Source organism: Schistocerca serialis, chromosome 4 (assembly GCF_023864345.2).
Source record: "Schistocerca serialis cubense isolate TAMUIC-IGC-003099 chromosome 4, iqSchSeri2.2, whole genome shotgun sequence".
Taxonomy (NCBI): Eukaryota; Metazoa; Arthropoda; class Insecta; order Orthoptera; family Acrididae; genus Schistocerca; species Schistocerca serialis.
This window is the reverse complement of record NC_064641.1, coordinates 459,190,287-459,334,465: the sequence shown is the minus strand read 5'-3', so window position 1 is coordinate 459,334,465 and position 144,179 is coordinate 459,190,287.

The following is a 144,179-nucleotide window of genomic DNA, read 5'->3' as shown; positions in this document are numbered from 1 at the left end:
ACAGAGGCATACCGACAATCTTTCTTTCAACGAACAATACGAGATTGGAATAGAAGGGAGAACCGATAGAGACACTCAAGGTGCCCTCCGCCACACACCGTCAGGTGGCTTGCGGTGTATAGATGTACATGTAGATATAGAAAAGTATCCTTCTTTTTGTATTCAGCTCAAAATCCGGTAAGCTCGCTCATAATTCCTCCCTACTTGATTCTAGGCTCATCTTAGTCCACTTTTACATTTTGATCATCCTTTCCTTTTTGCCTTCTTCGCTTCGTCGTTCCATCAAGTAGAGCACCAAACTGAAATGAATGCCGAAGTTGGTAGCTAATAACGTCGTTCCTCTTAGTAGTGAGTGTTCTGGGTAGGCTCTTTATCTCTCCCGCTCTTCTCACTACTTCTCTTTTTCAGACTCTATTAACGTTCTCCAGTAGCATCACATCTTCAAACCTTCCTGGGTTTCTAGAAAAGTCTCGCACGATTTTTTATCTTTGTGTAATGCCAGACAATGCCCCGTGCCTAGCTACACGCTGACAGACCATTAATCTCTTGTTACTTAATTGAAGGTGGAGAGGAGAAAAAGGAAAGGAAAGGGAAGGAACTAATGATGTCAGCTGTATCAGGACTTTATGCGGAATTAGCGGCGACGAGTGAAAATGTGTGCTGGACTAGGATTCGAGCCCGAAACCTCCTTCTTGTTAGGCAGATGCGTTAACCACTGCCCCATCCGGACACAATGTATACCTTAATTGCGTGGATAATCTGGCCTTGCTCCCTGGTCCACCCACATTCCCACCTAGCGTGCCACCTATCCGCAATCCCCTCCACGCTCGCTAGTTTTAGATTCACGATGGACATCAAATGTAAGTGTGCATCCGCGCTGAAAGTTTCCAATACGTTCCATGTCCGAAAAAACAGACACTGCGCATTCATATAATGGATTTGCCTTGATGGGCAATGAATCCACAAACTTTTGTGCGGATGTACGTTTACATTCTTCCTAAAACTAGCGAGCATGGAGTACATGGACGGGGACTGCAGATAGGTGGCACTAAGTGGGAGTCTGGGTCGGCATTTGCAATAAACACTGCCTTCGGGGGCTGCAGCAGTTACCGAAATTGCCTACCGGGTTCGAGTCATGGTCCGACACACATTGTCACTCGTTGCTGCTGATACCGCATAAAGTCCCGATGCTGCAGGTATCATAAGCTCCTTCCCTTTCCTTTCCTTTCCTTTCCTTTCCTTTCTCCCCCCTCCACCTTCAGTTTACATCATGTCTATTACAGCTGCGGATACCAGACATATTCTTTCGATCTTATCCGATAGAACAGACATCACGCATCCATACCATTAATTTCTAGAACTCCCTGCAATAGCTCGATGTTTTTATAATGTTCGTTGGACTACTCGATACTGAAACCAGATAGCGAAAAGGAGGAAAGAGATAATTAAACACACGTGGAAGCATTTAAGAAAAGAACGTAAAAGAAATTCATGGCACATCTCAACTCACGTAATTTTCAGTCATATTCGGAGCTTGTTTCACTAAGGCGTCTTCAGAGGAAATGCTCTTTATTCCTCTCTCTATGAGGCATTAGCGGAGTTAAATGATAAAAATGAGGTCAGGAGTTATGTTCTTAGATTTAAAAAAATTATTTAACTGTTTGAACCACTGCACAATGCAATATTTCCGCATACGTCGGAACATTATGGGATTTGGGAAAAAACCTTAAAAATAGTTCATTTCATATCTGAAAAGCAGAAAGCAGAAGATTTCCTCCAGTGTCAACAAACCAAATTGAGATTTGAATCTGAGTAGGGCTACATAAATTGCCACACGGTTCTGTTCTGTTTCTGTTGTGTCGGTAGCTGGGCCGACACCGTGAAGTTGAGATTGCTGAAAATGAACTCTAGACTAACGCTGTAGCCGATAGTGCACGCACGGCATAAAGCAGACGGGCGTGAAGTCTGGAACATGAGAACTTATAAATGAATAAGTAGAAAAGTATGTAGATGCTTATTACTTATCTTTTAATTGTTCTTTGGAATACATCTCTCTTGAATACTCGTAAGCTATAGGCACTGATACAACTGGCGCCTTGCTAGGTGGTCGCTATTAACTTAGCTGAAGGCTATTCTGTCTCTCGGCTAATGAGAGTGAAAGGCTTCGTACATCTGGTCGGTAGCAAGGTTCTCGTACAACTGGGCGGTAGCTAGGTTCTCGTACAACTGGGCGATAGCTAGGTTCGCGTACAACTGGGCGGTAGCTAGGTTCTCGTCCAACTGGGCGATAGCTAGGTTCGCGTACAACTGGGCGGTAGCTAGGTTCTCGTCCAACTGGGGCGGTTGCTCTCTCGTATCACGAGACCTGCCTTGGTGATGGCGCTAGGTCTGCGATCACAGTGGCGACACGCGGGTCCGACATGTACTACATGGACCGCGGCCGATTTAAGCTACCACCTAGCAAGTGTGGTGTCTGGCGGTGACACCACAGTTTCCGTTTTTTTTTCTCGATATACTTATTCATGGTGTATCAATAAATATAACAGTTTCTCTTTTCTCTTCGCGGATAACACGTGTCTTGCTGTCAACGACGTAGTGGGTAGATTAGATGGAGGTGAAGCGCCGCATGGGGTAAACACCCACACAGTTTTCCTATTCACTGCCATTGATTCACGAATTAATCACCAGGTGACAGGTTTGTCTTATTGTAACTTATTGTTCCATGAAAGATAGTCCCGGCAGGTCCCTCCAGAGGTAATGAAATGGGTAGCTGTTTTTTACTTCTTACAAGTAACTTTCCTGATGTTTTACTTGAACGTTCTATAATGCAGTGTTTGGAAAGAAGAATTAACAAATTACTCGTTTACGTCACTGCATTTAAGCTTCACTTTCGCATGAGAATATGTGTTCCAGTTTGTCCCCAAAAACAACAATACCGCGTTTGTCAGAAAACAGAGAAATGGAGCATAATCCAGCAGGTATATTTTACAGTTAATTCCCGCAGTTCGAATAATGTGACAACTCTTCAGTGATCGCCCCCTCCCCCCAAAGGATGTAATTAAACACATCTACCTCGCCTGAAGACGTAATTCCTCTAGTAGTGATCATACCGGTATAACACCATCAAATAAAAAAGAATAAGCAAGCCTAGTTTGAGGCTATTTATTTAATGCTTTGAAAAACATGCAGTCACAGATCATCCCTTCTTTGAATACTTCTTACGCTTACAGAATGATTAGCTGTCAAGCGACTCAAATTTGTTGCGAATGTGTGTGTAGGGCAGCTACCGAGATACATGTACCGGTGATACTAAGGGTATCTCAAGTACTGTTACGGACGTGAACACTGTGTCCCCTCCAGTAAGAACAAGACCTGTGACGTTTGGCTCAACTGACTGCGAATGGAGAGGGGTGCCATACGCAGGATGGGGGACCATTGAATTCATTGTATTGTACTGAGTAGTATTGAGTCGAAACTGAAACTGAGCTGGTGCAACACACTTCAGATGTTGGGAAGCCTGTTGTCTCCCGTGTAAGTGAGAGGCAAACTTTCGGCAGAGAAGTATTAATTAGCTCCAACTGCTGCAAATAATGACATCCTTAGGAAAATAGGAGCAAGGGATATGAAGGATCACCTTGTGCAGTCTGGATGCCTGGAAGCCTCCTTCAATATATTTAATATGACCTCAGATGTTGAGTCCCATAGTGCTCAGAGCCATTTGAACCATTTTTTGTCCCTACCCAACACACTAATTACTCGGGGAAGACATTCTTACCAAGTCCCGTAAGAGTAAGGCCGGTATTGCCAGAACTATATACTTATATGGATATGGTGTCTGTTTTTCGTCCATGTCCTATGCGTCTAGCTCCAACTATCATTTCACGTTCAACGTCAGTTTATTCCGGACGTGTGACCATAATCACGTCGGAAATCTTTTCACATGCATCGCCTGATTACAAAAGACGTCTCGGCAAATGCACTGCCCTTTTACACCGTGTGTACAACACACTACTGGCACCTTAGGATAAACTAATTTCTGTCTGATGAAGCATGGCCACAAAAAGTCTAAGAATAAACTTAAACACCTTTTTGTTAATATTTACATGCTTGTGAGGAGTTTGTTACTACTTCTTAAATGAAAAAAATGTTTAAGGTATTTCACTTGCTTCACATCCATAAGGGCCATTTCACTTAGGATCAAGAGGAGGGCCGGCCGCGGTGGTCTCGCGGTTCTAGGCGCGCAGTCCGGAACCGCGCGACTGCTACGGTCGCTGGTTCGAATCCTGCCTCGGGCATGGATGTGTGTGATGTCCTTAGGTTAGTTAGGTTTAACTAGTTCTAAGTTCTAAGGGACTGATGACCTACGATGTTAAGTCCCATAGTGCTCAGAGCCATTTGAACCATCAAGAGGAGGAACATCAAAAGTGCTTTTTTTGGTAAACATATTTCCTCGTTTTCAAATGGCTATGAGCACTACGGACATCACACACATCCATTCCCGGGTCAGGATTCGAACCTGCGACCGCAGCAGCAGCGCCGTTCCGGACTGAAGCGCCTAGAACCGCGGCCGACTTCTCCTCGTTTTATGATACGTTCTACATCCTTGAGGATCCCCTCACTACGGTTCTGTGGAACAAAAAGTATATCTACACCAGTCCGCTACGCGGAAATAATTGTAACCGACATCATCATTTGCTACTATTGTGGACAAAATCGTCATAGAATGATATAAGCTTCATAATATTATTATAGGAATCTTTGTCTACGATAGTCTTATTCACTGGGTAATGTGGATGACTGTGGTAATTTGTCTGTAATGTCATTTCTCTCACATACGTCCCTTTCGCTCTGCAGATGGTCATGAGTCCTCCATTTCTTCCCGGCATCGCTCTACAGAGCGAGACGGAAGTCTGTGGTCAGAGTGAGGTGAGAGCAGCTTCTCTCCCGAATCCCTAACGGTGTTAAATATTGCAAAGTCATTAACTGCTGACACGGCAGCCACTGGCAAAAACCGACCCTTAATGGGTGCGCGTGTGCTTCAAGCCATCACCAGTCGCTGCGTAATTGATCTTTCATTATGTGATACGTACGAGAAACCTGTTCTAATAACGACGCATTAGCACTCAATAAGCTCTGTATTATGAAGACGCGAGAGAGGAAATCAGTGGTGCGTACAAGCGGTATAGTGAACAGCTATTACGTAGCAGCATTCACCGAGGCAGAGGTATCATCTGGCTGAATTACTTCTGATAATTACGTTCCGGGGCGTGTTGAACTGCATCCTGCCCGGCGACGTGAAATATTAATGACCGTGTGACGAAGCTCAACAATTATTCTCTATGAATGACGCGTTTCTTTTTACTTAAACGTGGCCATTCGGATTGAGGGTGCTAGACGATAGAGCAACAAGCTAGGGCAAAGTCCAGATATACGCGTTCACATAACGGTACATCAATGCTGAATTAGAGTTTGCTGCTTCCTTTATACGATTTCACGCAAATACCAGGACTTGAACTTCATGAGAGATTAAAACTACACTGCCTGACAAAGAACTTGTAGCCTCCAGGAGAGGAGAAGGAAACAAAATAAACCTTCACGCACTGATAGGGTATGCGAAGTTATTTCCCTGATTGCAATATGGAGTCAAATTTACAATGTTCTTGGAAGTATGAGCCAGCTTACCACTGTAGTATTACGCCCGCTTTGGCCTCGATGCATGCTCCGATTCGGGAGGAAATGTCATAAAGCCGTTGCATCCTCTACTGAGACAAGTTTAACAGCTGTTCTCGATATACAAAATTGTTACGGCTTTCGTGGCCACTTGTTGACAAACTGCCTATTGGCTTCTGTCTCGGGTTCTTCGGCCGACGTTCATCTAATGATTTTTCTGACGTTTCGCCAGCACGAGTGGCTGGCATTGTCAAAGCTTCACCCTCCATTGTCGGCAATGGAGGGTGAAGCTTTGACAATGCCAGCCACTCGTGCTGGCGAAACGTCAGAAAAATCATTAGATGAACGTCGGCCGAAGAACCCGAGACAGAAGCCAATAGGCAGTTTGTTCTCGATATCTTAGATACTAGCGTTGGGAAGGAATTCACATTCGAGTACAGATCTATGCATCTTCCTGACCACTTGAGTACCTCAACATCATGTAGATAGTTCATAGAAACGGGGAGCATGTGTGAAAGAGTATTGTCTCGTTAAAAAATCGTACCACGGTACTGCCACAAGTGAGGTGACGTGGCGTCGCAGATGTTCCATTAGATCACTGACTCACTATCAGTCGTGACCTGAAGTCATGCAGAATGCCCAATGGCTTCCCACGCAATGACACTAGGACTAACAATAACACTGTGGTGCCCGTCCAAAGCATCGGAAGAATAGGACCTCTATCCACGACGCAGCCTTACTCAGCGACGATGGTCATCCGGAGTAGTTCAAAACCGCGATTTATTGCTGAGTACAATGCGACGCAATTAGTCAGCAGTGCATGCTTTCCGGTTACGGCACAACTTCAAACTCGGCCGATGTTGTTGAGGTGTTAAAGGCAACCTACGCAGTGAAGCGTAGTTAGCTTGTCCGGCTGCTCCAAACCTCCGACCAATGATGTGGAATGACACAATGTTTCAGGGAGTCCAGTGCTTGTTCTCGGATAGCAGTCGTAGATGCGAAGGCGTTACTGCGTCCACGAAATAGAACGTGGTGATCCTCCCATGTGGTCATACAAAGCCGGTTACAACCTTGACGACGTGTATGCCTATCCTCAAGTTCCCGTACAGTTGATCATACATCCGTATGCCCCTCAAATACAGATATTGTACGATTCGACTAGGAGAAGGAATGGAATCTCACAATGAGGCCCCATTACGACTCTGTCATATACCGAAAACGCTGTCGGAAATGAGCATAGGACATCTCCATTTCCTTTATAGTGGCCACCCAACATCTTACGCTGTTTATATCCCTTATACAGTATGTTTCCGTAAGAGCACGCAGAAATTTAATAGTAGAGGATACTTCCACTAAGCAATTTAAGGTAGGCAATCTGATGTCGGATTAAAATCACACAACTGTGTACTTTTTTGTTTACATTAGTTACAATTAACTGACAAAATGAACGTACCATTTGTAGTGCATCTTACAAAATTTGCTGAAACTGACGGCCATCAACCTAAATGCAAGCATGACATTGGTGAATAAGATTCTGACGTTCCCTGGTGTGTTTCGATTTACATCACAGGCAGTTACAATTCTGGCAGCTAATTCTACCTCCGTATCCACTGGGGTCTCATACACAAGTGATTTTAGATATCCATATAGGAAATAATCAAAGGTATTCAGGTCAGGTGACCTCGCAGGCCATAGAACAGGACCTCCCCTTCCAAGAAACTAGGAAAAGTAGCATTGAGATGGTTGCGGACATCGACACTGAAGTGAGACGGTGCACCGCCATGTTGAACTCACGTCCTCTCACCAACAGCCAAGGGTACGTTCTCCAACAACTCAAGTAGAGCTCTTTGCACGAAAATCAAGTACAGATGACCATTCAGACGGCCATGTACAATATATGGCCCAATGAGATTGTCGCCTACAATGCAGGGCCAGATATTCACAGCAAATTGTAATTGATGGTGTACTACTATAACGTGATGTTTTTCCTCGTCCCAGACATGGTTATTGCTGCGGTTCGAAACACCATCACAATCAAGTGATGCCTCGTCAGTAAACAGCATGATTTCGGAGAAATCTGGTCGATCAATCCATTGTTGGAGCAACCTCTGATATAAGGCGGCCCTTGGTGCAAAGTCAGTCACTAGTACTGCATTGACTCGTTGTGAGTAATAGGGGTTAAATGTTTTTCGTGGAGAACTCGCTACACGCAAGTGTGTGTAGCGTCCATTTCACGTGTAATAGACGAGCACTTGTTGTGGGGTCCGCTGCAACACGCTCCGGCACCACCTCTTCAAAATCGGTTGTGCGATTGGTCCTCGTGTTGCCAGGTCCCCCTTTTCTTTTTTCCAATCAACCAGTCTCCCGCATTCGTCGGTCGAGAAAGATAATAAGATGATGCCTGGTAAAAATCGTTCCCTGTACAGCCTTTCAGCAACGAGAACATTACAACGTACTTCTCCGTACGTAAGGTGCTTGTCAGTGAGTTCTACGCATGTGTACCGGTACTGCTCCATCGTACTGTACTGTACTGTACATTTCTGAATAGCATTGAGTAATTATTAGGTATGCACGTATGCCGTTGATTCATAGCACGTCCCGTCACGGGACGATGTGAATACTATACAACAGAGCTAGTTTATGGACCAATAAAGCAAACAAAACCAGCATCATGACTTACTGGTAATCTGGCTCGTCTTTCCTTGCAGGAAATAATGTATATGTAAATAAACAGCACAGTACATTTAAACATATACTCGTGTTAGTTGTAAATAAGCTGGAAAACGGTAATGCTAGACAATGCGATAGACCAGTTTACTGCCATGTCTCCTTAAGCTGTCTTCCCCGAACCCAGGTTCCCTACCCCAAATTGTTCAGTGGAACATTCTCTTTGTCGTGTTACATTTTTGCACAACGTTAAGGAAACGCACTGTCTAGCCTACCGAGCCTGGCAAGAACACAGAGCATGAATAACATTAGCCGGCCGGTGTGACCGAGCGGTTCTAGGCGCTTCAGTCTGGAACCGCGCGACCGCTACGGTCGCAGGTTCGAATCCTGCCTCAGGCGTAGATGTGTGTGATGTCCTTAGTTAGGTTTAAGTAGTTCTAAGTTCTAGGGGACTGATGACCTCAGATGTTAAGCCCCATAGTGCTCAGAGCCATTTGAACCATTTTGAACAACACTAATGCAGTCTGGTCGCCGTTCCACCTGCCACGAAGAGTTGCAGCTCTTATCATCTACACATCCATCGATGGTGTGTAATTGTACAAAGCTATGTTGACAACCGACCACGTGGTAGATGATTTACTTTTTGTGTCAGGCAGTCCCTATCCCAGTTCTCCATACAGTCTTAACATTTCATTATCCTTTCCATTACGTTGCCCAAGCTTTAAGTGATTATTTACACTAGTGTCCAAACCTTATGACAAAAGTAGGTTTCGCAATATGTGTCACAGCCAACTAACACAGCTCGATGAAACTTGTGTTTCATAGAAAGAACTGCTACAGTACATTGATGAAGACGTCGGAAAACATATGCAGTATGACGAAGAGAAATGACCATTTTATTCAAAGATAATAACCACACTGAAGTTACCGCGATTTATGATGGTCGGATGGACATTACAAAAGTGGGTACATTCATTCTTAATAGAGTTCGTGATCACGCTGGAAAGCAATGCATATTCTTCGATGTTCTCACATACTGGCCACAAGATGGTAAGGAGTTCTTGTGGGAGACAGTTCCATTCCCCCACCAGAGCGGTTCACAACTGGTGGATGGCTGTCGCTCGCATGTGGACGTGCTACAATACGTCTTCCCATCGCATCAAACACGTGCTCGATGGGGTTTAATTTGGGGGAATAGACAGGCCAGCCCATGCGCCGAACATCTTCTCGTTCTAAGAGCTTCACTGCTCTGTTCGATACGGTCGCGCGTTTTCATCCATAAAAATGAAGGCAGAGCCGAATGAAGTCCTCAACGATTTCGAGTTCATACGTCCATGCAACGTTATGGCTCCCTACACGATAAAACTGGGCCACCAAAATGATCATATTCGTCAACGTTCGTGAGTACCTTACGTGTTACCAGAACTCGCCATGTGAGGGCACGTCCAGCAACACTACTCAGAGTCTGCTCTCATCCGTGAAGAGCACGCGCCACCGCTTCTCATTGGTCCAGTCCCTATTCTGTTGGTACCGTCGCAAACGCTGCCGCCGATGTGCGTATGTTTATGAAACACAGTGTAGTGCACGTTGAGCAAACAGACCACCCCTAGGCGGAGTGGAACGTAAAACTGCGTTTCTTGCAGTCCTATTAAGTGTGGCTGCATTTACACCTGTTGCTTGGCAAATGTGTCTTCTTGGCTGTTGGACGATGTAGCAGTTATCTGCTGCTGCAGTTGACCGCGGCCGACCAAGTCCTCTCTTCAGGCATGAGAACATGTGGTTCGGAACACTCTGCATGCCCGTGAAACAAATGCTGTAAGCAATACTAAACCTCAGGGCTACATGCGTCACACTTCATCTTTGTTTCAGTTTCCCGATGATTCTTCATCATGAGAAGTCATCCGGATGTTGTCTCTGGGCCGTGCTGTAATGAAGAACACCACTGTATTGCACCGTAACTGCTAGCTGATTGACACACATGGTTCCTTCAACTGGTCCTTGTTGGGGGCCAGCCCCATTTGACGATCCATTCACGTCGACCTCGAATCATTTGAGGTGTAACTACCTATGCACGAGTGGCAAAAAGTTCCAGCACTTTCATTATCACGTTCTTAACTTTTGCAGAGCACAGTGTATTTCCTCGTCAGACAGCTGTGACTCCATCTGTAACTGTATCATTCATTGTAGATTTACATCTTAAGAAAACTAGAAATTTCAGATTAGTCTAATACAAATTATTTCTTCGGGTTCCCGTCAGGCTCGTCTAAGAATGATTTACGAATCACTATCGAAACATAGTGGTCGCCTTAATACACTGAAGAGCTAAAGAAATTGGTACACCTGCCTAATATCGTGTAGGGTCCCCGCGAGTGCGCAGAAATGCCACAATACAAAGTATCATGGACTTGGCTAATGTCTGAAGTAGTGGCGTAAGGAGCTGATATCATAAAACCTGCAGGGCTGTCCATAAATCCGTAAGAGTAAAATGGGGTGGAGATCTCTTCTGAACAGCATGTTGCAAGGCACCCCAGATATGCTCAATAATATTAGTGTGTGAGGAGTTCGTGACCAGTGGAAGTGTTTAAACTCAGAAGAGTATTCCTGGAGTCACTCTGTAGCAATTATGGACGTGTCGGGTTCGCATTGTCCTGCTGAAATTTCCCAAGTCTGTCGGAATGCACAGTGGACATGAATGGAGGCAGGTGATGATACAGGATGCTTACGTACGTGTTACCTGTCAGATTCGTATCCCATATCACTCCAACTGCACATGCCTGACACCATTACAGAGCCTCCATCAGCTTGAACAGTCCCTTTCTGACACTCAAGGCTAATGGTTTCATGATGTTGTCTCCATACTCGTATACACCCATGCGCTCGATACAATTCGAAACGAGGCTCGTCCGACAAGGCAACAAGTTTCCAGTCATAAACAGTCAAATGTCGGTGCTGACGGGCGCAGGCGAGGCGTAAAGCTTTGTGTCGTGCAGTCATCAAGATTACACGAGTGGGTCTTCGGCTCCGAAAGCCCATAACGATGATGTTTCGTAGAATGGTTAGCACGCTAACACTTGTTGATAGCCCTTCATTGAGATCTGAAGCAATATGCGGAAGGGTTGCACTGCAGTCACGTTGAAAGATTCTCCACAGTTGTCGTTGGTCCCGTTCTTGTAGGAGTTTTTCCGGCCTCAGTGATGTCGGAGATTTAATGTTTTACCGGGTTCCTGATATTAACGGTACACTCGTGAAATGGTCGTACGGGAAAATCCCCACTTCATCGCTATCCCGGAGATGTTGTGCCCCATCGCTCGTCCGCCGACTGCAACACCACGTTTAAACTCACTTAAATCTTGATCCCTGCCATTTTAGCAGCACTAACCGATTTAACAACTGCGCCAGACACGTATTGTTTTATATAGGCGTTGCCGACTGCAGCGCTGTAGATATGACATTTTCCTTATTTCGCTGCATCAGGCGTGGCTGGTGCGAAGTTTTACCAAGCCCTCGTACCTGATGCAGCTGTCTATGACATAATGAGATTTTCACTCTGCAGCGGAGTGTGCGCTGATATGAAACTTCCTGGCAGATTAAAAGTGTGTGACGGACCAAGACTCGAACTCGGGACTTTTGCCTTTCGCGGGCAAGCGCTCTACCAACTGAGCTACCCAAGCACCACTCACGCCTCGTCCTGACAGCTTTAGTTCTGCCAGTACCTCGTCTCCTACATTTCAAACTTTGCAGGATCCCTCCTGCGAACCTTGCAGAATCAGCACTCCTGAAAGAAAGGATATTGCGTAGACATGGCTTAGCCACAGCCTCGGGGATGTTTCCATAATGAGGCAAACGTCCCGAGTTCGAGTCTAGGTCCGGCACACTGTTTAAATCTGCCAGGGAGTTTCATGTCTATGACATATTAAATCCAACCTCCTCTGTTGTCTTAAATTTCAAAAACACATTGTAACCCAATTATTCAATACATTAATAATTATTACCACAGTCAAAAAGGCATATGAAATAGATGTATAACAAACACACACAGGTTATAAAGGGAAGACCTGTCACTTGATATTTAAGTCAAATTTATTGTTATCTCTTATTTCTTCCATTAAATACAATTTTAATTGTAACTGAAAGTACATCCACAACCTGTGATGTACCCTGTTTATTATCATTATCTACGTTAGCAACAGACTTGAAAGGAAACTGGATATACGTTTGTGATTTTTATACTTTCTTTATTTTTTGTTTTTATCCTTTGAAAAATTCTCAAAAAATTGTTGGTAATAAAACTGAATCTGTAAGCAATAACATATAAAACCACAAACTGTACAACCTGCTACATAAGAACAAGCAGCAGGTCTTAACTTGATAAATAAATAAATAAATGTCAGATACGCTCCCCTTAAAGAACAACTGTTAAGAAATTGTATTTTTTAATTTTTTTTGTGGTGTTCACTTGATATAAAATTCTTCGAAAGTCATCATTATCACCTTTTGCCGTCGAAACTGAGAATTCATAAAATCCACAGTTGTCTTTTCCGCCGTTTCAAATGGCTCTGAGCACTATGGGACTCAACTGCTGAGTTCATAAGTCCCCTGGAACTTAGAACTACTTAAACCTAACTAACTTAATGACATCACACACATCCATGCCCGAGGCAGGATTCGAACCTGCGACCGTAGCGGTCGCTCAGTTTCAGACTGTAGCGCCTAGAACCGCTCGGCCACTCTGGCCGGCTCCGCCGTTTCCCCATTTCCAAGTGGGGTACAGAAAAACTTTTCTGCTTAAGCGCTGTTCCTGCTGTTTGCATCTTTTACGTAAATAACGCTAAACAAATGCAGTGGAGATGCTAAGTCGCAGACAGGTACAACAAAAAGACTGCTAAACAAGTAAGCTTTCGGCCAGAAGGCCTTCTTCTGAATGGGACAACATACAAACACACAAGTTTACTTGTTCAGCGGTCTTTTTGTTGTGCCTGTCTGCGATTCAGCATCTCCACTACATGGTAAGTAGCAATCAATCATTTTCATAACATTTTCGATATTTCATCCTAGATTTTCCATTGTTCGATTATACAAATACACATGTTCACTGGCCGGCCGTGGTGGCCGAGCGGTTCTAGGCGCCACAGTCTGTGACCGAGCGACCGCTACGGTCGCAGGTTCGAATCCTGCCTCGGGCATGGATGTATGTGATGTCCTTAGGTTTGTTAGGTTTAAGTAGTTCTAAGTTCTAGGGGACTGATGTCCTCAGCAGTTAAGTCTCATAGTGCTCAGAGCCATTTGAACCATTCTTTTGAACCATGTTCGATGTTCTATGGAAAATTTCTCGTTCGTTCTCAATGTGGACGTATTCTCTCAGCCAATAACCACCCCACTACGTCATTATGGCACTAGGCCTCCTATGGCCTTTATCAGAAAACACGAAAGGACATTACAGTAAATTAATGCAGTCGTGAGTAAGGAAAACTTATCGAATTCAGGATAGTCATGCACTTAATATCGAGTGGTTCAGCATGTCTTCCCGAAATGTCACAAAAAAAATTCCCAATAAGCCGTCCGAAGTGCCCACACTCCCAGTCACAATTATATTGTGTTAAACTAATAATTAGCTTACGCATGTGATAACGACTATTTTTATTTTTCAGAGTTATGGTTCCTTAATAAAAAGCTGAAGTACGCAATACAATCGAAATTTCAGTGTCTGCTACGAAGTGTATGTAATAATTATTACAACTTAATACTTGCGTATGATGAAAATAATGAAAAGAAACAAAGAAAACTACCTTCTACAAGAACAAAACTAATATTGTCCCCTTAAACATTTACCCGGCTAATGCACCTGAATAGCCGGATACTGCTTCTGGAATTCGGAAAGGCTAGCCAACCCTGCATGGGATCTGCCTCATGGATTAACGATGAGGGCTGGTGAGCCGGCCAGCCTGGATGTTCCCACGTTCAACTAGGTACATACTGGGCTGGTACCAAGATCCCGCCTCAGTTATAAGCTATGCAAATACGTATTTAGGAAACGTTGTCGTACGTGAACATGAGATTTGTTCTGGAGATAGACTGACAGAGTGCAAAGATTCCGTCACAGGGAGAGTGGTGGCACCAGGATGGGTCACAAACATTGCTGAAACCCATACAACACTAGAAAAGGGGGTAAATGCAAAAATTAAGAAGAAGAAGAACCATTTATCCGTCTAGCAATACTACTATTGGTAGTAATGCTTCCATGAATAAAATTAGCACACTTTCTTTTCTAATTATTTGACTGCATCACAAAGTATTCACGACTGTGGTCTCCCTCTACGATTTTTACCCTCCACACTGTCGTCCAATGCTAAATTTGTGCTCCCCTGATGCCTCGGAATATGTCCTACCAACCAGTCACTTTTTCTAGTCAAATTGTGCCACAAACTCCTCTTCTCCCCAATTCTATTCAATACCTCCTCATTAGTTATGTGATCTACCCATCTAATCTTCAGCATTCTTCTGTAGCTCCACATTTCGAAAGCTTCTATTCTCTTCTTGTCCAAACTGCTTATCGTCCATGTTTCACTTCCATACATGGCTACACTCCATACAAATACTTTCAGAAATGACTTACTGACACTTAAATCCATACTCGATGTTAACAAATTTCTCTTCTTCAGAAACACTTCCCTTGCAATTGCCAGTCTACATTTTATATCCTCTCTACTTCGACCATCATCAGTTATATTGCTCCCCAAATAGCAAAACTCCTTTACTACTTTAAGTGTCTCATTTCCTAATCTAATTCCCTCAGCATCACCCGACTTAATTCGATCACATTCCATTATCCTCGTTTTGCTTTCGTTGCTGTTCGTCTTATAACCTCCTTTCAAGACACTGTCCATACAGTTCAACTGATCTTCCAAGTCCTTTGCTGTCTCTGACAGAATTACAATGTCATCGACGAACCTTTTTTATTTCGTCTCCATGGATTTTAATGTCTACAGCAAATTTTTCTTTAGTTTCCTTTACTGCTTGCTCAATATACATATTGAATAACGTCTGGGAGAGGCTACAGCCCTGTCTCACTCCCTTCCCAACCACTGCTTCCCCTTCATGTCCCTCGACTCTTATAATTGCCATCTGGTTTCTGCACAAATTGCAAATAGCCTTTCGCTCCCTGCATTTTACCCCTGCCACCTTTAGAATTTGAAAGAGAGTATTCCAGTCAACATTGTCAAAAGCTTTCTCTAAGTCTCCAAATGCTAGAAACGTAGGTTTGCCTTTCCTTAAATCTTTCTTCTAAGATAAGTCGTAAGGTCAGTATTGCCTCACGTGTTCCAACATTTCTACGGAATCCAAACTGATCTTCCCCGAGGTCGGCTTCTACCAGTTTCTCCATTCGTTTGTAAAGATTTCGCGATAGTATTTTGCAACTGTGACTTTTTAAACTGATAGTTCGGTAATTTTCACATCCGTCAACACCTGCTTTCTTTGGGATTTGAATTATTATATTCTACTTGCAGTCTGAGGGTATTTCGCCTGTCTCATACATCTTGCTCACCAGATGGTAGAGTTTTGTCAGGACTGGCTCTCCCAAGGCCGTCAGTAGTTCTAATGGAATGTTGTCTACTCCCGGGGCCTTGTTTAGACTCAGGTCTTTCACTGCTCTGTCAAACTCTTCACGCAGTATCATACCTCCCATTTCATCTTCATCTACATCCTCTTCCATTTCCATAATATTGTCCTCAAGTACATCGCCCTTGTATAGACCCTCTATATACTCCTTCCACCTTTCTGCTTTCCCTTCTTTGCTTAGAATTGAGTTTCCATCTGAGCTTTTTATGTTCATGCAAGTGGATCTCTTATCTCCAAAGGTCTCTTTCATTTTCCTGTAGGCAGTATTTATCTTACCCCTAGTGAGATAAGCCTCTACATCCTTACATTTGTCCTCTAGCCATTCCTGCTTAGCCATTTTGCATTTCCTGTCGATCCCATTTTTGAGACGTTTGTATTCCTTTTTGCCTGCTTCATTTACTACATTTTTATATTTTATCCTTTCGTCAATTAAATTCAATATTTCTTCTGTTACCCAAGGATTTCTACTAGCCCTCATCTTTTTACCTACTTGATTCCCTGATGCCTTTCCCCCATTCCTGTCAATTGTTCCCTTATGATCTCCCTGAAACTCTGTACAACCACTGGTTTAGTCAGTTTATCCAGGTCCAATCTCCTTAAATTCCCACCTTTTTGCAGTTTCTTCATAACCAATAGATTGTGGTCAGAGTTCATATCTGCCACTGGAAATGTCTTACAATTTAAAACCTGGTTCCTAAATCTCTGTCTTACCATTATATAATCTATCTGATACCTACTAGTATCTCCAGGATTCTTCCATGTATACAACCTTCTTTTATGATTCATGAACCAAGTGTTAGGTATGATTAAGTTATGCTCTGTGCAAAATTCTACCAGATGGCTTTCTCTTTCATTTCTTAATCCCAATCCATTTTCACCTACTATATTTCCTTCTCTCCCTTTCTCTACTCTCGAATTCCATTCACCCATGACTATTAAATTTTCGTCTCCCTTCACTACCTGAATAATCTCTTTTATCTCATCATACATTTCATCAATTTCTTCATCCTCTGCAGAGCTAGTAGGCATATAAACTTCCACTACTGTAGTAGGCATGGGCTTCGAGTCTATCTTAGCCACAATAATGCGTTCACTATGCTGTTTGCAGTAGCTTACCCGCACTCCTATTTTTTATTCATTATTAAACCTACTCCTGCATTACCTCTAGTTGATTTTGTATTTATAACCCTGTATTCACCTGACCAAAAGTCTTGTTCCTGCTGCCACGGAACTTCACTAATTCCCACTATATCTAACTTTAACCTATCCATTTCCCTTTTAAAATTTTCTAACCTACCTGTTCGATTAAGGGATCTGACATTCCACGCTCCGAATCGTAGAATCCCAGTTTTCTTTCTCCTTATAACGACATCCTTTTGAGTAGTCCCCGCCCGGAGATCCGAATGGGGGACTATTTTACCTCCGGGATATTTTACCCAAGTGGACGCCATCATCATTTAACCATGCATTAAAGTTGCATGCCCTCGGGAAATATTACGGCTGTAGTTTCCCTTTGCTTTCAGCCGTTCGCAGTACCAGCACAGCAAGGCCGTTTTGGTTAGTGTGACAAGGCCAGATGAGTCAATCATCCAGACTCTTGCCCCTGCAACTACTGAAAAGGCTGCTGCCCCTCTTCAGGAACCACACGTTTGTCTGGAGTCTCAACAGATACCCCTCCATGGTGGTTGTACCTACGGTACGGCCATCTGTATCGCTGAGGCACGCAAGCCTCCCCAACAACGGCAAGGTCCACGGTTCATGGACGATGGAGCAGGCAAACTGTCGACACGGATTTCTGATCATCTGCCTTCTACATATTTTCTATATTTTTATCACTCACTTACAACTCAAAATCGGTGGTGATTTGTTAACAACACAAAGTGCCTTATTTTAGAGCAAAAGCATTAAACTTCTATTTACTTATAAAAGTGGGAAGCGTTTGTAGGTTTTTAAAATATAACATCTGATAATGAGTCATAGCATTGAAAATGCACGAGGATCCTGTTGGTGTATGAGAAACAATCCTAGTTAAACAAAAAGAATTAAAGGAGTGCTTTACTGAATAAAAAGATCCACACTAGGGAACACGGATACCTGTGGCATATGGACAGCACAGGACACGTGATTTGGTTGTAGGTAAGAAAGAAATATTAAAATGAGTCCAGTTTACGACGAGGTCATTAGTGACAGAGCACAAGCTCATATAAGACAGGAATGGGGAAAGAAATCGGCCTACTCCTGTTCAAATTTATAATACTGGCAGACACCCATGGAAACAGCTAAATCAGGAAGAAAGGCGGGTTAGGAACACTTCGCCTTCCCTACGGAGCTCTTGTCTCGTTAACTACGACGTACTGAGCCACCTCGTGGGACCTTGGGCTGTAGAATGAGGAGAATGCTCTATTGTGGGCTTACACCCCTCTGCCAGCATCACACATTATACCCAAGTTACACAGGCAGCTGATTACCTCACAGAAGACACGCGAGGGCTGCCATGCTACACATGGCCACGAGACGGCAGCCTAAGCGCCAGCAGAGGTCGCTGCCTCCACGAACGTCTCTCCTACATCAGCCACATAACAAGATCGGACTACCTGCTGGCGCCAAGGACAGTACTTAGTCCAGCACACAGGGTCTGTGAGACCATTTAACTCCCAGTGGGCTTCCTGGATCAGGTGTCAAATGCTTACTCATTTCTTCAATCAGGAGCTCACTCTGAAGCCATCCCAAGGCTGCCACCACCTTCGAGCCAGTCTCATGTCCCAGAACCTACAACGTGATCTTCCAGAAGATATGGCCCTGAATTAGTGACCGACCAGTAGACCTGTAATACTTCAGAGTTTGTCCATGTTTCATCAAGATCTTTTATTTACATCTGGGAATGTTAGTTGTCAGTTTCAAAATATCAGACAGCACATCAAAACCAGTAGAAAACTTATGACCAAAAGTACGATAATTATTGTTAACGTTATTGCGCCATTTAAATATGATACTTCGTTTGGTCTTTCGAAAGCATTAATTATGTAACAGTAACAAAGGGTAGCTCAAACTGAAAGGAAGTAAAACTTGTTCCGATTGTTGTGAGATTTGTATAGTCTGGAGGAGGGAATTCTATATGAATTTATAAATTTCGATGACATACCGATGAAACTACTCAGATTTTGACTCATAATCTTTCGTGGTGTGTGAAAAATACAAATATCAAATAAAGTCGATAACATTAAGAATAGTGCAGGTGGTACGAAGAGGAAGGGGAATGAAAATTTGCTCACAGAAGTTGAGATAGATTTAGACAGGCCCATATTAGGAATTGATTGTGCAGTCTGCACTGTACGCAAACCATTTCTGTAAAAAAGTCATCTCTAATGAAAAAACGAACTGAATAAATATTCAGTAAACTTCTAAGATTTTTAAGTAATTTCAAAAATATATCCGGGTTTGGACCCAAAAGAATGGTAATATCTTCTGAGTTGGAACCAAAAAACTGTGGAAGCCTACAAACACGGTATGACTATGATTCCGCACGATGTTGCTGGAAGCAGGAAACACACCAGAATCCTCCGCCAACCGTGTGATCGCTTAGCTCACTCTGAACACATGGACTGAAAGCAATTTCAACCCAACGTGGCTCTATCGATGACAGTTTGAGAGATTGCAGGGCACTCTCACTTCTGATTTGGCGTAGGGAATACAATTTATGGCGATTCGACTTCATACATTGTGATGAAATGGTGGGCACCAGTTTATGGTCTTGTTTGCGTGCTGTAGAGAAAGAAATACGGTAAACTTTACCTGCATTCAAAGGAACAGGGTGCTGACTTAAACGACTGCAGTAAAAGCACGGCGTTGGTGGAGCGACAAAGCGCGTTTTTTCTGGAATATGGTTGAGACATTTCCAGACGGCCTGTGCACGGTCGTGTTGTGCAGAAACACATTAAGCTTGGCGCCACAGACAGGGGCAGACGTCCAGGTATACGGCCTAGAGCCGAAAAGTTGCCGACAGCATATTGTAGGCCTTGTTAGCGAGCAAGCCGCCAAAAGAAATGCAACCGTTCAGCAAATGCCTGTGGGACAGGAAAACTGACGCCCAGACGTGCAGACTCTGTTTCAAAACACCTTTTGTCAATGCGAGTTTATGACCGTTCTTTGCAAACTTTGAAATGTACGTAACAGGGGAGATAACAAGCTGTTTATGGAGGGCTGTGCTTCCACCTTGTATTGTGTTAGCAAGAGACACAGAAAACGTGTGGGAAAGAGGCCACAAAGCTGAATTTTTTTTCCGTTTTCTGACAACTTTAAGTCTCTGATTGGTCAAATCGGTTTGCAGTGAAAGACCATTCACCGAGCTTAGAATTCCGGGTTCCAGCTCGTGATTGGCTTGTGCGAAATTTGGGGAAGTCAAAAAAGAGAAATGTGCTTTTGGAACTGAGTTGAGGAGGCAACACAGAGAAAGGGAGATCGTCACTCTTGTACAAGTCTCTTGTACTGGCGCTTCGCTAGTACAGAACTGCAGGTTCTACCAAAACGGTGAGACTTGTGTCCTTTGCTTGTGTGTGACTTGGAGCCTGTGACAATCACCTTCTGAACCATCAGAAGTACTGCTTATATCATCACGGTCACAACGAGTGACGCGTGGGTGTACTTATTTGTCTTGAGTCGGCCGTCTAAACATTTGACGTATTCCGACATCCACAGTCGTGGCACGGAGTCAAATTTGTTTGGCAGATCAGTAAACTGGTCCACCTGCACACTGGAATCCGTCGGGGTTTCAGAGGCTCTTAGGGAAGTACCTGCGTTCTGAATAACCGAACGCGAGGCCGCGTACTTTAATAACAGATTGCCGCCGTCCATGACTGCAGTCGCCGAACGCATCGTAGTGCGCCGCCTTGACCAGTAGGATGGTAAAGTACTCGCTGCTGCGACGTAGGGCTATAATACGGAGTAGCTTTTTCATTTGGTGTCCACTGAGTGGATCTTTTACTTCATTAATAGTAATCTTCTTTCAGTTTCCAGTAGGCCCAAGCTGAGATCTTAGTATGCGAATGTTCAGCAGGCCCATGCTGAGATCTTGATATGCTGGTGGTCAGTAGGTCCATTCTGAAACAGGCAAAGGAGTTTTGCAGATGGAATTTATCTGTCTGATGAAAAGACGTGAGTTGTAATGGCAGATGAAATACAGTATTTTAGGTTATCATGAATCGAGCCAACTTTAGGGAGGGTATACCCACAGGGAGAAATTCAAGATAAAGCGCCAGGCTGTTGGTGCAGAGGATTTGAGGGTTTGTTTTTAGGAAAGATCTTTTAGGAAAGTCTTAGTACCAACGTTGCTAATTCATGATGGTGCAACGGCATATTTTACTGCTATGCTAACACGGCCTCTGATGTGTCAAAATTGTCGCAGACGGATAGGTCGAGAAGGGTCTGTACCTTGGCCTGCAAGAGAACAAGACCTGTATTCTCCTGTATGCAGGAGAGGGGTTGGAGAGCTGGACCAGCGAACTGTACACTCTTGTCAAGATTAACGAACTCAGCCGAGGCTGATTGAAAGAAATCGTAAATCACTCTTGAGACAAGCATCGCATTGCATTCAAATAGAAGGCTGACACTTACAGGGAAAAGTCCCCATCGCACCCCCTCAAATTCAAATTTACTGGGAATATGACACAGTGGGTAGCACGTCAAAATCTGAGCACAGATTAAGCATCAAAACAGGAAGAATGTGTACTGAACGGTGAAAAAAAAAAAAAAAAGCAAAACGAAAAAGTGAACGGTCCAATCTCAAGATGTGCAACATCGAGCAATTTTTATAGCTACGATGACGTGCTGTGAGATGGGGGAGCCTCATGTTCGTTCGCTCACTAAAGTGTCTGTTCGTTGTATTCAGGTTTTTGTCGGTGTCGTGGTGTAGCTGACGTGTCTTGTTCGCTCTATTCAGGTTTATGTCGGTGTCGTGGTGTAACGTCCATTTGCAACACCGGGATGTAAGGGAGGAACTTCCAGACGTACTTGTTCTACATAAGTACCACATGACTTTTCGCCTGCCCTCACAACTCATCACATTTGCTTGCGAAGATAATAAATTCTTACCACATGACTCATATTCTATAACCAATGCGTAGTATGAGCAATCCCAAGGCTACAGAAGCACAACAAAAACGTCAACGACCTGTCGGAAAGTGCATAATTTCGTTAAAAAAATGATGCACGAGGGAGATTTGAACACGAATTTGCCGCTTTGTAGCTCAACACCGTGACCATACAAGCACGATGCCGTAGTTCTCGCAAGTTCGCTCGAGGTTGCACCTTTTCAGCTCGGGCCGTTAACTGTCTCTATTTTGCTCCTTTCTTCACTGTTCAGGTTTTGACGGGCTGTCCACTTGATCATTTTACCACTAAATGTGAGGTGGGTGCCACGGGGGGTTTTCCTTGTTAGCACCCCACGCTGCAGCACGTGGAACACTGTCACTTTAATTATAACCATCCGGTATATCCAGGGATCTGAAGTGATTATACTGTATAAAAATTTGTTCACTATCTCCAGATTGTCCACTTAGGCAACATGGGCTGTGCAGCCGGATTTCACGCTTGGATTGTTTGTGGATGACAACTGGACATAGCAAAATATTCTGCACGCCATAGGTCGTGGAGCTGCGATGCGAATAAAATAAATTAGTGACTAAACAAGAATCGCGTTTGTCGGGAGAAGTAATTGGAGCTCTACATCCCGACGGGAGCTGTGGAGTGTGGGCTCGTCAGTGCGACGAGAAATTTCACGCACCGCAGTGCCATCTAACGGCGTTAATTGGGCAGTTGTTATAGCGAGCAAGCCAGTCGGAACGGCGCTTCATATATACGACACGGGCACGGCGGCCGGCCGGCCTGTCGGCGGCGGTTTTTGCGTCCGCGGCCGCGGCTCCTGTCAAGGACAGTCACCCAGCGGGTAATGTATGCCCTCGGACGGCGACGGCGCCCCGTCCCTGGCTGTAATCGCCGTTTCTGATGTTGCCACGCGGCGATAAAAACCGCACGACCGGCTCTATCCACTCGGACGACATCCGCCGGCCGACCGAAACTGTGCTACGTATATTCAAAACCGTAACTAAACGCACCGGCACTCGACGGTCAGACCACACCCAATCCCTAGTAATGGCATCGTATCTTCTCCACCGTGGTGTCCGTAGACAGATCAAGAGAGCAAATCTTAATCAGCCGAATAAAATCCAACCCAAAGCTGAAATTTACTTTCGGACAAAGAGAAAATATATCTCATCAGAGGCACAATTCGACGAGGCACTCACCCCTGAAGACATTTCCGCTACAGTTAATGAGATCCCAGCCTCGATGTCCAATGAAGATACCTCAGGAGACGCCTCGTACAGTGGTTGGATACAAACATGAATTTCGCCCGCCATAAGGCGCCAACCAGGAGTGACGGTATTGGGTGCCACTTCTTTTTAACCCCAGGACCCTTTTGATGTAATTCACGGCACCCTTACAGCACAGGGGTTCGTCGACGATGTTCTACACCCCGTTTTGACGCCCTTCGTGGAAATCCATCCTGGGCTTGCATTTCAGTAAGATAATGCCCACTCGCACACGGCTAGAGTTTCTACTACCTGTCTTCGTCCTTGTCGTAGTATACCTTGGCTAGCAAGGCCGCCGGATCTCTCCCCAATTGAGAATGTTTGGAGCATTACGGGCAGGGCCCTCCATCCAGCTCGGGAATTTGACATTCTAAAGCACCAATTGGACAGAATTTCGCACAATATCCTTTAGCGAGAAAACCAACAACTCTATATGAATGCCAAGCCTAGTAACTGCTTGCATAATAGCCATAAGGGCTCAATTTTTGGAGGTCTTTCTGTAAGTAGGCTGTTTAGGTTTTATGTTGGTAACGTCACGTAGCGCTCTGTATGAAAATCACTGGCTGTGCTGTGTGCAGTCTCTGGCTCGTTGGCATTGTTGGAATATTCGCTATTGTAGCGTTGGGCAGTTCGATGTAACCAGTGCGTAGCGTTGCGCATTTGGAGGTGAGCCGCCAGCAGTGGTGGATGTGGGGAGAGAGATGGCAGAATTTTAAGAGCGGACGATCTGGACGTGTGTCCGTCAGAAAGGGTAAATTTGTAATACTGTATATCATGAACTTATATATATATATATATATATACGATGACTTTTGAATATTAAGCAAAATACATTGTTTGTTCTCTATCAAAATTGTTCATTTGCTAACAATGCCTATCAGTAGTTAATGTCTTCAGTAGTTACGATCTTTTATTTAGCTGGCAGTATTGGCGCTCGCAGTATTGCAGTAGTTCGAGTAACGAAGATTTTTGTGATATAAGTGATTCATAAAAGGTATAGGTTATTGTTAGTCAGGGCCATTCTTTTGCAGGGATTATTGAAAGTCTGATTGCGTTGCGCTAAAAATAGTATGTGTCAGTTTAGTGTTGATCAGAATAACTAAAGAGAGAAATGTCTGAGTACGTTCAGTCCTGCTTAGCTGTTTGAAAATCAAATAACGTAAGAGGTTAATCAGCATAGTAATTCATTAATTTTTCTAAGATGATGTTTCACATATCTTGAATAAACCATACAGTTTTTCTGAAATTGTAATCATTTATCTTATTCGAGACATGCTGCACGGAATAGTAGTTCTGAAACAGTTCAGGAGTGAAGAAATTGGATAATTTTTTGTTTCGTTATCAATGCATCTGAGACATGCGAAATAAAAAAAATTATCCAAATTACTCTGTTGTAGTCATTTGTTTGCCTGTACATGCACATCATTTCTACCGGTTTCCGCCCTATTCGGATAATTCCCTCGTGGTGCGTCTTTTTTTTTATCTTAAAGCGTATTCTTATTTTCTGTATTTTACCCTCATCAGAAGTTTTTCCTATAAATCGGTAACTAGTTACGTAATATTCACCATTAAATTTAATACAATACTGATTCCCATCAACATAACTACATCTCCTAGTAACTACACCTACTACCATATCTAACTAATAATTTAGTTTATCATGTTGCTATCTCTCTCGCTGAATTCTTCAATTTGTGTACTATAATTTTATCGAGCGTCCAAGACTATACCTAGGCGCCTGCTGTCCGACTATTTTAATGGACATGTCACCTTATTTCATGATGTGGTCTCTTAAAATGTTTCCTTTTAATAGCATGTACGTTGTCTTTTCAGGCGCAACAAGGAATTTAACTCCTTGGCTCCCTTGATGCTATTGTTGAAGGATTGCCTTACATCCTTCTCCTAGTTTACTTCTGGACTTTACTACACAAGGATCATCAAATCTTGGACTGCTCCCACTGCTCCGATACTCCTACGGCCGCTAAACTGTACTGCAGCTTTTCTGCCACCTGGGCGAATACCACATCCCAGAAGAAAGGGCTGCTTATGGATCCCTGTGGCGTTCTTTCGAAATTGCTTTTGTAAGGGTTTGTCTTGATAATTACGGAGTTGCTTCACTGTTTCGACGCTAGTTCTTAAGACAGTTGTATGACGCTCGCGAGCAGCGCATGTCTCTCAGGTCGTTCAAATGGTTCAAATGGCTCTGAGCACTATGGGATTCAACTGCTGTAGTCATCAATCCCCTAGAACTTAGAACTACTTAAACCTAACTAACCTAAGGACATCATACACATCCATGCCCGAGGCAGGATTCGAACCTGCGACCGTAGCAGTCGCACGGTTCCGGACTGCGCGCCTAGAACCGAGAGACCACCGCGGCCGGCTCTCAGGTCGTTAAAAAAGTGCTGGTCAACATATGTGATCGAAAGCTGTGGCGATGTCCACCACTGAAGACAAAACATATTTATGAGAAACAGTCTTCTGTTGATTGCCCACTTCTGAATCCACGTTGTTGGGAGTCCATTATACGAATTAGTCTTTTGTAAAAGAGCAGCAAGCATTCCATATGCAAAATTGTCATAGTGAATTGTCCCTCGATAGTCGTTGACTCTTACACATAATCAGACTCCTGGCGATGACGTGAGTTTTGAGATACATTTTCTATAAAAGTGAAACTACACGCTAATCTCCTTTCCTTCTTTTACGATACAGTCAGTAGCATTTCAAAATGTGTATCTGGTGTAGAACATCCAGTGGTCGCCATCGGACTAAAAACACACGCTGGAAGAGGTAATGTAATGTTACCGTATCTTTGTCAATACAGTATCATTTAACTTTATGAAAAGTTAAGATGAAAGTTAAGTACATTATATGTGTCTTGACTGACTCAAGCGTAATCTTACAAACATAATTTACTACGATGTTGCAAAACTTCAAAGATTTTCAACTGCGACGGTATTTCAATTCGAGATAGTTCACCATGTCTGAGCTCGAAGTATGCTAAGGTTCAGCAAAAGACGGACGTGAAACACATTTTATGAATTACAAGCTCGAAATTTAGCGCAGACTTCAATGCAAGATGCACATAACGAAACTTACAGAGCTGCTAAACACAGCCTCCAGAAATAACATTACAAAAGAAGGCAAAATAAATATTCCAGGATTCGAACCAAGAACAGCTGCCAACATAACTAACATAGAAGTATATATCATCCAAGAAGTGAAACAACTTAAATCACATAATAAAAGCAAGTCTTCCAGTCCAGACTGTATACCAAGCAGGTTCCTTTCAGAGTGTGCTGATGAAATAGGTCCATACATAACAATCATATACAACCGTTCGCTTGACGAAAGATCCGTATCCAAAGACTGGAAAGGCGAACAGGTCACTTCAAAATTCAAGAAAAGTAGTAGTAGTAGTCCACCAAATTACAATCCCGCATTATTAACGTCGATATGCAACAGCATTCTGGAACATATACTGTATTCGAACATTATGAATTACCTCGAAGAAAACGGTCTATTGAAACACAGTCTACACGGATTTAGAAAACATCGATCTTGTGAAACACATCTACCTCTTTACTCGCACTAAGTGTCGATTGCTATCGACAAGGGATTTAAAATTAATTCGGTATTTCTGGATTTCTGGAAGGCTTTTGACATTGTACCACACAAGCGGCTTTAGTGAAATTGCGTTCCAATGGAACATCTTCCCAGTTATGTGACTGGATTCGTGATTTCCTGTCAGAGAGGTCACAGTTCGTAGGAACTGACGGAAAGTCATCGAGTAAAACAGAAGTGATTTCTGGCGTTCCCCAGGTTAGTGTTATAGGTCCTTTGCTCTTCCTTATCTATATAAACGATTGAGAGACAATCTGAGCAGTCGTCTTAGGTTGTTTGCAGATGACGCTGTCGTTTATCGACTAGTAAAGTCATCGAAAGATCAAAATAAATTGCAAAACGATTTAGAAAAGATATATGTATGGTGCGAAAATTGGCAATTGATCCTAAATAACGAAAATTGTGAGGTCATCCTCATGAGTGTTAAAATAAATCCGTTAAACATCGGTTTCATGATAAATCCGTCAGATCTATAAGCCGTAAATTTAACTAAATACCTCAGAATTAGAATCACGAACAAATTAAATTGGAAGGAACACATATAAAATGTTGTGCGGAAGGGTAAGCAAAGACCGCGGTGTGCTTTCCTTAGCAGATAGGATTGATGGATTACATCGAAAAAGTTCAAAGAAGGGCAGCACGTTTTGTATTATCGCGAAATAGAGGAGAGAGTGTCACTGAAATGATACAGGATTTGGTATGGACATCATTACAACAAAGGTGCGTTTGGTTACGGAGGAATCTTCTCAAGAAATTCCCATCACCAACTTTCTCCTTCGAATGCTAAAATATTTTGTTTACGCCGACCTACATAGGGACAAACTACCACCATGATAAAGGACGGGAAATCAGAGCTCGTACGGAAATATGTAGGTGTTCGTTCTTTCCGCGCGATATACGAGATTGGAATAGTAGGGAATTGTGAAGGTGGTTCGATGAACCCTCTGCGAGGCACTTAAATGTGATTTGCAGAGTATCCATGTATATGTAGATGTAGTTCTGTTACTCGGCGCGTAGAAGGGATTGACTTGTGCTGTACTCTAACTGCTGGGCAATGTTTTGGTCTGAGGATATCTATCCACCAATTCAGTGCTTGCAAGGAAGAGAGATCAGAGTTAACGTCCCGTCGATAGCGCTGTCATTATAGACGGAGCACAAGCTCGAATTACGAAAGGATACGGAAGAGAAATGGCAGTGTCCATTTCAAAGTAACCGTCCCGACATTTTCTTGGAGCAATTTAGGGGAAATAACAGAAAACCTAAACCTGGATAGCCGGATGGAGATCAGCTCTTGCACCTTATCTGAAGCAGTTCCTTGAGATACGAAAACCAATTATGCAAGCCGATTTCCACTCTGTGGAGAGAGACTTCTGCAAAGCCAGGGACTCTAGCTGGCATAAGCTTTTCGCAGGTAGCGTACGAGCACAGTGGGAATTTGTTTCCCCTTCGGCAGTTTAGTACAGTGTGCCGTATTCTAGGGCACGAGTTACTAGGAGTTATTTCAAAGATACGTACACATAATTTGACGATCAGTAACTGTATAAAATATTATTCCAAATTATTCGCTGAATGCGAATTTCATATCAGCTGCACTGCGTGCAGATGTATTGTCCAAATGAGACACACGAAAACGTGTGCTGAAACAGGACTCGAAGCTGGATTTCTACTTTATCGCGAACGGTCGCTTTAACCACTTCGGCTACCAGTACACTCTCCCTAGACCGACCCAAAGCTCAATAATATCACAGTCCACGTCCTCATATCGTTGTCATATGTACGTCTCCTTCAAGCTCACAAAATTACTTGATTCGCCCTGAGGAAGAACGACACCACCAGGAATCGAGAGCATTTTTATCGTCTTACTCCGGGAATCTAGAAATGTGACGAGCTTAAAGAGAGATGTACGTAAGACTACGTATGAGGACGTGGACTGTAACATATGCAGGATAGCAGGCACAGACAGCCGATGTGGTTAAGGCGATCACTTGTGGTAAGCAGGAAAACTGAATTCGAAACTCAGTCTCATGCAAAGTTTTATATGTCACAACTGGATAAAACATGTACGCCCGTTGCAGCTGATGTCATGAAATTCTCATTCAGTTAATAATTTGGAATAATATTTCATACCGCTGCTGAGCGTCAGATCAAATGTATCATAGGCCGAAACGTTCCACATGACGATAAAAATGTTCTCGATTCCTAGTGGTGGTGTCATTCTCCATAAGAGGGAATCAAGTAATTCTACGAACGTAACGGGAGACTACGATACAAGGACGTTGACTGTAACACGTGGAGGTTTAGTTCGAGCCGCGAAGCATACACGGATGGATGAAGTGTTTTAGGCGACCGGTCATGGTAAGAAAGATATCCGGCTTCGAGTCCCAGTCGAGCACAAATTTTCATATGTCACAATTTGGTAATACATCTATATCCTTTGCTGCTGTCATGAAAGTAGCATTTACTGAATAATAAGGAACAATTAACTGAAAGGTTGAAAACAATTTAATATCTCTTTTTTATGATAACTTATGTTCCCTTCACCAGTTTGAGGCTGGTGTGCTCATCTTCAGACGCGTTATAGTTTACATTGGAATCTGACAGTTAGTCTGTGTGTTGCGAAGCCAACGAATGTGATCGCAAAAACGTGGTTGTGGTGACTGACCGTTCTGTAGCTTAGCCCGTGGTATAGCTTAGTGCGAAATGTGACGGTTTGGTTTAAGGTGAAAACCACATGAAGTATCCTGAGATCCGCAGAAGTGTCACCCATTCGATCTCTGCACAAGTGTCGGTCAGCGCAACTGTTAAAGACTCGTCTCCGCGAGGATGCGGTGAAGCCTCGGTAGCAGCGCCTCCTCCCCCCCCCCCCCTTCCACCCTCCCTCCGCGCCGTGCTGCCGGCGGCGTCCAAGGCCGAAGCAGCGGCGGTCTGCGCCGCGGGCGCGCGCCGTACCGGGCCTGTTGTGGCTTTTTTGGCCGGCGTCCGCGGCCAGTGCTCGCGTGGATGCGCTCGGCAGGGCAGTAATGTTCCAGCGAGCTATTTCTGGAGCTCCTGGAGCGGCCCGACCGCTCGGAAAGCACCGCACTTCTTGTGACACTCCGCTGCTGGTCAACCACAACACAAAGGCAGCGGCGGCGGCGGTGGCCACGTGGTACGTGCAAAAAGCCAAACGGCTCCCTGTTTGTCTTTCGATGATCGAGACAGGTATCGGAGGCGCACCGGTCGCGTGGTACACTGTTGATGCTGGTCCTCTGCCATCAGGCGTAATTAACACCACTAGGTGACACTACGTGGCAACAGGTCGACGAGAGAGGGAAGTATAAAAATGCACAAGAAAAGACAGGGAAACAAGGAATATAAGTCACTTAAGAATAAAATGACGGTCAGTCCGGCTTTAGGAAAGGTAAAGGCACCAGTGAGACAATTCTGATTTTGCCGCTGATAACGGAAGCAAGACTAAAGAAAAATCAAGTCACGTCCATAGGATTTGTCAACCTGGAAAAGGCGTTCGACAGTGTAAAATGGTGCAAGATGTTCGAAATTTTGAGAAAAATAGATTTACGCTACAAGGAGAGACAGGTAAGAGCCAAACGGGAGTAATAAGAGTGGACGACCAAGAGCGAAGTCCTCGGATAACAAAGGGTGTAAGAGAAGAATGTAGTCTTTCGCCCCTACTTTTAATCTGTACAGCGAAGAAAGGTTCAGGAATGGAATTAAAATTCAAGGTGAAAGGATATGAATGATCCGATTCGCTAAAGACATTTCTATCCTGAGTGAAAGTGAAGAAGAATTATATGATCTGCTGAACGGAATGGTCTAATGAGTATAGATGGACTGAGAGTAAATCGAAGGAAGGCGAAAGTAATGAGAAGTAGCAGAAACGAGAACAGAGAGAAACTTAACATCAGGATTAAATGTCACAAACTAGGGGAAGTTAAGGAATTCTGCTACCTAGGGAGCAAAATAACCAATGACAGACGGAGTAAGGAGGACATCAAAAGCAGACTAGCACTGGTGCAAAAGACTTTCCTGGCCAAGAGAAGTCTACTGTATCAAACATAGGCCTTAATTTGGTGAAGAAATATCCTAGAGCACAGCATTGCGTGGTAGCGAAACATGGACTGTGGCAAAACCGGGACAAAAGAGAATTGAAGCATTTGAGATGTGGTGCTGCAGACGAATGTTGAAAATTAGGTGGGCTGATAGGGTAAGGAATGAGGAGGTTAGGCGCAGCATCGGAGATGAAACGAATATGTGTAAAACACTGACAAGGAGAAGGGAAAGTATGATAGGACATGTGTTAAGACATCTGGGAATGACTTCCATGGTACTAGAGGAAGCTGTAGAGGACAAAAACTGTAGAGGAAAACAAAGATTGGCATACTTCCGACAGATAGTTGAGGACGTAGATTGCAAATGCTACTCTGAGATGAAGAGTTTGGAGGGCCGCATCCAACCAGCCAGAAGCCTGATGACTCAAAAAAGAAAAAGAATGAAATAAGTAGGATGTGTAGGGAAACTAAGGCGACGTGGTTGCAGGTTATTCTCAAAAAACAGAAAAACGAATAGTCGTCAGTAGTTAAAGGCCAAGGTATCATCACTAAGAGTGCAGGAGAAATTCCGCTGTTAGAGGAGAGAGCGAGCAGTGGAAAGAATACAATGAAGAGCTGTGCGAGGCGGAGGATATGTTTGATAACGTGATACAAGAAGAAACATAAGGCTACATCGAAGACAACGTAACCAGTATTAAAGAGTTTGACAGAAGTTTTGAAGTGCTCTGTGTGAAACAAGGCAGACGACGTAGATAAAATCCCTTCGAAATTTCTGAATGATTGGGAGAAATGCAACCAGACGACTATTTAATTTTGTGCTGAAATCTAAGACACTGGAGACATAAATTTACACTTTGGAAAAAATTTGTTCCTCACAATTTAGAAAAGAGCGCGGGCAGGTAAGCACTAGAATTATCACAGTCAGCTTTATGGTTCATGCGTGCACGTTCCTGACAAGAATTAAATAGGACTACAGGGATAGCATACGCAAAAATGGAAAAGAAAATCGTGGAGCACTCAGTTGAGTCCTTACAGCCACATCTTTACCACCGCTTACCTGAACTTGGACTTTGATCTGGAACTCACTTTGATTATGTGTTAGACTATTTTGACTTTGTGCGAATACATTCTATTGATATGGCCTCACGTTACTCACAGTCTCGACAAATATCTACTGTAGACTAGTCTTTGGTTTTGATTCCGACACTGTATGTGGTCCACTGCCATGACATATCTAGTTGGTACCAGGGAGTTAATAGTACTTTAGGTTTGTACCCATGACCTGATTGGCTCCTTATTTGTTGGTTTATGAAAACCTTAAGTTTGACTGCTACAGTTTTCAGTCTCCTTATACAGTGGAAAAGACTACAAACACTAATTTCAAATAATTCACATCGTTCATCTCCTGCCTAGAAAATGCTCACGATGTGATTTTGCGTTATGTTCTGAATCTTGTACTTCGCCGTATGGGCCATTACCGGAAGCCACCGAAATACGTAAGATCAGTCAATGTCGTTGGAATACGACAACAGCTAATTACAATCAGCTATGTCTGTAGGCTCTTAGTTGAACAGGCCCGAGATTTTCCGATAGCCGCAGAGCGTGACATTTGAGTGGCTTGACACGAGTGCGCGCAACAGTTCGACAACTGCGAACGAACAACCTTGTGACCATAGCTCTCTATTTCCAGTGCCCCAGGTTCGTATAACACAGATGATAATACCGTCGCATCTTGCCACAGTACAAATTGCTGTTGATTTTCGACAAATTTGCAATAAGAATTTTCATACAAATTATATGCCTATACAAACACGTCAGTTGACTCTGAAGCAAAGCTAACAGTCCAACGCGACAAAATTTGTTTTTCATGCAACATCACATGACTGTGGACACGGCAAAAGAAGAAATAATGTTTCATTTGGATATTAGAGATAACAAAGGATTACGAAGTGGGTTGCGAGTGAACAATAGAATAACGCGTGAAAAAGTTATCAGTTGTAAAACATAGGGATGAAATAAGGGAAGCATTAATTAAAAATTAAATGTCTAATAAACGAAATAAAATACAGAGAAGTTGAACTGTTATCTCCATCGCGAGAATAAATTACTTCAGTGATGTAGAAGTAGATGTAGATGTAGATGTAGATGTAGAATCGTTGTGGAGCTAGTACCAAGAGACGTCGCCAATTCGCAGACAAGCGAAGACTCGAGAAATACACTCCTGGAAATGGAAAAAAGAACACATTGACACCGGTGTGTCAGACCCACCATACTTGCTCCGGACACTGCGAGAGGGCTGTACAAGCAATGATCACACGCACGGCACAGCGGACACACCAGGAACCGCGGTGTTGGCCGTCGAATGGCGCTAGCTGCGCAGCATTTGTGCACCGCCGCCGTCAGTGTCAGCCAGTTTGCCGTGGCATACGGAGCTCCATCGCAGTCTTTAACACTGGTAGCATGCCGCGACAGCGTGGGCGTGAACCGTATGTGCAGTTGACGGACTTTGAGCGAGGGCGTATAGCGGGCATGCGGGAGGCCGGGTGGACGTACCGCCGAATTTCTCAACACGTGGGGCGTGAGGTCTCCACAGTACGTCGATGTTGTCGCCAGTGGTCGGCGGAAGGTGCACGTGCCCGTCGACCTGGGACCGGACCGCAGCGACGCACGGATGCACGCCAAGACCGTAGGATCCTACGCAGTGCCGTAGGGGACCGCGCCGCCACTTCCCAGCAAATTAGGGACACTGTTGCTCCTGGGGTATCGGCGAGGACCATTCGCAACCGTCTCGATGAAGCTGGGCTACGGTCCCGCACACCGTTAGGCCGTCTTCCGCTCACGCCCCAACATCGTGCAGCCCGCCTCCATTGGTGTCGCGACAGGCGTGAATGGAGGGACGAATGGAGACGTGTCGTCTTCAGCGATGAGAGTCGCTTCTGCCTTGGTGCCAATGATGGTCGTATGCGTGTTTGGCGCCGTGCAGGTGAGCGCCACAATCAGGACTGCATACGACCGAGGCACACAGGGCCAACACCCGGCATCATGGTGTGGGGAGCGATCTCCTACACTGGCCGTACACCACTGGTGATCGTCGAGGGGACACTGAATAGTGCACGGTACATCCAAACCGTCATCGAACCCATCGTTCTACCATTCCTAGACCGGCAAGGGAACTTGCTGTTCCAACAGGACAATGCACGTCCGCATGTATCCCGTGCCACCCAACGTGCTCTAGAAGGTGTAAGTCAACTACCCTGGCCAGCAAGATCTCCGGATCTGTCCCCCATTGAGCATGTTTGGGACTGGATGAAGCGTCGTCTCACGCGGTCTGCACGTCCAGCACAAACGCTGGTCCAACTGACGCGCCAGGTGGAAATGGCATGGCAAGCCGTTCCACAGGACTACATCCAGCATCTCTACGATCGTCTCCATGGGAGAATAGCAGCCTGCATTGCTGCGAAAGGTGGATATACACTGTACTAGTGCCGACATTGTGCATGCTCTGTTGCCTGTGTCTATGTGCCTGTGGTTCTGTCAGTGTGATCATGTGATGTATCTGACCCCAGGAATGTGTCAATAAAGTTTCCCCTTCCTGCGACAATGAATTCACGGTGTTCTTATTTCAATTTCCAGGAGTGTAGAATGAACCGTAATTGTAATCCCAAGAATAATCGTCTTGGAGACAGTAGCAGCTGTAATCTTTTGAGGGGTATGCAATGTAATTACGCTGGTTATTTCGTAACATAGTATCGATATGTCTATTTAGCAAATTGCGTTCAGCTTGTTCTTTCATATATAGTGTAGGAGCAAGTTTTATTGGAAGTACGAATGTATGTGGTTCTCCTGTTACCAAGTGATCCTTCTTTTTTGGTAACATCTACATTTTCGTCAAATTCTAAGCTCTCAACTACAAAAAATTGTTTTAAGCCTGAAAGACGAAATATTTAACTGTAACATCTAGACTGTTTGTACTAATACAGAAAATGCTTTCCTAATTTAATTATGTTAAAGATGATACGTCATTGTTTATTATGTCCATGAGTTTTATTTCAAACTAGCGGTCACGTGCTTACTCTACAATACGAGTTAGGCAGTATATCAGGTAGGAACCAGTAGAAAGATGAGGTGCGTCTGTTAGAAATGTACTGTGAGCAACAGAATGAAATGATTTAATTGTTATAATTTTGATCAGAACCTCTACATATTATTTAAATCTGAAGTATTTACTCATCATGACGTATCTGAATTTAGCAAAGAAACCGAGATACCTGACGTAGTTGATCGACAACTGGCTACAGCCAAATATCGACAGCAACAAGATAAACGAGATAACTGAAAATTTAGTTCTACTGCTTGTTCCTCTTTATTCGTTAGAATATACGTGAAATTCGGCATATTCGAATTAAAAACACTTACAGTTCATAAATTCTATATTGTTGGACGAGAGTAATTAGCGTTACACAAGTCCTCCCTCGGGCATGGGTGTGTGTGTTTGTCTTTAGGCTAATTTAGGTTAAGTAGTGTGTAAGCTTAGGGACTGATGACCTTAGCAGGTAAGTCCCATAAGACTTCACACACATTTGAACATTTTTCGTTGCACAAGTCGGTAGATAGGTGGTGACCGAAGCCTAGTGCGAGATTTATCGAGTTGCAACGTAGACTACCCAGACCATTTGGAACGTTCTCAAACACATTTCTACATACAAAAGTTTCTCTGGAACAGGCTTCGGACAATAAATGGTGATAGTTCTGCGCTGTCTGCCACTCCAGTTAACGAACCACATGTATTATTTAAGCGCTAGATCGGTTATTGGATTAACTTCTTCTTAAAAATGTCTTTAATTAATGATTTGCTTCGAACTAACGACAGTTTTTGACCATATTTGACTAGACATTTATCTTTTTCCTCTGTGGTATCCGCCGATGCCATATGGAGTAAGATACTGCCCTGTTCAGAGTAAGCAGAATCGGGAATCTTCTTATATTTAAATAATTCGAATTTTGATTTCGGCACTGGGGAAAGCCACCATGACTGCTATCTGTTATGACCAACATTGCATATGTGTATACAGCAACGAGCCGTTTTAGATGAGTTGTTATTATGACACTATCCACCACGATTTACATGATATCTAATGTAGTGAGAAAGTTAGATAATGTAAACGCTGATCTCTGTGTTGAATAGGAACGAAAAACTCAATGTTTTGATCAGGGTTTCTTGCGAACGCGAGCTCCTGGCTTACAAGGTGACACGTCGTTATTCATTTTAATTTCAATGGCCAGTTATAATAAATTAATCATTATGAGAAAGACAGTAGCAAGTCACTTTTATTACGAGCGAGGGTACTTTTTTCACGATATCGCCACATGGAGTTTCGTGAAGAGTTTTCTACAATCGAGACCTAATATTAATTATCCACCACTTCAATTGTCATATACTTCCTATTTCATCCAACGAGCGATAAGGAGTGACCTTTTGAGGGGATCTGAACAAGTACTGCGTATAATCTCTTCACCCACGCTGCTACATTTTATGTTTTTTGTTTTCTTATTTTAAAAAAAAAAGAAAATAAAATACCACTTGTGAGTGTCTGGAATCATCACGAACAGTCTGGAATCATCTCTAAATGAATTTAAAGTGCTTTCTCATAAGCGTTCTTCATTTAATGTATACCGATGGTTGAGGTTTATCAACATTTGGAAAATTTTGAATCATGTTATCGATCTGAGAATGGAATTTGGAGCCTTTCAGTACTCACAATCTGAGCTCACACTGATCAAGTTCTACTCAAGCTGATACAGGGGGCGTCGACTGTCTTCACTGGATGTCAACATTGATGTAGCTCTCATAGACGACTGTCCTTTGGGCAGTGTGTAATTTTACAGTATGTACTGCTACAGTGTTTGATCACATCTGTGTTGTCTTTAGTCGCTTACAGACACTAAAAGTTTCATATTCGAGTTTTCCTTAGTAATCTATAATACTAGAAATCGTGAAGAACGTTGAACATTTTTAGAAATGAATGGAATCAGTACTTCCTCGATTTAGGACTCTCTGTGCTTAAGAGTCCTCTGCAACCTTGTCTTATGAAATATAAAGTGTATGTCAAGGTTCTGAGCCAAGACCCCCTCGTATTATATAGGTAAGCTACAGCTGCGTCCTGTTCATGTTTTTTCTGAGCTTTAGTCACTTACAGCCGCTCATATCACTTTGAGTTGCACATTGCTTTCGTTTTCACTTGGTAAGCTGTAACACGGGATCGTTATAATTAAAGCGCATCTGCTCACAGAGGTGGAATGTGGGCTGTAATCATCATATGGCATCGGAACTTTGTAGACATTCTAATGTTTTAATGGCTTTGAGCACTATGGGACTTAACTTCTGAGGTCATCAGTCCGTTAGAACTTAGAACTACTTAAACCTAAGGACATCACACACACCCATGCCCGAGGCAGGATTCGAAACTGCGACCATAGCGGTCGCGCGGTTCCAGACTGTAGCGCCTATAACCGCTCGGGCACCCCGGCCGGCTAATGTTTTAATGTTGAACCAATATACACAGGGAACAAATTAGTTCCAATTTTGGCCACCATATGCAAATCCGGTGCTGCGAATGCAAGGAAGACGTATGTAATGGATTACGAACGGGACATGGGAAGAAAAGATGAAACGAGTGAGAAAGGCGTAACGTTTATTATTAACCGCCGCTTACGCAATTTGTTCAGTATGAGAGCTGGAGAAGTAGACAGGATGATGCACAGCGCCAGATTTGCACCTGGTGGCCATTTACAGCATAAATCTTTACCGCTTGAACGCATTGGGATATCTACCATGTTTCGCTGCAATACGATAATTACAGCCCACACTGGACCTCCATGAGCAACTACGCTTTAATCGTAACCACCCAGTAAATCCATGTAGAATGTGCAAGCGTCTCTTAAAGAACATGTCCATGGTATTGGTGGTCACCGACTTGTTAGTGCCTGTCTTACGACAACTAACATCGAAGCTTTCTGGACCCGCATGCAAATCATGTTACAGCAGTTTCTCCGGGGGTAAATTCTGGTGCTTAGAAATTACAGTGTTTAGAGTCTCTGATTGCAGTACCACTGTGCTTCCCATGGTACAGGTTTCTCAAACTCGTGAATCGTGTTCACGTCTCTAATCCTAATCATTTGTGTCTTCTTGTATATTTAGGCTGAGGTATAAATTTCAGTAATACGTATCCTTTACGATCGTATACTTTCCGCTAGACTAAAGTGACTCCTCTAAAGCTCGAGAAGCATCAGAGGGGTGGGATCAAACGAGTCTGTATGCTCATGCAAAGCTCAGAAAGAGGTCGTAAGGATTTACCGGCTCGCGCCGGTGGGCCCGCCCGTACTTTCATGCAGTAACTCGGATATGGCCCCGCAGTTGGCGTTGCAGAAATGGGCCGGATGGGGCAGGTGGTGGGCCTTTCTCGGCTGGGTGTAATGGAATCTGCCGCAGCTGCCGATTCGAAAGTGGGCGCTGGCTGCCTGCCCCGGACTGCCGGCAGCACGCGCGCCGCGCCGCCGCGCCGCGGCCCAAACCATGGGCCAGACGCAGGTGCGTGCCGTCCCCCAGACACACGTACACACACGAGCACGTACAAACGCACCCACCCATCCACCCACCCCCCCCCCCCACACACACACACACAGTGCTGCGTTGAAGAGTCCGTGCTGTCCCTGCGAATCCCCACCCCCTGACACTAACTCTTATGGAAGCTGATACAAGAATCAATAGACTTCAAAGAACATAATCGCTCTGAAGTTTCTCCGTCGATTCATCTTAGTTAACAAAATTCGCACAACATAAGCTGTTAAAGTTCAAATATAGACAAAGTTCGAGTATTGTGGGGTACCGCTTACTTTTGTACTTGTATCTCCAAATTGAACTCATTCATAGATTTCAAACACACTTTATGATAAACTTCACATATTTGAAATATTTTTATTTCGATTGCTTTTATGAGGGGTCCGCCTTGAGTCTTAAAAAAAACAAATTTATATGTGTGTTAGTAGTACAGAGCATTTTTCCTGTTTGATGGGAAAAAATCAATAAATAAAAATAAAAGTCCACTGATGAGGCAGAAACGTAGCGAAACATATCTGCGAAATAGATGAAAAATTAAAATTGCGTTGTCCCCAAGGCGGATCCCCTCCAAAGAAAATCTATTTGAAAGCAAACACGACAGGAGACGGTCAACCTCAAAATTATTATTTGTGCATCCCTTACTAAAACTTAGAAACCTATCACCGAAAAAAGTTAAAAAAGCTCAGTTGGTGCTTAATATGAAGCAGTCGGGAAATATGGTCTTAACTGAAAATCAGTAACAGAATATACTCGGGAGGGGGGGGGGAGGCAAAATCAAGTTCTGAAACTAGTTTTGCTTATGTGGTGGCGGTGATTCGTTTTATGTTTATCTATTTGGAGAAGTCACAAATGTAATCTTCGGTTCCATCAGTATCACGGTCAAGGTAGACCCAAATTGTACCACATATTCCGTATTTCCCGACACACCGTCTTCGGGTTCACAACAAAGAAATATAACCAATTGTATCCATAGCCAAAAATTGAGCAATACATAACGAGTTACTACTCTTTCGCCTAGCAAGCTGCATAATTTCTAACGGTAGCCTAAATTTTCAATAATCATTGAATATTTTTTAAAACTTATCCATAAAATTATTTAAAATTGAATTAAAAGTTGTCTTGATTGCAATAAAATATTTAATGGCAATGATAACCGGTTTCGGTCAAAATGTGATGATCTTCAGACGATCTTACACCATGATAACAGGCGGTTGTGGAGAACGAAGCGGGAATCGTGGATCCATGACCCGTTGAGCAGTTGACGTTCGTGGCTCCACGATACCTGCCCCTTTCACTGCCACCGCCTCCCATCAGGGTATAATATGGTCTGAAGATGCTCATATTTTGATCGAAACCGGTTACCATTGACAATAAATACTTTGTTGCGGTCAGGAATATTTTTAATTCAATTTTAAAATATTACTTAATTGCAAAAGTTTTGTCAAACTACTAAAACAATTTTTCCGCGTCGTAACTCACACGATGTGTGGAGACTAACTGGATTCGCTACAGAGCATCACGGGAACAGCTTTAAGTAGCTCATGCGTCTCCCTATTGTGAGCACCATTCAACGGACAAAAAATCACGGCATACCATATTGCATTATTCCACAATATCATTATTATATCCATTTCATACAAATGTTCTATGTGAAACGATAGAAACAATCAACCAACAGAAATTTCCTCATTGGTCATTAGCAACACCTTTCAAACCTAAATTATTAAATGTGTAACTCTACAAAATTGTCTGTTCTGTGTTTAAGTATCTTTGAAGTAACACCAGAAGTGTAGCATATACAGGGTGTTACAAAAAGGTACGGCCAAACTTTCAGGAAACATTCCTCACACACAAATAAAGAAAAGATGTTATGTGGACATGTGTCCCGAAACGCTTAATTTCCATGTTAGAGCACATTTTAGTTTGTTCTTCCACCTACGCTCAATGGAGCACGTTATCATGATTTCATACGGGATACTCTACCTGTGCTGCTAGAACATGTGCCTTTACAAGTACGACACAACATGAGGTTCATGCACGATGGAGCTCCTGCAAATTTCAGTCGAAGTGTTCGTACGCTTCTCAACAACAGATTCGGTGACCGATGGATTGGTAGAGGCGGACCAATTCCATGGCCTCCACGCTCTCCTGACCTCAACCCTCTAGACTTTCATTTATTGGGACATTTGAAAGCTCTTATCTACGCAACCCCGGCACCAAATGTAGAGACTCTTCGTGCTCGTATTGTGGACGGCTGTGATACAATACGCCATTCTCCAGGGCTGCATCAGCGCATCAGGGATTCCATGTGACGGAGGGTTGATGCATGTATCCTCGCTAACGGAGGACATTTTGAACATTTCCTGTAACAAAGTGTTTGAAGTCACGCTGGTAGGTTCTGTTGCTGTGTGTTTCCATTCCATGATTAGTGTGATTTGAAGAGAAGTAATAAAATGAGCTCTAACATGGAAAGTAATCGTTTCCGGACACATGTCCACATAACATATTTTCTTTCATTGTGTGTGAGGAATGTTTCCTGAAAGTTTGGCCGTACCTTTTTGTAACACCCTGTATGTACACATATCATGTTCTTCGGCACATCAAATCGATAGCCGATATAAACAAATATATCCTCCATGTCGTTTTCAGTTCTTTTCATTGATAAGTATGGATTGTAGAAGAAAACCAAGCCTCTGTCTTATGATGCGCAACGGAAGGCTTTTTAGGAAGTAAGTGCTATGTATAGATCATAAATAATCACAAAAACATTGTTACATTTTAGGACGAAAATGTGAAATCAAAATACTTTTGTAAACTATGTGTCAAAAAATTTTGTCATATTCTAAGAGTCAAATGTAAACCTGCATAACGTCAGCGCTACCATCAGACGATGGGCTCGGGCTCGAAACTAGTAATGGTACAACAAAATCACTTCAAGAAAACATTTGGCTGGTTGCAGTATTTCCTATAGTGTAATATTCCCTATTACTCGAAGTTCATTTATAGGTGACAGAATTTGTAAATATTTCAAACCTCAGCATACCAGTATTAAACCTACAGCATCTAGGTGTAGCACACGCGAAGAAGCTCAGGTAAATGTGATTCTGATGATGGCAACAGACGAAACTAGTTATTAAAGAAATGGAAATCAGTATATTGATGGAACACTGAAATAAAAACTTAAAGTATCCTTATATAGGGGACATAATAAACTTGCAAAAGAGGTAGTGAAGGAAGAAGTTGAGTAGCACGAGAGTTATATCGAAAATACGTTGAAGTGCCAAAGAAACTGGTATACGCAGGCGTATTCAAATACAGAGATAAGTAAATACGCAAAATACGGTGTTGTCGTCGGCGACGACCATGTACGACAGCAAGTGTCTGGCGCAGTAGTTAGATCGGTTACTGCTACCACAATGGCAGGTTATCAAGATTTAAGTGAGTTTGAACGTGGTGTTTTGGTCAGCGCACGAGACACAGGGTCTATGATGTTATTTCAATGATTACAGCATTGAGTCAAATTTACACAGAGCTTAGTAGTATAAGCCCATAGGTCAGACTGACGTTACACCCTCTCCGTCCTGAATGAAAGCACTTATTTCATTTCGAAGGGTGTCAAAAGGCCGCTGTATCTCCTCCTGAGGCAAGAGGCAGACTGAATTGACATCCGAGCTGGGTCCACAGATGTTACATCGGCGACCGGGGATCTTGCTGCCCACTGGAGTGACTAATCATGGAGAGAGTTCATGCAGATACGTACCGTTTATGGACGAGCATTGTTGCATTGACAAATGAGAGTTAACACAAGAGGAAGCAGGATGTCCGTGACGTACTGTTGTACTGTCGGCTTTCCCTAAATCACTTTCACATGTGACCTGCAGAGGTACTCGATGGCTCCCCACAACATGACGCAAGGAATAACACCGCTGTACTTGGGAGAAGGGGGGCTTTTCCCAGCTGGAAGTCGTACACCCTGACGATGATCAACCAGGGTAGTGCATAACCGGTACTCATAGCGGAACGCAGAGGGTCACCATTCATCAGCAGTTCAAGCTTCCCAGTCACGGCTCCATTCTAAACGCAGCCGTTTGTGTTGTTGTGTTAATGGCAGCCTACACTTACAATGGTAGTTTTCTAGTCCGCCTGCTCACAGTCTCTGACCATTAGCGTTGCATGACAGAGAATGTCGCAATCTCTCATTACTTATTCTTGGATGGCAGGCCCGCATGTAAGGGGATACGATGTGTTTGGTGCACAGTTAGGCGATACTCAGTTGCAGTGACCAGGCGTAGTCGATCAGAATCTTGTCGACGAATATCCCTGCCGTCACGTCCCCATGCAGTTCCAGAGTCGATCCACTGTCTCATCCGCATGCCCAATAAATCTGGAATACTACGACAAGGCAATGAATTAGAGAACCGCAACGAGGTCCCTTTCACATCTGTCAACTACTGATAACTCTGCCTCACACTTGTATGTGACATCTCCGAGTGCTTCGCAGTGATCACATATCACTTGAGGCTGTTCATGCCCTTTATATATCCTAACACGTCTGTTAATAGCACTAAATACAATCAACATTAACGCTCTCTCGTGATCGCTTTACCTTCCTCAAAGAATTGTAGCTCTGATAATTTGCATATCTGGTAATGGTGATACGTGTACGAAGTTGAAATGAATCTCATCTGACCATGTATTCATGCTGCATGATTTTTTTTCTCTTTTTCACTTTTTTGTCAGTCAGTATATTATGTCGTGTAATTGTCTACTTGGTACTGACCTTACTGTTTGACGTTGCCTGCTCAACATTAACTATGTACTTAAGATAGTAAATAAGATAGTAAATAGTCTGTTATTAAGAACATTGAATGATGAGAAGTACTTTGTGTTACGAGAAACCTGAAGGCATAATCCACCTATGCACCTACTTACCAGTGATTAAAAAGCTACCATGGAGACTGTAATCAAAGAAGCATTCTAGAATTCAGTAGTAAAATCGATTTAGATATTAGGGTATGCGGTTTCTTATAACTATTGACGGGTACCTTTAACGTTGTAATTATTACGTCTTGAAAAATTAACTAACGCAACTAATATTTTGTTTAGTCGCTGCTTCATTTCTGCAGTCCTGGTAGACAGTGAAGTCTCATCAGCATAGTACCGTTACACACCTCTGGAAGAGCGGAACAATGACGCAGCCCACTAACAAAGTGGGTAACACTGTTGCAATAATCTATACTAGGTTGTTGCAAATGTGTGGCAACGATGTACCTCGTTGTGACGTAGTGAGAGGACTGTTCGGAAGGTAAGGTCCGATCGGTCGCGAAATGTAAACCACAGTGAAAATCAAAAACTTCTTATTCGCAACAGTTAGCCACACTTTCCAGCTACCTCTCTAACTACTCGCCGCTCCGACTTAGATATTTGTCGTGGTGTTGTACAAACTTTCCAGTATCCTCGTCACAGAAAGCAGCCACCTTTGCTTTCCGCCAATTCTCTAAGCTGGTCTGCCTTTCATTATTTGTGTCAAACTGTTGTCTACGTAGCCAGCGGTTCATAAGAGCAGGGAGGGAGACAATTAAGGGCGGTGTTGTGGGTGATCTAACAATTCCCATCGAAAACGCTGCAGAAGCGTCTTCACAACTGCTCCTGCAAAATGTGGCTGAGAATTGTCTTGAAGAAAGAAACGTATGATATTTATGTTATGTGGGCGTCATATCTTCAGGCGAAATCTCTCACCAGATCCACTTACTTGGGGGCCTGTTGTTGTAGGAATCTCTACGTGCTCACTATGCGCTCAGAACTGAAAAGAGCGACGTCACACTAGAGACACTGCCCAACACATCTGTGCTTAGCTTTAGCAGATTTTCACAGTGGTTTCAATTTCGTGCCTAATCGGACCTTCCTTGCTGAATAACCCTCATAGGTATGTGGTACAGACGCTTCTAGTTTGAGAGAATAAGTGTTGCCTAGTGCTGCTGAGTTACGGATAACGGATAAGAGCTGTCTGCCTGCTATTTCTCACTGCTGTGTATGGAAAACAGCACCGTAGTTGATGCTATGCCAGTCACATTCCGAATGACGAAGATGTGGAAGCTACTGGATCATGTTAGCATGATGCTCAGACATGACTGCAGGAGTAAGGACCACCGCTACAAAGTAATCGTCACTGTGTAATTAGTGTTGGTTCACCGTGTGTTCTTCTCTGCCACAGGCAATTTTGTCCGTTTTCCTCTTCCTGCTATGGGATGCTACAACAGTGCGATGGGTACGCAAGGTGTGCTTCCTCACAGTTTGAGTAATGTTGTCTGGCAGACATTAGCATTGATGAGTGTTTGGGTGACGTCGCTGGGCACACATTGGGACCGATTGTGTATATGAGTGAAGTTGTTTGGCTGTCGCTGTCGTTCTTTACATCATTGTCCTTTTAATTATGTCTCTTCCGTCATATTTGTGTCATTCGTATGGTTGAGTTAATGTTGCCTCCTCACGTGAGCTTGTGTATTTGTTAAACTGTGTATGCTAGTGCATTGGTGTCTAACATATGTCAGGAGCTTGTTTTGAATGCCAGAATTCCTTCTCGTTCATCCGCTGCTTTTAAACTACTGTTAATTTTGGCTTGTCGTTCTCTTACAAACGCCTGTAAACATGTCTTTAAGCGATGCAGAGGACTGTGATGTTTAATTGAGGGATCAGTTTATAAAGTTTTCCACAGATCGATTACTTTTAAGTATTTACTGTGCTGGGAGTGCTGAGATTGTCTAACATATGGTTCCAAATATGTGAAGCTACTGACCTCAGGTTGCTACCATTTAATTCTGTAAAGCGTAGTGCACTAACTGCACCAAGGATGTATAGATACTTAAGTGTGTGTATATTTGTAATGTTAGTTTATAGAGAGTCTTGTATTGAAGATTTAGTTATAAAGAAACTGATAACTACTTGTACACGTCTTCCGTGGTTTGCAAGGAGAAAGAACCACTGGCAGCAAAGTTGTCGTTACGATAGCTTGAAATATTTGTCACAATATCCTTTGTTTTGAAAATGTATTCAATTTTGTTGTAACATTTGATAAAAGATTGTGTTTTTCTTTTTCCTACAACGTGCTTGAAAGTTTGCAGCTTATTTTTCACTACCAGCAGTAAGATGAAAGATTTGTTTTCTTATTGCAAAATGTTACTAAATATATTTGGAAATTAAACTGTGTTCTAATCAGCTATGGTGAAATTGCTCTTACAATTAAGTACAATATTCAGGTTGTGTATTTATTAATTAAGGATGAATTGCTATGGTAGGCAGTTAAAAATCACGTAACTTCGTCTGTCTGAGAAAGCCTCGTAATTGTAGCAACTAGTAACTCCATTATCAATGAGAGATTTGAAAGTGCGTGAATTTCTCTAATCTGCCAATATCTAGCCTCCTGCAGTGTAGCTATGCATTAAGCAAGCAAAACTACCTTTACCACTTTATATTTTATTTCAGAAACCGTTTTTGATTCTGCTGTAAAATTTAACAAAAATAGGATAAAGAGGTTTTCAGTGCCTACCATCGATTCATATTTGTCCAGGAAAACCACCAGCACGCTAAACTTCCACACGATCAAGGTCTCTACCACATCACAAAGGTAACTAATAATTTTTGCTGTTTTGTCTAATAAAGGTTTGTTTATAAGAATCCAGTAATGTTCTACATTCATCGATCGCTGATCTCCGAACTGATTATGTCAGGAAACATTAGAAATACATTAACATATAGCTTAAAAGAACATGAGCTCATGACAGGAGGCAACATTAAATTGGCCAATGCATGACAAAAACATAACGGAAGAGAAGAAAAGAGAAAGGATAACGCCATAATAAACCACAACTACAGCTTAAAACTGCGTCGCTCATATACCAACTACCACAATGTTTACCAAACACTGTCGCTCAAATAGAAATCAAACTTCACGTCAGCCGGCCGAGGTGGCCGAGCGGTTCTAGGCACTACAATCTGGAACCGCGCGACCGCTACGGTCTCAGGTTCGAATACTGCCTCAGTCATGGTGTGTGTGATGTCCTTAGGTTAGATAGGATTAAGTAGTTCTGAGTTCTAGGGGACTGATGACCTCAGCAGTTAAGTCCCATAGTGCTCAGAGCCATTTGAACCATACTTTACGTGCCCATCACGCTGCCGTATCATCCCACAGCGTTGAAGAGGGAAACCGACTAAATAATCTCCACCAAAACAGAACTCACGCTGAATTATGAGACCATGCACAGCTCACAACTACGCTTACATAATCCCGTTACTTTCACGTATGTCCTTGTCGGGACGTGACAGGCATAGCATCATCCAGGCTGTGGTACACTGTACGTGGCAGAAGGGTAGGGATTCAGACATGCAGCCTCCACTCCGTTGCCTGTCAGTCGGTACTGCCCTCGTCGCACAGCGGTCTCCACCCCGCAGCTGCAGTACACACACATGTTGCTCGCTGACCCACTACAGCAGTCTGTTCACTTCCTAGTCCCCAAGCAAGCTTCTGCCGAGACTTCCGCACCACCCGCGGTGCTTCGGCTTCCTTCTTGCCCACAGATAACACGCTACACACAGGACTCACGGATTATCTCTGTCATAGATAGGCAGAGACGTTCTTGGAACGGCTCAGTATGTGTACGTATATACTCACTGGTGGGAAAAAAATCACAACGCCAAGAAGCAGTTGTGCGACATAAACAAAAGTTAGTAGGCATGTTTCTACATCTGTAAGATGATATCTATTAAAATTTTGCGCCAGTCGCACAAGAGTGGCGCTAGTAGCCACACTATGACGATTCAAACCCGGTTTGCTTTAAATACAAGCTGTAACGATCTCGAGCGTTAATTACCTTTGAGGCTGGACGTAGTGAGTTGATGTAAGCCTAGAATGCCTTTAAGGTAACAAACACGCCGTTATGAACACCTCACTGCGTCTGAACGAGGTCATGTAATAGGGCTACAGGAAGCTGGATGCTCCTTCTGCGATACTGCAGAAAGATTTGGCTGGAACGTAGCCACTGTACACTATTGCTGGCAGCTGTGGTCACAAGAACGTACGATGGCACTACCGTGAGGGAAGATCATTGTGTTCGGCATATGGTTCTGCCGCATCGTACTGCATCGGCAGCAGCAATTTCAGCAGTTGTTGGCACCACAGTGACACAATGAACTGTTACAAATCTGTTACTTCAAGGACAGTCCCGAACCAGACGCCCTATAGCGTGCACTCCACTGACTCCAAACCACCACCATTTGCGACTTCAGAGGTGTCAAGAGAGAGCGCTGTGGAGGGATGGGTGGTGGTCTGTTGCGTTTTCTGATGAAAACTATTTCTACATTGGTGCCAATGATGGCTGTGTGTTGGTTATGAGGTGGCCATTTGAGGGCCTGCAACTAACCTGTCTGGGTGCTAGACACACTACATTACATCAGGATGGCGATTTCGTGTGACAGCGGGAACACTCTCGTGGTTATCCCAAGCACCCTGAATGCAAATCTGGAATACAGCGTCACATTAGAGGAGAAAAATTGTATCATGAGAGGTACGTGATCACCCAAAAGAGTCAAATAATCCTTGTCACTACAGCGACCTTACCGAGCATCCATGGAGCCCATGGAGTACCATAATATTGCTGTCCAAATTATCACCGAACCCCTTCATGTTTACCGAGCGAGGTGGCGCAGTGGTTAGCACACTGGACTCGCATTCGGGAGGACGACGGTTCAATCCCGTCTCCAGCCATCCTGATTTAGGTTTTCCGTGATTTCCCTAAATCGTTTCAGGCAAATGCCGGGATGGTTCCTTTGAAAGGGCACGGCCGATTTCCTTCCCAATCCTTCCCTAACCCGAGCTTGCGCTCCGTCTCTAATGACCTCGTTGTCGACGGGACGTTTGTAAGTAGGCTGTTTATGTTTTCTTTATGTAAGTAGGCTGTTTAGGTTTTTTATTGGTAACGCCACCTCTGTATGAAAATCACTGGCTGTGCTGTGTGCAGTCTGTGGGTAGTGTGCATTGTTGTCTGCCATTGTAGTGTTAGGCAGCTGGATGTGAACAGCGCGTAGCGTTGCGCAGTTGGAGGTGAGCCGCCAGCAGTGGTGGATGTGGGGAGAGAGATGGCGGAGGTTTGCAATTTGTCATGAACTGATATATATATTATGACTTGTGATGATATTAAGGTAAATACATTGATTGTTCTCTATTAATATCTTTCATTTGCTAACTATCCCTATCAGTAGTTAGTGCCTTTAGTAGTTTGAATCTTTTATTTAGCTGGCAGTAGTGGCGCATGCTGTATTGCAGTAGCTTGAGCAGCGAAGATTTTTTGTGAGGTAAGTGATTTGTGAAAGGTATAGTTTAATGTTAGTCAGGGCCATTCTTTTGTAGAGAATTCTGAAAGTCAGATTGCGTTGCGCTAAAAATATTGTGTGTCAGGTTAAGCACAGTCTCGTGTAGAATTGTTCAAAGGGGACGTTTCATATGTCGACCCTTAGCCTAGGATACCTCACTGGAATCTTCTGATTTTTCTTGTAGTTTGTGTATTTAGTGTAGCTTTTGTTTATTGCTAGCGCGTAATTGTAGAGAGAATTTCCTTTGTAGTTGTAGTTTTTCATTGTTGTACAGTAAAACAGTTGTGGCATGCATGTAGATTTGCACCAAGTATTTCGCAGCTGCAATTAACTAGATATTATTTTCAGTGCTATGTTAATGTGTTCTCTTATTTTTGATCTTCAAATTGTGCTTTTCTGCGTTGTCGTGTGAAATATTGTGACAATTATGGCGTGTGAAAAACGTAATACTAGGCTCCAAAGTAAACTGAGAAATGACAGTGAAAATGAAAGCAGTGTGTTAGCGCCACCGAGTAATGAATTAACTGATGTTCAAAGTAGTAATTTGGTAATTGTGAATAGGGAAATGGAGCGGGCTGCAAACAATGGCGTGGACAGTGAAACAATTAGTGAAGAGGGACGCATTATCGATCGATCGGTCGGCAACAGCTCGCCTCAGGAATCCGAAATGACAGGACACAATTTCGCAAATACTGTAGATTCAGGTTTTGGGTCATCACCGTTTTCTCAAATAAGTCAAGACACATTTTCTGCTTGTCAAAATGTGAATGTTGTCGGTGCAAATGCACTGCCGAAAAGCGTAGAGAAACAGATTCCAGACACTAATACATTATTGTTGCAATTAATGCAACAAATGGAACAAAATCAGAGACAAACACAGCAAAAGCTTGAAAAGTTAGACACAATGGAACAACACCAGAGACAGACACAGCAACAGTTAGACACAGTGGAACAAAATCTCAAAAAGTTAGACACAGTGGAACAAAATCTCAAAAAGTTAGACACAGTGGAACAAAATCTTAAAAAGTTAGACTCATTGGAACAAACACTTGAACAAACACGTGAAGATTTAACTACTGAGTTACATAAAATCGAATCGAAATGTCAAAAGTCTGTAACGACGTAAAAACACAAATTTGTGAGCATTTTCAACCTATTTTTTCGCGGCATGAAAATGCATTACAGAATCACGAAGCAGCCATAAAAGAACTGCAAATTATTGTTCATGAAAATCATGAGACCTTGCAAGCTAAATTTGACTCAGTTGCATCTACCGATTCGGTTACGCAACTTGCAAAAACTCAGGAAAACTTTAAGGACACAGTAGATACTCTGAAACTTGGTTCAGAAAAACACACTGAAGAAATAAGTACACTATCGGAGAAAGTAGCCGAACTTTCGGATCAGGTCACTAACTTATCTACAAAGGTAGATGATGATCTGAATGACACAAGACCCGTAGCCTTCACTGACACAGAAGAGTATGAACAAATAAGAAAATTCAAACAAAATCAGAACCAAATTAATACACAACACCAAAGAGAAATCCGGGAAGTACAAGATCAGCTGACACAGGTAATACAAGAATTACGTATTTCAGAGGACACTCGCGCTCCAACACGGGAAGAGGGACTTAGAAATACGGAAAAGACGCAAAATAATAACACAGGGCATTTCGGAAGTTATGAAAGAAACTGGCAATGTGCACCGAATTTCGATATGGAACCGCCGACACGACGTAACAATGACCGATATGCTACTCGCCGACATGATGATTTTGACTATAAGCTGTTCATTACTACACGTAAATTCAAAACGTTTAAGAATTCTGCCAACGACATTCATCCACAAGCATGGCTCCATCAATTCTCTCATTGTTTTCCTCCCAACTGGTCGTTGGAACACAGATTAGAATTTATGTGTGGCTACTTGGAGAATGAACCAGCTGTAAGAATGCGATCGGTAATTCACGATTGCCACAGTGAAGGAGAGTTTTACCATGCCTTCCTCTCAGCATATTGGTCTCAAGCCACACAAGACCGTGTAAAACATAGCATCATAATGATGAAACGTTTCGAACAATCTGAATTTTCCAGTCTTATGAAATATTTTGAAGACATGTTGCATAAGAATCAGTATCTTTCAAACCCATACAGCCCCTCAGAACTCATCCGCATTTGCTTAATCAAACTGCCTGAACATTTACGACATATTATTTTGGCAGGACGTTGCAAAGACGACATTGAAGCATTTCAGGGACTGTTACAAGAATTAGAAATTGACACTGACAATCGCGGAACGCGAAACCAGGAACACAACAATTACAGGTCACATACGTCACAATTCCGTGATGACAGAAACAATAACTGGACACGAAAAGGCTATTCTTACAACGCAGATCGAGACCAAAACAGACACCACCCATATGACAACCGCTGGCAGAGTAATAATAGTTACAGAGAAAGATCGCATTTCCGTAGTAATGACTATTACAGAGACAATCAGAGAAACAGACAATATGGGAACCAAAACAATTATTATCAAGGGAGGCAGAATAACTTCAGACGCAACAGTTCGGCGCACAGTCACGATTCAGGGAGAAATTCTCCACCACGTGACGGACAAGGAAGAAACTACGGAATCTACCGACATGACGACAGACGATATATTCGTAACGACAGACCTGAATTTCATCAGAACTGGCGAGCTTTAAACAGAGCTGGGCCCTCTCGGCAAGGCGAATTTGTGGAAGTTAGGCCTCCTAATCCCAGTAACGACGCGCGGCATCAAAGAGACAGACAATGACTCGCACCGCAGGCATACACGTGCGCCGGCTGGCTCCGAGAAAAAGAACATTTACCAGTACTGCTAATGAGATTTTAATGCAACATTTTGGTTTATTTGAAAATACATTCTGAATTTAAAGTACTTTCTGTGAGATACCAGACGGCACAGTGGTTAGTTTATGTGACAGCTACACGATTTTTATCACGACGCTACTAATGAGTGACAATTTACAATGTTGATTTTGCGGTGTATCTGTTTTATATCTGCACAGTTTTTCTGAATTCTTCTGGAAAGTAAAACAGGTTTTAGTAGTAACTTTTATGGTATAGCTACAAGGAGACAGCCTTTTCTGTAACACAACAATACGTTACAGCACAGTACTTTCTTCATCATGGCAATAAGCGTAATAACTAAGATATCTATACACAAAGCATTTCACTTTCGTTTCTGATGGGGTAAGTACATTGACTTCTGCAGAACTTAGCTTTCGGAGGACGATAATTACGACACTTCCACAGAATTATCTTACAGCAAGACGCACATTTAGCGCTACAGGACACGCATTTGAGTGATTAATCTTATACTTAAAACACTTATTTTCAAAGATTTTTGAATTACAAAGAAAGTTTTCCATGATACATTTCATTCCATTGCTGTAATCTGTAACACCTGAGGGTATAATTACATTAATCCTCAGGGGGGTACACGCTTACTTTGTGTACCATGTGTTTGGCAACCACAAGGAACCCTAGCTAATATGGTATTTGCTTATACAACTTTACACATCGGTACCATATTTCTCTAACACACAAATTACACAGCTATCTGATCATTTAACTGAGAGATAAACATTTTTTTTACTGCATCAGTGACACATGTTTACGCAATTACACGGTTGGATAACTTCACACTTATGAAACTGTATTTTGTCTGTACTTTGTAAACTGTTCATATTTTTTCGGAACCATTGTGAAACTATGAGAGATTTGAATGATATATTTGGTATGGATTCATGATTTTTAAAGTACGTTTGAGGCAGATGACACTTTTGACATGAGCAGAGAATTTTTTTAATTATTGGAGGAAGTTACGACGATTTTGAGATTTGACTGAGGTGTTATGATGTTATTATTACGACGACGATGTGTATTATGTTTTTGAGGAATGTTTATTATGCTACGTATTTCTCACGATGAAATATTGAAGAAGTGTCGACGAATATGTATATGTATAATGAGGTAAGGAATAATGAGTAGTGTTTAGGGACTCTGATTTATGAAAAGGATGTTGGAAACCAAGAAACGTACTTTAAGAGTTATGAAATGTGTGACTGTATCACAATGCTGACGAATATTTTTTTTTGGACACTTATATTTATAGGATTTTGTTTCTACAGATTTGCAACGCTAATTCTTGACCTGTGAAATATTTTTAAATGAGACTGCAACGGTAGCAGAATCTCCTGTCGTAAATATTTCCGTACGAAAGTTAAGTGACCACCTGCACGTAATGCGTCGCGGGCACCCAGCTGTGTCAGACGCCTGGAGAAAAAGCCATTATTGCGAGCCCTTTTCAGCGGCACAGGTAGAAAAAAAAAGGGGACGTGGGACGTGTCAAACACCTGGAGAACAAGCCATTAGGGTGTGCCTTTCATCGCTAATGCGACACCCTCGTTACTTGAAAACATATGATTACTCGCACTTTGTGCTAATTGCTGAAATGCTTATGAATTGATGGGAAATATTCGTACATCTGCACACCTGATTATGACAAGTGTCTTTCTACGAGAGTTGAGAGCTACTGACTTACGAAATGTCACATGACTATTGAATGATATTTTTATGCTTTGGTTTGCGTAATTGCTTATTTCATTTGACATCTGTTTTCCAGCTGTGTTGCAGCATTGCTTTTATAAAATGAAATGCATTTGCTAATGTGAACACTTTCTGTTAACAGATCTATTAAATAATTATTTTATGATCCACATTCTTTAAAAAAGGAGCACTTGGAATGGAGAGAACAATAAGAAGGGACTAATACCAGTAACTGCATCTATAATTTTCTTTTCAAGTACTTGGTAATTTCTTTTGTAGAATAAATTGTGATGCATCACTCTAATGTTAAGATGTGACATAGGTATTAGACATGGCCATTTTAGTGTAATATTTTTTGTGCTTGCGCTATGTCATGTTTAGGTATAAGTTGCTGCTGTTTGCCAGGCATAGTGTTATTGAATTTGACTTTTGCTAATTTATACTGTAGCTTGCTTTGCAATTTTCCATTTTTTTCATTGCTGTTTATAATAATTGTTTTACGTGCTGCTGCATTGCCTCGTCCCTTAGTTTAGCATCTGAGCTCAGTAGATTTAAGTTAGCTTAAGAGGGGGTAGACTATATGAGAAACTGACTATGGAGAATAGGTAAAGAAATGCATTGAGAAAACAGGTTTAGGTAGGATTTTCTTGGAAATAAATGTTGAGGTAAGAAATGTATGAACATATAAATACAGAAAGCATGCTTAGATAGAATTTTTGGGTGGAAACAAAGGATGAAATAAGAGGAAAGATATATGAAGTTTTGGGTTGGACTGCAGTACCACATGTTACACTGACAACGAACCCTGTCCTTTCCTATTGGTGTTATCCCACTATGTGTTTGTGTACCCTTGTGTATTTGTTTTCTTCCTGTCTCTGTGTACTGTTTCATAGAATTTTTTTCTCTTCTAATACTAAGCTATATTCACTAGGAGGAGGAATACTGTTATCCTCAAATATAAGTTGCATTAATAATATGTTATTTTCTTTGTAAAGTTGTTTACAATTCTGTTCTGTTTCAATGTTCATGTGTGAAATTAATGTTTCGAAAACTATTCTCATTATTTTATGTATGTACTTATGTCACTATTTTTGTAACACTGATGTATATGTTTATTTCTATTCTTTTGTAAAGCCTGTACTACAAATGTTATCTATATTATTATGTTTTTAATGATGTATTTTGTACCTTTGTTATTGTATTTTTATGTTATCAAATTGTAATTGTTACCAGTTCTTCCAATTAAGTTACATTTCACTGCACACGTTTCTGTTGGTCATAGTATATGGACAATATGTGAGAAGTAGGGACTGATAGTGTTTGCATGTGTGTTAATGATTCAGCAAGGGACTGGATAACAGCATTGCTCGTTCTAAGGACAATTCCAAAAACTTTGTGAGTGCACAAGTGGTGGTTTATGGACTTGCTATATTCTCCGCAAGACTCTTCGATGGTGAATGTGCACCTGCACAATCGCAACAGATGGCTGCTGGCCATCTCTACAAGGACTACAGTGGGTCTGCACCTCTGGTGGCCCACCAATACCATTATCTCTGCAAGGACTACAGTGGGTCTACATCTTTGATGATCCACCAATACCATACTCTCTACCAGGACTACAGTGGGTCTGCTCTGTGATGACCTACCTACCAATCTTCGTCAGAACTTCGAATGGCCCTGCTGTGGGTTTGCTCTGTTGTGGCCCATTACCTGTCTGCATGTCAAGAGTCAGCACTGTCTTTCAGTTGGAAGGACAACAGTACTTCTTCAAGACTGCATGGAAACCCACTACTTCTATGTGCATTATCTTTTACTGCTTGGACTTTGAGAAAAACTCTGCATTTTTACTGTGATGAACAATGTGGACTGTCTTTATGGACTGTGAGAAATTTTGATCTTTTGACCAACATAATATTAATAAGTGTGTGCATTTTATATCTTTGTTACTGTAATTGTGAAAAATTTTTGTCAAATCTGTATTGGCCAGTGCCCAACACCATTTGTAAAAATTTTTGTGGGGAGCATGGGGGCTATGTAAGTAGGCTGTTTATGTTTTCTTTATGTAAGTAGGCTGTTTAGGTTTTTTATTGGTAACGTCACCTCTGTATGAAAATCACTGGCTGTGCTGTGTGCAGTCTGTGGGTAGTGTGCATTGTTGTCTGCCATTGTAGTGTTAGGCAGCTGGATGTGAACAGCGCGTAGCGTTGCGCAGTTGGAGGTGAGCCGCCAGCAGTGGTGGATGTGGGGAGAGAGATGGCGGAGGTTTGCAATTTGTCATGAACTGATATATATATTATGACTTGTGATGATATTAAGGTAAATACATTGATTGTTCTCTATTAATATCTTTCATTTGCTAACTATCCCTATCAGTAGTTAGTGCCTTTAGTAGTTTGAATCTTTTATTTAGCTGGCAGTAGTGGCGCATGCTGTATTGCAGTAGCTTGAGCAGCGAAGATTTTTTGTGAGGTAAGTGATTTGTGAAAGGTATAGTTTAATGTTAGTCAGGGCCATTCTTTTGTAGAGAATTCTGAAAGTCAGATTGCGTTGCGCTAAAAATATTGTGTGTCAGGTTAAGCACAGTCTCGTGTAGAATTGTTCAAAGGGGACGTTTCACGTTAATCACTAACCACCACCATCACCACCCCTTCATGTATCACTCTTCGGATCTAAAGTCGAATAGAAGTATGAAACAAGACTCATCCGACAAGGTGATCTTTTTCCATGGCTTCTTGGTCCATGTTTTATGGCTTCGGCACGACGTTTTCCTATTCTGGGTAATTGCATCAGTGATTAGTGGCTTTGGATTTCGAGCTCGCCCTGTAATTACGTGTTTACGGAGCTCCCTTCGTGTTGTTTTGGTGCTGACAGGGCCCGTGAGGGCGATATTCAACTCTGCACCGACTTTTGCAGCTGTCTTTCTCTTATGTTTCGTCACAATGCTCTTTAATGACCGCTGTCAAGTTCACTTAATACAAGTTTTTATGCGCGTTGTGACCTAGCAGGCGACGATTTTTCGCTTCCTCTGTATCCGGTATAAATCTTCGACACAGTGCATTTTGAAACACATAACACTTCGGCTGCCTTTGTTACAGAAGCACCCACCATGCGAGCGCCAACAATTTGCCATGTGCAAATTCACTTAACTGCTATATAATGCACACAAAACTACACAGGGTACCGTTCTCACCACGGCTGGCACTTGAAATATATTGAGAATATTGGACAGGTGCCGTTCGTGATCAAGTACAACAGCACAGCCTTCTGGCTTGGCTATACATTTATGTTCAAGCATGCATTTATCGCTATATTTCTATATATTCGCACAAGTCCTGTAAATCTGTAATAGAATTATGGAACATGTTTTATGTTTTAAGCCCAAATGTTACGTTGCTTTCGGAGGATGAAAGTCTCCTCTATGAAAGTCAAAATGGATTTCGCTAACAGAGACCTGGCGAAACTCGGCTCGCTCTGTTCCTCCATGAGATCCATAGGGCTGCAGACAATGGAGCTCAGGTTGATGCTGTGTTCCTTGACGTCAGGAAGGTCTTTGTCACCGTCCTGCATTGTCGTTTAGTGAAAGAAACTACCGAGTACCGGATGAGATTTGCGACTGGATTCAGTACTGGCGTCCGGACAGAACTCAACACGCCGCTCTTAACGGAACGGAAACGACGGACGGAAATGTAATTTCAGTGGTATGCCAACAAAGTATAAGACAGTGTTTACAAAACTGATTAGTAGAATGCTTCGGTAGCTCTTTAAGGCTGTTTGCTGATGATGCGGTTGTCAATAAGAAGGCAGCGAAGGTAGAAGACAGTAACGACTGGCAGAATGACCTACTGCGAGTTGATGAATGGTGCAGGGATTGGCAGCTGAACTCAACTCCGTTGAACCAGGCTTCGGAAAGCCCAACGGTACCGACCGACAGCCGTGTCATCCTAAACCGATAGGCCTCTCTGGATGAGGATAATTAGAGGCATCTCGTCAGCACATCGCTTTCCCAGCCATTATCAGTTTTCGTTGCGGAAGACACTACTTTTCAATCAAGTAGCTCCTAAATTGACCACACAAGGAGTGAGTGGAAGACGATTGCCGACAGACCCGGACTATGACCCATCCGAGTGTTAGCCATGCGGGACAGTGCTTCAGTTCTGTGATCGGATGGATACCGGTGTTAACAATGCGGCAAGACCGTTGGGGACTGGCAGTTGATGCTGAACGTAAATAGATGTAACATATAGCTCATAATTGTACATAGGGAAAGACATCCAGAACTGTACAGCTGTACAACTACCCTTTTGATGACAAATTTCTGACAACATTAATATCTAGGAGGAATTATCCGGAGTGATCTTAAGCAGAATGACTACATAAAAGAAACAGTAGGAAACGCAGATGCTTAACTGACATTCATGGGAAGAATCTTGAGAAAATGTAATTCATCAACTAAAGGGATCACGAAAAGGTTTGAGATTGAAATTTCGAGAGTGTAGATATAGTCTCCGGGAAGAGTCGGCCAACGCTTGCCACGCACCTCTCGTGAAATTATTACAACGAGAAAAATCGAGAGACTGGGGCTAATACAGAGGTTTGCCGACAATCATGGTTCCTGTGGTGTCACCGCCAGACACCACACTTGCTAGGTGGTAGCCTTTAAATCCGCCGCGGTCCATTAGTGTACGGCGGACACGCGTGTCGCCACTGTCTGTGATAGCAGACCGAGCGCCACCACACGGCAGGTCTAGAGAGACGTACTAGCACTCGCCCCAGTTGTACAGCCGACGTTCATAGCAATGGTTCACTGACAAATACGCTCTCATTTGCCGAGACAATAGTTAGCATAGCCTTCAGCTACATTTGCTACGACCTAGTAAGGCGCCGAATTCAATTGATAATTAATATTATGAAGCATGTACCGTAACGAGAGATGTTCTACAATTATGGATTAAAGTTAAATATTCCAGAAGCTACGTACTTTTCTCTATAGCATTCATTACGTATCCTGTTTCAGACCTCACGCCAGCCTGCGTGAGTTTAAGCGCGTGCCTTTCGGCTTCCTCTCACTGTGTCTAGGCTGTCTTGTCTAGACACAACAGTTCCCACGCGCCATTGCAGGTGGAACAGGGAAGGGGAGATCATTTAGTGGTACCAGAACTACCCATCGCCACACACCGTCAGATGGCTTGTTGAGTATAGATGCAGATGTATCCTGAGGAACGTAATGATGGTAACAGACACATAATGGGCTGTGCGCCTTGAATCCTCACATATACAGTGCGTGTTATGCACTGAGACCCCTCGCACACTTCATTTGCTTCTGTGGGCCAGCTGTAGAGACAATGATATTTTTTCGGGAGTCAGCCAGCCGACAGTGACCGCAGCACGCGGCGACGGCACGTAGGCCGCAGGCCTGCGGGGCTGTCTCAGCCACCAGCCATCAGTCGAGCCCTGGCCAGCGCGCACCTGCCAGGGTCGCATCACCGGGCAGCCCAGGGCAGCCGCACCGCGCCGCGCCGCCACGCTCCTCCGAGCGTGCAACTGCGCCCGCCGCCTCCTCCGTGGTCCACAACACGCGCACCAACCGCTGCGGTCGTAGCAGCGAGTTTCTTCAGCCCACCCGGAGACAGCGCAATGCCAGGAAGATCCATCGGTACCGCAATGTACACTACTGGCCATTAAAATTGCTTCACCGCTAAGATGACGCGCTACAGACGCGAAATTTAACCGACAGGAAGAAGATGCGGTGATATGCAAATGATTAGCTTTTCAGAGCATTAACACAAGGTTGTCGCCGGAGGCGACACCTACAACGTGCTGACAACAGGAAAGTTTCCAATCCATTTCTCATACACAAACAGCAGCTGACCGGCGTTGCCTGGTGAAACGTTGTTGTGATGCCTCGTGTAAGGAGGAGAAATGCGTACCATCACGTTTCCGACTTTGATAAAGGTCGGATTGTAGCGTGTCGCGATTGCGATTTATCGTATCGCGACATTGCTGCTCGCGTTGGTCGAGATCCAATGACTGTTAGCAGAATGTTGAATCGATGGGTTCAGTAGGATAATGCGGAACGCCGTACTGGATCCCAACGGCCTCGTATCACTAGCAGTCAAGATGACAGGCATCTTATCCGCGTGGCTGTGACGGATCGAGCAGCAACGTCTCGATCCCTGAGTCAACAGATGGCGACGTTTGCGAGACAGCAACCATCTGCACGAACAGTTCGACGACGTTTGCAGCAGCATGGACTATCAGCTCTGAGACCATGGCTGCGGTTACCCTTGACGCTGCATCACAGATACGAGCGCCTGCGATGGAGTACTCAATGACGAACCTGGGTGCACGAATGGGAAAACGTCATTTTTTCGGATGAATCGAGGTTCTGTTTACAGCATCATGATGGTCGCATCCGTGTTTGCCGACATAGCGGTGAACGCACATTGGAAGCGTGTATTTGTCATCGCCATACTGGCGTATCACCAGGCGTGATGGTATGGGGTACACGTCTTGGTCACCTCTTGTTCGCATTGACGGCACTTTGAACAGTAGACGTTACATTTCAGATGTGTTACTACCCGTGGCTCAACCCTTCATTCTATCCCTGCAAAACCCTTCATTTCAGCGGGATAATGCACGACTGCATGTTGCAAATCCTGAACAGGCCTTTCTGGATACAGAAAATGTTCGACTGCTGCCCTGGCCAGCACATTCTCCAGACCTCTCATCAATTGAAAACGACTGGTCAATGGTGCCCGAGCAACTGGCTCGTCACAATACGCCAGTCACTACTCTTGATGAACTGTGGTATCGTGTTGAAACTGCATGGGCAGCTGTACCTGTACACGCCATCCAAGCTCTGTTTGACTCAATTACCAGGCGTATCAAGGCCGTTATTACGACCAGAGGTGGTTCTTCTGGGTACTGATTTCTCAGGATCTATGCACCCAAATTGCCTGAAAATGTAATCACGTGTCAGTTCTAGTGTAATACACTCCTGGAAATTGAAATAAGAACACCGTGAATTCATTGTCCCAGGAAGGGGAAACTTTATTGACACATTCCTGGGGTCAGATACATCACATGATCACACTGACAGAACCACAGGCACATAGACACAGGCAACAGAGCATGCACAATGTCGGCACTAGTACAGTGTATATCCACCTTTCGCAGCAATGCAGGCTGCTATTCTCCCATGGAGACGATCGTAGAGATGCTGGATGTAGTCCTGTGGAACGGCTTGCCATGCCATTTCCACCTGGCGCCTCAGTTGGACCAGCGTTCGTGCTGGACGTGCAGACCGCGTGAGACGACGCTTCATCCAGTCCCAAACATGCTCAATGGGGGACGGATCCGGAGATCTTGCTGGCCAGGGTAGTTGACATACACCTTCTAGAGCACGTTGGGTGGCACGGGATACATGCGGACGTGCATTGTCCTGTTGGAACAGCAAGTTCCCTTGCCGGTCTAGGAATGGTAGAACGATGGGTTCGATGACGGTTTGGATGTACCGTGCACTATTCAGTGTCCCCTCGACGATCACCAGTGGTGTACGGCCAGCGTAGGAGATCGCTCCCCACACCATGATGCCGGGTGTTGGCCCTGTATGCCTCGGTCGTATGCAGTCCTGATTGTGGCGCTCACCTGCACGGCGCCAAACACGCATACGACCATCATTGGCACCAAGGCAGAAGCGACTCTCATCGCTGAAGACGGCACGTCTCCATTCGTCCCTCCATTCACGCCTGTCGCGACACCAATGGAGGCGGGCTGCACGATGTTGGGGCGTGAGCGGAAGACGGCCTAACGGTGTGCGGGACCGTAGCCCAGCTTCATGGAGACGGTTGCGAATGGTCCTCTCCGATACCCCAGGAGCAACAGTGTCCCTAATTTGCTGGGAAGTGGCGGTGCGGTCCCCTACGGCACTGCGTAGGATTCTACGATCTTGGCGTGCATCCGTGCGTCGCTGCGGTCCGGTCCCAGGTCGACGGGCACGTGCACCTTCCGCCGACCACTGGCGACAACATCGATGTACTGTGGAGACCTCACGCCCCACGTGTTGAGCAATTTGGCGGTACGTCCATCCGGCCTCCTGCATGCCCACTATACGCCCTCGCTCAAAGTCCGTCAACTGCACATACGGTTCACGTCCACGCTGTCGCGGCATGCTACCAGTGTTAAAGACTGCGATGCAGCTCCGTATGCCACGGGAAACTGGCTGACACTGACGGCGGCGGTGCACAAATGCTGCGCAGCTAGCGCCATTCGACGGCCAACACCGCGGTTCCTGGTGTGTCCGCTGTGCCGTGCGTGTGATCATTGCTTGTACAGCCCTCTCGCAGTGTCCGGAGCAAGTATGGTGGGTCTGACACACCGGTGTCAATGTGTTCTTTTTTCCATTTCCAGGAGTGTATATTTGTCCAATGAATCCCCGTTTATCATCTGCATTTCTTCTTGGTGGAGCAGTTTTAATGGCCAGTAGTGTATTAGCTCTAGACCAGTAGTTACCAACTTGGGAATAGTTATCATTTTGGGGGAGGGGGACGGGTGGGCGCAAAATGATATTTTCTGGGTGGTAAAAACAAAAAGATTGAATTGTGTTCGGCAACTAAGCTAAATTGTTTTTAAAAATCATTACATATGTCATCATGTCATATGTCATCACACTGATGACATAAATTATCAGTAATTACATTTTTAATTTCAAAACTAGTATCATTAACTTTCGAGACGGTGCGGTGGAGGTTACGGCTTCTAAAATGAATGTATGACCTTCATCTTCCTCACACAATCTACCCACAACAAACGTAATTTGTGTTTTGTACCATGTACGAGGGGCGATCAAAAAGTTTCCGTTCGAAGGCCATACAGTCCAGAATCGTTACGCCAGTCATGCAAAATTGGCGTGAGCATTGAGACAATCAGCCCACCGACGCAGCAGATTGAAGATACCCGTTTCGTAAAACACCGTATCCTGCTGCGTGAGGAAGTCCGAAACTGCCTCGTGCACATCCTCGTCCGACACGAATCGTCGACCTCTCAAGGTCTTTTCAAAGGGACAGAAGGCATAATAAATGCATTGGGAGAGATGAGCACTCTAGAGCGGTTGCTCTAGTGTCTCTTACTTGTGTTAGCCTAACTTCTGCATTACGATATTTGCGATATTGGAACGTGCGTCTTGTGTCGAATAGCGACTAGCATGGAACTTGCCGCACCATTCCACGACGCCGGATCTCGACAGGTATGCTGCCCCATACACTTTCTTTATTTTGTGATGGATGTCTACCAGTACTTGTCCTTCGGTAACCGGGAGAAGAGGAAGAGCATGCTGTAGCTGTTTCGACGCATTTGGTAACAACGTCTCCATAGTTGATTTTTCCGCATTCGACAAACTCACGTCGGAACGACACAAACGCTACGCTGATCCTTTGCCTACATGTCGGTTCTTACTTCTTACATAACGGTTCAAACTTAAACCTTATGAACGTCCCTTATATCTATGACGGTTAAATTGACACATATATATCACGTACACTTGAATATCTCATGAAAATGCCTAATCTGAATTATAGGTAGTTCCCACAATAAACATGAAATCGCTTCAGTAAACCAACTAATTGACAGAACAACAGTATCTATGTAATGGCTAATACACTCCCGTAGATCACGCATAGTATTATTATTAGTAATAATGGCTGTAGGAAGACACAAAGTGTCGTCAGCCTGAAGTCTTCCACTTCCTGCCACTTTAGAAGTTAAGGAGCCCAGCAGTCATGTGGATTTACCCATTTTGACTTGGTTGATTTTGTATGGGGGTGCAGGACGAGAGAGAACCAATTGTCACTAGAAAGACGATTGGTGCAGAGGAAGCATATTTTGTAATATCTATCGGCTCTCAATGTCTGTTCTTAGAAGGAGTTGTGGATGTCGGTTCTCTTAGAACTGTGTGATAACTCTATAAACAGACTGTCATAAGCAAGCAGTACCAATTTTCTGACTGACTCTTTAGTTCGTGGTTTAATAAAACACCTACAAAAACCAAATTTTATTTTTGACCATTTTATAAATAAAAGTGTTCAAAAAAATTCTTTCTCATTGTAACATTTAATTGGGCGTTAATGTTAATAGGGCGTTTCTTCATCTCAGTCACAGCAACCACGGCTTGAGAGAGAGTTACCGATGACACAACGAACTATTCAGTCTAGATTAATGCATCTGAATCTCTGGATGGTTTTGATTCTTCATTTTTTCCCGGTGTAAAGGGTATTTGTTGATTTCGGGATTGCAGCCGGACGTCATCGACATACTTCGTCCGACAGTCATTCAGCCATCTTCATGTGAGTTTAAAATTGGACATTGCTTGTGGACGTCACCGAGCTCTAATTAAAAGTTAGTACAATTACGTGTGCGTATAGGCTACTGCAACATAACCACCCTCTGTCTATTTTAGCGGCCTCTTCGAATACTGCTCCATCTGAGGCGCAGAGGTGCGTGCGTAACGGTGACATTGCAAGCACACCTTCTGTTAAAATTGAGTGGTGAAAATAATAAACTGTCGCTAGACCTCTCAATACGTGTAACATTTTGTCTTTCTGAAAATATGAAAGAAATGACTACGTCCAATGCCTTCTAATGATGAATCTGGCCGTCTCGATTAATTAGATCTTCGGCCAAACGTGTTTCCACAGTTTCCTTAACAACTGAATTCCAGAACGATCTCATTGTGGCCAAGATTTCCGTAGCAGAATAATCGATATAGAGTTACAATGCTCGGCTATGGTCGACTTACACTCTCGAACATACAGATACCACTTTTGTATATTTTGCAAAGCCTACATTGAGAAACTGTACCCAAAGTACTAGAAAGGTGCGTGTAACCAGATCGCCAGACAAGCGTTCCACAGCCCAGTAAGTGGACCATAGTTGAGCATTGTATCCCCACAAGACATTCTATGAATTATTCTGTCACGGAAATCTTGGCTATGAGGAGATCCTTCTAGGATTCCATTGTAAGGAATCAGTGGAAATACGTTTGGCGGAAACTATAATTACACATGGGACCTGGTGACTTCTTTGAAATCTTCAGAAAGAAACTTTTACATATGATGACACTTGTGGCGGCAATAAATTTTATAATCGCCGTTACGTATGCATCTGTGCGCACAATTTGGAACAGTATTCGACGGAGGGCACTAGACTCTACAGACGGCGATCATGCAACATTAACTTACACGGATGCGCCATCGCGCCCATTTTTAGTACAAACTTAGCAAGGTGTGTAAGCGATATCCAGTGTAAAACTCGCTTGAAGATGGTGAACAGTTGTCAGCCACAATATGTCGGCGTAATCCGTCTGAAATTCTGAAATCTAATGGAAGGTTAGGGGTGATTATTCCGTGGTCCACAATACGAGGAGCAACCACAAGAAGCGCTGGGAACATTTTAGGAAAGCCTTCCTCATCTATGAAGGAGACCGCGTGTAGAACACTAGTGCGACCCATACTCGTGTGCTGTTCGAGTATTTGGGATTCACATCAGGGCATCATAAATGACAACATCGAAGCAATTCAGAGGTGAGTCGCCAGATTATCAGTAGGTTCGACTACCACGCGAGTATTACCGAGATGTTTAGTGAGCTCCAATGGGAGTCCCTGGAGGGATCATGCCGTTCTTTCCATGAAAAACTATTGAAAAATTTTCAGAATCGGCATTTGAAGCTGACTGCAGAACGATTCTACTGCCGTTAACTTAGGATAGGTGGGGGCAAAACAGCAGATGTGACAAAAGTAAGAATCAAGTCTTCAGATCCCTAAAGAGGAAGTTCATCATTTTCCAGCCAGGCAACTCGTCGTCATCATATCAGTTCTGTTCTGGAACCTCCTGGCAATCGGACTACTACAACTGAATAAAATGCGGTAAGTCACTTTGCATGTTTTCCAAGCAAAATTATTATAGTTTTGTCTGGATGTTAGACTAAACCAAATCTATTTAAAAATTAGATAAACTCGAAACCGTAATTGGCGACTGTATTTCCAATATCCTCCTTTATTACCACGACTTAAATTGTGTGCGTTATTTCTAGAGGACTGAAAAAGAAAATAGCGGAATTGGGTAAAAATAACCAAGTCTATTGGGGTAGAAGTTCGATTGGCATCCTTTTACTCCATCAAGAAACCATTGACTCGGGCAGTATTAAGTGACTTTTTGGTGTTTATTTACCTTAGATTTCTCAATATTCACCTTGCAAAAATTAAATTATTTTTTCTTTCCTCTAGTTTCTCTTTCGCTGGGCAGTGGTTTCTTGAAACGTATCTACCACTCGATAACACTTCGAATAGAATTACGTCTTCCATAGTGCCTTTTTTCCAGAAATGACCGAGAACATCAATTCGAAAGCTATTAACAGAACCGCTCAACCATCAAGCTCTTGGTCTTACTGAAATTTAAAATGGAAGCACAATGCGGCAAGCATCCACAGCTACCGGGTTTTCAGACGCTGCCTGTAGAAAATGTCTTCAAATTGGCATAAGTAGTGAGCACCTCGGCCAGTTCACGAGAACTTTTTGATTACAGGAAGCGATTGTGCAGCACAGCGTTTCCCTCATTAAACATTTGTCGGCTTTATTCTCAGACCATTACGAAATTTACTTCTTGAATTTTCCAAAAGGTAAGGAGTTCATAATTTCTTTTTCCATGTGTTCATTTGTAACCCTCTTCATTCTCTTCAGTTGGGGGTAAAAATACGCACGGCGTAGTCTTGCCTCAGGCCCTTGTACTTCTATCCCACAGCATGGGGTAAGATTACCCAAAGCTATTATTTAGGAAAACTTTTATTACTCCTTTAAAAATAATAAGATGACAATGGAACTTTCACGCAATGTTATCAAGATTTCAAACTAGATATTGCATATGTAATCTATATAATATTGGTTGGTTGGTTGGTTTGTGGGATTAAAGGGACCAGACTGCGACGGTCATCGGTCCCTTTTTCCAAATCCTAAAAACACCCACAGAGAATAAAAACGATGAACAGAATAGAGCACAGACGACACAGAACAAGAGAAACGTAGATAAAAACCAGACAAAACGAACTAAAATCACACAGAGTGTGTCGGTGGTGGGCCAACCATAGGAACAAAAAAAGGAAAAGCCAACCACCGAGAACATATTAAAAACTGAGTTTAAAACCGTAGGCCAAAGGCCAGAATCAACACAAAACAATAAAATAAAACACAAACACTCAGATTAAATGATAAAAAAACCCCGCCCGAATAAAACGTAAAACTAAGCCAGACATAGCAGGGTCATCAGATAAAAGGGCAGGGAGCGTGTCAGGCAGTGTGAACGTCTGCCTGAGCACAGCTAAAAGCGGACACCCCAATGAAATGTGCACCACATAGAAAACGGAGCCGCAGCGACACAGAGGTAGGTCCGCACGGCGCAATAAATGGCCGTGTGTCAGCCGAATATGCCCAATGCGCAGCCGGCAGAGCACAACAGACTCCTGGCGGGAGACCCGAATGGACGACCGCCACACAGTCGTCGTCGCCTTGATACGACGGAGTTTGTTTGGTACGGGCAGGTTGCGCCATTCAGCGTCCCATAAATCGAAAATTTTGCGGCGTAATAGTGCCCGCAAATCAGTCGCCGGGAGGCCAATCTCCAGATGTGGTTGACTGGTGGCCTCTTTCGCCAGGCGCTCAACATTCTCATTGCCGGGTATCCCAACATGGCCTGGGGTCCAAACAAAGGCCACAGAGCGGCCGCAACGGTCAAGAGTATACAGGGACTCCTGGATAGCCATCACCAGATGAGAACGAGGGAAAAACTGGTCGACAGCTCGTAAACCGCTCAGGGAATCGCTACAGATCACGAAGGACTCACCTGAGCAGGAGCGGACATACTCTAGGGCTCGAAAGATGGCGACCAGCTCAGCAGTGTAAACGCTGCAGCCAGCCGGCAATGAATGTTGTTCACAATGGTCCCCTAGAGTTAGCGCATACCCGACACGACCAGCAACCGTCGAACCGTCAGTGTAGACAACGCCAGAGCCCTGATACGTGGCTAAGATGGAATAAAAGCGGCGGCGGAAGGCCTCCGGAGGGACTGAGTCCTTTGGGCCCTGTGCGAATTCGAGCCGAAGGCAAGGGCGAGACACACACCACGGCGGCGTATGCAGAGGGGCCCGGAAAGGAGGTGGAACAGGGAAAACCCCTAGCCCGGAGAGAAGCTCTCGGACGCGGACCGCGATCATATAACCAGCCCTGGGCCTGCGCTCTGGAAGATGGACGTGCGACTGTGGAAATAGTAGCCGATAGTTAGGATGCCCAGGCAAGCTGAAAGCATGGGCAACATAAGAAGCCAGCAAACGTTGGCGGCGTAATCGCAGTGGAGGGACACCCGCCTCCACAAGTATGCTGTCCACCGGGCTGGTCCGGAATGCACCAGTGGCAAGGCGTATCCCGCTATGGAGGAGTGGGTCCAGCACCCGCAACGCAGATGGGGATGCTGAGCCATAAGCCAGGCTCCCATAATCCAGACGAGACTGGATTAACGCCTGGTAGAGCCGTAACAGGGTAGATCGGTCGGCGCCCCAGCAGGTGTGGCTCAAGCATCTCAGAGCATTTAGATGCCGCCAACACGCCTGTTTAACCTGCCGAATGTGAGGCAGCCAAGTCAGCCGGCATCACAAACTACACCCAAAAACCTGTGGGTCTCCAGCACAGCAAGGAGTTCGTCGGCAAGATAAAGCCGCGGCTCAGGATGGACTGTTCGGCGCCGGCAGAAATGCATAACGCGGGTCTTGGCAGCCGAAAACTGGAAACCATGCGCGACAGCCCAAGACTGCGCCTTGTGGATAGCGCCCTGTAGCTGACGTTCAACAGCTGCAATACCAGCAGAGCTGTAGTAAAGGCAGAAGTCGTCAGCATACAGGGAAGCGGAGAGAGAATTTCCCACCGCCGCAGCGAGCCCGTTAATGGCCATTAAAAACAGGCAGACACTTAAAACAGAATCCTGTGGCACACCGTTGTCCTGGACGTGGGAGGAACTATATGAGGCCGCGACTTGCACGCGGAAGGTACGATACGACAGAAAATTGAGGATAAAAATTGGCAGAGGACCCCGAAGACCCCATCCATGAAGCGTAGAAAGGATGTGATGACGCCATGTCGTATCGTCCGCCTTCCGCATGTCGAAAAAGACAGCGACCAGGTGCTGACGGCGGGCAAAGGCAGTACGGATGGCCGACTCCAGGCTCACCAGATTGTCGGTGGCGGAGCAGCCTTTACGGAACCCACCCTGAGACGGAGCCAGAAGGCCCTGAGACTCCAGTACCCAATGCAAGCGATGGCTCACCAGCCGTTCAAACAACTTGCAAAGAACGTTGGTGAGGCTAATGGGACGGTAGCTGTCCACCTCCAGAGGGTTCTTTCCAGGTTTCAAAACGGGGATGATAATACTTTCCCGCCATTGCGATGGAAACTCCCCCTCGACCCAAAGATGGTTGTAAAGGTCGAGGAGGCGTCGCTGGCTGTCAACTGAAAGGTGTTTCAGCATCTGACAGTGGATGCCATGTGGCCCAGGAGCGGTATCAGGGCAAGCGGCTAGGGCACTGCGAAATTCCCACTCACTGAATGGAGCATTGTACGATTCTGGGTGGTGGGTGCGAAACGAAAGGCTCCGACGTTCCATCCGCTCTTTAATGGAGTGGAAGGCCCATGGGTAATTGGAAGAAGCGGAACTAAGAGCAAAATGCTCTGCCAAGCTGTTGGCAATTTCGTCGGAGGCTGTACAAACTGCTCCATTCAGTGAAAGCGCAGGGACGCTGACAGGGGTCCGATAGCCATAGAGGCGTCGGATCTTGGCCCAGACCTGCGATGGAGAGACATGGAGGCCAATGGTGGACACATACCGCTCCCAGCACTCCTGCTTGCTTTGGCGGCGGGCCCGCGCACGCAGCCGTTTGAAGGTGATGAGGTGTTCAATGCAGGGATGTCGCTTGTGACGCTGTAGCGCCCGCCGGCGATCTTTAATCACTGCAGCGATCTCAGGCGACCACCAAGGCACAGTCCGCCGCCGAGGGGACCCAGAGGAACGGGGAATGGCAGATTCGGCGGCAGTAACGATGCCGATGGTGACCGATTGAACCACCGTATCAATGTCATCATTAGAGAGAGGCTCAATAGCGACAGTGGAGGAGAACAAGTCCCAGACAGCCTTATTCATAGCCCACCTGCTAGGGCGCCCAGAAAAGTGACGCTGTGGTAGTGACAGAAAGATCGGAAAGTGGTCACTACCACACAGGTCGTCATGCACACTCCATTGGACAGACGGTAAGAGGCTAGGGCTACAGATCGAAAGGTCAATGGCGGAGTATGTGCCATGCGCCACACTGAAGTGTGTGAAGGCACCATTATTTAAAATCGAGAGATCGAGCTGCGACAATAAATGCTCAATGGTGGTGCCTCGACCTGTTGCCACTGACCCACCCCACAGAGGGTTATGGGTGTTGAAGTCGCCCAGTAGCAAGAAAGGTGGCGGCAATTGGGCTATCAGCGCAGCCCGGACATGCTGCGAGACAGCACCATCCTGTGGAAGGTAAAGACTGCAGACGGTAACAGCCTGTGGCGTCCACACCCGAACAGCGACCGCCTCTAAAGGTGTGTGGAGAGGGATAGACTCGCTGTGCAGAGTGTGAAGGACATAGAGGCAGACGCCACCAGACACCCTTTCATATGCTGCCCAGTTCTTATAATAACCCCGACAGCCACAGAGGGCGGGGGTTCGCATTGCTGGAAACCAAGTTTCCTGAAGAGCAATGCAGAAGAAAGGGTGAAGGCTGATAAGTTGGCGGAGCTCAGCTAGATAGTGGAAAAAACCGCTGCCGTTCCACTGGAGGATGGTATTGTCCATGGCGGAGAAAGGCGTGACGGGACTGGGAAGGCAGATTACGCCGCTGGGTCACCTGCTGCCTCCGATGGAGCACCCGTGCAAGTGTTATCCATTGCGTCTGAGGGACCGGCGAGATCGAGGTCCTCAGCGGACGCAAGGATCTCCACCTCATCGTCAGACGTAGAGTTCTTAGGTAGCGGTGGAGTAGGTGCCACTGCAGGTGTCTTGGTCTTACCGGTCTTCAGAGTCGTTTTCTCTCGCTGTTCCTTTGGTTGCCGTTGTTGAGAGGGCTTATTGGAGTCAGTCTCCGGGACCGAAGAGGATCGCGAAGCCCGTCGACCAGCGACCTGTGGCTTCTTCAGCCACTGGTTGGTGTCTGCTGTGCCGCTGGGAGGAACCTGGGAAGGGAGTGACCCAAGGGATCCCTTCCGAGCGAGAGAAGCCGAAGAAGGCTTACGCTTCTCCGGCTTAGAAGTGGGGACTGGTGTCCCCAGTGGTTTAGTGGGAGCTGCTCCTGAGGTAGATGGTGTGGGAGCAACAGCGAGAGAAGGGGCCCCCATCGTCAAGGGGGCAGGTGAGGTCCTTTGACTCTGAGAGCTGACTGTATGTCTTGCAGCAGAAGGAGCTCGAGCAGGAGTGACAGTGGAGGCATAAGATGACATCATGCGCACGGGATGTAGCCGTTCAAATTTCCGCTTAGCCTCAGTGTAGGTCAGTTGGTCCAGGGTCTTATATTCCATGATTTTGCGTTCTTTCTGTAAGATACTGCAGTCCGGCGAGCAAGGGGAATTAGGCTCTCCACAGTTGACACAGACGGGAGGCGGAGCACATGGAGTATTGGGATGAGATGGGCGTCCACAATCTGGACATTTGAGGCTACAAGGACAGCGAGAGGACATGTGATCGAACTTCCAGCACTTAAAGCACCGCATCGGGGGAGGGATATAGGGTTTGACGTCACATCGGTAGACCATCACCTTGACCTTCTCTGGTAATGCATCACCTTCGAAGGCCAAGATGAAGGCACCAGTAGCTACCTGATTGTCTCTCGGACCCCGATGAACGCGCCGGACGAAATGTACAGCTCGGCGCTCTAAATTGTCGCGCAGCTCGTTATCAGACTGCAGATGTAGGTCCCGATGGAAAATAATACCCTGGACCATATTTAAACTCTTATGTGGGGTGATGGTAACGTTAACATCCTCCAACTTGTCACAAGCAAGTAACCTGCGTGACTGGGCAGAGGATGCCGCTTTTATCAAAACTGACCCAGAGCGCATTTTGGACAAGCCCTCCACTTCTCCAAACTGGTCCTCTAAATGCTCTACAAAGAACTGAGGCTTCACGGATAGAAACGAGTCACCATCAGCTCTGGTACAGACGAGATACCTGGGCGAATACACGTCACTGTCAGTCATTGCTTGTCGTTCCTCCCATGGTGTGGCCAGGGATGGGAACGATTTCGGGTCATAAACGTTAGCTTTAAAATGAGCCCTCGAACGCTTAGAGACTGCTGGTGGCTGGCTGCCAGCGAGAGATGATGTACCACGCTTCATTGCTGGTCATCAGCCCTGATGCCACCTACTCCGACCAAGGGCCCTCCCCACGGGCGCCACCCAGCCGCAGCAATAGCCACCTGGCAGGATGGCCATTGCCGGGAGTCCTGATGCCCCAGGGAGATGGGCATCTACTCCTTGGCATACGTGGGGAGTTAACGGCGCAGGCATCAGTAGAGCGATCCCTGTGTTGTCAGGGGGCTACAACCAACAGGGTACATGGCGGCCCTACCACAACGGACTGGCTATCGCGCTGGATCTTAGGTGCAAAACTGTTCAAGGTCGTCGTCGCAGTTAAAAGCAACACTACAGAGTGCAGCGTGGTAATCGCACCCAGGGAGGTATCCTCGCCCAAGAGATGGAAAACGAGCGGGACACCATTGCAACGACGAAATAGCCGGCTAAAGGTCTCAATGCACGACGGATACAGTGCACCATGTAAGGCGCCCTTCCCCAATTGGCTCGCTCTTCGGAATAATTTAGAAAGATGGAGGTCAAACCCGAGAGGGGACCATCACATAAGGCCGAAACATTTGAGACTCCTTTTAGTCGCCTCTTACGACAGGAAGGAATACCGCGGGCCTATCGTAACCCCCGGACCCGCAGGGGGACTATATAATATTGCTGCAAGTTGTTTTCAAATATTTAGCAAAACCAGAAATGCTTTTCCTTAAACCCACCTAGCATTCATTTCGAGTGAGGACCACTAAGACATGATGAGAGAAATTCTGGCTTGCGCGGAGGCGTATAGACCGTCGTTTTCTTCATAATCCATTTGCACGTGGAACAGCAAAGGACATGACAATTTGTATTATAAGGTGGCTTGCAGAGTATGTGGATGTATATCCTGTCGTTCCAAGCAATCCTCACATGCACCGCTTGATGCGGTCGCGTATTCCCGTCTAAAAGGATGAATTCAGGGTCATATGGTCTCCTGAAAAGACACACAATGGGGAAGGACTACGGTGTCACAATGACGTTTACCGGCCAGTGTGCCGTGTTCAAAGATTTGGAGGCCAGTGCTCCCATGCAACATTAAGCGCCCTCGCGCCATAAAACCTAGACCATGAAAACGATCACGACGATGTTCCTAGGTGCATTATGAGTTTTCCACCTCTCGCCATATGAGGGTACGTCCAGAATCACTACTCAAATTTCATCTGAGAAGTGCGCGCGATCGCAGTTCTCGTTCGCCGGCTGCTGTGCCCGAGCGGCTCTAGGCACTTCAGTCTGGAACCGCGCGACCGCTACGGTCGCAGGTTCGAATCCTGCCTCGGGCATGGATGTGTTTGATGTCCTTAGATTAGTTAGGTTTAAGTACTTCTACGTTCTAGGGGACTGATGACTTCAGATGCTAAGTCACATAGTGCTCAGAGCCATTTGAACCATTTAGTTCTCGCCCCTATGCTAGAGACAGTATCGTAAACAGTGCCGCCGATGTGCGGTTGTCACCGGAACACAGCGAACAGGTCTTCGAGCAAAGAGACTAACCCCGTACAGTCACCATGCCATTGTGGAGCTTGATATTGCGTGCCTTGCAGTAGTGTAAATGAGATTGAATTGGTACCCGCTGTTTGACGAGGGCTCCTCCTTGCGTGTTGCGCAATGTTGCGGTCAGTTGGTGCTGTAGGTGGCTGCGGTCAACCATCTCATCTCTTTTGGACAGGAGTGACTCTGGATCGTAACGCCTCCCACAAACATGAGACAGTGATGTGAGCAATATCTAACTCCTGCCCCAATTCTGGTAATACGCTCCCGCACTTTCACTCATTTCCACTGAGTATTGAATATGTTACGTTACTTTACCCACGTCTTCCTTAAGATTTGTGGTGCAGTGTACAAATAAGTGGTTTGGCGCGCAGATACGGGACAACCCTCTCCGGATTTGGCTACAGAAATCAATCAGAATGGAAATAGTGTCTGTTGGCTTAATTCTTACGAGCGCTATCATGCTAGCAGCAACTTTCGTGATTGTCTCGTGATAGTATACATCTGCTGTTACAGCTCCGTTCAGCTCAATTGTAATTTCTAGGAATGAAACAGTGGATACAAGAAGCAGAAATGCTGTACGGTGGTCATAAATATTTGGCTCCTCAGTGTTCTAGTAGTGAATATGTTACGTTACTTTACCCACGTCTTCCTAAAGGTTTGTGGTGCAGTGTACAAATAAGTGGTTTGGCGCCCAGATAGGGGACAACCCTCTCCGGGTTTGGCTACAGAAATCAATCAGAATGCAAATAGTGTCTGTTGGCTTAATTCTTACGAGCGCTATCATGCTAGCAGCAACTTTCGTGATTGTCTCGTGATAGTATACATCTGCTGTTACAGCTTCGTTCAGCTCAATTGTAATTTCTAGGAATGAAACAGTGGATACAAGAAGCACAAATGCTGTACGGTGGTCATAAATATTTGGCTCCTCAGTGTTCTATATGGTCACGATGAGGTAAAGACTATAAATTAGCTAAAAAATCTAATGAAATCCAAGGTAATGTCCAGTGAGTAGCAGCGCACACTGCCGTAGAGTGAAAGATTAATTTAGGAAACAGTTCTATTGGAACACCAATGCTCTTCGTAAAACATTTCCCAAGACGCTGCCCTTAGGTTCCAACCAGAAATAGATGTACAAACTGTCGGCTGCTCACTCGAGCCTAACTTCACTAAAAACGAGTACGCCTGCAAGGACGGTCGTTGATACCTGCGGTCGCCAGCGGTGTAACTGGAAGGTGCGGAAATGCCTGGGTATCGAGGCTGTGGTAAGTACGCAAAAGCGAAACGGCTGTGCTCTACTGCACATCTGGTAAAACAGCTCGGCATCTCGTTCTGCCTTCAGCTTGATTCGACCTCCCAACCAGAGATAACTCTGATCGGGAATGTAGCTCCAGTTAGTCACGGAAGGTTATTACTCTAAGGGTGTAAATGGGAAAGAGGCATCGTTTCGTTACTTAACGTGATTAAAATGCTACATAATCACCTATATAATAAGAAAAAAATAGAGATTCTTTTTCTTATTTTCCTTCTTACAATATCTACAGAGTATCTACAGCTGTCGTAATGCCTTCACTGAATCAAATCGTTCCCTAGTCTCAAATTTTTTTATACATTACCTGTACCCGTCCACGCTCTGCTGCTGCTCATTCTGCTTAAATGACCACGCTTTTCTGCGCCTCAGTCTGCTTGAATGGAAAGGAAACAAAAGAGAAAGCATACGTTTCAGACAGGTGTGGGAATCGGATGTACCTTCTGATCTCCTTCTCTCCTCTGTCCCTGTCCATTTCCTCCTCGCCCTTCCTTTGTCCATCTACCTGTCCTTCCCTCTCTCTCTGTACATCACCTCCTCCCTCTCTATCCATCTTCTCCTCCCTTCTTCTTTCTATCCATCTCCTCCTGCCCCCTCTCTCCCACCTCTCTCAGTCCATCACCTCCTCCCCCTTTTCTCTGTCCATTTTCTCCCCCACCCCCACTCCATCTGCTCCTACCACCTCTTTCTGTCCGTCGCCTCCTATCTGTCTTTTCACTTCATTTTCCTCCGACCCCTCTGTCAATCTCCTTCCCCCCCTCCCCCCTAGAGCCTTATTTACTGTTATTGCAAATTCAGATTCAGTAGTACTAGTAGTAGTAGTAGTAGTAGTGGTGGTGTTGATGGTGGTGGTGGTAATGGTGGTGGTGGTGGTAATGCTCTACTCATAAACCAATAAGCCATAAATACAACTTTACCGTTTGCTAACATCGTTTCTCTACTATATATAAGTGTTTAAACGTTTATTACGGTAACTTGTAAAAATCTGAAGTAAATCTGAAAGACAGATTTAGAGACTTTTGTTACAATGCTTTTCATTTCTGTATTTACTAATACACGTACATTAGAGAATTAGCTACCAAAAATCACGTCCGTATTTGAATACAACGTTGTGTCAGATTTTCAAAGCACTCGGTCTAGAACTTTCGGAGATAAACGATTTTGAAAAAGGTAAAATTTACATTTCTATAACGTTTCCCATTTCGTTTTATGTATAGTCGTATTACAGATATACCAGTGGTGCTTCAGTGGGTGTGTGAAAATACATGAGTATTCAAACGCAATGTTGCGTCAAAATTTCAAACCAATCCGTGAAGTACTTTCGGAGGTTTGAGATTTTGAAGAAAGGATCATGCTTGCAACCGGTTGGCTGTGTGATTTCTATGTTAAAAAAAAAAAAAAAAAGTTATCTGCGTCTGCCTCACGTTGATCTGAACAGTCTATCGCCACTATGGATGATAATTCCTTAAACTGCTGTGGGCTAAGTGTGCATCCAAAACCATCATCAGTCTCATAATATGATGCACAAAATATTGCATACACTTTGTACAACATTTCGCATATGTTTCTGTTCCATTCGAGCTGTAAATCATTGTGTGCAAAAAACTGGGAGCTTAGGTAACTTCTAGCACAGGTTAGATTACAGTTGTCAAATATGCTCCACTTCTTTTTCAGATTCTGCTTTCTGCCTATTTGCAGCACTAGAATAATAAAACAAGGCATTTCTAGCTGAATAGAGGTCTGAATTGCCCATGCTTGGCAATATCACTGTGGAAGGATTGAATATTCAGACTCCTCCCATCAATGGAAATTTAATGGCATGGATTTCACAATACAGTTTTATTCGCAACTGCTGTGCTTTCCTCATCAATTTATTCAGCACAGTGTTATTCTCCTCTTGTTCTTGTCCTAGAATGTATGACTTAATATCGATAGCATTCGAACTAGAATCTGTTGACCGCGCAGTTGAGCGCCCCACAAACGAAACATCATTGAACTAGAATCAGCTTCTGCTTAGCATTCATAACAACACGATTAACACATAACACATTTCGTGTGGAATACACACACTAAAGGAGATATCTATCGAACCATCTATGTCCCATCCAGCATTTTGTAGGGTATTCCGATCAGATGTCGATGTAGAGATGTATGTCTCGAGACATGATATGATCCCCACTTTTCTGGTGCGGGTGATTTCAACCCCACTAATTTCGTATTCTATTTCTTGTAATACAAAATCAAATGCATTCCGTGTGGTTTGTGATGTCACTGATGTTGCTAAAGCTTTTTTACCTGTAAATACACCTTTGAAAGCCGGCCGGAGTGGCCGAGCGGTTCTAGGCGCTACAGTCTGGAACCGCGCGACCGCTACGGTCGCAGGTTCGAATCCTGCCTCGGGCATGGATGTGTGTGATGTCCGTAGGTTAGTTAGGTTTAAGTAGTTCTAAGTTCTAGGCGACTGATGTCCTCAGAAGTTAAGTCCCATAGTGCTCAGAGCCATTTTGAACCACCTTTGTAATATAGAAAGCTCTTGATTGATAGAGTATATCCATCTTGTGGTTGAATAATAATTCGTATCTCATCATCATTTGGTGTTGATAAGGCAAGCGACATATGTGAAGAAAAATTCTGTCCAGTGATACGCTCATCATATTGAACTGCAGTTGTTAAATCGAGTTATGTCATTACTGGGTTTCAGTACTATAGGTTCAAGAAACTCGTGATTCTCGCGTCTTATCTCGTTTTGCTTCCGCTGTAAAGTGGTCTTCTAATGTCTGGGTATGCCGTCCTTACACTTGATACCCATAATGCTGCCTTAGATGAAGACATACTACAATTTCCTCACCAAGAAAATCGATTATCTTAGCGTTCTGATCTGTTACATTCAGGAAGAGATGGTCTAATACCTGAGCAGCCACTGGGAGATATATTGAATTACTGGGAACCACGGCAATTTTATATTTTTTATCCACTGTAGGAAAAAATGCGTATATAGTATGGACTCATCCGTCATTAAGGTACGAATTGGTTGCGGTATTTCACTCTACATGAATCGTAATGACTGGCAGTGTGTCCACCGGTTGATTCAACTCATGAGTCTTTTGTCAGTATTGTGCTCCATCACTTGACTCCTCAAGACACCTAGTAGCGACCCTATTGAACCTTGCTGATTAAAGTCCATTGTTTCTTCTGTTTCTTTAAATGTTTCAACATTTTCATGTAGCTCAAATCCTTTTACAAATCGTTTTATGTACACATTTAAAGCGTCAGTATTGTAGGAACTAGGGGGTATTACCACAACTTCCCCACTTCCTATATGCAGTTTATTATTTGTCTCAGTGACATTAGCTATGCTATTATACGTCTACAGATGGACCAGTGCAATACTCCATTCCCCCCGATTAGGTCCATTGGATGAAAGTAGTTCGCTTTTAACATAGATGAACTTTCCTTTGGGGTTGGAGTGTACAACATCCCATTTCGCCCTCAAGTGAGGCACTGACTGCTTGTCTTTATGCAGTTGTCAGGAGAAACATTAGACAGTAATGTACACAGATATGCGAAGTCTTGGCAGCTTCGAAAATTGTAGATCACCTGATTCCAGTCGGAGAAGTAGCGACACAGTTCCTCTGGTGGTCTTAAACCGCTGAATGTGCTAAATTAGTGGATTGTATTTGTTTTTTTTCAAATATGCAGTCTAATGAGTTTTACATCTAAATTGACAACCCCAGTTTCTTTGGATTTTCACGTCGTTCCTGGAAATGTATTCCACATAAACACACCACAAAATCTTGAGAGTTTTCTGACGAGTTTAAACAGTAAAATCGATGCAAATGTGGGAATTACGGAAATATTCCACCAGATGTCTTAGGTGTTGGCAAAACCCTGGGCGTTTTAAAAAATTTTATGCCTGAAGGCATCTTTCGCCTTTTCCATCGTTGACTGGATACAATATTTTAAAGATCCTGTAGGTTTCCTCTTCTTCTTTAGTGTTCTATTAGCTGGATTCAAAATTTGGTTGAAGGTCTTTCCAGTAACCATTTTAAGTTTCGCAAGCACTGCGAGCGCAGCAATACGTTCTCCTATACCAATTTACTTTCTTCGACATATCTGTCTAACTTTATCAGCTAATATTTCGTCTGCAATTCAACAATATTTATTTATAGCATGAGCGATATCATGATGTGATACTAAATATCTCACCACCAGGAGTGAGGCGTTTTTTCAGCTTTGTTCCAGGTCAACAAAATTCTTTCCGGGGATGTGAAGTTTGGCTGATAGGTTCTCGAGAACACCGCCCCCACCACTGTTAATATGTTTCCTAGCCCTCACGTCTCACTACTACAAGGTCTGAGGTCCGCATGTCCTATTACAAAGGCCGGTCGGTGTGGCCGAGCGGTTCTAGCTGCTTCAGTCTGGAACCGCGCGACCGCTACGGTCGCAGGTTCGAATCTTGCCTCGGGCATGGATGTGTGTGATGTCCTTAGGTTAGTTAGGTTTAAGTAGTTCTAAGTTCTAGGGGACTGATGACCTCAGATGTTAAGTCCCACAGACCTCAGAGCCATTTGAACCATTTGAATCTATTACATAGCAAATTTCGTTCGTGCAACCAACTGTTGTGCTTGAAACACGTATTCATTACCAGCGATGGCGAGGCATGACAGAATCTCTTACCAGACAGTTATTTATCGTTGCTAGTCTGCGCTTGACCGCGCGAGACGTCAGTAGTTGTGTGTAGCGAGTCGGCAGAGGGAGTAGTCAGTCGGATACGGTAGTAGCGAGTGGACGGTTGTACTGAGCAGACGTCGGCATGCGTCGGCGGCGTGCTCTTCTTGCGACTCTGGTCAGGATTGTGGTGGACGATGAGTATTGTTGTAGAAGGTAATGAAGCAGCATTGCGCACATCTAGTAATGTATGGTAATTGTAATTAATTTGTTCAAGAAATGCCCCAATAATCATTTTTTTTATAAAGTAACTCTTTTAAAGAAATACATTCATTTCAAGTTAAAGAATATTTCCTATGCATTTCCTCCAAGAATCAAAATTAAATACACGCCAGCATTGCACGAAGCTATGTCGATAGATGAGAGCAGATATAGACGCAGTTCTTTTATTGAGGTAAGAATTTTTGCTTTTGTTATTCAAAATACAGGGCCGAAGGTCAGCGCTGCTGTCCTTATAAAATTTATCAGGTTTAATTATTTTGCAGGGCCGAAGGTCAACGTTGCTGTCCTTATAAAAATTCATCTGATATTATTATTTCTGTTAGGAAGTTGCATTTCCTACATGGTTCATTATTTAATCAATATTATCGTGTGGGTTTTTGGTCAATTTTGATTCCTTACTTTCTATTGGGAGGTTACACTTGGCTCCATTTGGCATTCTCATTTTTATTAAAATTATTGCGGGGAGGTTACACTTAGCTCAATTTCCACATTTACTTATTTATTTTAATTTTCGTGCGGGGAGGTTACACTTGGCGACATCCGGACCAGGATCGTATTTCTTTGCGAATCTTCTGAGAAGTAGTCATATATCTGCTCTTATCCACTTAAAAATAATTAGAATTTGGCGCAACGCTTTTTCTAATTTGTCAATCCTTTTCCCACAGATCATCGGCAATTTGTTGCTCTTTGTTGTAATAGTGTTTGTTGGATTTTTTCATTGTCTTTGTTTCATTTGTGAATAATTTTGATTTGTGTTAAAATGCCGCGAAAAACTGTTAACAGTACATCGCGATGTATAATGAGTGAAATAGCCGACGTAAATAACTTGACCGATAGTACTTGCGACACGCAGTGTAATAATGACAGTTCCCCATTTACAGACAATCAATGCGTACTGATCACCGGTAATGATTTTATTGCTAATGATGAGCAAATAAATTCAATTGTGTCCTCTGTTAGTTTTACGGCAATTGATGACGCAGGGCGTTCTGTTGCAATGAGCGCTGCCCGGCTTGACACACCCGGTTTGCAGGATTTATGTGACGAACAGACAAATTTTTCTATTGAAAATGAACAGAGTAATCAGAGTACGACAGATTTATTTAATTCCGGTGTAGTGACTAACAGTGCTCATCCGATTGGCAAACATTTCCAAGAATCACAGAATAACCAAGTGGTTACAGAAAACTAGAAAATGCAAATACACCAACACACAGCACAGAGAATAGAGTTGCTAATTTTGGCTCGGATCTAATTATGGCATTGCTGGTACATATTAATGAACGTATTGAAAAACTAGATAACAATTCCAAATAACAGAGTGAAGATAACAAACAATTTAGGGAAAATTTCAAACAACTTAATGAAAATAGTGAAAATCTCAAACAACAACTTAGTGAAGATTTCAAACAACAACTTAATGAAAATTCCAAACAACAGAATGAAAGACAAGACAACAATCACAAACAAATTAGTGAACAGATCAAACAACTTAATGAAAATCAAGACAACCTTAATGAAAAATTAGACAACAATTCCAGACAGCTTAGTGAACAGATTAGAGCCATTGCCGCGCAATGTCATGATACTAAAGAACAGTTACGCGAGGAAATTGAGGCTTGTGATAGGAAAAGTAGCGATGAAATTAGATCTGTTGCTCAAGAATTAAGGGATATGCAAACAGCTACAACAGAAACACTTAGAGACGAAATTAGTGCAGTCGGTAAACAATGCTCTGAAAAAGCAACACAGTTACGCGACGAGTTTAAATTAATGACACGAGAACTTTCGCGCACACAGGATGCAACAGTAGACGCGAAATTCGACCAACAGAATAGTCAAATTGACGAACGTTTTAATCACCACCTACAAAACAGTGATACGCGTTTCCGTAAATTTATACAGGAACAGAATAAAGTAAAACGACAAGTCATGGAAACAATTACAGTACAGAGACAGGAAGAAAAACGTAAATTGTTTGCGAAAGCAAAAACATACGTAGACAACAATATTGCTACAGTATCGGACAAAATTAATACCATCGAACAGTTGAATACCGATTTGCGTGATGAAATTTCCCATCTTAAATCAAAAACAGATACACACACAGTAGATTTTCAAACAGTCACCGACAGACTCGAACAATTAGAACTAACACAGGATTCCGATGTCATCAAAGCTGACATTAAAAAATTGAGCGAAACCACGAGTAGAATACAAAAACAGATTAATGCTTCTGACACTAAAAACGATGATCAGGTAAAAATACTGACTGAAAAATATGATTATTTGGCCAGTCGTATTGATGTTATCTAAAGTAAAAATGACAGCAAATCAGACGATACTGCACCAATTTTGTTTAACCAAACACCTGAATTCCAAAATTTACAGCAGACGATCAGTGAGATAGATTCGTCTAATAATACATTACGTAGAAAATTGTCAAGTTTACAGCAAGAAGTAACAGAGATGAAATATGTTTCAGCGTTTAACACATCACAGCAGACGCCACTTTGCGAACATTTGTCAAATTCACGCAGCGTGTATAATTTGGGTAATTTACAGAGAGTACGCGACTTAGATTCCGAACAGTCACAGACAAATAGATTCTCATACAATCCTGAACCTGTTCCGACATACAGAGACGATCATTTTGATTACAAACATTTTCCATCAGTGAGAAAATTTAAAGCGTTTAAAAATGACAGAACACAGATTCACCCACTGGATTGGATACAACAATTTAGCTTTGCTTTTCCACCGAATTGGCCCGTAACACATAAACTTGAATTTATTTGCAGTTTTTTGGAAGGCGAACCGGCAACTCATATGAGACTGATCGTGAGGCAATGTTATTCGGTAGAAGAGTTTCAGAATGCTTTTCTGTCAGCCTATTGGTCGAAGACCACACAGCGCGGAATTAAGGATCAACTAATTAGTTTACCGAATTATGAGAACTCAAATTTTCCCAGTGTCACGCAATTTTTTGAACACATGGTCCAACAAAACCAGTACCTAAGTGAACCATACAGTGAATCTGCACTTATTCAATTATGCATTTCTAAATTACCACGATCATTAAGAGTGTCACTTTTAACGGGTCAGCAAAAAGAAAATATTTCGGCATTCAGGGATCTGTTACAGCTTTTGGAAGTGCAGCAATCGGATTATTCCTTTATAAACAAAAATTTTTTATATAATAACCAAGGTCAACAAACATACAGCAATTATGATCAGGCACGCAATTTCAATAGCAAAGCTAACAGACGCTTCAGGATCGACAACCACCAGAATTTTAATAACAGGCAAAATTTTAATTATAAGTATCGACAAAATTATCAGCAAGAGGAACCACATTTTGGTAACAATAGACGTTTTTCCCAACAACAGCAACAAAACCAACCGTTTAGCATACCTAACCAACAATGTAATGTACAAGGTTAACCGAGCTTTAATGTTTCGCCGCGTACGCGTATAGCGTCGGCCCGAACAAATAGTAATGCACAGCAACAAGGAAATCAGTACGTACAGAAGACACACTACTTCAATTCCTATCGCAATTTACCGTATAGAAATGACTATCACGACAGACGTAAAAACAATGAGCACAATTATCAACATACGTTTAATAACAGTCGTTCTTACCAGCAGCAAAATGATCAGCAGCAACATATTCCCATGAATGAACCAGACAGTAGGTATCATCCAGAGCGTAATACGTCTGGAAGAAATAACAGAACAGTTCAAATAGTCGAAATGCCACAGAATCCTCCTGATAATAATAATACGTCAGATAGAATTTGACTAGATACTGTACAGGTCGCATCTTCCAGCAATGTAAGCAATACTTCAGACACACAGAATGTTGTTCATGAAAATGTTATTACTTTTGACGACATCAGAGACACTCTTTTGCAGGAAAGACCACTTGTTCAGAAAACCATTTCACATCCTGTCATCGAAATTAAAATTGGTTCATCGAAATTTTCAGCAGTAATCGATTCCGAATCACCTATGTCAGTTATAAATGAAGAAACTTTCAACGAGTGTAACAAAGAGAATACCTATCCTACATTACCATTAGGCAAAACGAAAGTGAAAGGAGCAGTATCGAGTAAAGGAGTAGACGTTAAATTACAGACACATTTATCATTTTGTATTGCAGGGCACACATTTCACTCAAATTTTTGGATTGTTCCTTTATTGACAACAGACGTTATTTTAGGTACTAATTTTCTGGTACAACACGACGCAGTTATTGATTTTCAAAATTCCTATTTAATGTTGAAGGATGAAAATGTACAATTGGCTTTAGAATTTCAGCACTCATTATCTGCAGAAGAACAAACAATTAATCGCACAGAGGTCATTTTCGTATCACGTAGCATAGACTGTAATTCCACATTGTTCACAGATACGTACGTACATAACTATAATACTCCAGACGAAGCCGACTATGACGTAATACAGATGATTTCTGATAAAGTTAAACAAAGCAGTGCAAATACAGACGACGAACGCACGCATCTACACAAAATTCTTTTACAGCAAGCTCCAGTTTTTGACAACGTTCCTGGTACTATGTCCGGTTTTATGTATGAATTTCAGTCAAACAGCACGACACATTTAAAGCCAAACATTATCCCATTCCATATATCCTTTGAGAACAAGTTAAGAAAGAATTGCAAGCTATGCTTGACCAAGGAATTATTGAACCGGCAGTTAGTCCGTACATAAACCCGCTCCATATTGTTAAGAAAAAAGATGGTTCACTTCGCCTCGTACTTGATTCGCGTCACATCAATGACATTATTATTAATGAAACAGATCGCCCACAGACACTAGAAGAACTACTACAGAAATTTCATGGTACTGCTATTTATTTCACATTAGACTTGAAATCGGGAATTTTGGCAAATTCAGCTCCATCCGAATTGCAGAAAGTACACAGTATTTCTCTGTTTTGGTGACTGTTATCAATTTTGTAAATTACCGTTCTGCTTAACCATTTCTTCAGCAGCTTTTATTCGCGGTTTGAATACAATACTTCCGACACAACTTAAAGACAGAATTACAACGTACGTAGACGACATTCTTATTGCAGAAGCTAACTGGTCTGAACACAATCTGATTCTTGAACAACTGTTGCAAACTTTTCGTGCACAAGGACTCACAGTTAACCTCAGTAAATCGCACTTTAGCAAAACTTCTATAAAATTTCTTGGACATGTAATTTCAGCAGAGGGCATTACGCCTGACCTGGAAAAACTTCAAGCTTTACGTGACATTACTGTTCCTACGACGAAGAAACAACTACGCAGCTTTTTGGGTTTAATTAATTTTTTTCGTAAATTTATTCATTACTCTGCTTTAGACACCCCTAGATTATGTCAACTGACAGGTAAAAACACTATTTGGTCCTGGGACAAGCAAGCACATTCTGAATTTATGAACCTGAAACATGCTTTGTTTAATGCACCATTTTTATCGCACCCAGATCTTACTAGAAATTTTTCCATTGCTACCGACAGTTCTAACACCGCTTTAAGCGTACATATTTTTCAGGAAATTGAAGAAGATGGTTCTACAGTAATTAAAAACATCGCATTTGCAAGTCGCATTTTGTCACCTGCTGAACGAAATTGTTCCGTTACAGAACTTGAAACATTATGTGTTGTTTGGGCTTTTACGAGATTTCGGCATTTTCTTTATGGAAGACATACCACCGTTTACACAGACCACAGAGCGATACAGTTTTTACTTTCGGCTGAATTTACTCACGACAGATTAAGCAGATGGAAACTTTATTTGCAGGAATTTAATTTTACAATTGTTCACATTCCCGGCACACAAAATGTTGTAGCAGACGCACTATTCCGTTCTCTTATCAACAATCAGCAAGACATCGCAACCAACTTCTGCAAAGCAAATTTCAGCGTCATGTACATTCAACAAGTTGCATTTGAAAATTTCATTTCGTCGTCATTAAAAGACATAGCACAAGAGCAGAGTAAAGACAACGCGTGGAAAGAGATTAAACACCTTTGGCGAGATAGGAATAATGTTACCATTAGAAACCATTACACTGTACGCAATGACATTCTGTTTCGCCGCTCTCATCCTGACAGCAACAATTGGTTATTATGCATTCGTGACGAACTTGTTAACAAATTAATCTGGTATACTCATTTAAGTTACGCACATTACGGAGCCAGAAAATGTTTTCTTATACTGAGACAGAACTGTTATTTTACGAACATGGTGAAACGTATTCGACGAGTTTTAGCGTCATGTAAAATCTGCCAGAAAGCTAAATCAGATACGGCTTCACATATTCCTCCATTACATCCCATTGTACCTGTTAAATTGAGACATATGGCCGCTGTAGACATTTTTCGTCCGATTCCCAGAACTAATAGAGGTTTTTGCTGCATCTTTGTCGCTGTTGAACTCACTTCAAAATTTGTTACCTTCACTCCGTTACGCAAAGCTACTGCTAAAACTGTTTCGAAAGCATTTGTAAAACATTTTCTATTTCATGTAGGGCATGTGTTGAAAGTAATTTCCGACAATGGATCAAGGTTTCGATCTGCTATATGGACACGTATGTTACGAACTAGAAACATTTCTCCGATCTATATATCCAGGTACCATGCTTCTTCGAACCCTTGCGAACGATAAATGAAAGAAATTGGTAAACTGTGTAGAATATACTGCCATAAAAGACATATTGATTCGGACACACACATACTCTCATTCCAGGATGTAATTAATTCTATACCATATGAATCCACTATGCTATCTCCGTCTGTTACACTGAAAAATGTTGAACCACCTAACAAAATTAAAGAATTAGTAAACTTTCCTACATCTCGTCGACTACGACACCATGAAATAATTGACATTGCGCTGAACAACATCAAACGTGCCGCAGAGCGCCGGAGAAGACAGCAAAAACAGGTTTGTACACGCCGTGACTTTCACATTGGACAGAGGATATTAGAACGTACACACTATTTATCCAACAAAGGAAAGAGTAAATGCAGTAAATTTGAGCTTCTATACGCAGGTCCATATCGGATTCGCAGCATTCCTCACCCCAATGTTGTACACGTCGAAACTTTGAGAACCAGGAAAACCAAAGGAAACCATCACATATCGAATATCAAACCTTTTATTGAATGAAGATACTTTATGATTTAACATGCTGTAATGCCATTTGCTAATTTTTATGACCACTTATGCAATTATGTTCACATGACTACTTACTGATGATTGTCGTATTTTTCTTGGCAAGTGCCCGGCAAGGTAAAGTTAGCAGGTCGCTTTTCTTGTCGCTACACATCAGACCATGCATATTTTTCCAGATGAACTTACACATTTTATGACCATCTGTGCAATTATATTTATGTGAATACTTACTGATGATTGTCGTATTTTTTCTTGGCAAGTGTTCGGCAAGGTAAGGTTAGCAGGACGCTCTTCTTGTCGTTACACATCAGACCGTGCATATTTTCCATTTTTATGTATGTATGATTGTTTTTCCTGTTTTCTTTTGTATGCACTATGAAATAGTTAAGATATAGCAAACACCAGTTGACTTTGACATTTTTGCCTTATGATATCTCAACATCGTGACTACTTTACTTCTTTTTTTTTTTGCTGCTACATTGTGATACACTGGGTACATTTTTGCCTCTGAACACTATCTATGTTTTTCACATATTACGTTTTCTGTCATGCTATGCTGTATGCTCAAATTATTTTACTACAAACCAGTTTTTATTTAATGAGTATCTGATTTAAATGCATGACATTAATCTTTGTTCATCATTTTCAGAAGAAAGAAATAACGTGTAAAAGAAATAAACTAAACAGAAATGGGAATTTCACCTTCGGAATGAACGAAAGAGGATACAATACTTCGTGAGGAAGAGTAAATGGATCAGGATTAACAAGCATTAACAAGAATATACTATACACATCGTAGAATAGCAGACTTAACTATTTTTTTCTTTCAGAATACAAGGCGATTGATGCAGGCTGTCAGACAGAACTACACATCTTAGTTTTAGTGATGAAATATGCTAGAAATAAGGAATAGATGTGTAATGAGTAATGAAGTGACTTTTTTTGCAGATGATAATGAATGGTGATGAATAATGATGAAGAGTATGCTACTATGGATAATGAAGTTTTTCTTTATGGGTGATGATAATAATGGAGTTATGGTGATATGGATAATGAAGTTTTTCTTTGCAGATGAAAATAATGATGAAGTTTATATATTTGCTGTTAGTTAAGAGATGCTATGTAGTTATTTCAGTATTTGTTGCAGTTCGTTTTGACAGTATGTGTTATATTGCATAGTATGATGACTGAAGGTTTTGGAAAGGACAGCTAGGGAACACATTTTTTTATACACATTTCACTACCTGTTAATTCGAAGTTCACTACTCTTCAGCAAAAAATGCGTTTCTTCTTTCAGTTTAATAATCTATTTTTGTATTTTGCAGGAGAAATTATTTATGAAATTAATGTGCTATAAGCAGTTGTTCATTAAACCTATGTCATTTATGAATGTGATTACATATACTCTATTTGTTTCATAATCTTGCTACAGCTGACTCATGACGAATGACGTTACACATCTTCATTTGCAGCAACAACTCAAAAGCAAATATTTTCATTCTTCAGTAATTACCCAACGCAATGCATTGCTTAAAAAAAAATAGATATATAATGCTTCATAATTTGGCAATGAGTGCCAATGTTCTCTGTAAATCGACTGATGAACATTATTCTGTAATACTATGTCATTTATTAGCTCTTGTTTTCAATGATGACTTCTGGTGGTTTATAATTAGGCAATGAGTGCCAATGTCCTCTGTAAAACGATTTATGTACATTATTCTATAATACTATGTCATTTATTAGCTCCTGTTTCCAATGATGACTTCTGATGGTTTTTAATTAGGCAATGAGTGCAAATGTTCTCTGTAAAACAACACATGAACATTATTCTGTAATACTACATACATGGTACAGAAATGTTCAATAACTGGGCAATGAGTGCCACCAACTATTAGTGTAATTCTCAATGAAGGCTAGTATGTGACTTAATGTCCTTCATCTTCTGACCTAATTACGTGGAATTACTGCAATATCCGTTTGTCCTGTATATCCTCATGATCATGGAGCACTATATTTGGTTTTTGCACTAATTCTACGTTGGTGTACCTTGCAAGAGCGTGGTGTTGACACGACATGCTGTCCACCACCGTGAGCGATGGAGATGCTACTATGGTCCCACTGTTTGGTGTACCTAATGTACTACCAAAAAGATAACATGGAATATTACTACGATATTTCAGTGTCTTGGCTACGCTGATTAATACTTCTGGGAAAAGAACTTCAGATTGTCTCACTTGGTGTTGTGCTTCTGTAGAAAGATATGGACTTTCAGCGCAGCTGCGTGCAACCTAAAGTGCTACAACCATGATGCAATCCTTCCCTTTCCTATCCTAATTCTTGTAACATAGTGAAAATCATTTTTCTAACATGATTTCTACTCATTGCATATACATTTTTTTGATTTGCTGATATGTTCTGAACTACAGTGCATGTGCACTTATGTCATTTGTTAATTTGTTTTGTACTCATTGTATATTTTGTCATTACCTGATATGTTCTGTAATCGGTGCATGTGCACTATATTTACTTCATGTTCTACACCTATATATCTGTATATTCTGTGATTGTAAAGTTAATTAGTTAACAAGAATTTGTTGCTCATGGCAAGTCCAAATGACTCACCATCGCTGCCAAATTTTTGCCCCCCCCCCCCCCCCCCCCCCAGTGGTGGGTTATGAAACACGTATGTATTCATGAACCAGCGATGGCGAGGCATGACAGAATCTCTGACCAGAGAGTTATTTATCGTTGCTAGTCTGCGCTTGACCGCGCGAGACGTCAGTAGTTGTGTGTAGCGAGTCGGCAGAGGGAGTAGTCAGTCGGATACGGTAGTAGCGAGTGGACGGTTGTACTGAGCAGGCGTCGGCATGCGTCGGCCGTGTGCTCTTCTTGCGACTCTGGTCAGGATTGTGGTGGACGATGAGTATTGTTGTAGAAGGTAATGAAGCAGCATTGCGCACATCTAGTAATGTATGGTAATTGTAATTAATTTGTCCAAGAAATGCCCCAATAATCATTTTTTTATAAAGTAACTCTTTTAAAGAAAAACATTCATTTCAAGTTAAAGAATATTTCCTATGCATTTCCTCCAAGAATCAAAATTAAATATACGCCAGCATTGCACGAAGCTGTGTCGATAGATGAGAGCAGATATAGATGCAGTTTTTTTATTGAGTTAAGAATTTTTGCTTTTGTTATCCAAAATACAGGGCCGAAGGTCAGCGCTGCTGTCCTTATAAAATTTATCAAGTTTAATTATTATACAGGGCCGAAGGTCAGCGTTGCAGTCCTTATAAAAATTCATCAGATATTATTATTTCTGTTAGGAAGTTACATTTCCTACATGGTTCATTATTTAATCAATATCATTGTGTGGGTTTTTGGTCAATTTTGATTCCTTAATTTTTATTGGGAGGTTACACGTGGCTCCATTTGGCATTCACATTTTTATTAAAATATTGCGGGGAGGTTACATGCTTTGATGAGAAACCCAGCCATTTCCCTTCTGCTTTGCTCCCTCGACATCTTATGACCCGCTGTATGAGGAACACTTCCAGTTCAGAGCTTTTCTGTCATTTCGCTATGTAAAATCTCCTTGCACTTCGTTCACCATCACTATCCTTTAAGACGAATGTTCTCAGGGTGCGTGCTGAACCTTGGAAGCTGTAAATACCTCTGTTGACCAGTTTGGCAGGTAGGACTTCTCAAATGCAGTTTTGTGTTCCAAAATACGTGCCAAGTCACCTACGTTGAACTTCTGCTTACGTAGATCCACCACCTTAATACGATAGTATACTGTATTTAGAAGTCCACTGACATGGAGATCAGTAGATCGCCTTTTAAATGAATGATGAGTTGAGCGAATTTACTCTTCAATGACTAGTGGTAGAATTTTCAGCCATTTGTATGACCCTAGGACATTAAATTGCCCTGCACCAGGTTTTTTATCGTCTTGTTCATCTAGTCAACAACATTAGCTTTTAAACAAGAGAATGTTGATTAGTGGTTTATCCTATATCGTTCCATTACCGCTTTGAAATGCCTATTGCAAAATTCACTCACGTGCTCAGTTTGAAGGTTGTCAGGACACCGATTCGTTTCAGCTTGCAGTAATTGTTCAAAAACCTCTTCAGTCTCCTTCCCTCTCTTGACTTCCACTGGTAGAACCCAAGCGAATTTGAAATACGTGTTGTGCGGTAAAAACATGACCAATGACAGTGTACTTGAAACCATTATTTTATTATGAATAGTCTCTCATATATACAAGATCAGCCAGTCATAAATCATCCAATACTCGTATTATCACATGCCTGCGTGGGAATGTTCTATAGGCTGACATGTTAAGCTTATGAATTTTCCCCTCCGCATTTACTAAATGACGCATTCTTCCCGACGTGCTGGTATTAGTGATATGATTTTGTTCGTGTGATCTGTATTCCCTGCAGTAGCTGATGCTGTAAGTAGTCATAACCGGCCTATAATTTCAGTCGGGTCATCGTAATATACAAGGGACATTCAAATGAAACCCGGTCACAAGTGTAAAGTAACGGTAACGATTTTATTAACTCAAAAATCTACAGTACAGGTTCTCAGTCGCTAAAACTGTTGGCACATTCATCCCATTGCGACACTAGCCGGTCGATTCCACCCTTGAAGAAACTAGTAGGCCGTTGTCGGATCCAGGTCTAGACCCAGTCACACACTCCGCAGTCAGTTGCGAATCAATGTCCGCGAATAGCTTGTTTGAAAGTCACACGGTGAAACATCGGGACTGTACAGTGGATGTTCTAGCCTTTCTCACCGAAACTGCTGCAATGTCGTCCTCACCGTATTGGTCGTGTGTGGGCTGTCATTATCATGCAAGTTCTGTAAAGTGGCTTGATAACGCTGGGCATTGATGGTGGTTCCCCGTTCTGGGAACTAGACGAGCAGTGGGCCCTTGTAGTCAAAAAAGGAGGACATCATGACTTGACCAGGACTGATGTGCACGGTCTTTGATTTCTTTTTATTTGGTGAACTCACATGTTTCCACGGTTTACTCTGACGCTTGCTTTCCGATTCAATATGGTTACACTCTGTTTCGTTATCTGTGGCAATACGCGACAGAATGCCGTATTCCTCCTCAAGATAACGTTGCAGACGACTCAAAAACAGCGCCATTCGATTATTGCGCTGTTCGGCGGTCATTTGGTGGGGAGCGCACTGCGCACAGAGTTTTCGAAAATTCAGCTGTTGATGCATTTTGGTGTGGGCGGTGCCCACGCTAATACACAGTAACCGATAGTTATCGTCCACGGTGATTCTGCAGTTGTCCAAGACTAAAGCATTCACTTCCGCAACCATTTCCGGTGTGGTGACACAATGAGATTGTCAAGGACGAGCATCGTCTTCCAGTGACTCACGCCCCTCAAGGAATCGTTTGCGCGATTCCACAACAGTTGAACGACCCAGACTGCACTCACCGTACATAGCCTTCATCCGTCAATACATTTCACGGCCTCTTAACTCCCTCCGCAGCCAAAAATCGAATCACTGCTCGTTGTTCCTGCTTACCCGCCTTCATGTTCGGTAGTGGACGATAACTTGTGTGACCACCTTCTCTTCTGCGTGGAACCACACTGGCGCTATGCAACATCAAACGGTACGCACGCGTCACTCTCTCTACCAAGATGGCGCCACCACACCCGCAGTCACGTGGTGCCACCTTACGCGTAAGGCAAAGGTAGACGCACTGACCGAATGAATGACATTTGAATGAACCTCATATATACTCCAAACGTAGACTGTTCAGTCTTTTATGCTGAAATTTAACTCCTTTGCCTGCACTCTTTGCAGCTGCTAATGCTGGTTTAACTGTGTTATTGTATTTTTCACTCTTCCATTTGTCCTCTTGAGGCGCTGACCTTCCTATGCGTCTCAGTCCTGTCTAATGTTTCACCATACATTTTTATCTCTTTTAGGGTATACTTTTTGATGTTCGAAATCCTTAAGAATATCAGCTCTAGCAAACCGGGCACTCTTTTACATTATTTACGCCCAATTTGTATTGCTTACTCAGTTAAACATACTGGGCATTTACGTCGAGGATATGGCTTCGTCCTGCTGACATTATATGTTGCTCTAACTGAGATTTACTACAATTCTACTTCTTCTTTTGTCTGCGTCCCTCCGTAGTGCATTACAGTCCTTAAACGTTTCCGAGGGATGCTGATCCTGTTGCAACTGCTGTAACTTTAACAATCATAACTTTCGCCGAAGGGCCTTCCACGCCTCGGTAGCTTTATGCTACGTCGACGACATGCTGGTGTATTCTAAGCCGTTTTTAAGATAGTCTACTACTTACGTATATTGTTTGAAATTTGGTCATTCGATGATTGTCTGCTTATGAAATTAGTTCTTTTTAGCAGAGAAATCTTTCTCTATGCCCTTTGACCGTGTTATTGAAGCAGGTTCTACAGCAAACATCGACCACCAAATGCTCGAAGTTCTATACAAGCTTGTAGTACATAACAATTCATCATCCTTAATTTTCTTGTTGAAATGTAGTTTGCATTACTGGATTCTAGCACTCGACACCTCGTCATATACAGCCCCCACCTCGATAAGATTTCCAAGTTGAACTAATTTAGCATTGCTTGTCTCGATTTTTCTGCAAACGTAGGGACACATGTGCTTTGCACCCGCCGAACACGTGTGCAACGCATGTGCAAATTTGTCCAGATTCTACACTGTAATGGTACACTTACGTCTTGATACACTGCCTTTAATGAAGTATCTTACTGAAATTTCGTCTATATCTGCCCTCACTGAGTTTCCTAGTTACAACCAGAGAGCCATACGGCGATTTATTTCAGCATTCCCCTGATGCGATAAGGCGTTCATTGAACGTCATGTAGGTGCCTTGGATTCTAACCCAGGTCTCCTGCTCACTAAGTAGATGCGCTGTAGTTTGGAGCTAAGTCGACGGTTTATTCAACCAAAGGTCTTCCATTGAGTTCACCTTGGGAGTGCGAGGAGGCCAGTCTATTTCTGGAATGGTATTTTCCATACACTTCGCACAACTGCATGGACTACTCCAGCGTTTCCCCCTTCTCAATCTACATTACCATTCACTCCTGAGCTCACTTGGTATTCCCTCTAAAATCGATCAGTATTTAAAGGCTGTCCAGCGGCATTGGAATAGCACGTTAGCATCATTATAAACAACTAACGCTACCACACAACGAAAGTTGAGGAACGTCAGACATTACCGTCAGCCAAATATTAGCCAGCAAAGTGTGAGCAAGTAACTTTAAATCAGTCCCGCTGCTGTTTGACCAGAAAACGGACAGGACTGTTGTCATAATTGCTCTGCATAGGCCGGATATCTGTCGTACTCCTGGCAATTTTGGCATGTCATAAAAAAACGCAGATTTTTGGTTAATTGCTGTTTGCAATCCTAGTCTCTCCTTGTTAAATAAAAGATAGATTATGTGCTCAGCCATTAGTGGTTAGTAAATCTCTGTCGATAAACTCTGACGTTGGTCGTCTTCCGTTATGTGGTGACACTAGTTGTTTACGGTATGTATTTTCATTCTATATGCACCGACTTTTGGTCTTCTATATGGCGTAGCCAAGCACGGAAAATTTTCGTTTCATATTTACACTGAAAATGACGGGGTGATTACCCGTCAAAATACCAGCAGTTCTTAACCGGCTGCTTCCTGTAAGTTACTTGAACGTTCTATACACCGGGATAAGTAAATGCTTGTTGCCATCATTAAACTAAAAAGTGTAGATCGCCCAAGGTATGTCATACGTGCCTAACATTGATATGTTAGCATTATAAATATTCTGTGGGAAAGAGGATAAAGGAGGATAGTGAGATCCTAACATTTCAGAAAGGCAAGCAGCAGCTATAAATAGGAGGTTTTTAGAACTTGTAAGTGAACTGATACAGAGGCCACAGGACAAAAGATTAGTCGCTCAGTTAGAAGATAGAAAACTGTTCAAATGAGTGTGAATTCCTAAGGGACCAAACTGCTGAGGTCATCGGTCCATAGACTTACACACTACTTAAACTAACTTAAACAAACATATGCTAAGAACAACACATACACACATGCCCGAGGGAGGACTCGAACATCCGGCGGGAGGGGCCGCGCAATCCGTGACATGCCGCCTCAAGCCGCGCGGCCGCTCCGAGCGACTAGAAGATCATACTAGTAGCTTTGGAATGCTGTAGGTGGAGACGAAGTCATGCCAGTCTGATACTGACGTAAGTCATGGAAGTGAAATGTGTTTGTATCAGTTGGCGAAATGGATCAGCGTTATAGATTCGACGTGGAGATGTAGAATAAAAGCAAAATGGAGCCATCGTCTTTGGAGTTGGCTATGACTGCACAGTGTATTACCACGCTCAGCCATGTAATACGGCTTAACAAATGTGATCGGAGAAAGAGCGTAAGCGATAGAGGCGGAAACGTTTGTCACGTCTTGTCAATATCAAATGGTATCAAGACCGGCAGGAATCGGTCCTTTCAATGTATTCAGCACTATTTCACCCAGTTTCCGAGCAAACATTGTGATGGTACCAGGATGCAATGGACAACTGGGATCTGGTAACTCGCAAAAAGATCATTGCTCAAGGCGACGCATACAGCCGGACATCTCCCATAGGGAAACCAACACTGACACTGGACAGAAGCTGAGAGGGGGTGTGTAGTGCAATCACACGATTCGCAACTTTCCCGCTTTTTCAAGCTGTGCGAAGCACATGGATCACCGAGTAAGGCGTTTAGCCTGTAATGGGCAGACGGTGTTCTGTAGTGTTTTCCATACTACTTGGACCCAGTCATTTAGGTTATCCTGAATATGAGCCACAACTTTTATTTCGATGTCCTCATTAACCGATGACGCCCTTTCTTCCACATCTTCAAGACGAGAATGCTGTGGACACACCTGTTTCCATACGACAGCTGCCGGCTTCACAGGGCTGGACGCATAAGTTTCTGGTTTGACGAACACTCGGACATCCTAGAGCACGTCGACTAATTCTCTAAATCACCCGGTCCTATCTAACAGAAAATATCTGGGACTACTTGGATGAGCGGGTGTGGTGTAGAAGTCAGCCTCCCTTTAAGTTGGTAACCATACGGGATCCATTCGTCAATGGATACTTTCATCTGGCTCATGATACACCTGAAGAAACTTGTGGACTCTCTTGGTGTATGAAGACCAGGCGGACCAGGCAGTGAACTCTTTCAATTATACAGTGACACTAGGTAAAGATGTTAGTGCAACAGTTTCCAGCTCAAATTTTAATAATTTTCAATGATGTTTAAAAATTTCGCACTTGGGTTTTCTTACACTGTACCTCACATTAATGCGACCACCTGTCAAAAACTTGAGTAACCAGCTACTGCAGCGTGGACGGCTGCGAGACGTGTAGAAAGAGTGTCATTGCGGTTCTGAAAGATATCAGCAGGGATGTGGAGCCATGCCGGCTCCAGTGTCATGGGGTCCGCAGTTCGTGGTCTCGGGGTCGCGTTCTCGCTTCCCTAGCACGGGGCCCCGGGTTCGATTCCCGGCGGGGTTAGAGATTTTAACTTGCCTCGAGATGACTGGGTGTTTGTGTTGTCCTTGTCATTTCATCATCATTCATGAAAGTGGCGACACTGGACTGAGCAAAGGGTGGGAATTTGTTCGGGCGCTGGTCACCACGCGGTTGAGCGCCCCATAAACCAAACATCATCATCAGCATCCAGTGCCATGCCCGCCTGTGCTAGGTTTTTCGGTTGAGGGTTCATGGCGCAAACAGGCCAATCGAAGCGGTCGCACAGATTCTCGATTGGGTTCTAATTCGGGGAGTTTGGATTAAGCGGAGTACGGTAAGCGCATCCTGGTGCTCTTCTAATCACTCACGTACACCACGAACTGAGTGACAGGTTGCATTGTCCTGCTGGTAGATGGCATCGTACTGAGGAACAGTAAACTGCATGTAGGGCTGGACATGATCTCCGAGGATAGATGAATACTTGTTGTTGATCTAGAATGACGAGACCACCCAGGGAATGCCACGAAAACATTCCCCAGAAAATGAAACACTCTTCTGGGTGCAGGGAGTTTGCTTTCAGACGTTCACGCCATACGCACCGACGACTATCTGTTCAATGGCCCATAAAATTTGATTAATTTGAAAAAGCGACCTGTCGCCACTCAATGCCAGTCTAGTTGGTACTGGCGCGTAAATCGTAGCCTTCGTTGGCGATGAACAGCAGACATCATGGGGCCATGACCAAGTCGCCCCTTGCGGAAGCCCACATAAATCAACGTTTGCTGAACGGTCGTTGAGAAGGCGCTGTTGGTATTCCATTAGTTCATCTGGGTGGTCAGTTGTTCAAGAGTTGCACATCTATTCGCCCGTACACGTGTCTGAAGCCGTCGTCCACCGTTGACATCTATGGTTTTCAATGCATCACAGTTACTTAGGCGCCGGTTTTCGATAGCACCATTTTAGCTGTACACGGTATACTTTAACCACGGCAGCACACGAACAGTGTACAGGCTTAGCCGTTTCCGAAATGCTTCCATCCTTGGCCAGAAAGCTACTGATCATACCTTTTGGAAGTCAGATAATCACTCCGATTCCGCATTACGACGACGATTGCACTGTTTCCCGCTTCCATCAGACACGTTTATATACCCTCCACTGCTAGTGCTATCATCTACAGTTTGTGAGTGGTTATTGCACGTTAACGTCGAATACAGGCGGTGGTCATATTAATGTGGCTAGACCGAGTAGAAAAAATGAAGTTTCTTGCACACTAATATTTCGCTTTCTGGCATTCTAGTTGTTGCAGCAGAAGGGCACGTCAGTGTGTCCTAGCAGTACGTGACATATTGTTATTCTTTACAAGCACTTATCGTCCTTAAAAATGGTTCAAATGGCTCTGAGCACTATGGGACTTAACTTCTGAGGTCATCAGTCCCCTAGAACGTAGAACTCCTTAAACATAACTAACGTTAGGACATCACACACATCCATGCCCGAGGCAGGATTCGAACCTGCGACCGCAGCGGTCACGCGGTTCCAGACTGAAGCAGCTAGAACCGCTCGGCCACTCTGGCCGGCACTTATCGTCCTTCAACTGCTAATAAATACGACGGATTACGACCTAGAAGAAGTTCTGAAGTCCTGAAGTTTTAGCACAAGCAAAGAGCAAAATGCGACTAAGTGCTTTCTATCAAGGAAAAAGCGACGACAAACAGATAAGAGATCAATGTTTAATTAATTAACACTGAAGTACGATTGTTTTCATGAACAACTGGGTTCCAGAGCCTCCAACAAGGGGGAACATGAGACGGTGTTACACAGTGCTAGCGCAACTACTCTTGAGGATGGCTAATTTTTTGCCCTACGTGTTTACTTCGCTTCGCTTCTTAGCTATCAGTGAAACGTGTAAAAAAAGCCGGCAAGGATTCGCGGTGTCAACTCTTAATATTGCCTTCCTCTGCACAGGAAGCCCCGCTCTTTCATTTCAGATACGCGACACTTAAAAAATAGCCAGCCCCATTGCCACGTTACAACATGCGAAGAAGATACGCCTATTTGCTGAGTGGACAGACAGGAGATAGGGCGGCTATCTGCGAGCAGAGCTGCTTTCCTGGAAGTGTTGCCCGGTAGGCGGCGCGCCGGCCGCTGAATGGACTGCATTGTGGGCGCCGGCGCCGTGGCGAGGCGAGGTGTGTGAGGCGAGTTGAGCTGAGCTGAGGTGCTTCCGATAACGCGACCTCACACCGAATGCCACGCCAGAACGGACACCTCACGAGGCAGTCGTCCTAGAAGGTCGGCCGCAGGGCGATGGCACGTTCTGCGTGGTCCACCATCTCCTCTGACGGATAAAATCGCAGCACCAAAATATAATTAATGTTGAGTAATGAAATTTCGGAAATACTTTTGTCTAGGTAACTTACGTAAATGATTAACATTGCAAGATAAATGGCTAATTTTGATGCGACATAAGCCACTGCAAGTGTGAAATGCTGGTACTTTAATAACCGGTATGCCCGCCAGAATGTTCGATGCAAGCAAGCAAAGTGCATACAATCTGTTGTACATGTGCCGTATGTCAGCCTGCGGGATGGAGTTCCACGCCCGTTGCACTTGGTCGGACAATAAAAGGACGGTTAATGCCGTTTGTGGATGACGCTGGAGTTGTCGCCAGATGTTTGCCATTGCCCATATGTGCTCGATCGGAGACAGATCTGATGACCGATCATGCCAAGGCAACATCTCAACACTCTGTAGAGCATGCTAGGCTACAACGGCAGCATGTCGGCTAGCGGTCTCTTGTGGGGAAGCAGCGCCTGGAATTCTTCTGGCGCTTGCAGGTCACCAAATGTTTATGAATAGCAGCACAACAGGTCGAATCACCAGACTGACGTACAAACTTGCTGTGAGCCTGCGTGGGATAACCACGAGAGTCCTCCTGCTATGATACGAAATCGTATCCCAGACCATAACTCCAGGTGTAGATCCAGTGTGTCTAGCACCCAGACAGGTTGGTTGCCGGCCTTCAACTGGCCGCCTTCTAACCTGAACAGGGCCATCTCTGGCACCGAGACAGAACCAGCTTTCATCAGAAAACACAGCAAACCTTCCCCCTGCCCTCGAATGAATTCTCGCTTGACGCAACTCAAGACGCAAGTGGCGTTGGTTTGGGGTCACTTGAATGCATGCTGCGGGCGTCTCGCTCGGAGCTGTTCTCGAAGTAACCAGTTTGTGACAGTTCGTTGTGTCGCTGTAGTGCCAACTGCTGCTCAGATTGTTGATGCAAATGCAGTGCGATGCGCCATAGCCAAACGCAGAAGACGATGGTTTTTTCCGTTGTTACTGACACGTGGCCGTCTGGAGCCCTGTCCTCTTACGACCGTACGTTCTCGTGACCACCGCTGCCAGGAATCATTCTTGCCAAATCTTCCCGCAATATCGCACAAGGAACACCAGCTTCTCGTAGCCCTATTATAAGACTTCTTTCAAACAAAGTTAGGTGCTAGAGTGAAATTTTCCCTCTGTAGCGGAGTATGTGCTGGTACGAAACTTCCTGTCAGATTAAAACTGTGTGCCCGACCGAAACTCGAGCTCGGGACCTTTGTCTTTCGCGGGCAAGTGCTCTACCAGCTGAGCTACCCAATCATGACGAACGACCCGTCCTCACAGCTTTAATTCTGCCAGTATCTCGTGTCCTATCTTCCAAACTTCGCAGAAGCTCTTCTGCATACCTTGAAGAAATAGCACTTCTGGAAGAAATGATATTGCGGAGACACGGCTTAACCACAGCCTGGGGGATGTTTCCAGAATGAAATTTTCATTGTGCAGCGGAGTGTGCGCTGGTATAAAACTAACTGGCAGATTAAAACGGTGTGCAGGGCCGAGATTCGAACTCGGGACCTTTGCCTTTCGCAAGCAAGCGCTCTACCAACTTTTTTTTTTTTTTAATCTCATTTTGTTCGCTTTTGTTCGTTCCATCTGCTCGGGGCGGACGTCGTAAGACATCCGTTTATGATCGTTGTTGATCGATTAACTCAGTTTCTTTATTACAGAGGGCAGCTAACCCTCTGACCGAACACGCTGAGCTACCGTGCCGGCTACCAAATGAGCTACCCAAGCACGACTCACAACCCGTCCTCACATTCAGGAAACATCCCTCAGGCTGTGGCTAAGCCATGTCTCCGCAATATCCTTTCTTCCAGAAGTGCTAGTTCTGCAAGGTATACAGAAGAGCTTCTGTGAAGTTTGGAAGGTACGAGACGAGATACTGCCAGAAGTAAAGCTGTGAGGACGGGTCGTGAGTCGTGTTGGGTAGCTCAGTTGAGAGCACTTGCCCGCGACAGACAAAGGTCCGAGATCGAGTCTCGGCCCCACACACCGTTTTAATCTGCCAGGAAGTTTCAAAGTTAGGTGCTGAAAACGGCGTCTTTGTTGCCTTAAATTCATTCTTGATTAACATCAGCTCACCACGTCTAATATCAAGCGTAAATAACGATCGCGACGGTTACATTGAGAATTTAAAACAAACAATATGTAAGCCCTATAGTGGCGCTACTAGCGGCAGTGTTTCAGTTTCAGATGTAGAAACACTCCTGCCAACTTTCGTTTATGTCGCACAACTCCTTATTGATCTTGCGATTTTTTTTCCCTTCAATGTAGATACCTAAATGGAGCTTCTCTTACATTACTTTTAATTAAGCTTCATAAGAAATACATACTTTTTCATTATTTCTGAAAGTACCTAGCATACATTGCCAGGTCAAAAGTATATGGAAACCTATTACTAGACATTAATGGAGGATGTGTCCACTCTTCGCCTTTATCACGACTTAGGTTCTGCAGGGGACACTTTCAATGAGGTCTGCAGCCCCTTGGCCCTCAAGAGTCGAAACCAGAAAAGGTAGTGATGCTGGACGCTGCAGTTTGGTGCTAAGTAGACGGTTTATTCATCCAAAGGTATTCCATTGAGTTCACCTTGGGACTGCGAGGAGGCCAGTCTATTTCTGGAATGGTATTTTCCATACACTATCACGCTGAAGATGCTCGTTTATGACAGAGTGCACGATCATGCTGACACAAAATGCCATCATCTTCGAACTGTTCGCCTACTGTACGCGCTGCACAATCTAGCAAAATGCGTTCATATCCTATCGCATTTAGGGTTTTCTTGGGAATAATACGAGTATACGAGCCAAAACCAAATAAAAAATAAATACACGCACGTACCTTAACATAACCTCGTCCTTACTTCAATGTAGGCACTACAGGTAACGTTCGTCAGGGAATCGGCACTCTCGTATACAGTTTTTGAATGTTCATACTTTTGACAGGAGGTCTCTGGGAGGACGGCCGTTTACTATTGTGACAAAATGAAACGCCTACAGCCGTCCTTATAATTTTACACACATCAAAAACAGTTTTCCATCACCCCAGTTCCTAGAACTCCTAAAGATAGACATTGACTGTGGGTACTGTATCACACACACAGTCTCTTTGACTGTTCAGAGATGTTACTAAATCCACCCAAAGCTGTAAAAAACGATGCATGAGCAGCGCCTATTAGATGGAGGGGGTCTGACAGCCGAACAGTTCCAGTCATTCCAACAGGAAGCAGGTACACGTCGCGTGTTGTCTGTAGTTCAACCATTCCTAGACGGTCAATACCGCGGTTCGATCGCGTCCGCATTGTTGCTATGGGCCAGGAAGGGCTCTCAACGAGTGAAGTGTCCAGGCGTCTCGGAGTGAACCAAAGCGATGTTGTTCGGACATGGAGGAGATACAGAAAGACAGGAACTGTCGATGACATACCCCGCTCAGGCCACCCAAGGGCTACTACTGCAGCGGATGACCGCTACCTACGGATTATGGCTCAGAGGAAGCCTGACAGCAACGCCACCATGTTGAATAATGCTTTTCGTGCAGCCACAGGACGTCGTGTTATGACTAAAACTGTGCGCAATAGGCTGCATGATGCGCAACTTCTCTCCTGACGACCATGGGCGAGGTCCATGTTTGCAACCACGACGCCATGCAGCGCGGTACAGATTAGCCCAGCAGCATGCCAGATGGACCGCTCAGGATTGGCATCAATTTCTCTTCACTGATGAGTGAATGCCTTCAACCAGACAGTCGTCGGAGACATGTTTGGAGGCAACCTGGTCACGCTGAACGCCTAAGACACACTGTCCAGCGAGTGCAGCAAGGTGGAGCTTCCCTCCTGTTTTGTGGTGGAATTATGTGGGGCCGACGTACCCCCTGGTGGTCATGGAAGGCGCCGTAACGGCTGTACGATACGTGAATGCCATCCTCCGACCGATAGTGCAACCATATCGGCAGCATACTGGCGAGGCATTCGTCTTCATGGACGACAATTCGCGCCCCCATCGTGCACATCTTGTGAACGACTTCGTTCGGGATAACGACATCACTCGTCTAGAGTGCCCAGCATGTTCTCCAGACATGAACCCCATCGAACATGCCGGGGATAGATTGGAAAGGGCTGTTTATGGAAGACGTGAACCACCAACCACTCTGAGGGATCCACGCCGAATGGTCGTTGAGGAGTGGTACAATCTGGACCAACAGTGCATTGATGAACTTGTGGATAGTATGCCACCATGAAAACAGGCATGCATCATCGCAAGAGGACGTGCTACTGGGCATTAGAGGTACCGGTGTGTACAGCAATCTGGACCACCACCTCTGAGGGTCTCGCTCTATGATAGTACAACACAATGTGTGACTTTCATGATCAGTAAAAAGGGCAGAAATGATGTTTATGTTGATCTGTATTCCAATTTTCAGTGCAAGTTCCGGAACTCTCGGAACCGAGGTGAAGCTAAACTTTTTTTTTTATGTGTGTATTTATTTTGTTGCAACCAGTTTCGGCACTTCGACACGTCATCTTTAGTTGACAATCGATGGTTAGAATGCTGATACCAAAGACTTCAGATAGTCAGCGTAGTCAGTTACGCTGACCACTGATACGGTATACATAGGGATCGTACCAACCTCTTCCCCATCAACGACAGCTGGAAGATGGCGCACTGAAGCGCCGAAACTAGTTGCAACAAAATAAATAACATCATAAGGACAGCTTAGGTGTTTCACTTTCTCACAACCTAATATCCTTCCATCATGTTGTCACAGCTTGTAGGGTGATTCATCACTCCAATCACTCGTTTCTCGTTAACTATTATCCAGCGACGCCCCACTTTACACCACGTAAAGCGTTGCTTAATATTGAGTACAAAATTATGTGATGTGAACAGATACTCGACCACTGTACCTTCTTCTTCTTAAATACCTATGTACAGTCACAGTGCTAACTGGACTGCTGATAACACTTTGCGACTGACATGTGATTCCTTCATACAATTTTTTGCAGCCACCCTCTGCAATGTTCGACGGATCCTGTCCATCAGTACATGACGTCTAACTAGCCTTGGTTTAGTTCAAAGGGCTCTGAGCACTGTGGGACTTAACATCTGACGTCATCAGTCCCCTAGAACTTAGAACTACTTAAACCTAACTAACCTAAGGACATCACACACATCCATGTCCGACGCAGGATTTGAACCTGTGACCGTAGCAGTCGCGCTGTTCAGGACTGAAGCGTTTAGAACCGCTCGGCCACCGCGGCCAGCTGGTTCAGTTCCTTCGCGTTTCCACTTCACAATCGCATCACCGACAGTTAGCTTGATCGGCTTTAGAAGGGATGGAATGTGCGTGATGGATCTGTTACTCAGGTGATATCCTTCGACTAATCTTATGTTCGAAGTCGCCGAGTTCTGCTGACCGAAGCAATGTGCTGTTACTGCTCCTCTACTAAAAACACAGTGTTCCCTGTGTTCTTCTATACTGGCGAGTCCGCCTCTCGTGACATCTAGTTATTGGTTCCACATTACGTAGAAGTGTCCGGATACCTCTGATTAGATGACCTTACCCGAAAGTGTGTATTCATGCGCACATGGTGCTCTGATGCTTACGTACGAGGTTACTGTCTCCTACAAATCACCAGAAGTCTGGCCGCTGTCATGACTTACTATTAATATTAAATGGCCAAATACAGCTCAAAACTTCATCTCTTATAAACTTCGCTTGTCCCTCACAGTTTCCCAGTGGTTCCTACACTGTTCTATGTCAATCCTCAATTTTTGTTATATTTATATATTCATAGTGCTCGTCTATCTACTCAAAATTGTCAGCTCTATCTTTGGCTGTTTCTGGTATCAGCTTCCAAATGTAATGTCTCTTCAGGGTACTCTTCCGTACTCTTGTCAAGTACTAATTTAATTTTATCAGATTTTTAATCCAAATTCCTCATCCAACTCCCGACGGCCCAAGGACTGTAGACCAGCCACCATGTCATCCTCTGCCATGCGGATGCGGTATCGAGGAACATGTGGTTTGCACACTGCTCACCCGGTCGTTTTGCCAACTTCCCAGACCTTCGAGCCGTTACTTCTCAATTAAGTAGCTCCTCAATTGGCATCACGAGGGTGGATGTACACCTGACCAGTCCTCCAACAACGTAAAAATCGTTGGCAGTATCGTGAATCGAATGTGCGTTATCCATGTAGCAGCCATCCACGCTGACTACTCAGCTATGCAGGCGAATTTAAAGTATTGTTTAGGTATTATTTATTCGCATGTTAAATCTTCTTAACTGAAATACCATTGCACTGTCAAGGAAGACAATTACTTTCTTCTTTCAGTCTGCTCTTCATTAGTAACATTTCTTTCAAAATTTTAGACGAATATTGTACCTTTTTTGACGACGATAGTAAGTTAAAGTCTGATGATGGTCTTTTAAGCCAAAAACCACATGATAAAAATAAGTTAATACTGTACAAAATATTCAGTACTGTGTTTTGCATTTATAACTACTGCTATTTTATCCATTAAAACTGCACATAAAATCTACATCCACCACCACCTAATATTACAAAAAAGAAAATGTAATACTAATACTTATAATAACAATAAAAGAGAGCAAAAACTAAAAGTTAGAGAGAGGGAATGTAAAGAAGAACGGATAGGATACACCGAAAAACGACTATGTCATCATTACAAAAATGTGTGGATAAAGTGACTGGTTTAGGATAACATTAAGTAGTTTCAGTGGCTAAGGTACCCCAAATCCAGTTTTCCTTCTGCACTAGCCTTAGGAACCTTGTGGATCGCAAACGAAGTCGACGGTATACTGGTGTATTTCTCGTTTCACCAAATGTCTGAAGCAATGAAGATTCTATTTCTGTTTCATATTTGACCTCGGCTCGAAGAGAGCTCGGCATCATATATGAAGACAAACTGGTGATTTACTGGACCTTTCTTCCTTTATTTCTAGCCTCCTCCACGGTACGTTACATCATTCCTTTCTGGGTTTGTAGCAACTGGTCCACAAGCTCCCGTTTAGGTGCCCGCCTCTTCTGGTAGACTGTGTGAGGAAGGCAAATTTTTGCTCATTACACAATGCCACGTAGACAGGAATACCCTTGAGCTGCAGTCTCCCTCCTACTAACAAGGGCTCACAAACAGGGCGTTTCAGTAGGACGTGGTCAGCTGTACCTATGGCACAGACGTGTTGCGCTTTCCACTGGATTCTATATGGGCGTTCAGTGACCTGTCACATAGTGTGCAAGAGCGATGGTTGGGAGAAAAGGACCCACATGTGAGGAGAAAATTCCTAAGTGGGCTGCCAATACGAGTGATGGTAGACACAGCTTTTTTTTTCGTGTGCCAGTCTCTTTGACTGGGAGTAACGCTTGCAGTTCCTCTCTTATTTCTTTGATATATTCCAATCTCAGTCTTCCTTTACAGTTTGTATCCTCTACAGCTCCCTCTATCAGCATGGAATCTATTGCTTGATTTCTTAACACACGTTCTATCATCCTATCCTATGACAGGGGTGAACGACGACTGTGAAGATGTGTAGAGTGAATAGACGTGCAGCTGTTGACCAGCTGACCGTCCAGACGAACCAAGGGGCTTCCATCACTGTCTCCTCAAAAAATGTTCAGCGAACTTTGCTGCGTGTGGACCTCCACAGCAGGTGCGTGTTTCATGCACACATGCTGACTGCTGTTCAGTGGCGACGAAGGCTGGAATTTGGCACGCGAGTACCGCTACTGAACGTCCATTGAGTTGCATCAGATGAATTTTTCAGATGAGTCACGTTTTATCCCCATCGGACAGATGGCCGTTGGCATGTACGACGTGAACCGTCTGAAAGCAACAATCGTCGGAAGGTCCAGACCAGAAGATGGAGCATTATATTCTGGGCAATGTTTTCGTGGCATTCCCTGGGTGATCTGTCATTCAGGATTGGATCAACTCAAGAATGCCTCTATCCTTTGGGACCATATCCACCCCTACACGCGGTTTGCTTTTCCTCGCAGATGGGTTGTTCTTTTTTCTGACTTTCATATAGGTAATCAATGCCTCGTCAGATACTGCACAAAACATATTTGTTGGACGTGACCCATTTGCGAGCAGAACGTCCCAAAATTGGCTCCCAATACGGCTGATGGTATATACAGCGTTTTCAGAGTAACATTTGCAGCCTAGCTCCACAGTTATTTGTTTGATATGCTCAAATCTCTATTTTCCCCTACAGTTTATCATCTATAGCTCCCTCTACTATCATGGAAGTTATTCCTTGCCTTCTTAAACCTTGTCCTGTCATTCTATGCTGTCCTTCATCTCAATATCTTCACCTCTCCGCTGTTCTTTCTTCCAGTATGACAATGCAACGTGTCACACAGCTCGCAGTGATCATCTGTTTTCGGAAGAGCACTAGGATGAGGTTACCTTACTCCGGTGCTCACAAAACAGCCCGGATTTAAATGCAACCGAGCATCTGTGGGACCACCTTGATCGGGCTGTATGTGCCATGAATCCTCAACTGGGAAACCTAGCAGCGCTAGAGTCGGCATGGCTCCACAGCCCCGTCGGTAATTTCCAGAACCTCCTTGATTCTCTTCACGCACCTCTCGCATCTGTCCATGCTGAAAAAGGTGGTTATCACACTAAAGTGATTGGACAATGTATAAAATCACATCTCACAACCCTTCCATTATCTTCTTTTCCGGTTTTCCAACAGTCAATTATTCACTCCCATACAATGCTGAGCTCCAGACATATGTTCTCAGAAAGTTCTTTCTCAAATTAAGGCCGATGTTTGATGCTGATCTGCTCCTTTAGGCGAGGAACGCCCTCTTTGCCACTGTTTTTATATCCTTCTTGTTGGTCGGCTGTGTGTCATTTCGCTTCCAAAATACAGAATTTCTCCCCTTCATTTACTTCGTGATCCGCAATTATGATATTGAGTTTATCGCTAATTACTGCAGTTACTGCACAAATTTATGCTAGGCGATCTGTGCCGCGGGTTCTGTTGTAGCCGCGAACAACGAGCAGCGTGCAAGTAACCTCGTAAGCTGAAGTGTATTAATGAGTCTTACGATACTTGCTACCGAGTTCACCTGGAACAACGGAAACAGGTTACAGCAAATAATTTATTGAGTCTCTTTATAAAAGATGATGTTCATGGACGTCCACAATGTTTGGCGATCAGCATCATTTTATTTGCCGTTATGGGTAGACATTATATGATGATCGCTTTTTGGTCTACATAGTATCTCAAGCCCTTAGGAGGAAACTTATAGAAATAGTAGACGAGTCTGAATCGAGTACTTTGAGATAAGGAATCATTATCTGGAAATGAATATTTAGTTTTCTTTTTTATTAATGTAAACATCTCAAATCCAGTAGTGACACAATACGAGCTAATTCAAAGTGTCGACTGACAGTCTCAAAAACTGAATTTGAAATTTTGCTTCACTAATTCAAGTATCCATGCTGTAGAACTGAGCGTAGTGGCGCAGTGATTAGTACACTGGACTCGCTTTCGGGAGAACGACGGTTCAAATCACCGCCTGGCAATCAAGGTTTAGGTTTCCTGTCATTTCCCTAAATCGCTTAAGACAACTGCAACGATGTTTCCTTTGAGAAAAAGGCAGGGCCGATATGCTTTCCCATTGTTCCCCAATCCGAGTTTGTGCACCGTCTCTAATGACCTTGCTGTGGACGGAACGTTAACCTCTAATCCTCCTTTCTTTCATACTGTTGACGAGAAGACAGCTACGGGTCTGCCAGGCGGCACCTCGTAAGTTTCCTCTGTGGTTTGACGCACTAACGACTTCACATAAAAACGTTGGAAAAAATCCATAGGAGGGAAATCCGGACATGGGACAGCACCCAACCGTCAGTTCAGCGATGAGGGTACCAGTTGGTCCACTGCTCGCGGATATTAACATAGAACTGCAACCGTGCAACGTTGAGTTGTATCGACATTTTCTTGTAATCGACAGGAGCAGCTTGTAATTATTGTTGTATCATATCTCGAACAAACTGCATGTAAAGTTCCCCATTCAGACGGACTGATAGCAAATAAGGTCCTATTAGCTAAACTTAGAGAAGAATGCTCCACAAATTGATAGAAAGTTGTTGGTGTCTACCTTAATGGATCACAGATCTGAAGATAGTCGTATTGACCGAAACTGTTTATCTTTTAATTGACCTTCCACAGTGGCTGAAAATAAATAAATAAATAAAAATAAAAAACTATTATTATATAGTTCCCAGTCGACTTATACTGACAGCTGTTTCTCAAAAACCGTTTGAATCATTGCCTAGTACCGGGAATATGTTCGATTCCAGGTGATTAGATTTCTCTCTGACCGAAAAACGAAATGTGGAAACAAAGAAGATTGGAATTTAACGAACCATCGACGTCGAGGTCTTTAGAGATAGAGCACAAGATCTTGTAAGGGAAGACTCAGGAAGGAATTTCAGACGAAACCATTCCGGTATTTGCCTTAAGCGGTTTAGGGAAATAACTGAAACCATAATTCCAGAATGGCGAACGGGGATCTGAACGCCTGGCCTCCAGAATGTGAGTTCATTGACTTATTACTGACCCACGTCCTTTAATAATATGCCGGTAGAGAAGCTTTTAGCAAAACTCATCAGCACAACTGACATGCGAGACAACAAAGCGGTGATATATCAAAAGACTTGCACAACTTCTACTATTATTTATTTAACATATGTGCCGCGAAATGAATTCAGATTTAATAGTTTCTTCTGCAAACCTTTGCCAGACAGTTTACCCGACTGTGAGTCAAGGGACACATTAATACAATATGTCTTCTTGGAATATTCAGTGCCACCACAAGTAAGGTTGGGATGGTGGTACTGCAGTTCTTCTACAGCTAAAAGCACGCAGATACTGTAAAAGTGACCTTTGTATTTGTATTTCTTACAACTTCCAGTAATTTAATTTATTCCGTGCCTACTATCCGCGAGCAGCTTTTGGGTCTCATCTCTGAACCCTCTGAGGCGACCTTTGCTGTCGTGTCTGCGACGGTAGTGTCTCCGCTGAACTTCATTGGGGCATGCACGGCGTAAGCTAATGTTGTGTGAAGGCGAGCCGACGCTGGGCATGCTTTGACACGAGTTTCGAAAGCGAAATGGTAGGAAATGAGGAAATGGTAGGAAATGAAATGGTGTGTTATTGGAAGTCCTGCGTATGTAAAAGAGAGAGAGAGAGAGAGAGAGAGAGCGAGAGTGAGCAATACATGTAAGCAGCAGATGGGTTTGTATCTGAGAAGTCGTTCCGTTAAAAATAAAGCTTCTCTCTAAGATTATTCTGGATCATAAGGTAACATTTCTCCATTACTAAGCGCATGTGGCGAGCCAAGTTGACGTGTTGTGATTAATCTTGGTCAGACACTGAAAGGTATTACCTACACTATGTCATAAAAAGTATCCGGAGACCTGGCTGAAAATGACTTACAAGTTCGTGGCACCCTACATCGGTAATGGTGGTATTCAATATGTTATTGGCCCACCCTTAGTATTGATGACAGCTTCCACTCTCGCAGGTATACGTTCAGTCAGGTGCTGGAAGGTTTCTTGGAGAATGGCAGCACATTCTTTACGGAGTGCTGCACAGAGGAGACGTATGGACGTCAGTCGGTGAGACCTGGCACGAAGTTTGCGTTCCAGAACGTCCCAAAGGTGTTCTTTAGGGTTCAGGTCAGGACTCCGTGCAGGCCAGTCCATTACAGGGATGTTATCGTCGTGTAACCACTCCCCCACTGGCCGTGCTTTATGAACAGATGCTCGATTGTGTTGAAAGATGCAGTCGCCATACCCGAATTGCTCTGCCGCGGTGGGAACCAAGAAGGTGCTTAAAACATTAATGTGGGCCTGTACTGTGATAGTCCCACGCAAAACAACAAGGGGTGCAAGCCCTCTCCTTTCAAAAAGCGACCACACCATAACACCAGCGCCTCCGAACTTACTGTTGGCACTACACACGCTGGCAGATGACGTCCACTGGGCATCTGCCAAACCCACACCCTGTCATCGGATCACCACATTGTGTATCGTGATTCGTCACTCCACACAAAGTTTTTCCACTGTTCAATCGTCCAATGTTTACGCTCCTTACACGAAGCGAGGCATTGTTTGGCATATACCGGCGTGATGTGTGGCTTATGAGCAGCCGCACGACCATGATATCCAAGTTTTCTCACCTCCCGCCTAACTGTCATAGCACTTCCAGTGGATCCTGATGCAGTTTGGAATTCCTGTGTGATGGTCTGGATAGATGTCTGCCTATTACGCATTACGACCCTCTTCAACAGTCGGCGGTCTCTGTCAGTCAACAGACGAAGTCGGCCCGTACGCTGTTGTGCTGTACGTGTCCCTTCACGTTTCCACCTCACTATCACATCGGAAACAGTTGACCGAGGGATGTTTAGGGGTGTGAAAATCTCGTGTACAGACGTATGACACAAGTGACACCCAATCACCTTACCAAGTTCCAAGTCCGTGAGTTCCGCGGAGCGCCTCATTCTGCTCTCTCCCGATGTCCATTGACTACTGCGGTAGAAGCGCAACGCATCTAATATGAAAATCGTATGTTTTTGGGGGTGTCCGGATACTTATGATCACATAGTGTACGTGAATACAGTTCAGAGGGGGGGGGGGGCTGACATGTGTGTCACCTATTAGAATCAGGTTTGAGGAGGACGTTCCATATAGAAAAAAAAGAGACCCGTGTTTCGGCTTTTTACTAGACACTCCCTAGTTTAAAAAAAAAAAAATCTCTGACAAAGAGGATGACGGAAAATCGTATTTTCAGTGCAGTACGTCATATAATATGGGTTTCAATGTTAACAATGTACGAGTTATTAACGTTTATGTGTTTTCATGCGCCTGCCGGAGTGGCCGTGCGGTTCTGTGCGCTTCAGTCTGGAACAACGTGACCGCTACGGTCGCAGGTTCGAATCCTGCCTCGGGCATGGATGTGTGTGATGTCCTTAGGTTAGTTAGGTTTAATTAGTTCTAAGTTCTAGGCGGCTGATGACCTCAGAAGATAAGTCGCTTAGTGCTCAGAGCCATTTGAACCATTTGAGCCAACGAAAAATGATTGATCATAGACGATCTTCCGGTGTATAGCATTAAAAAAACGATTTTCTGTCATCAGCTCTCACATCGATTTTTTTCAAAATGTAGCAAAAACCCGAAACACGTGTCTCTTTAGTTTAAATGTAGAATGCCTTTGCAAAACTTGATCAAAATTTGTGAGCATGTATCAGACCCTCACCTTGTTTATGAACTGCGTTTAATTCGCAATCGGTTTCAGGCAGTCGATATGTCACTCACGAAACAGGTTTCATATTTTCTACGCCTTTTCAAACGTTTGTTAACGAACTGGTCTGTGTGTGACGGTGCTGAGAGCCGCAGGTGTTTTCAGTAACCTCAATCGGTTTGGAGTATGTAAGACTATTGTCATTTCGAAGTACAATGATAAATATAAAGTCAATGCAAATCTCATACCTTTACACGAAATTTGTACCTTTCACAACTGTAAATAACTGAAGCGTCAATATAGTACCTAGGGAGAAGTCCCTAAATTAAATATTCTAGTATTAATCCAAATCAGCTTTTCCAATGAAAACCATTTCTGCTCATAGTAGGCTTTCGCAAAGAGCCGCTCTTGGGATTAATAAATTCTTTTGAATTAAGTTACCTAAAGAACTTCGAGACGGCAGCTACTCGACATTTTATTAGGTGGAATTGCGATACTGTGGTGCTACAAAGCCGTTCCAACGAAATATAACGCCCTCATGTATGACAGTACAAATCTGTTTGTCTGTGTTGCTTATTAGGCATATGTTCAATATTGTTAGGATCGATTGAATCAGGGTTCAACAAAGGCAATGTTAACCAATATGGTAAGTAAGGGTGTGTATAGAACCATAACTGAGGAATCATAGCTGAGAATAGTCAGATTGCACTCTGTTAATTTGGACATTATTCACTTTGTTGAACGATAGACAACCTTTATGTGCGACTCAGTGTCCCAACAGTGTAGCAGCTGAGATCATAAATAATATGAATTATTTGTAAGGCACCTTGCGAAAACAGTGGAAAGTCATCTATAGACAACTAGAAGCAGCCACTCCAGGAGTTATTTGAGACTCGCACACGGTTCTAAATCGAGAATAGATGTGTTTGGCCCTTCTCGTGCCTACAAGGAATGCTCGGAGCGCCGGTCTCAGGAATGTGCTGTGCACGCGGAACGCCCTCCTCAATCTGAAGCTGAGAGCAAACAGGGCGACTGCGAAACGCTCCAGCTTTTTATCGTATCTCTCTATAAACAGGCCCGTAATTCACCACACCTGTGACACGCATCTGAATCGCGGCGCGAAGCCGTCGCCCGCAGACAGCTCTTTGGAGGGCGCGCTGTTGACAGAAGCCATCCTTGGCCGCAAGGTGCTGAATGAACACAGAGAGAGCGGCGCGCAGATAAGCGGCAACCACCGGCTGCAGCGCCGCCGCTGGTGCAGAGTCGTTGCCCTCGCTTCCACAGCAACCGTCCCAGCTCAGCCTCCGCACTGCATTATTGTCGCCACCGATATTTTGTTGTGCTGCCTTGCAGAGTACTACTCAACAAGCCAAATTACACTACTTGATCAAAGACATCCGGACACCACTGTGTAACGCGGAATTGACCAGCAGATGCTGCTTGTTTATAAATAACTTTCTGCTACCAGTCACGATTTTCTTTTATTTATGTTTTACACGACGCGTTGGGGGAAATGATTCCCATTTGCAAGTGTGTATTTCTTTGTACTATCTCGTTTTCTCGGCCGCGGTGGCCAAGCGGTTCAAGGCGCGTCAGTACGGAACCGCGTGAGTACTATGGTCGCAGGTTCGAATCCTGCCGCGGGCATGGATGTGTGTGATGTCCTTAGGTTAGTTAGGTTTAAGTAGTTCTAAGTTCTAAGAGACTGATGACCTCAGATGTTAACTCCCATAGTGCTCAGAGCCATTTTATCTCATTTTTTGTAATGTTTTTGGTGTGTGAGGTTCTGCTTTGTTTTGTTGAGTTTACTGCAGTATATTGACTTTACAATACTAAAACAATACGAAAAACTGGCATTGTACAAAGAAATACAACCTCCAAAATGGGAACCATTTCCGGAATCGCGTCATGTAAAACATAAATGAAAGAAAATCGTGACTGGCAGCAGAAAGTTATTTATAAACAAACCCATTTCAAAAAATCCTTTGCCGGCCGGAGTGGCCAAGCAGTTCTAGGCGCTACAGTCTGGAACTGCGCGACCGCTACGGTCTCAGGTTCGAATCCGGCCTCGGGCATGGATGTGTGTGCTGTCCCTAGGTTAGTTAGGTTTAAGCAGTTCTAAGTTCTGGGGGACTGCTGACCTCAGAAGGTAAGTCCTATAGTGCTAAGAGCCATTTGAACCATTTTTGAAAAAATCCATTTGTAACGGACAAAATCAGATGACCACTAGATGTCACGAGAGGCGGACCTGCGATTATAAAAGGAGGTGGGGAGTACCGTGTTGTCAACTAGCAGCAAAGAGGGATCGGTCAGCAGAGCACAGTTACTTCGAACGTGGACTAATCCGTGGATGTTATCTCAGTAACAAATCCATCAGGGACATTTAAACCCTTGTAAAGCACTGCAGTAAGACTATTTGTGACGTCACTGTGAAGCAGAAACACGATAGAACAAGTAAGCACAACCGTTAACCCATGACTAGGCAGGTCCCACGTACCGACGGACATAGATAACCAAGCATTAAGGTGGGTGATTGTAGAAAAAACTGCACCGCATCAGTGGAAGGAATCACCTGTACATTCCAAAGTGCTACCGCAGTTCAGCTGATTTAGCAAGTGTGAGTAGGGAGTTAAAAATAATGGGGTACAACGGTCGAGCAGCTGTTCATAAGCCACACATTTCTTTAGTCATTTCTAAGCTATACTTCAGTTGGTCTACGGAACGGCACCACTGGACAGTGGATGGCTGGGCTTGATGAATGCCCGGAGAGTGTAACCTGGCATCACTTGTAATGCCAGTTGATAAGTAGCCGGCCGAAGTGGCCGTGCGGTTAAAGGCGCTGCAGTCTGGAACCGCAAGACCGCTAGGGTCGCAGGTTCGAATCCTGCCTCGGGCATGGATGTTTGTGATGTCCTTAGGTTAGTTAGGTTTAACTAGTTCTAAGTTCTAGGGGACTAATGACCTCAGCAGTTGAGTCCCATAGTGCTCAGAGCCAGAGCCAGTTGATAAGTACAGAGGAGGTGGTGGAACGATGTGTGGTGTTTTTCACACTTAGAGCGTGGTTCCGCTATCGCGCTTAAGAAAACGCTAAATGTGGAAGCATATGGACACCTTTAACAGCAATGTGTAGTGCACGCAGTAGGGGAACAGTTCGCAGACGATGAGTGTTTATATCAGTATGACGAAGCACGTTATCGAAAAGCAACATCTACGAGCCAATGGTATGTGCACAATAACGTTCCTGAAATTGGCTAGCCTGCCCAAAGTCCCGACATCAGCCCAGTGGAATAGATTTGGGATGAGTTAAATCGTGGACCTCACTCCAGACCCCAGCATCCAACATCTCTGATTTCCGTTCTTGGACAATAATGGGCTGCCATACCTCCACAGGCAGTCGTTTAAAGTGTCTCCAGCAGAGTTCAAGCCACCATAAAGTCGAAGGGTGGACACACCACAGATTAATGTCCACTAATAGGTCTCCACATACTTTTGATGCGATAGTCTACACAATGCTCGCTTGTGAAGCACTTGCAGTTACGGCCCAATTATCAACATTATGAATGTATGAGTGTAAGTTGTTTCTTCAAAAAAACCGAAAACTTTTTAACTTTCATTTTTAGGTGTATAAAACTCATCATCCTGCTGATGTTCTGCAAAATAGTCGCACAAGAAAAAATATCCGTCATCCACTTAGAAGAGAACACTTGTCACTTTAGAGCGCTGTAGATGGTATCGAACTAGCGTCAGGGGTTCATGTGGGCCCTCACTAATGATGTAGGTCATGGCAATGAAGTGTATAGGCCACTCGGTTGTACTGGACCAGCGGGGTAAGACTGTTTGAGTTGGAAAAGTGACAGAATGACAGAAAGGAGCTGTCGTGTTTCGTCGTATCCATACAAAACCGCTAATGAAATGGCCCGATTTCTTCATGTGTCAATATGGAAGGTCTACTGTATCAAGTCTCCGGGAATTTGTTACAAAGACTGTTGGCAGGGTCATTTGATGGTGTTCACTGAACTAAAATGATCATGATATAATAAATGTACCTTAATGATGCTGACGTGATTCTTTTGTACATTAAAGGAATGGCTTATCACTGGCAGCCAAGTAACATCATATTTATAGTGCCACTACTCAGTCTTTCAGTAAAAACTGTAAGTCTATACCAAAAGTAATGAGAAGTAGTGTGAAAGCTGCCATGAAGAGTTGCATTAAATACTGCGAGCTGATAACAAACAGTATGGCCACATGTTGGTCACAGTGACAGACACGTAATTGGATTGCGCCAGAATACCTGATCGCAGCAGTAAACCGTACCGCACAGCCACCAGCACTAAATCTTCACGGGACTTGGTGCCACAGCCTCGCCGATTTACCTTACCTGCCTCCTGCCGCCTACGCAGAGTTCCTTGTAGGATCTGGCACGACAAAGCCAACCGCCATCCGACTCTTGCCAGAGAGCAGCAAGTCATATCCTGTGCACAGACGTCTCCACGTATCATCGCGGAGAGGTGATGCAAACGGGGCGAGGTGCCACACGCACTATACGTCGCTGTGGAATCTAGCGTACTGCTGACGTCAACGGCCATGGCCTCAAAATGTTGCTGGCCTACCACGGGCCCGCCATCAGCAGCGCCGGGCTCCGGCTCAGCAGCCAAGGCTGATGCCGCCAACCATACATCACTTCCAGTCAAGGCTACCAGAAGAGGCGTGGTCACCTCACTACGTCATGTAATGAGGTCAATAAAAGCCACGGTGGTCCTCAAGCCCACCACTCAACCTACACCCAAAGGGCGGTGGTTGTAAGAAGATCCTAACCAACAGGTACTGGAGACATGTTTCATGCTTTATCAATGAACGTCCGTATCGTTCTTGTCACTAAGTGCTGCTGTCAGTAAATGCAGCAACATCTCAAACACTTTTCCCTGCGAATGTTGCGAATGTAACTGCATGCAGTGAACGTCTGTCGCTGGTTCTTGGCAAAAAGTGATTGCTCATAGCAGGACACAAAGTTGCACGTCTTCAGTAGACCAAAAAACACAGACACTGGACAGTAGCTGACTCGAGGCGTGCAGTGTGTCGATATTTTACCTATTTTTTCAAATGCTACCAGGACGTACGTCCACGATCCGTTGAGGCACTTGACACTGGGGTAGCTCAGGCTGTAGATGGTTCTGTTACGTTTCTGGGGTGTTTTTTGTACTGTTGCTTGGAGCTGCTCATTCAGCTTGCTGTGAATATGAACCAGAGTGCTTACTCCAATACCGTCGGACCTAATGTTGCAGTTTCTTCGTGATGAATTCAACGTGGTTGATACGTGGTACTTACTGGAATTAAGGAAAACGTGCAAGGAAGGACCCCATAACATAACTTTCTTTTCACACAACCTGTATATTTAACAATATGTAAACCGTGTTTTACAGATAATCGAAGTATTTAGCCATAAAATTTTCCTTAACAAATGAACAAATTTGCAGAATTCTTTTGGCCTAAAACCTTAAGCTGAATAAGCTTTTAATCTTTGCAAATGAAATCTGAAGTGCTACTCGTATATTGCAAAATATGACATTGATTACAAGAGAGCCTGACCTGCAGCCCGCCCGTTATCGGGTGAAACAGCGGTGTTTACCACCGCGCTGGACACAGTCTGTCTTAGTAAATGCCCTTCTGCGACACATGAAAACTGTATTAGCACCATTAATGACAAGAGTGATTCAGTTACTCAAAACAAATGACTTAACCTTTAACTTGAAAGTTGTATGTCGAAAAGTTCGGGGTTAAGATGCGCACCTGTGCTTAAAGGTTAAACAGATTAGCAAACAATATCACGATGATAAGGCTTACTTCAAAGCAACCAACCTCTTAATTTCAGTCGGCAACCAAGGTGCGACTGGATCCCAACCCTTCCCTTCTGACAATTGACTAAAGCCCCGGTGACAGTTGGCTGTTAACATTTTCAAGGTTAAACTGATTGTCAGTTATTAAGACCGCTCTGTAGGAACGTCTTAAAACATCACTTGTGAGCACTTATTACAAAGGAACTCACTCGACGGAACCATAAGATCCAGCTAAAATATGTCAATAATGACCGGGTCTTTCAAGCACTGAAACGAACAGTTTAATGCAACAGGTTGTTCAGATTATAACTGATGACTGAGGAATTAAATTAAAATCAAAGAACTGAACCGGTTAACAGCTAAATCTAACCACAAGGTCTCTCTTTTGTTTAACGGCAAACTGAGACCTAGTACAATTGTTCCTGCTGTATTTACGACCAAGAGCTGATTAATTAGAACATTAATAATCTGATACAAACCAGAAAGTAAAGTCCATATAATTCTGGAACAAATTTTCAAACGACGACTAGTGTCATAGTGCAATACTACTGCCTATATCTACGACCAAAGAGCCGGACGAGTAATACTCTGAGGTTCGGGTACAAACCAGGAAACAATAAGGAGGGCAGGTAGACAATGAAACAAATCACCACGAGGATTACAGAATGTTACTCCCCTTTATCAACAAGCAGTTCCATGGATCCACGGTGCGTCTCAGCGGTTACTGAGTGGTGCCGATGAAAGCCAGGTAGAAGAGGGCAGCCATGCCACGAGCTGTCGTCCGACATGAATGTTGCCACCCAACCGACGGAATGTCGGCCTGCTGCTTGTAGTCGATGCTGACCCCGGGAAGTACTCCGGTATCTTCGCTCTGCGCAGGCCCTCCTTGCGCAGCTCGTGGCTTCGGCCGCTCGGACACCGTGACCACCTCTTGTCGCGACGCTACCGCCAATCCCCAAACTTCGTGCCTCCCTCTTTCGGGCCAGCGAACTCCGTGTATATGTACCGGAAAACAAAGGCCTTCTAAGGACACAACCCACATATACCAACTCTTCCTAATAGGTATTGGCAATGGGGCCGCAAGAGCAATAGTCGATACTAGACCTGAGGCAGTGGCGCCAAACAGAACAGTCTACTAACTCAATGGCGCCACGGATCACTGGCCAACCAGTCTTCTAAGGTGATATCAGCCATGTTCAAAGGGCTGCAAACATTCTTGATAGCGTTACGAACGTTGCTTCATCTTGTCACACATCGACTGGGCCAGTTACTTATCCGATTCTCATCCCGTGGCAAATACGTGGGACTGTCTGGAACAGCGAGTGAAACGTGGCAATCAACATCCTCGCAATCTGATGGGTCTCAAAAATGTTCAAATGTGTGTGAAATCTTATGGGACTTAACTGATAAGGGCATCAGTCCCTAAGCTTACACACTACTTAACCTAAATTATCCTGAGGACAAACACACACCCATGCCCGAGGGAGGACTCGAACCTCCGCCAGGATCAGCCGCACAGTCCATGACTGCAGCGTCCTAGACCGCTCGGCTAACCCCGCGCGGCTCTGATAGGTCTACAAGGTATAATCATCAGATACTATAAGGAATACCTGAAGAAACACGTAGACCCTTTCCTTCGTCGAAATGAGCCCATTTTCAAGGATACTATACCAAGAACCAAGTTATTTGATGTATGGCTGAGAGTCCTAACATTTTTATCTCTCGAGTATTCGGAAGAACAGTGTGATTCTTAACTTTAAAAATGTACATGGTCCAATCACAACAACGTGGCCACCGCCTGTTTTCGAAGTCAAACTGGAATAAGCACTCAAGGACAGCTCGTGGTAGCACTAGTAGCGTAGGGTGTATAAAGCAGGTCAGGGGGACGCGGACAATAGTGCAGTCGTTGTCACAATGCGGAAACGGAGCGATTTATCTCACGTCCACAAGGGCATGGTAGTTGTCTTTCACGTCAAGAATTGAACCACTTCCAAAACGGCTAAGTTTAGGTACTGTTCGCGTGGCGTCGTCTTTAAAGTATGACAAAATGGCGCTATCCGAAACAGGTGCCGAGACAGTGTGGTGCACCACGGGCCATAGACGAAAGCGGGGAACGAACGCTGCGGAGTTGTGTACGGGCGAATATAGGTGCAACTGTTGACGAACTGACAGCTCAGATTAACCAAGGTGCTACGAACAGTGTCTTCTCAACTACCGTTCAGCAAACGTTGTTGCTTCTGGGTCTATGGAGCAAGCGCTCGGTTCATGCACCCATGCTGACTGCCGTTTACGGACTACCAAGGCTGGAATTTACACGTCAATACGGCAACTGGACGTCCACTGAGTGGCCGCAGGTGACCTTTCCAGATGAACCACGTGTTATGCTCCATTGGACAGATGACCATTGGGGTGTACGTCGTCAAATGTCCAAAAGCAGACATCTTGCAACAATGGTCGGAAGAGTCCAGGCAGGAGAAGAAAGAGTTATGGTCTGGAGAATGTTTTATTGTCATTCCCTGTGTGATTTTGTCATGCTGGGAGTCACAATGGATCAACACAAGTATGTATCTCTCCTTATGGACCCTGCAGTTTGTTCTTTCTCGGCACTATTGCATCTTACCAGCAGGACAATTCAACCTGTCACACAGCTAGCGGTGTACGTCAGCTGTCGAAGAGCACCACGACGAGTTTACCTTACTCTCCTCGTTAGCGAACTTCCCAGATTTAAACCCAATCAAGAATCTGTGGGACCACCTCATCGGGTTGTACGAGCCATGAATCCTCAACCGAGAAACCTTGCTCAGCTGGACACAGCACTAGAGCAGGCATGACTCTCAGTCGCTGTTGCTACATTCTGGAGCTTAATTGACTCTCTTCCTGGACGTCTCGCTGTGGTTCGTGCTGCAAAAGGTGGTTATTCAAAATTTTGGCAGATGGTCATATAAGTGGAACTGGAGAGTGTACACTTGTCTTGCGACATTCGATTGTTTCTCAGATTAATAATATTATGATATGATTATCCTTAACGTACACACAGATTGTTATTGCTATAGTAGCAGAATAAAGACGAAGTAATGAGAAATAGCTGAAATGAGAAGAGCGAGAAACTTAACATCAGCATTGGGGATCACGAATTAGACGAAGTCAAGGAATTCTGCTATGTAGGCAGCATAACAACCCAAGACGGAATGATCAAGGACATAAAAAGCAGGCTAGCGCTGGAAAAACCCTTTTTCCGGCCAAGAGAAGTCTGATACTATCAAACATAGTCCTTACTTTTGGGAAGAAGTTTCTGAGAATGTACTTTTGGACCACACCATTATGTGGTAGTGGTACATGGACCGTGGGAGAACCAGAACTGAAGGAATCGAAGCATTTGAAATTTGGTGCTACAGAAGGATGTTGAAAATTAAGTGGACTGACAAGGTAAGGAATGAGGTGGTTTAGGATGATAGGACACCTGTTAAGGCATCAGGGAATTACTTCCGTGGTTTTAGAGGGAGCTGCAGAAGGTAAAAATTGTAGGGAAAGGCAGAGATTGGAACGCACCAGCAAATAACGGAGAACGTAGTTTTCAAGCGTTACACTGAGGTGATAGGAGTGGCATAAGACAGGAATTAGTGGCAAGACGCATCAAACTAGTCAGGAGAGTGAAAAAACAGTCAGAATAATCTTCTGAAATCTGCGCGGGGTAGCCGTGCCGTCTAACGCGTCTAGTCACAGTTCGTGCCGCTCCCCCCGACGGAGGTTCGAGTCCTTCCTCGGGTATGGGTGTGTGTATTGTCCTTAGCGTAAGTTAGTTTAAGTTAGATTAAGTAATGCGTGAGCCTAGGGACCGATGACCTCAGCAGTTTGGTCCCATACTTCTTACTACACTCCTGGAAATGGAAAAAAGAACACATTGACACCGGTGTGTCAGACCCACCATACTTGCTCCGGACACTGCGAGAGGGCTGTACAAGCAATGATCACACGCACGGCACAGCGGACACACCAGGAACCGCGGTGTTGGCCGTCGAATGGCGCTAGCTGCGCAGCATTTGTGCACCGCCGCCGTCAGTGTCAGCCAGTTTGCCGTGGCATACGGAGCTCCATCGCAGTCTTTAACACTGGTAGCATGCCGCGACAGCGTGGACGTGAACCGTATGTGCAGTTGACGGACTTTGAGCGAGGGCGTATAGTGGGCATGTGGGAGGCCGGGTGGACGTACCGCCGAATTGCTCAACACGTGGGGCGTGAGGTCTCCACAGTACATCGATGTTGTCGCCAGTGGTCGGCGGAAGGTGCACGTGCCCGTCGACCTGGGACCGGACCGCAGCGACGCACGGATGCACGCCAAGACCGTAGGATCCTACGCAGTGCCGTAGGGGACCGCACCGCCACTTCCCATTAAATTAGGGACACTGTTGCTCCTGGGGTATCGGCGAGGACCATTCGCAACCGTCTCCATGAAGCTGGGCTACGGTCCCGCACACCGTTAGGCCGTCTTCCGCTCACGCTGCAACATCGTGCAGCCCGCCTCCAGTGGTGTCGCGACAGGCGTGAATGGAGGGACGAATGGAGACGTGTCGTCTTCAGCGATGAGAGTCGCTTCTGCCTTGGTGCCAATGATGGTCGTATGTGTGTTTAGCGCCGTGCAGGTGAGCGCCACATTCAGGACTGCATACGACCGAGGCACACAGGGCCAACTTCCGGCATCATGGTGTGGGGAGCGATCTCCTACACTGGCCGTACACCACTGGTGATCGTCGAGGGGACACTGAATAGTGCACGGTACATCCAAACCGTCATCGAACCCATCGTTCTACCATTCCTAGACCGGGAAGGGAACTTGCTGTTCCAACAGGACAATGCACGTCCGCATGTATCCCGTGCCACCCAACGTGCTCTAGAAGGTGTAAGTCAACTACCCTGGCCAGCAAGATCTCCGGATCTGTCCCCCATTGAGCATGTTTGGGACTGGATGAAGCGTCGTCTCACGCGGTCTGCACGTCCAGCACGAACGCTGGTCCAACTGAGGCGCCAGGTGGAAATGGCATGGCAAGCCATTCCACAGGACTACATCCAGCATCTCTACGATCGTCTCCATGGGAGAATAGCAGCCTGCATTGCTGCGAAAGGTGGATATACACTGTACTAGTGCCGACATTGTGCATGCTCTGTTGCCTGTGTCTATGTGCCTGTGGTTCTGTCAGTGTGATCATGTGATGTATCTGACCCCAGGAATGTGTCAATAAAGTTTCCCCTTCCTGGGACAATGAATTCACGGTGTTCTTATTTCAATTTCCAGGAGTGTACAAATTTCCAATTTTCCAAATCTTCTGAAATTCCTGTTTTGAATTTATTGATTGGTAATGCTCGTAGATGTGAAACTGCATTGGTGTAGAAATTTTGAACTTACTCAGTAATTCTAGAAGTACATATAAATCTAACTGAGTTGGGTATTTCAAGAAGATATTTGGTATTGACTTATAAAAGTAAAGATTTACTATTTGTTACATCGTCTTGATCTTTACCACAGTAGAAAAGTTGTGCAGATGAAACACATAAAATCAGGTGGTTAAAGCAGAAAACAAGTAACTTTTTGGTTTGGACTGACGACTGGTATTAAATATTCTGATTCACAGGTGACATTTTTCAAGTTGAGTTGTACGGGTCATTGACACTGCAGTTTTGAGAAGAAAAATGTTTGAATGAAACCTTAAAACAGGTAATCAGCGGATATGTCAGTGTTAACGTACAACAGAAGAGTCCATGTAACTGGCCCTTGGTTTCTTCGGAATTACGAATGCTTTGGAAGTGTCAACTATAGTTTTTCAGGGCTCTACTTGTTGGTTTAAAACAAGTCACTCATATAAGACATTTGTATGGTATTAGATTTTGGAAGTAAATAGGCAGAAATTTAGTATGTTCCATTAGGTGAGGACGTATCTTAATACAGCTGTTGCCCAAAGTTCTAGTAACCAATAAGTTCTGATTCTGTTCAATTGCACCGGCTATCCCTCCTAAAAGTTATGTGGCACCTTTTTCTCCGATGTTTCGGCAGATACCTGTAAATTAATTTTTGCAATTTTTAGCTGAAGTAATCCCAAATAAATACTGCTCGTCACATCTTCCATGCGACGCCCCATTTTTTTTTTATCTCATTTTGCGTTCGCTTTCGTTCGTTGCATCTGCTCGGGGCGGACGTCGCATGACACCCGTTTATGTTCGTCGTTGATCGATTAACTCAGTTTTTTATAACAGAGGACAGCTAACCCTCTGACCGAACACGCTGAGCTACCGTGCCGGCGTGTCGGAATATAGAATCTTTACTCTATGACTAAACGATTGCAGAACAATCACTGGAAGCAGTCAAATCCATTAATCATTTGATAATATGGCACGGAGTGATTTTAAGTGGAAGAGCCCATAAAACTAGTCGCAGACGCCAGACTGATATTCGCTGGAAGAATCCTCAGGAGGTGCATTCAGCCGTCGAAGCATGTAGCTTATAAAATCTTCGTTCTACTATATTCAATATTGCTCTTCATTCTGGTGTAATACGGGAAAGGACTGGTAGAGGAGATAAAAAAGATCCAAAGTAGAGTAGCGCGTTTCGTAGCAGGTTCATTTACTATGACCGAAAACGTCACGGAGACTCCGGTTTCACACGTTACAGGCTGTCTGTCACGGTGTGGATTACAGTGAAAATTCCAAGAGCATTCGTCCCACTTCTTCCCGTACGTACACATTGTGAGAAGACCTTGAAAATAAAATTACAGAGGTGCGAGCTCACACAAAGGCTTAGCAACAATCGTTCTTCCCTCTGACCATGTTGTTGTTGTTGTTGTTGTTGTTGTTGTTGTGGTTTTCATTCCGAAGACTGTTTTGATGCAGCTCCCCACACTACTCTATCCTGTGCGAGTCTATTCATTTCCGAATGACTGCTGCAACTTACATCCTTCTGAATCTGCTTACTGTATTCATTTCTTGATCTCCCTCTACGATTTTTACCCCTCACACTTCCATTGAAGACTAAATTGGTGATCCAATGGTGTCTCAGAATGTGTCCTATCACCCGATCCCTTCTTTTAGTCCAGTTGTGCCACAAATTTCTTTTTTCCCCATTTCCATTCAGCATCTCCTCGTTAGTCACGCGATCCACCTACCTAATCTCCAGCATTCTTCTGTAGCACCATATTTCAAAAGCTTCTGTTCTCTTCTTGTCTTAACTGATGATCGTCCAAGTATCACTTCCGTACATGGCTACACTCCAGACATATACCTTCAGAAAAGGCTTCCTCAACTTAAATCTTTACTCGATTTAATTCTTTTCTTACAATTGCCACTCTAAATTTAATATCATCTCTACTTCGCCCATCATCAGTTATTTTGCTACCCAAATAGAAAAAAGTGTGTTCTATGTGCTTCAGTCTGGAACCGCGCGACCGCTACAGTCGCAGGTCCGAATACCGCCTCGGGCATGGATGTGTGTGATGTTCTTAGGTTAGTTAGGTTTAAGTAGTTCTACGTTCTAGGGGACTGATGACCTCAGATGTTGAGTCCTATAGTGCTCAGAACCATTTGAACCATTTTCGAACTTTAAGTGTCTCGTTTCCTAATCTAATTTCATTAGCATCACCTTATTTAATTCAACTACATTCCATTATCCATGTTTTGCCTTTGCTGACGTTCGTCTTACATCCCCCTTTCAAGACATTCTCTTCAACTACTCTTCCCAGTTCTTTGCTGTATCTGACAGAATTACAATGTCATTGGCCATTCTCAAAGTTTTTATTTCTTCTCAATGAATTTTAATTCCTACTCCAAGTGTTTCTTTGGTTTCCTTTGCTGCTTGTCCAGTCCACAGCTTGAATAACATTGGGGATAGACAATAGCCCCGTTTCACTCCCTTCTCAACTGTTGATTCCCTTTCATGCCCCTCGACTCTTATAACTGCCGCCTGGTTTCTGTGCAAGTTACATAGCCTTTTGATATCTGTATTTTACCCTTGCTACCTTCAGAATTTCAAGGAGAGTATTCCAGTGAACATTATCAAGAGATGTATCTAAATCTACAACTACAACAAATATAGGTTTGCTTATCCTTTGCATGTCTTCTAAGATAAGTCATAGGGTCAGTATTGCCTGGCGTGCTCCTACATTTCTCTGGAATCGGAATTGATCTTCGCCGATGTCGGCTTGTACCAGTTTCTCCATTCTTCTATAAAGACTTCGTGTCAGTATTTCGCAATCATGACTTGTTAAATTGATAGTTCGGTAATACTCAAACCTGTCAGCAACTGCTTTCTTCGGAATTGGAGTAATTGATGAAGATGATGATGGAGTCCCATACTCCTTGACAGAGCGTAGGGGAACGATGCGGGAGACCCGCACCGTCGTACTAGGCAAGGTCCTAGTGGAGGTGGTTTGCCATTGCCTTCCTCCGACCGTAATGGGGATCAATAATGATGAAGACGACACAAAAACACCCAGTCATCTCGAGGCATGTGAAAATTCCTGACCCCGCCGGGAATCGAACCGGTACCCCGTGCTCGGGTATCCGGAACGCTACCTTGAGGCCACGAGCTGCAGACATTAGAGTAATTACATTATTCTTCAAACCTGGGGTCATTTCAGCAGTCTCAAACATCTTGCGCACCAGAAGGAACAAATTTCTCATTTCTCTGGCTCTCCCAAGGCTATCAATAGTTCTGACGGAATATCGACTGTTCCTGGAGCCTCGTTTCGACATATCTTTCAGAGCTCTGTTAAGTTATTTTCGCTGTATTACGTCTCCAATCTCATCTTCGTGTACATCCACTTGCCTTTCTATAATATTGCCCTCAAGTTCATCTCCCTTGTATAGAGACTCTACCTTTCAGTTTTCCCATCTTTGCTTAGTGCTGGTTTTTGATCTGAGCTTCTGATATTCCTATAGCTTTTGATCTGTTCCCCAAGAGCTGCTTTAATTTTCCTGTAGGTGATATCTATCTTTCCCATAGTGAAATATGCTTCTAAATCCTTACATGCGAGACTGGAACAGGAAAGGGGGAAGAGACAGTGGTATACAAAGCAGCCTCCGCCAGGAATTTTGAAGTGGCTTGCAGTGTAAAGATGCAGATGTAATAGAACACATACCACGGGGTCACCACCAGAAAGAACGTTCACAAACATGAGGTCTGGAAGGGGGACGTTTTATGTCTTCCTATAGTTACTTGTTCTACTTAGAAGTTCCATATTTAACAATCATATACAACCATTCGCTAACCGAAAGTTCTGTACCCGAAGACTGGAAAATTGCACAGGTCACACCTAGATTCAAGAAAGGCAATAGGAGTAATCCACTAAATTACAGGCCCATCTCATGAATGTCGATATGCAGCAGATTTTGGAACGTATATTGTGTTCGAAGATTATGAATTACGTCGAAGAATCAAATCAGATTTAGAAACCATCGTTCTTGTGAAACACAGCTAGCTCTTTCAAACTTCCTGGCAGGTTAAAACTGTGTGCCGGACCGAGACTCGAACTCGGGACATTTACCTTTTGCTGGCAAGTACTCTACCAAGTTTTAATCTGCCAGGAAGTTTCATATCAGCGCACACTTCGCTGCAGAGTGAAAATCTCATTCTGGAGCTAGCTCTTTACCAATATGAAGTATTGAGTGCTATTGACAAGGGATTTCAAATTGATTCCGTATTTCTAGATTTCCAGAAAGCTTTTCACACCATACCTCACAAGCGCCCTGTAATCAAATTGCGTACTGTAATCAAATTGCGTGCTTATGGAATAGCGTTTCAGTTATGCGACTGGATTCGTGACTTCCTGTCAGAGAGGTCACAGATCGTAGTAACTGACGGAAAATCATCGAGTAAAACAGGAGTGACATCTGGCGTTCCAAAAGGTAGTGTTATAGATCCTGTGCTGTTCCTTATCTATATAAACGATTTAAGAGACAATGTGAGCAGGCATCTTAGGTTGCTTGCAGATGATGCTATCGTTATCGTCCAGTGAAGCCATCAGAACATCACAACAAATTCAAAACTGTTTACTAAAGATATCTTTATGGTGTTAAACCTGGCAATTGATCCTCAATAGCGAAAATTGTGAGGTCATTCATATGAGTACTAAAACGAATCTGTTAAAGTTCGGTTACACAATAAATCAATCGAATCTAAAGACCGAAAATGCAACTAAATACTTAGGAATTATAGCTAAGAACAACTTAAATTGGAATGAACACATGGAAAATCATGCGGGGAAGGAGAAACAAAGATTGCGGTTTATTAGCAGAACACTTGGAAGATGCAACACATCTACTAAAGAGACTTCCTACACCACGCTTGTCCGTCCTCTTTTGGAGTAATGCTGCACAGTGTGGGATCATTACCAGATAGGACTAAGGGAGTACATCGAGAAAGTTCAAAGAAGCGTAGCGCTTTGTGTATTATCAAGAAATGCGGCAGAGCGTGTCACGACAGGATACAGGATTTGGGGTGGCCATCATAAAATTAAAGGCGTTTCTCGATGCGGTGAGATGATCTCATGAAATTTCAGTTACCAGCTTTCTCCTCAGAATGCGGAAGTATTTTGTTGATGGAGAACTTACATAGGGAGAAACGATCATCATATGACAATAAGAGAAATCGGAGCTCACAAGGTAAGGTTTAGGTGGTCGTTTTTTCTGTGCGCTGTTCGAGAGTAAAATAATACAGAATTATTGTGAAGGTGGTCCGATGAACGGTCCGCCAGGAACTTAACTGAGATTTACAGTGTATACATGTAGATGTTGATGTAGAGTAGTTCGAAACCGAGTGGACACTGCTGAATTTACATTTTGCGACAATGCAGAGCCTTTTCTTATGTTACGTTCTCACTGACCAGAGGGGCATACACTCCCCCGAATTCTGTTGTTGAGACTTTGTAATTCCTTTGTCCACACTAAATAATCAAGTTGCCTCCGATATCACAAATATTGTGGTCAGAATATTTCTAACAAAAGCTGTTTTCTAGGCTCTCAGCAGTAGAAATCACATACAAATTTCATAATTTGACTTTTGTCATCAACTGATTTTGTCACTATCATGTCAATCAGTAACTGTGTCGGTGAAGCAATAGCAACGGATGACAGTCACATAAGACGTAAAATACATCAGAAGTAGTTTTGCATTCTAGTTCGTCTAACGTCGAGCCATTTCGAAAAACTCATTCGACTGGAGACCCGGGGAGCCTTACATTAGATTAACACGCCAAAAAAGAAGGACGTTATCATAACATTACAGCTTCTTAAAGACCCTGTGTAACTTGGGCTGCAAGGAGGAGTGTGTCTATTGAATAGACATATTAATTCTCATTACTGAGTGCGCGTGAAGTAGTGCTGTGGATTTCTATCTTGAAGGAAAGAAATATTAGTACTCAGTTTACATCAAAACATGAAGTAATAACATGGAGACAGGAAAACGTTTTTGCTGTATTTCCAATCTCTCCAGTTCACTGTCACTGTTTATAGGTGCTGATACTGAAACAAAACATACAGGAAAAACGTTTCTGGAGATCTATATTAATGGTAGGCTTGAGGAGGGAAAGTTTCTTCTTTACGCCATAACACATAGTGCGTTCGTTACAACAAAATCAGTGTGCTCATCAGTATTAACGAATTCTAGGTGAAATATTTTGCGTAGCATCGGTTGTAACTTCTAAATGAATAAAATGCGCACATTTATGTTCCGTATTTGTATTTGTGGATTAGAAGGGAGGGCAGGTACGCGTGTGCCAACGCCCATGCAGTGCAGCGCGATTAAACGCGGTGACAGGAAGTGAAGGTGGGCGTGGGTGTGCCCGCCAGATAAGCGGCTAATACCTAGGCCCGTGCTATCAATCGCCTCATTGTTGGCGCTAGGCTGCACAAACACGGTGTCGCTGGCACGCGACTCCCCAGATAAACCCAGACCACCAGACAACCTTCACCTTCTTAAATCCGGAAGATAAACATTCCTCTACCTCTCATTACTGCGCTTGGTTTTGATAACTAAGCCTAAAATTTTTTCATTTCTCATCACGCTGCCAATAAGAATGTAAGCAGGTTCGGTGCCCGTTAACGCCGGGTTTGCACAGTGAGTTGTAGTTCCAAAATCTGCAGGAGTATTGATAATTCTCTGCACCTAAGGAACGCATTTGTTGAAAGGCGGCATTTTGACGCAGGACGAGTCAGTGATTTAGCTTTATTCCATAACACGTTTGTTCTTTTGTTTAAAATTCACACTCATTGTTTTAGTTTCAGGCATATGAAAACACCCAACCATGGTTCAAATGGTTCAAATGGCTCTGAGCACTATGGGACTCAACTGCTGAGGTCATTAGTCCCCTAGAACTTAGAACTAGTTAAACCTAACTAACCTAAGGACATCACAAACATCCATGCCCGAGGCAGGATTCGAACCTGCGACCGTAGCGGTCTTGCGGTTCCAGACTGCAGCGCCTTTAACCGCACGGCCACTTCGGCCGCCACACCCAACCATGTTTAATCATTTACACCAGCATGTCACGAGTAATATAATAAGAGTACATCAATGTTTTCTGAACATTAGTGTGAAGTAGAAACGAATCTCATGAAAAAATACGTGCATTTAAGGAGCACGTCGTCTGGTTATTAGTATGTGATCCGTACTATTGAGTGTTGTCCTCCTCCGGTAGCTGAATGGTCATCATGCTATCATCCTCATCGACTGCAGATCGCCGAAGTGGCGTCAAATTGAAACACCGGTACCCGTCGAATGGTCTGCCCGACGGGAAGCCCTATCGATACGATTAAATAAATCATAGAGGAGACTTTTCGTCACAGGCTCATTTAGTAAGTATGAGAGCATCACCGTCGTCGAAATCCAGTGGCACGAGCTGCAAGACAGGCTTTAGGCATCAGATTGTTGACCCTAAATAATGCAAAGTGTGGGGTCATCCACATGAGGGCTAAAAGAAATTCGTTAAACTTCGGTTAAACGATAAATCAGTAAAATCTAAAGGCCGTAAATTCAACTAAATACCTCGGAAATACAATTACGAACAACTCAAATTGGAAGGAACACACAGAAAATGTTTTGGGGAAGGCTAACCAAAGACTGCGTTTTATTGTCAGGACACTTAGGAAATGTAACAGATCTACTAAGGAGACTACCTACACTACACTTGTCCGTCCTCTTTTAGAATACTGCTGCGCGGTGTGGGATCCTTACCATATAGGTCTGACTGAGTACATCGAAAAAGTTCAAAGAAGGGCAGCCCCTTTTGTATTATCGCGAGATGTGGGAGAGAATGTCACTATAATGATACAAGGTTTGGGCTGGACATCATTAAAACAAAGGCGTTTTTCGTTGCGACGGAATCTTCTCACGAAATTCCCATCCCCAGCTTTCTCCTCCGAATGCAAAAATATTTTGTTGACACCGACCTACATAGGGAAATAAGAGCTCATACGGAAAGATACAGGTGTTCGTTCTTTCCGCGCTGCACGAGATTGGAATAACAGGGAATTGTGAACGTGATTCGATGAACCCTCTGCCAGGCAGTTAAATGTGATTTGCCGAGTATCCATGTAGACGTAGATGCAGATTTACGGTTAAAGCGAAAGTTCCTAGAAGAGTCAGCCAACATACCGATTTTGCTAACGTGTATCTCGCGAAAAGACCAAGACCATGAAATTAGAGAGTTGTGCTTACCTGCGATGATCAGTCACTGCAGGAGGCGATCTACAATTTTGTACTGTAGTCTTCTTTTGAAAACCAATTTATTTGCCAAGAGCGTTACGTTAACATAATTACTGAATTACTAGTTTCAGTACCGTGATTCGCCATCCTCAGATACATAATAGCGGGAACAGGTAGCTATACCAAAAAATTGTCAGTAATCTGTCACACGAGGACTGTGCAATGCGCGCAAAAGGGACGAGGCATTACAATGATATGTGAGTCGTTCTATTATAAAGTGTAGGCCTCTTATGATCGAGAGGTGAGCATTGTATGATGTTGGTATCACTGAGCTATTTTATTATATCTGAGGATGGGAATACATATTGCCGAAACTAGTAATCCAGTAATTGTGTTTACATAGCGATCTTGGCAAATAAATTGATTTTCAGAAGAAGCCTACAATATAAAATTATGGAGATTCGACCCCACACGGAGGTTTACCAGCAATCGTTCTTGCAGAGAACCGTTCGTGAGTGCAACAGGAAAGGCTGGAATAGCACTGGTACACATAGTACTCTCCGCTCCACACCATAAAGTGGGTTGCAGAGTACGGCTGTGGATGTAGAGGAGAACGAAAGATCCAGGAACAAGGATCTCTGTATCACCACGGTTCCCTATTGAGCTGACCCTAACCGACAGTTATTTCACCGTCATCAACTTCATGGTGTATCATAGAGGCCGTAACGTCAAAGGAAGAATTCAAGGTCATCCACCCACCTCGTGCAGATCCAACCTCCCTCTGGCTAGACGGTACGTACAGCAAAGCTTTCATGGCAAGTCTTTTATCTTCCGTTCGCACATGTTGATTTTTTGGTCTGCCTTCTCATTTACATTACATACGCAACTTACATTACATTACGCAACTTTACATTACATACTCTCAGGCGTCGCAGCCTTGTCTTAGCACCAAGAGCAAAGAACAAAATGGCGTGAATGGTTGGAAGACCCCGAAGGGCAAGTTCTGCCATCTAATTGGAAAGGTTTTCCCTACCCTTCACGACAGCAGACACCTTTCCATCGCGAAGTAAGAGCGGTGTATGGAAGTGCATCTGTAAAGTGATTGTAATGGATGTGTGTGTATATGTACTCGTACACTGTAGTGTCATGTCCGTGTTGCATATGATGATATGAAAAAGATGTTCAATAACCTTAATTATCCTAAGGACAAACACACACACCCATGCCCGAGGGAGGACTGGAACCTCCGCCGGGACCAGCTGCACAGTCCATAACTGCATGATGATAGAAGGGAGAGGGTGAAACGCGGTGGTGGAACATAGCCTACTCCTTACGAATAGGGGCCACCGAGCTCAACGTCCCCAAGTGATAGACAGATCACCATCATTAGTTTCGCATGCCCAAACTTCATGAGACACTGCAAAGAAGTAAGGAATTTAATCCAGGACATTGATGCAAAGTCCTGTAATCAAGAGTTTTATGCCACCACCTCCTCTCCCCTTGCTGGCCAAATAGTGAAATACGGGCAGTGCAGTGAAAATTTCATGCACCACCAGGACTCGAACCACCTTATCTCCGAGTCGAATCCCATCACAGAAGTGTATGTTAGAGACCTCGGCTACGGAGGAGGGTACATCATAGCACCCTCTTGCAGGTTGAAAGTTTTGTGTGTTCGCGTCACGATGAGAGCTACATTACCAGTAGCATAGTTACTGGTATGACTTGCCACGCTGGGCAGATGCCAGTAGATCAATTGTGGTGCATAGATATTTTGTTTGTTTGAGCGCGTATGATCGTATGGGTTCAGCACCTCGTATGTCAAAATGGAGTACCGCTGGCTGTAAAACTCGATAATCTGTTTGGGTTTTTTCAACTCCTCTTACGCAAACCACAATGTATTTCTTTTTTGTCCCCCCAGGAATGTTTTGACACTTATGTGTCATCTTCTATGGATCTCGTTTTATTTCTGTATCATGTCATAAGAAGTTCAGGGTAATGATAATCTCTGGCTTGCGTAGCTGGTAATTATCGTAGGAGGCATTACATATCTGAAGTGTTAATGCTGGTGACCGTGCTTCATGATCTCCGTGACACTGCCTTTCAAGAAAGATAACGCGAGACCCTGTATTGCCCGTGCTGTTCTGCCCTGTCTCTATAAAGAGCGTGTTCGACTGTTGACCTGGCCAACACGTACTCCAGTTATCTCAGTTGTCCCGTCGTTTGTAACTTTCTAAACACTTAACCAATTTTCATGAAACAAAAAACATTTTGTTCCTTACAATGGCAGATATGTTATGCATTGTTAAAAGTCAGTATACGCTGGGCCATTCCATGAACGGATGTGGAAGCTTGCGACAGACTTCTGCAGATAATCTAGCTGTATGTTTCCAATTACTTGGCGAATTTACCACTTCAGTTCACCAGAAGTTTTTGTTTTTGTGATAAACTTTCTCTTTACCTCACCCTCACAGGAAAAAATGCAGACTGTTACGTCAGGACTCATCGCTGGTCATTCAAGGGGGGCAAGACGGACCAATCAGCGCCCTGGGAAATGGGTGTCGAGCCACGGAAGGGATATCACAAGTGAGGCGAATCTCCATCTTGCATAAAGATTAGGCCACCGTAATTGTCCATTGTGGATACAATACCGTGAACGTAATTTTCAAGCATATCGAGGTACTGTTCTGCGTTCACTGTGTCCCGATGAGATATGAACCCACAAATTTAGCGGATGTCATGCCGTCCCATTCTGTGACCTTTGAGCGATGTACCCTTCACATCTACATCTGTATCTACGTGATTACTCCACAATTCACAGTAAAGTACCTGGCAGAGGGTTCAATGAACCACCTTCAAGCTCTCTGCTGTTCCACTCTCGAACGGCGCAGGGAAAAGGAGCACATAAATTTTTTCTGTGCGACCCCTGATTTTTCTTATTTTATCGTGATGATCATTTCAACCTATGTAGGTGGATGCTAACACAATGTTTCCGCAATCGGAGGAGAAAACTGGTGATTGAAATTTTATGAGAAGATGCCGTTGCAACGAAAAGCGCCTTTGTTTTAATGATTGCCACTCCAATTCACGTATCATGTCTGTGGCACTATATTTCGCGAGCTGCCTTTCTTTGTACTTTTTCAATGTCATCCGTCAGTCCCACCTTATGCGGATCCCACACCGCACAGCTATACTCCAGAATAGGGAGGACAAGAGTTGTGTAAGCAGTCTCTGCCAACAACTACTACCCTCGGATCACTTGTCGCAGAGTAATAACAACTGCGCCGTTTAAGTAACCACCAACATGAATCATGGCTTCATCTGACCACAGGATATTACCAAAAATATAGGACCAGTCTTCATACCAATCAAAACATCATCTCCGCGTACTCCATATGATAATTCCTGGTTAACTCTTTCTTCTGAACTGTTGGTATTTTGTTTCGGGTTAAATCACTCTCGCGAGATTTCCGTCTTTTCTATTTCTGAGAACATTTCCGAAACATCTTGCTCATTTCCTCCGCGTTGGATGTTGAGGGTCGACCGCTTCTCCTAAGAACCGGTACAGAACCGGCATCCAATAACTTCGAGTGCATCTATCGAGGCACAAGGTCCTTTCACACTTCGCTACCATCTCAGAACTTGTACCAACGATCACCATACTTCGTACCGGAATGCAGCTGAGACCGCTCACGCAAGGTGAGACGTTGCGCCATGGTTCGCCAATGATATCTGCAATGACATGAACGACACATTATGAAATAAATGTTACCATTGTAAGGAACAAAATCTTTTTTGTTTCATGAAAATTAGTTAGGTATTAAAATAATTATAAATAGTTTTCAATAGGGAGTTAATTCTCCCTCACACTTTAAGAACTTTCAGCCTGTGCAAAATATGTAATTCTCATGAACCAGGGAAACAATTTGGAAACATTCTCTGAGTAGTCAAGTTGAATGGAAATAATGACACACACGCACGAACGCACGCACACGCACTTTCAGAATTCAGAATGGAAAATAAATAGGGTCTCCGTAGCTTATACTCGAATATTGCACAGTTATTACTGATGCTTAAAGAACAGTTAATTAAAATGAATATGTGTTACATTTCTGCTTACACCATCCGGCAATGCTTTGGCCATGTTTCCTTGGTTTTGTAATTGTTGTCTGAGAATATAACGAATCTTTAAACCTTTGATTCAAAAGAAATTCAAGAATGTCTCTTTCACGCCGAATCATAATAATTTGCGAATTCTGTCTTCACGATATATTGCAAAACCAACCAGCGTGGCGTGCTCCAGTGGCTTAATATAAACAACGGTAAGGTATATTTTTCCATAAATCCAAAAGAATCGGATTCATAACCATTTATATTGTAAATTACCACAAGGATGTGAGTTTACAACGCCGCAGCCTACAAAATTTAGATTTATGATAAGCTGTAGGAACATCCGTCTCACCATTCTTGAATAAGTAAAATCTATTTTACATTTCAGGAGAGTGTTACAGCTTTGAATTTACAACAAAACGAAGTGAAAAAATAGTTTACGATGCTACAATGAGCTTTCATTCTGTTGCTATGAGCAGTCTAGCACCCTATAAGCTTCCATTATACTACGCTTAATCACACGGTCCAGTTCCTATCGCGCAGTGATCACAAGCAAATAATAGCAATCTAACCTCGTCACAGTAACTAAGCTTCATCTCGGCAAAAAACTGAAATAGCCTCACTCAATTCTTCATTCATTTCAGAATCTCCACAAGAGGACTGGTATCCACTAGACAAAACAGTCTTCTTCCCAAATACAGCTCCACCGACAACCGTACAACCGAAACTGGAAAAGCATGAGAAGGCAAGAGTAAAATCTCAATATAAAGGAAAATTCTCTTTCAGACAGAATGTAGCTCATGGGTTGCAGCCCACGAATGATTCCTTTTGGTCGAAAGGAAACGAACTACCCAAAGACGTAAAATGGCTTTAGTGACCAAGCAAAGAGGTTGCTACAGTGCCTGTATTGACTACTGATTATAACAGACACTCTTAAATTATCGCAGAGATAAGATATCGTGGTCTACTACAAATAAAATGTAATGGGAAGGAGTGAAAGTGCTTTATGAACAGGCAGCTTACAAACAACTTAACCCCTCATGGTTTGCGGTTCACAGTCATGCGCAATTTTTTGTAGGACGTCATATTCTCCGTTAATGTTTTGCTTCAGCTTATGACCTTGGGGACACTATCAATAGTAAGACGTTTATGCTGATGATGCACTCATCCGTAATGAAGTACTGTCTGAAAGAAGTTGCATATTTATTCAGTCAGATCTGTTAAAACTTAAAAGTGGTTCACAGACTGAGAACTATCATCTCAAATATTCAGAAATGTAAAATCGTGCTTTTCACAAAACGAAAAAAACGTAGTATCCTATGTGAATAATATTAGTGAATCCCAGCTGGAATCGGTTAGCTCATAAAAATACCTAAGGGGAACACTTTGTACGGATGTGAAATGAAATTATCCTGTAGACTCAGTCGTGGGTAATAGACATCGGTTTGTTGCAGAGTACTGAGGAAATGCAGTCACTCGGCAAAGGAGACTCCTTATAAATCACTCGTTCAACCCATCCTAGAATATAGCTGAAATGTGTGGGATCCATACCAAATAGGACTAACGGGGGATATTGAACGTACACAGAGTAGGACAGCCCTAATGGTCACCGGTTTGTCTGACTTGTGGGACAGTGAAACTAAACTGGTAGACTCCCATTCCGACAATAACTACTTACAAAGTTTCAAGAACTGGCTTTAAGTGATAACCCTAGGAACATACTACAACCCCCTACCTGTCCCTACCGTAGGGATCGAGAGGACAAGATTAGATTAATTACAACAGCCCCAGAGGCATTTAAGCAACCATTCTTCCGGCGCTCCATATATGAATGAAACGGTAGAAACAGTAACAAGAGGTACACTGTGACGTGCCAAATGGTTCAAATGGCTCTGAGCACTATGGGACTTAACATCTATGGTCATCAGTCCCCTAGAACTTAGAACTACTTAAACCTAACTAACCTAAGGACAGCACACAACACCCAGCCATCACGAGGCAGAGAAAATCCCTGACCCCGCCGGGAATCGAACCCGGGAACCCGGGCGTGGGAAGCGAGAACGCTACCGCACGACCACGAGATGCGGGCTGTGACGTGCCCTCTGCCATGCACTTCACAGTGGTTTGCAGTGTTCACATGTAAACATTGTGTAAGATAATTGGTTTACCGTGAATTGTGTTGAGAAAAGGTAAAATTCGGACAATGAGATGTACAGGTGGCGGAGTTTTTGAAGTTTGATATGTACTGAAGCAAATTGTTTAAAATACCACTTGATTATGGCCCTAAAGCTGAAATTTCAGTTGTGAAATAAGTAGTTTACACCAACAGCAAATGTGAAGTTCCTTAAAAAATTTCAACCTAGTGTTTTAATTTTAACGTCCGCCTCTGTAGCTGAGTAGTCGGCATAGATGGAAGCATGTGGAGGACCAGGTTCGATGTATGGTACTACCAAGGATTTTTACTTGGTGGAAGGACTGGCAAGGGGTCCACGCACCCTCGTGATGCCAGTTGGGGAGTTCCTTGATCGTACAGTAACTGCTCGATGAGCTAGAAGTTCTGCGAAACGGCTGCGAGAGCACCGTGCTGACAACATAACTCTCCATACCGCATCTACATGACGCCGCAAGGCAGTCGATCAGTCGATGACACGGCAGCCGGTAGACATCCCTTCGGAAATCGCAGAGTGGCGAGAAACTCATTTCATTTTTAAAGTGTAGCAGTTATATTTCTCCAGTGTCCATCGCAGAACGTAAGATACGAGTTGAGAAGCGGTCATAACATTGACAGCGACCGGACTCTCCCCCGGCTAGTAACCAGACCAGACTGCCCAAATTCCACAAACGAGTAACAGGTTGCAGATACACTGTTGTACAGCTGAAGACGCCCTTCTCTTGTACGTATCACGTAGGTGGAACCAGCACGTCGGCAGTATCGGCTGACGACCACCGCGCAGCGCACACGGGGACCACCCCGCTAGAGATGAAACGTGAGGCTCCCGCTGACCGTCTGTGCCGGCGCGCATCTGCGGTCCGTCGGCTGCAGAGGGCAGGGGGGCAGCGGGCAGCGGGCGCCCATATGCTAATGTCCGGCCCGCGCCGTCATCTGGCCGCCGAGCAGGGACCTGCCGCGTGCGCCGCCCTCTTTATTCCTACAATTTCATGCTCTTTAAGTGTTTTTTATGGGCCTCCACTAACGCAGTTATCGGCGGCTGACGGCCACGATTAGACGGCGGGGGTAGCGGGTGGGGAGGAAAGTTGGGGTTGTCTGCAGTAGAGGTGAGGTGGGGAAGGGGCGGAGAGATTACTTAACGCTACTGCGTGGGCCGACGTGAGGAGTGATTACGCACTCGGAATGCTTGACGGTCGCTTATGGCATTCGAATAAACTGCCTCGTTACAGATGTAGGTAATTTGTAGGTCGTGATCCAGAAGCTGGTTGTTTCAGTCCGACATGCAGCTTAACTGTGGTGTCGTTCATTGCTTTCGATAGCCAACTCTATAGGTAGTGGGAGAGTACTGGTCGACGCTTGTGAATCGCAGTGCTATGGAGTGGGAGGCCAATTATTCAGTTTTTATTTCGCAGAAATTTACAAAATTACATCACCTTCAAAATTTGGTTCATCAAGCTTTGGAGTAGGAATTACAGTCCAGGGAGAAGACACTGTAATACTCTCAGAGACAGCAAAGGTTCTGGAAGAGCAGTTGAATTGGATGGACAGTGTCTTGAAGGAGTATTTAAGATGAACATCAACAAAAACAGAACTACAATAATGGAATGTAGTCGAATTAAGTCAGGTGATGCTGAGGGAATTAGATTAGGAAATGAGACACTTAAAGTGGTAAAGAAGTTTTGCTATTTAGGGAGCAAACTAACGGATGATGGCCGAAGTAGAGAGGATATAAAATTTAGACTGGCAGTGGCAAGGAAAGCGTTTCTGAAGAAGGGAAATTTGTTAACATCGAGTATAGATTTAAGTATCAGGAAGTCGTTTCTGAAAGTATTTCTATGGAGTGTAGCCATGTATGGAAGTGAAACGTGGACAATAAATAGTTTAGACAAGAAGAGAATAGAAGCTTTCGAAATGTGGTGCTACAGAAGAATGCTGAAGATTAGATGGGTAGATCACATAACTAATGAGGAGTTATTGAACAGAATTAAGGAGACAAGATATTTGTGGTAGAACGCAACCAAAAGAAGGGATCGGTTGGTAGGACACGTTCTGAGGCGTCAAGGGATCATCAATTTAGTATTGGTGGGAAGCACGGAGGGTAAAAATCGTAGAGGGAGGCCAAGTCATGAATACACTAAACAGATTAAGAAGGATGTAAACTGCAGTACTTACACGGAGATGAAGAAGCTTGCACAGGCTAGAGTATCATGGAGATCTGCATCAAACCAATCTTTTAACTGAAGACCACAACAACAACAACAACAACAACAATCCTTGTCTCAACGTTTGACGTTCGATGATTTTTGTTTCACCTCTTCTCTGTCTCTGTCCTGAAGACATTTCCCTGCATAGTGCTCTTACAATAAGGTGATCAAAGTCATGGGAGGCGACATGGACGTATACAGATTATGGTAGCACCGTGTACACAATGTAAGAGTATAAAGGGCAGTGCGTTGGCGGAGCTCTCAACTGTACTCAAGTGATTCACGTGAAAAGGTGTCGACGTACGACGTACGACGGGGAGTAACAGACTTTGAACAAGGAATGGTAGTTGGAGCTAGACGCATGGGACATTTCATTTGGGAAATTGTTAGGGAATTCAATATTCCGAGATCCACAGTGTCGAGAGTGTGCCATGAATATAAAATTTAAGAAATTATCTCCCACACCGACAACGCAGGAGCCGTGGCCTTCACTTAACGTGCGAGGATAGTGGCGTTTGCATAGAGTTGTCAATGCTAACACGAGCAACAGTGTTTGAAATAAATGCAGAAATCAATGTGGGAAGTAGGTCGAACATTTCCGTAGGAACAGTGCGCCGAAATTTGGCGTTAATGTGCTATGGCAGCAGACGACCTACACGAGTGCCTTTGCTAACAGCACGACATTGCCTGCGGCCCATCTCCTGGGCTTGTGACCATAGCAGTTGGCCTCTAGACGACTGGAAAAGCGTAGCCTGGTCAGATGAGTCCCGATTTCATTTGGTAAGAGCTGATGGTAGGATCCGAGAGAGGCGCAGACTCTGCAAAGCCATAGACCCAGGTTATCAACAAGGCACTGTCCAAGCTGGTGGTTAGTCCATAATGATTTGTGGGCTGTCCTTGCGTTTAATGGACCGGGTCCTCTGCTTAGGTTCGGTTACTTGGAGGCCATTCGCAGCCATTCGTAGACTTCATGTTTCCATGACAATGTGCCATGTCACAGGGTCAGAACTTTTTGCTATTGGCACGTTCTGGGCAATTCGAGCGAATGATTTGGCCACTCTCATTGTCGGACATGAATCACATCGAACATTTATGGGACATAATCGAGAGGTCAGTTCGTGCACGAAACCCAGAACTGGCAACACTTTCGCAATTACGGACGGCTGAGTATATCAGCAGGGGAGAGTCCCCTGCTGATATACTCAGCCGTCCGTCAACGATTTGTTGTGTCCATGCCATGTCGAGTTGTTCCGCTACGCCAGACGAAAGGAGGTTCGACACTGTATTAGGAGGTATCACATGACTGTTGTCATCTCAGTGTATTTGGTAGAATTTGGGTAATACTTGTAAATATACGATGGAAATAGTTACTCAAACGTTAGGGAGCTTGGATCTGGCAGTTGTAAGGTGCTGAACCAAAATTATAAACAACTTTTAATAATAAGCCAGGTGGAGGGGCCGTGCGGTTCTAGGCGCTACAGTCTGGAGCCGAGCTACCGCTACGGTCGCAGGTTCGAATCCTGCCTCGGGCATGGATGTGTGTGATGTCCTTAGGTTAGTTAGGTTTAATTAGTTCTAAGTTCTAGACGAATGATGACCTCAGAAATTAAGTCGCATAGTGCTCAGAGCCATTTGAACCATTTCTTTAAATAATATTTGTTTGCTTCAGTAGTATTTTGGCCAGCCAAAACAATCGTTATGTAGGGTGGTGCAAAGTACATGTTAGAAAATGTTGATCTGTCGCGGTTTAATAGTATGCCTAAATGATTCTCCCGATGATACTCTTGTATTGCAGCCTCGAAAGTTCTAGAGCTTACTCAATGATGTCTCAGTTCGCACTTCAGATTGCACGCACTAACATTGGTACAGAAGTACTATGTTTCCTGACGTTCAAGCTGATGGTCCACTCCGCAGAATGTTACTGTTTTGTGCGTAATCAGTGCAAAATTCATTATTGGGTCCTTTTTTTTATTGAGAAACCTGACACAAAAGGCAAATACAGACAAGTCCTGGAACATGAATTTGTACCGGCTGCACCACGCCGCCGAATGCTCTGAAACTACTGGTTCATGCAGGATGGTGAACGTCCACACTGTACTGCGGACGTCTTCCATTTCTTCAGGTGACTTTCAGACATCGGATCCTCGCCCTGGACACCTTAGCATTGTCTGGACATGAGTTGGATGGACGCTCTCATAGTCACGATCACAACCCGTGTGATTACTTCATATGGGGTTATGTAAAGGAGAGTCTCTTCAAAGATGTTCCTGAAACACTCCAGGATCTTCGTAATGCTATTTTCAGATTCGTATAGCCGAAAATGATGTTCTTCAGAAAGTGATCACGAAATTCAGGTCAAGGCTATACACACTCATTCGTGCAGAAGGAAACCACTTTGAAAACCCTGTGTGTGAATTTTCAGCTTCTCTGGTATAGCATAAATATCATAACAAGAATATATCACCCATTATTAAGTCGTAGTTCCAAAAAATTTCTAACAACTGTTTAGTGCCACAGCCAGTAAAAATTATTAATAACTCCAAAAAACAAAATAGCACAACATAGACCAAAGGCATCACAGTCTGCACACACGTCTTTCAGATATGACACACAGAAAGAGATGTCTCAGTTCACACTTTAGAATGCACGCACTAACATTGGAACAGAGGTACAGATTCCCGTATGGAGGACATAGTAATAGACATCCCTGGGGTTGTGAAGCAGCTAAATGGGTTGAAAATAAATAAATCGCCAGGTCATGATGGAATACCAATTCGGTTTTACAGAGAGTACTCTACTGCATTGGCTCCTTACTTAGCTTGAATTTATAGCGAATCTCTTGCCCAATGTAAAGTCCCGAGCGACTAGAAAAAAAGCACAGTTGACGCCTGTATATAAGAAGGGTAGAAGGACGGATCCTCAAAATTACAGACCAATATCCTTAATATCGGTCTGTTGCAGGATTATCGAACATACTCTCAGTTCGAATGTAATGAATTTCCTTGAGACAGAGAAGTTGCTGTCCATGCATCAGTACGGCTTTAGAAAGCATCGCTCCGGCGAAACGCAACTCGCTCTTTTTTCACATGATATCTTTCGAACCATGGATGAAGAGTATCAGACGGAAGCCATATTCCTTGACTTCCGGAAAGCGTTTGACTCGGTGCCCCACTGCAGACTCCTAACTACGGTACGAGCATATGGGATTGGTTTCCGAGTATGTGAGTGGCTCGAAGGCTTCTTAAGTAATAGAACCCAGTACATTGTACTCGATGGTGAGTGTTCATCGGAGGTGAGGGTATCATCTGGAGTGCCCCAGGGAAGTGTGGTAGGTCCGCTGTTGTTTTCTATCTACATAAACGATGTTTTGGATAAGGTGGATATCAATGTGCCGCTGTTTGCTGATGATGCTGTGATGTACGGGAAGGTGACGTCGTTGAGTGACTGTAGGAGGACACAAGATGACTTGGACAGGATTTGTGATTGGTGTAAAGAATGGCAGCTAACTCTAAATATAGATAAATGTAAATTAATGCAGATAAATAGGAAAAAGAATCCCGTAATGTTGGAGTACTCCATTAGTAGCGTAGCGCTTGACACATAGTCACGTCGATTAAGTATTTGGGCGTAACATTGCAGAGCGATATGAAGTGGGAAAGCTTGTAATGGCAGTTGTGGGGAAGGCGGATGTCTTCGGTTCATTGGTAGAATTTTGGGAAGATTTGTTTAATCTGTAGAGGAGACTTATAAAACACTAATGCGACCTATTCTTGAGTACTGCTCGAGCGTTTGCGATCCCTATCAGGTCGGATTGGGGAAGGACATAGAAGCAACTCAGAGGCGAGCTGCTAGATTTGTTACTGGTAGGTTTGATCATCACGCGAGTGTTACGGAAATGCTTCAGGAACTCGGGTGGGAGTCTCTGGAGGAAAGGAGGCGTTGTTTTCGTGACTCGCTACTGAGGATATTTAGAGAACCAGCATTTGAGGCTGACTGCAGTACAATTTTACTAC